Source organism: Macrosteles quadrilineatus, unplaced genomic scaffold, assembly GCF_028750875.1.
Source record: "Macrosteles quadrilineatus isolate MER2022 unplaced genomic scaffold, UCM_ALF_1.0 Scaffold_3__2_contigs__length_128488019, whole genome shotgun sequence".
Classification (NCBI taxonomy): domain Eukaryota; kingdom Metazoa; phylum Arthropoda; class Insecta; order Hemiptera; family Cicadellidae; genus Macrosteles; species Macrosteles quadrilineatus.
In genome coordinates this window covers 1,767,543-1,911,721 of record NW_026542596.1, presented here as the reverse complement: position 1 = coordinate 1,911,721, position 144,179 = coordinate 1,767,543, and the positions used below count along the sequence as shown (strand labels likewise).

Here is a 144,179-nt window from a genome sequence, read left to right as displayed (position 1 = left end):
CTCAATTTTCATATACATATGTATTATAATAATATTTTACCTGCATCTTTCTTTTGTGTTTCTGCAATATACAAAATATAAACTAATATCGAATATATAATCACAAATATATTCGAATTTTATATAAACCGAGTTAGCGACTTCCGTAAGAGGACGGAATTCACTAACCAGGCTCTAGATCGGGTTAGCGGGTTCCGGAGTTAGCCAATTCCGAAACCGAGCAAGTTAGTGAGTTCCTCTCATTAACAAAATTTTAAGATAGGGCGTCCGCGGACCCGAGCCGCGCCATGTCGTCCAACGAGCGCGCGAAGTTAAGCCGCGTTCGAGGGGATGACATGCAGTCTTACTACGTATGAGAGTGGCCACACGATACGGTTCGACCGCGCGGTAGCCGCGCTTATTATTGAGCGAAGCTCTTATACGTCGACTCTTGTGCATTTCGTAATACGCAAACTCCTCCTAGACGGCTGAATCAATCGTTTTGAAATTTTGCATGGTGATAAAGACCATATCGGTGAGTGCCAACATCTATATGGCGTTAAAATAGTCTCTCAGGAATCCGCCCCACTGGGTCTCAAAGTTTCAATGTAATCCTTATAGAAACAGTATTTGACACATCAACAAAGACATATGATCAGCTGTTGACTTTTGAATGCAGTAAATAAGGAAATAGCTGATAGCATTATTCCACAGATATTAGGACAGAAACGGTATGGATAATTCAAATAATCAAATGACGACACTAGCTTGGGTCCGTGACGTAGGAAGTGGTGCAGGAAGTAGTAAAGGTAGCAGTATGGAGTCTGGAAACTGTTTATGACGATTAGATTAAGGTATCTGCATTCCTAAAATTCTATGGAAAGGGACGAAAACAGGTCCACGACGTAGGAAGTAGTGAAGGAAGTAGTCAAGGCGAGCTGTCCGGAGTGTGGGAACTGTTTATGACGATTAGATTGAGGCATCTGCAATCCTAAAATGCTATTGGAAGGGAAGGAAACAGGTCCACGACGTAGGAAGTGGTAAAGGAAGTAGTAGAGGCGAGCTGTCCGGGGCGTGGGATCTGTTTATGACCATTAGATTAAGGTATTTGCAATCCTATGATATTATGGGAAGGGAGGGAAACAGGTCCGTGACGTAGGAAGTGGTGAAGGAAGTAGTAAAGGCAAGCAGTCCGGACTGTGGGAACTGTTTGTGACGATTAGATTAAGGTATCTGTAATCCTAAAATGCTATGGGAAGGGATGAAAACAGGTCCGTGACGTGGGAAGTGGTGAAGGAAGTAGTAAAGGCAAACAGTCCGTACTGTGGGAATTGTTTGTGACGATTAGATTGATACATCTGCAATCCTAAAATGCTTTTGGAATGGAAGGAAACAGGTCCGTGACGTGGGAAGTGGTGAAGGAAGTAGTAAAGGCGAGCTGTTCGGGACGTGGGAACTGTTTATGAACATAAGATTGAGGTATTTGCAATCCTATGATGCTATGGCAGGGGAGGGAAACAGGTACGTGACGTAGGAATTGGTGAAGTAAGTAGTCGAGGCGAGCTGTCCGGAGTGTGGGAACTGTTTATGACGATTAGATTAAGGTATCTGCAATCCAAAAATTCTATGGGAAGGGAGAAAAGCAGGTCCGCGATGTAGGAAGTGGTGAAGGAAGTAGTAAAGGCAAGCAGTCCGGACTGTGGGAACTGTTTATGAACATAAGATTACGGTATCTGCAATCCTAAAATGCTATGGGAAGGGAGGAAAACAGATCCGCGACGTAGGAAGTGGTGAAGCAAGTAGTCAAGGCGAGCTGTCCGGAGTGTGGAAACTGTTTATGAAAATTAGATTAAGGTATCTGCAATCCTAAAATGCTATGGGAAGGGAGGAAAACAGGTCTGCGACGTAGGAAGTGGTGAAGGAAGTAGTAAGGTGAGCAGTGTGGAATGTGGGAACTGGAAACCATTTGTATCTGCAAAGCTGAAATGCCATGAGAAGGGATGGAAGCATGCCCACGACTTAGGAAATGGAGAAACAAGTAGTAAAGGGTAGCAGTGCGGAGTGTGGGGAATGTTTGTGGCAATTAGATTAACGTATCTAAAATACTAAAATGATATGGCAAGTGATGAAAAAAGGTCCACGACGTAGGAAGTGGCTTAGGAAATAGTAAAGTATGAGCATAGTGTGAGAATCGTCTGTGGCAGTTAGATTAATGTATCTTCAATCCTAAAATGCGATGAGAAGGGAAGGAAACAGGACCCACGACGGAGGACGTGGTGAAGGAAGTATTAAAGGCTGGCAGTGCAGAGTGGGGGGACCGTTTGGGCAGTTAGATAAATGTGTCTGTAATCTTAAATGTAATGAGAAAGGAAGGAAACAGGTCTATGACGTAGGAAATGGTGAAGCAATTAGTAAGGCTAGCAATGCAGAGTGTGGGAACTGTCTTTGGTAATTACATTAATGTATCTGCAATCCTAAAATGCTATGGGAAGAGAGGGAACAGGTCTACGACGTGGGGGGTGGTGAAGGAAGTAGTAAAGGTGAGCAGTGTTGAGTGTGGGAATGGATGAATACTACTACTAAAATGCTATGGGAAGAGACTGTAGACTTTTTAGGTTAAAATGATTACGAAGCACGAATCGATACATATTTTAGATACATGCAATCGTTTACAATTCAAATTTACAACTGAGTTGACAACAGCTGATGTTTACTCCATAGAGGCTAAAAACTATTTTACCTACGACCGTTTTTTAAAGTAGCCATTTCAGTCCAGTTCTTAGAATTGAAAAGTTTCACTTTACAGCTGTTTACTTTCATATCCGCATAGTTTCATTTCATATCCGCATAGTTTTCTCATATCCACACAGGTAACGGACCAATGAGGTTCAAGTATTGAGAGAAAAGAATTAAAATTGTAATGCTTCGAACGTCAACTAATCAGCTGATCAGCTGATCAGTTGACCAATTTAATTGTTGATCCGACTTGTTCATGTTGATACTCGCGTATTCTTAATTAAGTTGGTGGAAGTCCAAAAAAATAAATGAAATATTTGCCGAACTGACCTGATACAATATTATTTATGGTAAGAATGCTGCTAGCAATGTAATATTTAACGAAGTTTAACAAACACGTAATTACAGGAAATCAGCTGATTATACAACAAGTCGTTGCATCACTTTCAGTGGCAATGACAATACACGAAAACATAACCTCTCTAAAAAGTTATCAGTAGTGATTGTTAGTAATTAAATCCAGATTGATAGTAATTAAAAAACGGTCGTAGGTAAAGTAGTGTACGCAACTCGCGTTAATAGTCTTTACGACACTCGTAGAAGTTTTTAAGGCACTCGCCAAGGCTCGTGCCTTAAATTTTCTACTCGTGTCGTAAAGACTCACTTAACGCAATCGTTGCGTAAACTACTATTTACTCCCTAGAGAGTAAAAATGCTACTTTAGACCTCCAACGCATAGACGACTGTTTTTACTGCAGTATGACAAAAACAATATAACATGAACCCTCGATGACTCCGCTCAATTTTGTGGATGCCTCTGCGAACGCCACCTAGTATTTATTCTTCGGACACTTGCAGTGGTTTTTGAGTTTGTTTTGTGTGTTTGTTACCGGTTGTGTGGTCTTCAAACAATGTTTGATACAGAGAAGCTTATAGAACTGGTCAAAGACAAGCCATGTTTGTGGGACATGACTACTCTGAATGACTACTCAGACAGAAGGTGCCGGAAAAGACGTGGGTTGAAATTAAGGGATGGGCCCAATGATTTCTGTTAACATTTGGTTCCAGATCACCACACGCTTATAATGCACAAACAAACTAACATAAGTGTTCCGTCCATGACTAAAAAGAGTAAACTGAACTATGTTTTAATAGAGTACTGATAATGGGAAAACCCGACTGGAAGCGGTTCATCCGCTTCGTCGCTTCAAATTCGCCTCGTGTGGCTAGGGCTAAACGGTTACTGTGGAGATGTGTATCTCATCTCTAAAACAGAACATGGCAATAACCATCCTCAACCGATTATGGCAAAAACGAAGGTTTTACCGTTGAAAAGAGTGAGTTCCAAAATTAGAGCTTTGTGGTGCTCATCTGTTGAGCAAAAAGTTGAAAATGTTTAGAACATTTTTAAATAATCACTTTTAACTCATAAAAATATATTGCTGGTGTGATTCTCTAACTGTCATATCTTGGAGAAAAATGTCTCCTCATCTTTTGAAATTATTTGTAGCCAATAGAATTACTGAAATTTAAGAAACTACTTCTCCGTCTGATTAGCGATATGTTTGCTCTTCTGAAAATCCCACTGACTGTGGCTTCGGGAACCTGCACTCATCCTGTAGTGAGCTTTGTCTACTACCTCCGTCATAACTGGAAGTGGTGAACTCCATGATTTACTTTCTTTATCTATTGTTAATTGTTGTTTTTCTGCTTCCTTTATGATTTAAATGGAAAAATGTCCAGACTTTATTTTTTTTATTTAATGTCATTTATTCAATTGCTACTTTATCACATAGTTTAGGGATTTTTTTCTGTTAGTGTTCTGTTTGTTTAATTAGTCACCAAAATTGGTGATGCCCTGTACTTTACCACAGACTTCTTAATTGTCCCTTATTGAAATGAAAAGGTTTCTTTTTGGTGGACGGTATGTTAAGGCCCAATCAATATTCAATGATATTTAATCAACCCCAATACAATTGTTATATACTGTATACAAACACAAAGAAGAAATCGAACATATAATGACAAGAAAAAACAACTACAAAATGACAATAATGGAAATAAAGATCTGAAATGAAGTGAGTGAACTGTTAAAGTTATTTTCAGTTAACACTTTCAAACAATTACATCCAAACAAAACTTCATTTAAATCAACTTAACAAAACCACTAACTAACTGTAGGATTACTTTAACAGTACTAGGTCTTACGAATTTCTTATTTCATTTTACTGTTATACTTATTATTCAAATACAGTGCCAAATTTAATTCATTTACGGATAACATTTACAAAAATATATCTCAAGTCAAATAACATTGAACAGTTATGTCAAAACTGTTTTTCTAACCATCGATCGATCTACAAAGTGAACGGCCAAAAACTATCAAGACTCTAATAGCTAAAAGTTTCCCTTGTATTCTCGAATGAATTAGCATCCCACCATTTTCTACCGTTTATTTTTATTTCCAGAGACGATGCAATGCACAACAATCTCTCTCCATCTCTGTCACATTAATCTCCAGCTCCGCGATTGCTCTTTCGTCACTCCTCCGGCGATTTACTGTTGTCTCCAGCCGTTAGTTTGGGTTTTAAATTGAAATCGTAAACAATTGTTATAAACTGAGGGGGAAAGTATTTTATCATTCAAACATTGACCTAATTCTCAATAAAACTTACATTACAGTATTATACTTGAATAGGTCTACCTGTGATATTTCAATAAACCTGTTAAGTATGTAATTGATAAATTTGTATTATATTTGTCACTAGCTTAGTTCTAGAGATAATCTTTATGTAGTTACTATTGAAAACAAATACAGTAATTGGAGAAAAGTAAATATACTATAATTTATATACGCTTAGACTAAACGTTCTGCTATTATTTAGTTTGCGCTATTGGTATTTTCAAATTTAAGACAGTAATTAGAATCTCACACAGTAACACACGAATGGGCAAAGTTGTGTAACAGCTGTGGTCAGAGTAGAATAAAAACTCGTTCACAGTCCTTCCTGAGTCTTGCCTTGTACCGTACTGACTTTAAACCGTATTTGGTATTGTTGTAAAAAGTGTCTTTATTCGTAATATTATAATGCAAAGGCTTTACTTTTGGTCAAAATTGATTAGTGGTGGCTTTAAAGAAATGTAGATATGGGATTTACATAAATTTAAACTATTCTATTAATTTATTTTCTGCACTCATTATTTAGAATTTAAAATTCTGGAATCAACTTTGTCCAAATATTAAAAAGCTTAAGTGTATTTGTATCCGAAAAGTCATAATTTGAATTAATTGGTTGTAGCTATCAAATCAAGCAATATCCAGGATAGGCATTTAAGTTATATTAAGAAATAAATCAAATAAAAGTCCTTAATTATTAAATATTTCTCATAGTCAAGAAATATTAAGTACCGGTATCCTTGTTATTCTTTTTTTTTTTTAATTTAAAGTTGTCTTCATAGCATTTATCAACATAAAAAACACACTTTGCTTGAGTAATTGACAATTCACCACTGGTTAGTTGAAACCTGCCGATTTGTCAGTTGGCAATTGATGCTTTCGCCACCTAAACGACGTGTCAAATACACTGCGGTATAAATTGGCAGTGTGTGGATGAAAACAAAAAAAATCTATCACTAGAAATTAATCCATATTGCGTAAACCTACGGTTAAGTAATATTGTGGAATTGAATAATATCTGTTGCTATTTATAGGTACGTTTACTATGTATTATTTGTGTAGATTAAAATAAGTATCTTTGTCAATACCGATATGGTACATTATTTTTTAATAATTGTGAAATTTGTATAACTTTACATAAACGTATAAATAGTAGCATTTAAGACAGTATTCATTACTATCATTCCGTAGTCGTAAACAGTTAAGTAACATTTGCAAATTCTAAGACATTTTCTACTCGGAGTTATATGCTTCAGATAACAGAGACAATAAATACTTAATTTGGAGTAGACAGATTGGAAAACAGGCGTGATCAAAGGGCAACGACGTATCAAAGTACAACGATGTAAGGGCAACGATGTATCAAAGTGCAATGATGTAAGGGCAACGATGTATCATAGTGCAACCATGCATCGATGTAAGGGCTTTTCAATATCACGTTGTAAACCAACGATGAATTAACTGGTTTAATTTACGTGAAAGAAAGTAACTGTATTATAAACCAATCTTGAAAATGAAAAAACCTGTATTGCTTGATCGGTTCAATGTTTTAGGTTGTTTAACATCTTTTTCTGGGAAAATACTTATATTCTTAAACATTGGGTGAAGCTGATCCTACAAAACACCATGAGTTGTGGCCTCCAATATATTTCCCCTTCATCGTTATAACTTCTCAACTGTCTTTATAGCAAACTGCGGGATATCAGGGGCTGATTGATTTGACACCAGTGGCTCCATTTATTTGATACTTCTACATAATATTCTATTGCTTACGAATAAAAATTAGTTTTAATTACAGAGCTTAAATTAAAAAATGATCGTTTTAAATAATGAGTGAAATATTTGTTAACTATAATTTTTTTATTATCGCTTTACTAGTTGAGTGTAATTAAAAAGTGTTATTTTTTGTCAAGCATAGTCATTTGCGACAACTATATCAGATTTAAAACCTGGAACTATGAGTACGCAGCCTTAATAATTACAAAATCTTTATTTAAATGCCAATCCCTATCAATAAGTATTGTTAAACATATATCCATCACAACTAAAAGCAAGCATTTGATAGAGTGGAAAATGGTTATACTTCTCACCTTAAATGGTTATTACTACTCACCTTAAACGATTATTCTGCTTAAATGAGTAGGGGTTTTTTACGATTCTGAGATGGATCAATTATAAACCAAATACTATTTGCCATTGGTCAATAAATTATCCCTTCTACCAAAAAATGGTCATTGTTCACAAAAAAGTTAGTGTTTGGGCTTACATAATATCTCATAGTGTCTCATATTTACATACATTTTTCTTGCTTTCAACGCCCTAACACTTTGTCCCGCGGAACTCTGTTACACCTTTTACTCGCGTGACTTCCAGTGATTCTTCAAACCACCTCAACAACCTCATTTGTCTTCCTTTCTTTTGTAACGAAACGCTTAGGAGCGAACAATACTCCAGGAACCAAGCAACAAAACGTTGGTTTTAGAAAATATAATATTACATCTTAAAAGATTAGAAGACTTAAGATTTATCACACATGCCTTTGCAGAGTAGGCACGCTTAAATTACTAGATGACTCACGCGCAAAAAGCCATTTCCAAATTAGTCATCTCATATTCTTGTACTTAACTTAATCCAATAATTCGTCAACAACAATACGTCTTACATATTGTGAGAGATACATTTGTATTCCAAACATAAATTCGAATTTGGGAATTGTTTATAAACAGATATAATCTAAAAGAATTATATAGTTTTTCATCGTTATTTTTTTATTTTTCATTAGTTGTAAAAATTAAATTGAATCACGATGCAGTTAATTGTGAATCAAACTAATTATTATATATGGCCTTGTTGAACATTTAAATTTAGTTATACATTTCATTAGTAATTACCAATATCTCCAATATAAGTTATTCATACGAAGATTTGAAAATTTAAACAATAAATTCTCAGTTGTTAATTACTGTTCACAAAGTAATATGACCTTTTGGAACGAATAAAAATGTATAGAAATAAATTGTTATTTGTGCAACTAGTGAGCAAAGTAAGCAATTGCCTCACTCGAGAGAAATCCTTGGTTTCTCGATTGAGGTGATTGCACTTTGCAATCGAGTTGCACATTATATTTTTCCTACAGTTACCATAAAACAAATAAATTGAAGAAGAATCGTGCCTTTCCGTTGAAAATCTGGAGTAAGACAAAGTAATTAGAGTGAGACAATGTTTTTATTGTCTCACTGATGAGCGAATTGGCCACTTTCGTGCCTTCACGTTGCAAATCTGGAGTGAGACAAAGTAATTAGAGTGAGACAATGTTAACATTGTCTCACTGATGAGCGAATTGGCCACTTTGTTTTTTGAAATCAGTGAGAGAACATGTACATTGTTAGGTAACTGTAAGAAAAATAATATTAATTAATTTAAGGACGATGTTTGGGTATTAAATTGTAGAAAACGTTCACTCACATTATTCACAAGAAGTTGATTTATATAAGTACACCATCAACCAGTTTTAAACAGTACAAGTAATGTAACAAACAAAGGCAATTACCTTACTAACTAATCACGGTTTTTGAACTACAACATTTACAATTAATATACTTTTCCTACAGTCACCCGACAAAGTTGGCTTCCTTGTACTGTTTATAGTACAGAAAGCTGCTAATTGCTGCATATTTATACTTTGCCGTACGGTTTATACTTTGCCGCACATCAGGATTCCAACGAAACAACACAAAACAGCGTGGTTCTATTATGCACGTAATCCGTGTACGCTTGGAAATAGGTTGGCAACACTTAAAGATAATAATACTATGAGCAGCTGATTGACTATTATAACTACGATTTAACCTGTCATTTCGTGTTTATAGTTTCGGTATTTCTGAACTTTCTGGACTTTTCTTTTAAACGTTTTTAAAACATTCCTACGATCTTAATAAACAAGAAAATACCTTTAAAGCATTTTTTTTAGGCGCGGAAACATCTTCAAATTACAAAAACTTAGGGAACTATATTCTCAAAACACGGAGCACATTTCTTGCCTAGGAAAAACAGCAGAGTGATACGGACCGCGGGTACTACTTTCTCTAGGGCACCATTTGTGTCGCCAGCTGAACCTCAAAAAACGTGTTGTATAGTGTTTGAAGGACTAATTATGTATATGCTTTATAGTGACTGTAGGAAAAATATAATGTGTAACACGAGTGAAAAAGGCCTTTGCTGCACACGAGATCATTCCGCACTCGCCTGCGGCTCGTGCGTAAACATTGCTCTAGTGTGCAGCAAAGTGCCACTTTCACCACTAGTTACACAAATAACTATTTCATCACGATACGATGTTTTTAGCCGTTTTACAAACGCTAATTGGTTACTGAATTTTACGTATTTCTGTCCATGCCAGTTGTAATCGTCATTTGGGTACCTACTAGGGTTTTGCGGCCCTAGGGCCGAAAGTCAGCTGTTCGCTTTACGCATTGATGTATATTTAATACACAATACCATAATATACATTACAAAGACTTGTTTTATTGTCACCACTGTTTAGCAAATATTTATTATTTTTTTACTGATTTCTCTAAATATTTCTTTACATAACCTTAAAATTGCAGTTGTGTTGACTCTTAGTGTGCATATATTTTCTCAATATTGTATAGGTTTGTAAAAATAGCGTTAGTAACGCTAGCCGAAAAGTTTTTGCAGCTCTCGATCGTTTTAAGTTCTCGACTTCGTCTCAAACTTAATAAAAAATATCCCGAGCGGGTAAAATATTATTTTTAGCCCTAGGTACGAAATATACTATTTATTAGTCTAGGTATTTTGTTTGTAATATGGATTACACACGGATAAGTACGGCTGAATGGCACACATACAAATATACTTTTCCATCTGTAAGTAGATTAACGTAAATAAAAAAATGGCAAAGCAAAGTAATAATCCTAACCTACAGTAAATATATTAAAATGGGTTAAACTATCCCAGGGTTGTCGGGAATTCTTTATCCGACGTAGCAACGTGAGAATCCGTCTCACTTGTTGCTTCCTTGACATTTGCTGTAATATTGAATCCGCGTGAAATACGAGTATGGAGAATTCAGCTTATAATCTGAATATAGGTTTCATATTCACAAATATGAATGTCATTTCCTCATGTTTTATGTATAAAAATTGTGTTCCATGTGATCAACGGTCGTGATCTGTGTAAAATTAAAAATATACCATTTTAAGAAACCTGAACTAATTTTTTGTTAACTCTAGTTTGTGGGACTGTAATGTTGTGTTATTTGGTTTTCGAAGATATAGTCTTTGGACATTTTATTATTTATAATGTTTATTAATAATTTTATAATGTTAAAACGCGAGACTGCCTCATCTAAAAAAGGGATAGACTTTAAATGAACTAAAGAAACATAGAACAAAATATCTTCTAATTTAAATCAGACATAACTATTAAAGGCCAACTATATTAGGATTATATATAGAAAACATTGTACTTAAGTGCACATAAATGAGATTATAACATGTTTTCGATTCGTTCAATTTCAATATTCATAATACAGTACATTGTTTACATAATGATGTTACGAATTAAACTAAATATTTGATAAGTTCTTAACTGGTGCGTTAACAATATAAAAGCATAGACTTAGTTAACATTTAAGACAAAAATTGTTTTCTTAAGTACGACTTTTGTGAAGTGAGATTATGGCTTGAATCAATCAGTTTTTGGTATCTTTTAGTTGGTTAAGACAATTTAAAATTTATAGTATATGAGATGTATTGGAAACTACCTCCTACCTCGTTGAACTGGGTTTGTGACACTTATTGTGAACGTAAGATATTTTCTTAAATTAACATTATTCTGTGGCTTATGCAGTATAACTACCTTTACGTATACAGGATAGATTATTCTATACGATTATTTTTGAATGTTGGTTCATTTATACAAAAAATAGGTTACATCAACATAAAACTAGTTTCATCACTCCAACTGGCCAAGTTTACACATCCGCCTCATCCCTCTGCTCTATATCATCTCTTGACATCTCATGTAATAGACTTGTCTGTCCCTTGTAACATACGAGGCAACGGACCTGCAATCAACATGCCTCACTTGGGGTTTGTTCTTAAAAAGATCAAGCGAATTTTGACATTTTAGTAATGGGAGTTTTCAAAACGCATCGCACATCCAATAATTTGTTCAATGGTATTGACAGATCGATAACATACAGATCAAATTAAGGTCGATTAGATTAATTGGTGAGCGATGTAGACTACAACTCCAGAGTAGTTATGTCGATGGTTTGAGTCCCGATGAAGCCGTTTATTTCAATCATTACATTTTTTTCTTGTACTGCATCTGCTTGCACCTAGCTTTATGTGATACGTTTAATGGGCCAACCAGATGCCTATGTGGACATTAAAATACAAGGTCAGAAGAGGCCATCAATATCTTTAAAATATATATAAATAGTGTAGGTATTTGCAATACAGATACAGCTATCATCGCCAGGACCAGCTATATTTTCAACTAAAGGTAAGACACTAAGCTCCAAATTACAGAATTACTACTTAGCCCAAAATATTGGTGATTAAAGGGTACCTTCCCACACAGATATGAGTCCCGCAATAAATTTATAAAATAAAAAATCAATACCAGAATGAGATTGATTTTTAAAATATGTTAACGATTTATTAAACGAAAAAGGTAGATATTATCAATAAAAAAAACACTTCAATTATTTTCATCCTAGGCCTAATTATTATTACTCATCTAAATTAAAACTACTAGAACCAAATTTTTTTAAAGATTTTAAAAATCTGATAAATGCGCTATTTAAAGATGTTTGATTTACTTAATGCCAACGTCCTATAAGAATGTGATCGTCTACTCTGTACAGACGGTCGTATGGCGTCATTCATACCGAATTGCATTTGCCTAATGGCTTTATCGAATTGTTTGCTAATACAATGATTATCAAGGTAGTTGGGTGGGGTGGGAAGGGAGATCCCTTGTTTGTATCTTTTTATGGACATGGAATTGTCTCCGCTTTGCAAAAAGTGAAGATTTTGCATTAATTTCTTCTTCATTCTAACAGTGAACATTATTATTTATGGCTTGGGTTTCATTTAAAAAGTATTTTTTTATAAGGAAAAGTTTTCATCGCATAGGGTACCCTTTTATTCCCTAAATATGCGAGCCTACAGAGGAGCTCCAAACTACCAGGTGCCGAAAATAATCAGATAGTTCAAAGCCATTGATGAGGATATTGAACCACGGCTTTCAGGACAACAATTCCACGCTAAAGGACTAGCCAGCCTTCAATATGAGTACTGACACATCGTTAATTTGATTTGCAACATTATTGTAAACCATTGAAACCATACTAGACATACATTTTACAATTCTTAATTATTTTGTCACTTTACGATTTATGGCAAGAATGGTTGAGATTCAGTTGATAGTTAAGCACTACATCTACGAGCGAAAATAGACGAAATATAACAATGTAAATTACTGATCAAGATTGACCAAGTTTTGATCAACCTTGATCAAACGTTTTCATAGTGGAGACGAAATATAACAATGCAAATTATTTGCCTAGTTTTTCAGGGGTTCCGTTCCAATTTTAATTCAGCTGTCGTGGAACTGCGCGGTGGTAGCGGGTTTAGTCCTCTGAGTGCAGGGTCGAGTGCCAATTGCCTAAAAAATTTGAATAGATCATTTTACAGCCTGAGGTATGGTGGTGCGAGTGCCAAAACCTGAACCATGACCTTTTGACGTAGTCGTTTTTCATGGGGGTAAATAATATCCTGGTATTGAAAACCACCACCCCCTCAAAATCAGTGCACCGTCTCCTCTATGTGCGCAGTTTTTGTGTTAATCTCCAATTTTGTGCTTGATTCGAATACGCCCTAACGCCTATTTGCTTATTAATTGGTAAACGCATGTCAACCATAAGCCTGATTTCAAGAAATTATTGTTTAGGTAAACCAGATGTAAAGTATATTCCATTAAACTATAAAATATGAGATTAATTATAATAAAATCAAGTTTTATACAATGGCTCAGATTTAAAAATTACAATACTGTAATGGAGATGCAGATTTGTTTCATGTGTCAAAAATGTCTGTTTATTACTTAGAACTACGAGGGTTGTTTTTTATTCAACCTCCGATAGGCTATGAACAAAGGACAAGTTCAACTGTTGAACCAAGTCATCTGAAACGACAGTAATGAGCTGGTTCAACAAGTTGGAAGAATGGTTAAATAAACCACAGATTCACCATTATTGATTTGTTTACTGAATTTCTAGAAATTTTAAAGTCCTTTTTTATTTTTTATTTATTTTTTTATTTTTTTGACATTTTTTTGTTTTTTTATTTTTTTGTTTGTTTTTTGAATGTACTGGCGGCCACTTTTCTTGAAGAGGGTATAAAAAAGCTGGTGCACAGGTATAGCAAATGTCTCAATCTCTTTGGTGATTATGTCAAAAAGTAACCATAAATGGACCAAACTTTTGGTAATAAATTTAATGTTTTATATAAACTTGTCTTTTGTTCATAGCCTATCTGAGGTTGAAAAAAAACAACCCTCGTACAATAGTTTTAATGACTGAGGGCATAAAGGTCTGGCACAAATCGTACAAATATTGCCAATACTTGAGCATACTAAAATTTAATATATCATGTGTTTTATTACATATAATATTGTAAATTGTATGCCTATGTTTATTTATTTAACGCCTCCAAACAAAATAAACAGCAATATCAAAGCTCGGTTTCCCAGGTACTTAACTTTTATTACTTATAATTATCAAATCTAACTTATTATTACTTATTGTTATTAACTAATTTATTACTAAATTATCATTACTTACTTGTTATAACTGTTTCAGATAACAACAACGGATCGTCAACTTAAAGAAGATTCACACACGGCGAAGCTGCTCAAGGAAGATACAAGTCTACAAAGTATCGGTAAAGAGGCACGCTTGGCAAAGATAAATGACAGTAATAAAACTGAAGAAGTGGAAATTTCAAAGGAAAAGAAGAAGAAGAAAATGAAGGAGAAGAATTATGGGGAAATATGATGGAGAGGGAAGAGACTGTCCAACACAAATTTACTGAAACACCAGAGCCCACTCGAAACTCATTCGAGAAAAATATACAAGAGGTATATATGTAACCCAAATCCAAGAAGAAAAAGAAGAAAAAAACAAGGAGAAAGGGAATGGTATAGAGATCAAACGAGAAATTCTTACGTATACTGACGTAAGAAAGAAAAATTAATGGAAAATGCCTTAGAATCAATACATGAGTCAAAGACCACTGAGAGTTTGAAGCATAAATCTATCGGGACAACATTTCATGATCGATTTGGTATAGGGATGATTATCGACGAAAAAAGGAAAGAAAATAAAAAGATTAAAGAAAAAGGAAGGATCGCTTCAACCAAGCCACGTCCAAACTACAAGTCATCTGATTCTCACGTTATGCCATGCATTCGTCCACCGCATGATGCAGAGTCACATAAACGTGCCTGTACATCTGAAACGACAAACACTAAGCGATCAGATAAGAAAGTAAGGCTCTCTTCGGAGGTATCAAAAAGCAAATCTCTCAAAAGATGTATCAGCTTTAACATACAGCCTTCAACGATTGGAAATGCCCCACCAGTCACGGCTATGAATACAAATAAAAAGAAGGCAACGAATGAAAAAGATGCTATAGAAAGTTGGACTGATATTGTTAGGTTAGGTAAGTTTAGGTTAGGTTAGGTTAGGTTAGGTTAGGTTAGGATAGCAATAGAATAGCAGCATTGGGAAAATTATCTACGACGGAAGAATCTAACCCTCACGCCGATATTGCGAACGTATTGTCATTGCCTAACGTCATAGTAGGGAATGTGTTTGTCAGTCCTGGTACGACAGAGAGTACACCTTAATCCAATGAAAAGCCTACATCGGAGAAAACGCTCAAATCTAACGACAAAACACATACTAGGGAGACAACGCCCTTATCGACAATAACAACAACGACAATCCTTTCCAATGGCACGCTTACTAATGATACAAAAAGAAAACCCACTGACAAGCCTACACCGGAGAAAATGCCAATATACAAAGAGACACATACCGAGGAGACTACAACCATGTCTAACGACAAGGCTACAACACAGCTTACCTCCACATCTAATCAAAACGTGGCACACGTGTCGACTCCTTCGGACTTCAGAAATAAACCTACTGCATCATCACACATGACACCTGATGAATCATTCTACTCTGATGATAAACATTGCTTTGTTGACACCAACAGCAGCATTGATAATAAAGAACGCGACACGTGTGGAGAAGGAATCCGTCTGAAGAGGTGGCAAAAACCTAGGACTGCTACTGGCGGAAAGCGAGGGGTCGGTCGGGGTATGGCGTCTACGCGGAGAGTGTTGAGTGAGAGAATAAAAACAGGGGCTCTAAAACCGTGTCCCTACTGCGGAAAACGGAGAATATCCCACCTGAAAAAACACCTTTTGTCCATGCACAAGCAGGAGTTTGGAAACAGTGAGCATAATGCACTTTTAATGCAAAAAAGAATAGCTAAAATTTTTACCAGTCATGGAATCTCTAGATACCCGGAATGTTACATCAAGGGCCACTTCGGAATCATTGCAAAAAAGTACTGGTGAGTTAATGTTCAGTTTATTTGACAATTAAAAAAACAATTGGGATCACGATTATGCGTGCAATTTTGAATGCATATCCATCAATTTCATACATGATACGAGCATGATATACCTTAAGCTTGTGTGCATCAATAATATAAGTTAGGAAATAAAAATTAACGTTATGGTTCAAAGAAGAATTGATTTTTAATTTAATCTAGCTTTTTACGACCATGAAAGGTGGATAGTAGTTACATGATCGGGTAACAGATAGACGTATTTATTAGATTTTAAACTGTGTTACAGTTACCTAACTGTTGTATTCACCTTTCACTACAGTAAAGTGATTAACTTCAAGTTCTAAAAATAAGGTTCCATTAAAAACAAATTAAATGTAGTTCAAACATCTTTGAACCAATAAGACAGATGAATTTTACTTAAATTACATGGGTACAAATAAATGTACTATCAATAACTGCAGTTCCATCACCTTGTTATTTAATTTCTGTTAAGGTAAATTAATTGAACTGTAGTTGCTACTATAAAGTTAGAGTTAAACAAAAATCTAAATATAAACTTGTTTTATCAAACAAGATAAGCAATTAAGCATATCTTAGTTATTTTAATGGTTTTCGATATTGGATATATATTTATTGAATATTAAGTTTAACTTTTATTTCTAAACAGCTTAATTTACTTACCAATAAATTAAACTGATAAGTTAAAATTGTATCACTTAATAATCAATAAAATCGGGAGCTAAAAAAAATTAATCTTAATATAAAATAGCCCTATTTTAAATAGTGCTTTCTGTTTTAAATTTAAAATATGTGAGTTTAAATATTTTGTTCATAGCTAAAGATGGTCAGCTAGATAAATTTAAATTTAAAATTGTCAGTTTTTGCACTGTTAAACTACAATTGCGGAAAGTAAGCGTGGATATATGTTTTAAGTGTTATAAGACGATTCTTTCATTTACTTTCCGCAAATTTAATAACACGTACAATGCTAATCAATAAGCTATTTAAACTACAATTGTTTGAGTTTTTAGGAAGAAACTGCTGAGTGGACTCGAGAGCTGCTCAATTCAGGTTATTCCTCATAGGACTCCCTTCAAGCAGATAATTGAACCAACCATGCCAGTGTATGAGGTGGCGGAGATGACTATCGAGGAAGACGACCATGATAACAACAATGATGACATAGACGATTCAAAAGTGGTAAGCTTAATAAACCTGTCACTTGTTTCTTCACCAACTATAGTTGTATTACTTGATCGTTGTCGTAAGTCGGAAAAATCGTTTAACGGACAAAGTAACTGAAATATCATCAGGGAACAAAGTCAAACGATTCAATTTTAATTAAGCTCTAGATAAAACCCTCTTTTTAGATTCTCCATTTCGTCTTATTGATAGTAAGGTTTAAAACACAGAAATGTGGCACTCAAATTGACAAATATTAGTGAAATGATTTCCGCATTAATACAGTTATAACATATCCTTATGTTTAAGTTTCAGAAGCACCAGCTGGAGAAAGGTGGAATGGAGCGCTCTAAGATGGCCAATCTTTCCCCGGTCCAGCTTCAGGACTCATTCGTCCGTTCTCTTGTCACCTCACCATGTCTACCTGAACCACAAGTCAATCAACACGATTCACAATCAACACTACCATGCTCTTCATCACCGACTGAATCTTCACCTCACACGGTTACACAGCACACTCAAACAAAAGAAACGAGCCGACAATTGTGTACGAACAACTCGCAAACTAAGTCAGAATTGTGCTCCTCAAAAGTCAATATCCGTTTATTATCGTCATCACACCACTCCACAACACTACGATCGCTTCAAAAAACAGCCATGTCATCTCCGTCCCAAATGCTCTTGACCGAGCAACCAATAGAAATAACAGATGAAGAAGAAGAAATCCCAAAAGTTAATTTTCACAAGTCAGTTAAGACTGCACGAGATGCACTAAGATCCGCAAAACTGGACGAAACCGGACCTTTCAATGAGCAACATTATTTTATTTCACAATTTAACAGTAAGTGGTCAGCGATTATAGGCGAAGGTGGGAAGTTAAAAACTTTGAAAAATCAACTGAAACAAATTCAACGAATGATGTGCTACTCGCACCAACGGAGAAGTGGACACTTGACCGACCCTCACGGCTTGAAATGGAGGTGTTATTTACAAGACGTTGAGTCTCACATTGTATATTGGAACTAATTGAAAGTAAAAGCTGGATTCAGTGCCGAAACAGTAAAGAACTACATCCGGACCCTAGAGAAAGCACTTGAGGTTGGGCTAGAAGAAAGTCTGATGAAGGGATGACCAAGAGTGACAGAAGATTCTAATCAACCATCCAGGGTTCCATGATGTCCCTAAAAAAGTATCAAAAGAGAAACAGTAGGGGAATTTCAAAAGAGATTCTTCGTCGAAAATATGATAGAAAAACCTCTTTTTCAAGGACAGCGATGACGTTAAACGATGTTTGCAATCCATTGTTGACCTCACTTTATCGTTCTGCGTTGACGAAGCAGAAAAGAACTTGCAATATTTGGAAAATTCCGTTAAGGAAACTAGGGTTCTTAACACTAAAGTTATGAAAGTTAAAAAAGGAGACGGTACAAGTTCAGTAATACCAGAAACGCTCAAGATACAGACCGCTTGGTTGAAAGTCACTCATTGCCTATCTTCTATCATAATGGTTTTAAATGGTGACCGTCCAAGTGTGATAGCCGGTATTAAACCATAAAAAAGTTTGAAAACAAAACAAAACCATAGAAGAGTTTGAAAATGGGGTCGTTGACAAGGAAAAAACATATGTCACCTTCTCGGTTAAGGACCACAAGACTGGCGGAGCATCGTTAGCAGACGTGGCTATCCCTTTGGAACAACACACACTTTACAGACGATACAGAAAACTCAGAAAAGTGATTACACATGACGAGACTAAGGGTAGGTTTTTTATTAACTCTGAGGGAAAAGAATTGAAGGGATCATCTGGCCCTCTGAAATTTATTAATAAGAAATTAAGAAAAGCCAACATCCAACCACCCCTGACTCCCACCATTTTGAGAATGTGTTATTCCACGATGGCCGGCTCCACGAAGGATAAAAAAGTAAAGCAGAACGTAGCTCGTCAGTTGTGTCACACAGAATCCACTGCCGATAGGTTTTATCGCCACGCCCACACTGCAAGAGCAGTGAAACAGGTGAACATTCTTAAATGTCTGACAGAAAATGATAAAGGCCTAGATGTAGAGGTGGAATAGGAAGTCGATCCGTGGTCACTGGTCAAAGGACAAAAACACAGACTAAAATAACCGAGATATTGTGAATATAACTAAGGTTTTTTTGCATCTGTATTGCTAACTAACTAACTAACTAACTAACTAACTAACTAATTAACTAACTAACAACTATTAACTACATTAACTACTAACATTAACTACATTAACTATTAACTACATAACAGCTATTAACAACAATTAACTAACTAACTAACTAACTAATAGTATTAGTTGTTTATTTATACACTACCTAAAACCAAATTTATACATTTCTACGCTTAACAAGGCTCTCTTTTGTATGTTAGTGTAATGTAAATAGTAATTTATGCTCTTTATCCAATGCCAACCATCAATATTTACATTTACAAAAATAATAAGGCTTTGTTTGTTAGCATAATGTGTTGTAAATCATATTAGTTGTTGTTTATCAGACATAAAACATTTATTTTATTGCTTTTTCAATAAACTAAACTTTCTTTTGTATCCTTTTGGAAGCGTAAATATTAGTGTTTGTGTTTCATCAAGTACATTCAATTCTAACTTGGATTTTCTGAATATGTATTATTGTACTTCGTATTGTGTGTCACTTTTCTAATGATTTCAATCGATTTTAATGTTTTGAAAATAACTAATCTCTCGTTTGTATAGCTATGTATACAACGTTATGTACAGGTATGATTAGCAAATCATATTGTTTGTCATTTATTTAATAGGTACCTACTATAGTTTTAAATGTATAGTTTTTCAATATAGCCTATGTTAGCACACATCAATATTTGTTTCAATATTTTGTCAATTTCTCACTCAGTTTCGAATCAAGATTCACAATACACAGGATCAAACTTGACCAATACTTGATCAACCTTAATAAAAAATTGATCAATAATTGATTAATACTTGATCAACTTTGACCAATAATTGATCAAAACCTGACCAACCTTGACCAATACTTGATCAATTTTGATCTGGAAATGTCCCATAACCAGATCAGACCTGATCAAGTTTTGATATTTTTTGATCAAAATTTGATAAGATATTTTCATAATAATTCCAATGTTTTCTTTTTTTCTCATGTCAACAGTAAAACATCACCTGGCCATTTAACTGCAATAAAAATCCCAAACGGCGAAATAACAATCATTGTTTCAAGCAACACTTATTTACTTATTTACAGACCGTGATACATTAAGAGCTTTATTACATCTGGTCACGTAATGTAAGTCATAGCACTAACATCGGGTGAGAAATAATATATAGCTCACAGCTGTGACCTTTTATTTAACCAGCCATATTCTTAATCAACATTGATGCTTGATCATCTTTTCCAAGCAAGTAAAGCGTCTAGTGTAAAGCCTTGTATCTTTATTATTCCCTCGCACAACAAAACAGTAATCTTTTTTGAGGAATATAGAAAATGTTGATTGAATACTATTTGAAAGGTAAAGTATCAAAATATATCCTTTCTCACAGAGAAGTAAGATACTCAACTAAGATGTGTTCGTATCTAAAGATAATTATTCAGCTGGCCTGTTGTTTAAAGATCTAGCTATAGAGTCTAATGGTATAGGATAAAGCCTTCCTAAGACACCAGTTGGTGCTTCCCACATCTGTATTGCTTTTGTGGAGAGAAACTGCTCTCTTGTGTTTAAAGTGGAACTAAGACTTGTTTTATTGTTGTATCAGGGTGTTAAATTTAATGCAAAGGTAAATTTTAAAATACTTACACACTAACTGCCTGCTATACTAACTAACTTATTTTATAAATATTTCTTGATTTGATATTGGAAAAAAAACAAGAACTAAATGATAGATTTAGCATTGAACCAATAACGTTAAGAATAATAATAAGTTTTACTTTAAAATCATCATATAAACAATTATATGATAACAAATTTGGTTCTAACTCCCAAATTTAACTAACATGTGAAACGTTTTGGTGGATGAATTTAAAAAAATTCTTAGTTTGGTTGTTAATTCCCTAGACCAGAGTGACAGGTTCAAACCACAAAAAATAATACACTTTTGAGATATTACGTCAATTTTAAAGTTCCTAAATATTTTACTTTTCTTCCATCTAAATACCCTTTTTAGCGGTCTATTATAAATAGTGTATGATATTTGGTGAAAAAACTACAAAACCATATCCAGTATAAAGTTATGGAAAATATAGTTCACATCTTTATGTTAGTGACACGTAAATCAAATGGTAAACCTATGTACATAACCATAGTTTAAAATTGTCATGACTTAAATACCCTCTTATTTAAGTAGCTGGCAATTATTGTCGATTGCTTGATAAAACACTAAATTTATTAAAGTTGAACAAAACGCTTCTTCTAATATTTCATTTTTATTTCCAGAGACGATGCAATGCACAACAATCTCTCTCCACCTCTGACTCATTAATCTCCAGCTCCACGATTGCTCTTTCGTCACTCCTCCGGCGATTTATTGTTGTTTTCAGCTTTTTGTTTGAAAAAAAAAAAAACAATAGTTCAGATAACATATAATAATGTTAATAAAGTTTTATATCAATTTAAAAATCTTACAGCGTGTTCACATTTAAACACTGCACTAAGTCCCACACAGTGACACCAAAATTGGCAAAGTTGTGGCACAACTGTGGTCAGTGTAATATCAGAACTCTAAAGCACTGTCTTCTCAATTCTTGACGTCTACCAACATTTACGATACAAGAAATAATTTATGTAACTGCAACCATGCAGTGTTAAAACTAAATTCGATCCGTAAGGATCTTTGAGGCAAAGGTGTGTAGTATTAAAGACCTCTTTTGTTCTATCCATTTTCCGGATACATTAGCAGCATATGTTTCACTCATTGAGGATACGAAGCACCGATTATCTAAAAGATAAAAAATTATTAGACCCAATAGATTTTGCTCAACAATACAATTAGTCTGAATATAACCTAGGTTAGAGGTTAAGTATGAATAAATTCTTTCTATTTTTCTTCGTTTAACGTGAACGTTTAACATAAATTTAAAACTGTAAAATGTTAGCTATAATTTTTAAGTATGATCTTCAATTTCTATGGTTTATTCATTAGTAGCACTTTCTTTGAGTGTTAAAATTTTCCTAGCAAAGATATATAATTTCCTATAACTAATCTTTGTAGTTATTAAAACTCTTGACTAACTCATAACTTACAAAAAGTTACTTGCTCCTATCAGTTCTTCAGAATGATGCATTTCGTCAACCAAATAACGTGTCGAATACACTGCAAGACAATTTTTCACAACGTGAATATTAAACGCTCAATTTCGTCAGTAGTATTAATTTAATGTGCTATAAAATGCATAAAAAATTTCTGTAAATAGATTTAAATCATATTCTCTTTTACAGTTCTTATATTTTGTGCCAGGTATAAATGAACAATATTGTCGTTTATTGAAATACACCACGTGTGAATAAAATTAAAAATTGAATTGCTAACCATACACGATATCTCTGCGAATGGACTTTCAAAGCTTCGCTTGAACGGAAAATATTTTAGGTTTCCCTCTTTTAATCTATATAGAATATTTTACGCTAGGTTGTATCCATAATGTTACAGCTTCAAAATCTGAATCCAACAGCAAAATCTTGAAAAGAAAATTAAAAGAAACCTCACATAATATATTTTATAACAAAGGTTTATAGGAAATTAACTTTTTATATGTAAATCATCACCTTAAACACTTATTGAGGTGCCTTGAGTAAACAAAATGTAAGTATTTTGTATTGAAGTAATTCTTATACTACGTATTTATTATGAAATGTAAAAAATAGGGTAAAAATACTAAAGTGTAAAAATTGAGTTTTTTTATCATTTCCGATAAATAAATAATTTATTTTATAGTAGGCCTATTATAAGTTTAATAAACCATAAGATAATTGCCATAGCGTACTCTATCGTATAATACATTACTATGAACAATATGCAAAGTACAGAGCAGTAATGCTAGAGCTATATTACTATAAAAGTCAGAAAATGCAAAGACTCTTGCGTTTATCTAGAAGACATACAAACAGCATGATATATATCAGAGAGAGGTTTAGTGACAGACGCGGCTAATGGTAAAGGATAATGGCTCACACTTAAGGACCAGTTGGACTTTCCCACGTCCATCCTGCAGGATATATTGGACCTAGGTGTGGATACGATTCCTTCCGCTTCTCTTAAAAATACTCGAAATCCAAAGTAACAATATAAAGACCAATAAATTTCACTTTTCTACAAGGATAAAGACTTTTGAGATTCTTTTAACTGACTTTTATAAGGCGTTATTTTTAACCCGTCGCCCAAATTAAAAGTACTGTGAGATACATTTTAATGACAAAACAATCTTATATTTTGGTATTCATGTTTTCTTTACTTCATTGTCAAACAGCTGATATGCGTTGTTGCATAGTTATCTATGAGGTTTGATGTTTAATGTTATTGGGAATTCGTTGAAAATTAAGACATAACATGGTATTTCCCAAATCTCAAAGAGTTAAAATAATACGTTGGAAGTAAATCATTGGGGTTATGCTAATAAAAGTTTGAAATTAGGTTAAATTTTTACATAATCATAATATTAAGGAAACAGAATCCGTAGTAAACAAAATAAAGCCCCAACTTCCTTACTGAGTGAGATTTTCACTTAAATCTAGATTTTTCTTAAATTCGGTTTGGGTTTCCTTAAATTTTTTTATGTCAATAATAGTTGATTTATTAGTTACTGGAACTACGCGTGGAGTTTTGATTTCAAACCTTTCTTGGTGTAAAACCAATGATTTACTTTCAACGTATTATTCCAACTCTTCGAAATTGGAGAAACGCCAAGATATGTCTTATTTGCAATTAATTAATTCTTAACCTAACCTAACCTAACCTCATAGATAGCTATGCAACAACGCATATAAGCTGATTGTCAATGAAGTAAAGAAAACAGGGATACCCCGAGGTTAATTTGTTTTCTAAATGTGTCTCGCAGTACTTTTAATTTGGGTAGCACGTTAAATCACCCTGTATTAATTAAAAGTACAAAGTATTCTTTGTGGTCGGTTACTAGTTTCAATGACTATTTTTACGTCTGGCACGTTTTTCATTTCAATTCTTTAAAAAAGTGATGGTACATAATTTAAGCTGAATATTATTTCATTAAGTTGATCTCTAGCTTTGTTCCTGAATTAAACAATTTTTTTTACTTAACAAGAACCATTAATAACATAAGAATGATTAAGGACATGTAAGCCCAGTTTCGAACCGTCAAAAAAACTTCTCACTGCTCATCATCATGGAGCCCGGAAAATTATGATAAACAGGCTCTTTAATTCTAACTATTTATAGCCTAGTGTACGACTATTGATTTGTTTATGATATTTTACTTATAATTGGCAAATATACTGTATATTACATAATTATAAATAATTGAAACTCACACAACATCATAATCTTATAACAGTGTAACATTGAAAATACATGTACAAATGCTAGGAGGGAAAAGGGAGCAACAGCAAACAATCAAACGCTTCGGAAGAGGAAGAAACCTTCGTAGTAGTCTAGAGAAATAAGAAAAGTAAACTAAATAAAATACAAACATTTGGAATTCAAGTTAGACCAGAGAGAAAACAAATATTTAATAATTAACTGTGAATAAAAGTAAGAAAATTTCTTGCAATATGGTAGTCAGTCTTTACCACTACTGTTAAGTGTATTAATAACGTAGTATTTATAGGGTTATTATATGTGTGTAAGTTTTTATAATAATTAATTTTACCTGAAGGTTCATAATGTACTAATTAATTTTAACAGCCTATATTATCATTTAATATTTAAAATAACTACAATAACACTTGTAGTTTAAAAATATCATGTTTACATAACATAGGGTTTTGTAAAAAAAATATACCTGTTCGTTTATGTAGAACTCTGTCTTTTTACCAAATACAAAAATGTGAAGAACTCTAGTTAAAGAAATCAATATTTTAAGAATTTACAATAATTTTATTTAATTGAAAAGTAAAATATTAAAAAAAAACCTAAATAAATTCAAAAATCTTAACAATAATTGTATGTTTAATATATAATATATTAATTATTGTCATGTTTAATAAAAACTGATTTCAGACCACTATTTTTCATAAAATTTTAAGTGTGATATATTTAAAACAAGTATCATGCTTCGATGATATTTTAATCAACTTAAATCCAGCCTACTCGAGAGTGTTTGGCATGTAAATGTTGACGATCAGAGTGAACACATTTTTAACTAATTAATTCCACTGGTCGTTCGTTCCCTTATTGCAAACTTTTGCTTTCTAAAATAAAGTAAAATAAAAGAGAGAGAAGTTAACACGGAGCGAGTAATCTCAAACATAAAGACATATTGAACAGTTGATTATCACGTTATGTATAAATATTTTTACGCCTTAAATAAATCATATTAAGAAGATATTGTAAATTAATATAATAATAAAATATAATACGTATTGTATTGCGTAAGAAAAGTATACTTTAAAAAGAATATATTTAAAAAATATAAAACCTTATCATGTAATTTATGATTGCCACGGTAAAATTGTCATATTTTGGTTATTGATATACAACAAAGATTCTTTGTTGGAAGTTCATTGTTGGTGATTGTGAGTGAATGTTGTTCATAGGTTTATTGTGGTTATTTTCCATCACGATGGTAAAAAAAAAAACACAAAAAAACAAAAAATACACAACGTTTTGGGATCTGGAATCTGATCCCATCCTCAGATGAAAAAACTTAACTAACACATAACAACTAACAATACACAAATGCCCAATCCAAGCTGTAATACTGAAGCAGTAAAAAGAAAAAAAAACAATACGAAGATTATTAGCTACATGAATGTCTTAAGTATAGTTATAACATTTTACAATTTCAAAAGAATATTATTTATTTTAATAACTTGTTAGGATTGTTTCTACCACAAGATTTAGTATCAATTGTTAGCTTAGGTCAGTATTAATATAATATTTCTGCCAAACTATTTTTTTAATTTTGTTTATAATTTGTAGTAAAAGTAATGAACAATTATCTCTAAGTTCATGGGTATTTATTTGCAATACTGCTAACTTTCTGATATATAACTGGTGAAAGACTCATGCATGACATTAGCAAACCAAAAAGCAAGTTAAACTTTAAGGGCTGTAACTGTTTTGGCACAATTTACGGAGCTTTTGACAATTTCAATGGAAAAAAATCAACAATCGCTAGAAAAGACAATAAACCTCAACAGGAACGACGAAAGTTTAATCCTGGATCTAGAGATTAATGTAAGAGAAATATAGGAAGATTTCTATGCACTGCTTCTTATAGAAACTCCCTCGTTTATTGGAAGAAAACTGGATTTTACATATAAATATTAGTATATTACTATTTTTCTAATTTTTACCAAAAATACAATTGGTATAGTAATTGTTTTAGAGAATATTCAACGCCGTTTTAGCTGATCATGATAAATCAGAGGTTATAATATCATACTCTTATGCATAAAATATGTTCAAAAGATAATGATAAACATAAGATGATGATAATTATATTCAAAATTCTTTATAGCTCATTTTCGTCCTGTAAACCAATAACAAAACGAAAATTTTATCTATTGATACTATTTGTTTGGGATTTTTCTTTTAATTCTAAGAAGTACTCTTTTAATAGGAAAGATATTTCTTTTTATTGAAAAACACCAAAGAGCGTACGATTAATGTTAACCACCTACCTAGATTAAACATACTTGCATAAAGTATCAAAGGCGATTTTCTAGAATCGTAACTGAATGCTGTGAGTTAACAATAAACTTTAATACAGTATAACATCCACTGTTTGATTGCAGTCCTGTATCTTTTATTACCTATGTGTTAAAAATAAAGTCTAGTAAAAAGTCTGAGAGTTCTCCAGACTAAATGTTATTATTCTTTCGATAAATTTTTAACAAACGTGTTCATATAAAAGACTTTTTATAACTGTATCTTACATTAGACAAACAGATTATTTCAAGTGGAGATAGTTTTGTTGGAGATGTGAAATCGATCTTCTTCGCTAAGAAGGCTTTATATCATATCTCAGCCAAAATCTTTGCCCCATCATCCTTTAACAATAGCGCTAAGGGTTACTTCGGATAAAACAAAGACTTTGCCACCACAGCGTTAGTCTAGTGTAGGGAAAGGGGTGTAAAGTTATAAAGCTTGACATTCAAACTATTTTATTTTGTTTTGGTAACGTTAAACAGGATTGTTCAAAATCAAATTGTATTAAATGTTTTTTTTTATTTCTCTCAAATTAGCTCTGAAAAAAAACTTCGTTTTTTCCAGAACAACATGGCAATGGAATTTTAAAGGCCACTGGGACAGAGCCCCAGGGGAATTTCCCTCGTTTCTTTTTTGATGGCTAATCTACAGACCAAGACCTTTATTTAGACACTACTACCGCGTTCCTATGCCCAGCTGTTCTCTCAAATTAGTGTACACAAAGAAAACAGTTTCAAATTAATATATAGATAAGCTAATGTGACTTATTCAATTTGTATAGTCAGTTAGATAACAGCTAATATCCCCTTTGCATGGAGAAAGCCTACATTTTGTTTTAGGTCTCTATAGGGTATTTTCACAGAACACAAGATTCTTTTCTGTGTAGAAGTAGGGAGAGTAAAAGCATTCACTATCACTGTTGTAAGAGTACGCTTAACTAGATCGTGATTTGGAAGAATATGGCATTGTGCAGTAAAACATGTCATCTCTGAAACAAAACGTACCGACAGTAAAAATGAGTTTAATTCGTCCGAACCAAGTTATTGCTATTACAACATTACTGCAGACATTAAAGGTACGTGCTCAAGTCAAATGAACTGGGTCGTAACTAGTGGTTTATCTTTTATTTCCGTTACAAATCGCCACCTTTTAAAACCATTATGAAAAGGCACGTTGTAAACATGGTTCAATAATGACAATTTATTCCGTATGTGATAGAGTCACGTCCGAAAGTAACCCTGGTAAGAGATATTTAAACTAGTTTAAAACCGGGACCACTCATCATAAAACAGTAAAAATAGTGAACATTTGTTTTAAGGTTTCTTCTAGACCATTTTGAAGAGCTTAAAAAAAACAAATAATTCAGTATATTGAAGTGTTTTTGTATGGTTTTTGGTTACGGAGAAAATTATAAATTAAAAATTCCCATGTTATTCTTATGGAGAATAAGTAAACTTTTGTAGTTTGCTTGTTTATGCATATATTTGGATCAAACTTAACCAATCTATTTATTTTATACTAAGCTATTAATATTTTACTAAAAAACACATTTTATTACCCTGTAGGCAGCATACCTAGGTACTCGTTAAACCTAATGTTATTTGAATAGATTTAATTGAAAATCAAATCCGGCAAATGGAAATTCGCTTAGTCTGTAGGTTTGCTGCGGCGGGGGTATTAAGGTTTGCCCTTGCCCGTCCGCAGAAGCCTGTGTGTCGAAAGTATCCAGTAAATGGTGAGCTGGTAAAGTAGGCAGTGACCTGGATCCGAATCCACAACATCGATGACTTGGGCCGGAAGTTGGTAGCCCTACCGACTGAGTTCACCAATGAAAATTGATTTTCATTTTTCTAATATCAGTACAAATATATTCCAAGGTAAATGACAATACTATATGATATAGTTATGGATATATCGTAGTAGTTTTACTTAATTTACAGATCTTGGTTTAATTTACAATGCAATTTACGGTAAACTAAACTTGTTTAAGATTAAACTTGTTGTAAAAGTACCCTGGGCTAAACTATGAATGTAGCACGTCCGTTCCTCAGTTTGCCCCTTGAGGGTAAGATAAAATGAACTCATTTCACTTGCATGTACGATTTCTAGTAGTTACACCAGCTATTGGTAATTTCAAACCTACATGTGTGATAGAAACAAACTTACCGCATAAGTTATGTAACTAAGTTTCTAAAGTAAAATCATCCATGCCGCTAAGCAATACATATGTAATGCAAACAACAAGTTTGTAGTCTTAGATTGAGTTGAACAACAAAATCACTTACTTCAAAATTGAATAATTTACGATAAAACTAACACAACCATAATGTGTCTGTTCCCTGACACTTCAATATTTTTAACAATAAACAGTTTGTTGCAAATAGTAAGTACAAATATATTAAGTTTCTTCTTACTGACAAAGCATCACAATTTCAGTGTAGCTGCCGCAAATAAAAGTGGAGCACCTTACATACGAGTATTGTAAAGTTTTACAGCTTAGAAAGGTTCTGAGGTTGTGGAGGAGACTCCTATAACCAAGATAGCTGTCCTGCGATCCGTGTAATGTGGAATCCAATGGCCGCATTCTTGTCCCAAAAGGTAGTAAAAGACTCGGTTGACGCTCTCCTGTATAGATTTTTATAGCTAACAGTGATAAAATTAAGAGATAAATGTTGGGTATGAGTGATGAAATAACAAATGGGGTGAGTAATACATGTAATTTCATACAAATGTTAGTTAAAACGTGTAACTTCAATGCATAGCGAATATTATTGTATTTTTAAACATACTTTTAGTTATAATGTATAAAAAAGAAACAGTGCTGTTGTAACAAATAAGAAATATGACATAAAGCTAGATTACATTCTATATCAAGTAATGAGTGGAGTCAATAATCATACCTTTAACCTACCAAAAATTTAAACCACTTACAATACCGTGCATTAAAAATACAATAAATACATATGAAATATAAGTGTTTTATTGACAAAATCTCTGAAACAAAAACAAACCTACCTGTTAAAACAACACTTGCCGTTAGTAAATATATACAAATCATGGCTAAGTTGACGAACGATTTTCCAAAAGAAAAAATAAATAGAATTATTATTGAGATAAACATACTGCTTCGCAATTAATTTATACAAAATTAATTTACTTAAAAGGATATTTTCCCCATAAGACTGACTTTACTGGGCTATCCAAATAAAGCTTGTAGTTTAAATTGAGGTATTCAAGAATCTAAGCAAATTAATTTATTGAACTCATTGTATTTTTATAACTAAAAATATATATTCGTGAGAAACTGCAATTTGAAAAACCGATTGGTTTTAATTTAAAGACTATATTTGAACTTAGTTGGCGTTAAAGATAGTATCCTATAGAGAATAGACAAAAAAGATAACAATTTTCCATAGTACAATGTGAAGTAGGTCTTGGAATCCTGAGAGATTCATTTAAAATCATAGTTCATCTACAGCTAATCTAAATCAAATGCAAAAATAGACATAAAGACGAGATATTTGGAATCAATTGCTTGACAGGAGCCAACATGTTGGATAAACGTATCGACGGCGGTTGAATGAATGATTGAAAACTTCCGCCTCATTGATATGTGATGAACGATATGTCAGAGTGTCGAGTGATGTTGTATTTTCGTATTTTGGTAAACATTCGTAAATTCCGTATTTATTATAGACATAAGGGTTTTTGATACATCGTGTAACTGTATTTTAAGTACAATATACTGTTACATAAATTATTTTTATTAGTTTTCCGAGGTTAAGTGATACAATTTTCATTCTTTGCTTGAATCAATTGTACTTGTGTTGAGTAATACAAGTTTATTCAGTGTCTAAAATTAGTAGGCCTATACAGGGTGAATAAAAAGTCAAGACCCCCCCTCTAATATTTTTCCAAGTAAATATACAAATATATCCTTTTGGTGGTCGTGCAATCTTAGCAGGAAGTTTCATTTGATGATTTTGAAATTTTTGAGTGTTGAAATTAAAGAATGGTGAAAACTAGAGGTCGCTATCTCTTCTCTATCCGAAATGGTAGCCCATCAAATGTTTGGAAAATCAATGGTAAAATTGGTTCGTGATGGTAATATTGGCTACCATTTTGGATAGAGAAGAGATAGCGAACTCTGATTTTCACCATTCTTTAAGTTTTTGTAAACACTTCAAAATGAGGTGTCACTTGATGGGGGTTTACATTGTACAATTTTTAGTTGCCCCCCAAATCCCCCCTTTTGGGGGGACACTCAAAAATTTCAAAATCATAAAATGAAACTTCCTGCTAAGATTGCACGACCACCAAAAGAATATCTCTGTATATTTACTTGGAAAATATTAGAGGGAGGGTCTTGACTTTTTATTCACCCTGTATGTAAATTATCTTATATCGAAGATTTTTCAACGGCTTAATTGTTTAAAAGTATAAAAGTCAAAGAAAATAATTTGTATTAAGCTGTAGAGACAGTCCAAAAGTTGAAATTCAAAGTAAACATCTTGCTTACATTTACGTAACAATTCTGTTAATCTCCATGACATTTCAGAATATTGACATGTAATATTTTGGATTAAGATCTATCAATTGAAAACAAACTATGTATTTATTTTTTGCCTTTAAGTTCTTTGAATAAAGTCAAATATTTACGTGTTATTTACAATCACTGTTAGTGATAATAGGATAAAAACACCAAATCACTAAGGTAAATTACTAAATAACAAATGTACATTGTGCATATAATATGTGTAGATTACATACATTTATTGAGTTACATACCACTTTTTCAATGCTTGTCATTACACGAGTTCTGCTGAATCATACCATATTAGAATATTTCACCAGTGACATCCATATAGTTCAAGTTAGGCCTTTAAATATAATTTGAATAAGTTTAAACGGGCTTTCAAGAATAATTAATTAGGGATAATAATATATTTACCATAGTAAAAATGTTATGTTGTTATGTATAAGTAATAAAACACGACGATCGTCTTTTGATAAGACTAAATTGATTTTAATCAAATGCTTTACTAATTTGTAATTTATATAATTTCACATAAACATTTTTTAGCGAAAATAAGATAAACCTTGAATCTGCTAGGTCTGTGATTGTAGCGAATGGACCTTCTTTCAGTTCCAGGCTTCCTTTCTTCCACGTTTTAACCTATATAATATAAGTACATATTGGAAATAAATTGAATGTGTTTATTGGTATCTGTGTAGCTCATCGTCACAAGTAGTACGAATTCCTAAATAAAGCGAACGCTGGGGAAATGAAGCAATGGCGTGTAGACGAGCCATATCTCTTAAGACAGTTGATGTTTCGATGGAAAAGGTCAGACACACCCATATAAATCTACTTTAATGTGCGATTCTTCATGTTTATAGCTCATGGACATCACGCTGTGGTGTGTGTAAGTAGCTTAAAATAAGTGTCAAAACAAGTTACTGGCTTACTAGACTATATGATTAAGCCAAATCCGTTATGAACATAAATCCATTAAGAACCTTAAGAACATATTAAAAGGCAAAGTGAAATTAATCACTTTTACTCTACCTGTAACAAATTATATCTTGGAAACCTCTCAAAATAAAATCTATAATATAAAATATCCATGAAATAGTTTGTTCCAATAGGTTGGTCATAAATTGGCCAAATATGTAAAAGGAGGCAAAAAAATAACTAGCTGATAAAACGTGTGAAGCCGGTTTTGAATTAAGCCTGTTTAAAGCTAGTACAGGTAAAACGTACCTCAGAAAACGAAAAAATTGGTCCGTTCATGAAACTTGCAGTAAACGTAGTAATTACCATTAGGTTTTGGAATCTGAAGAGTCCCTAGTGATTGTGGGGGTGGAAGTACCATTTAATGGGGGTTATAGTTTTTGGGGGTAGTGATTTTGAGAAAATTTTTATTTTTGGGATCCAAGAAAGTGGGGGGTCGTTTTCTATGTTTATTATGATGCAGAATAAAAATAAGCATAATAAAATCAATACAACTGGCTGTTTATGAGAAAAAGACTAATTTATTCATGCAAAACTAAATATGACAAATTAATTAAGTTAAAATAATCCAGTTAATATAAATTATTGCCAAATAATTGATCATGAGTTTATGTTTTCAACTAGTGTTTTAGTATAATTTTACCTGTACTAAGCCAGAAATGTTACTTGTTTCTTTTAAAGTAAATAAAGGTTTCATTTTGAGATGATTTTGCTAACCAGGATGTAAGTGCGATAGTTGATAGTAGACATTATTTGTTATGTCCACATAGCTCGCAGTTGTGAAAAGTAGTATACAGACAGTTGACACCAACATACTTTGGCGTTACCAGAACTAAACGCATAACTGTCATAATGATTAAATTAAATTATTTCTTACTTTAAGATGTTTAACCTGGTTATCCTATTTCAGTTTTAGATTTTGTGTTAATTTAGTTGTATAGAATTCAGTAAATTGTTATGAATTAAAACATAAAACTCCTTATTTTAATTTCATGAATTTCTAAAGGGTTTTTAAACAAATCGAGATGAACAGTTCTTCATTTTACTTCAATGTTAAGATGTCAATATTAAATTTTTAATATTTTTTGAAAATTTGTATTAAAGTTAGCAGGCATTAGAGTCAAAACTAATAAACTTATGGAAACCCACCTCTAAATCTAAGGTTCTTTTGGTCCATTTTTTGTTTCCTTGATAGACATTCATACTATTTAACATGAGGTTCCAAAGCGTTCTTGGTTCATTGATCATCGAACGATTCATTGGTTACAATACATGACATCATTGCTCCGCTGACTAGCTAAAATGTAGAACTTGTCTCCACAATTTACATGAATCGTAAACAAATTCGAGTTATCTACAAATAAAAGATATAAAGTCAGCTACAACTAAATACCCTAAAGTGTACTACCAAACCTAGCCCCTAATCCCTAAATATTTAAACGAGACGAAGTTGATTTAATACCCGGAAAGCGTCAGAGATAAGTTTAAGGGGAAGACGATTGTTAGGAAACCGAGCTCAGTTAATTTACTGCTTAATCAACGGATAATTACGCTACTCGGTGGTGGGCCGGGGGGAGGGGGGGGCAGCTGAGGGCGCCGGCGCCCCACACGCTCCTCCCCTAGAGCCGCCTCTGGCTGGAGCCCTCACACGGCGTCCACGCGCCACCCGGGCAACACGGAACTTTCGTCGCGGGGCGCCCTGAACATCGCGAGTGAGTGTGAGTGTTGGGTCTGGGGAAATTGTTTGTCTTGAGTTGTAAGTTATGGTTTACCTTATTTGTTTATATATTTATTTAGTTTTCTAAGGTGGTTTGCGATTTTAAAAAGGGCGTTTTAATGATTTTAGATGTTTTTTTGTTAGGCCGTGAAAGTATCTATTAAACTCTCTAATCAATTGCTAGGACTTTGGGTAGATTTTTAACAGTTTCCTGAATAACTTGATAAACTTTAATTTTTTATTTTTTTATGTGTTATATTTTCTCGATATAAATAAAAAAAAAAGTGGCACAAAGTATGTAGTTTACGAATAAATGTAGGCTAACGATTGTTTTAGGAGTCAGTTTTATGGTAGTTCCTTATTAATCAGAGTTTAATGAGAACTCGTAATATTTAAGAATAGTCAAGTTTAAGAATAGTCGTATGGCTTGTTGAAACAAATTACGTTGCACTTTTAGTTTTGCAGACTTAAATTTGGAAAGTTTAAATTGAATAATATAATAAAGGGTTAGTTATACAATGTTTTTTTATAAAAGTAATCAAAATTAACAAATATATATAAATATTTTAATCCAATATTCAAATCTAAAATCTAAGATATGTTTCTAAAACATGATAAAATATCATATGTTATCCTTCCTGATGATAAATATATCTTTTGAACGATGGATTGATAAAATCATACTAAACTAACTGCAGTGCTAGACAAATCATTTTTATATCTTACTACTCGGAGATCGGAATGGGCGTTATTTACCTACAAATCTATTCTAATTCAACGAAAAGTCAATATATCAGTTAGAAAATACTTACTGTACAGTATATTAACTTATTGTCCGAACTATGAATAAATGTTATAACAGAAGGTCAATGTGGTGAAAATTACAGTTTGTCATTTTGTTTTATTTGGGGCTTTTTACTTAAACTCACAATGGAATATTAGTCCATAAAGGATATTCTAACAATTTGTTATATGATATTTGTGACATTAATTTATCAAGAATAAAAAAATCTAAACTTTAACTCTAAAAAGAAAAACAAATCTTTCTTAATTCATTCTTAAACTAAAGATATCAACTTAACGACAAGCCTAAATAACATTTGCATTCGAAAAATTAACTGTTTCAAACCTGGCCAACTAGTATCTTAAAATGTATAATCAATCACGAAATATAAAATGGCAGATAGATTATATCTTACTCAACTAGACTTCAATATACGCCATATTATAAAAAGTTATTTTGAATTATTATTAGTTGAAAATGTAATTTATCATTACTAATTAACAAATGACAATTATTAAACCATTTTATATCATTTTGAAAAATTTGCTTTTTATATTTCAATAATTCTAAGAATTTCATATAAGTTAAAGGCCATTGATTATATGTAAACAATAAACAAATGGAAAATAAATAAAACATATACAGTTCCTTCTATTAATTTTTAGGGAGATATTGACCTTGCATTAAAAAAACAGTTTATTTTGTAGAAAAATATTGACATTATAAAGCTCCTAAGGAATTGCATACAAAATTGAAAGTTGGTTTTAATTTAAATTCAAATATTATTTACCCTTTTCAATCATAGGTTGATAGCCTTAAGAATTATTTAAGATAAAATAAATAATCACTTTAGTCATTTTTGTAATAAAACTTGTATGGATCAATGTTGTCATTTTATCAGGTGCCAAACAGGAATCAGAATTTCGCCTATTTCGTACAAATTTTAAATTAAGTTAAATTATAAAATATACATTTTTATTTAAAATTTAACTCACACCTGAACATTTGAATTCACATAACTTATATCTATGTGATGTATTGAGTATAGTTAAATGTATATTTATGATTTTTAACTGCGTTTTAGGAATATATATAGTGATTCAACAAAAGCCATTATATGTTGGTTCATGGTTTCATGAAATATATATTACTGTTGCATACAATTCTCTTTAAAAGAACGGGTGTTCTTTTTAAACTGCACTGGATTTTCAATATTTATATTCAATTATTTGTATAAGGTTTTAAATTTGTTTTTACAAGGACTTTTATTAAAGTAGAACTTAAATATATAATTGGAAAGCTTCTTTACTTAGCAAATTTAGATTCATTCGCCTAAATGGATTTTGGAAAAACATTTTAAGTGCTTATGAATGTCAAATTTATCCCCAATGTTTACACATTAGATTTATAATAGCAATATCTATATTTTATACATTAGGGACAAAAACGGCGATTTTTTAAATAAAATTATAATAGTTTATCATAAAAAAATAATGTTTTATTTTTTCTTCAAAATAGTCAAATAAACATGTAAACCACAAACAGTTTTTTTTTTATTTTTCTTGAGAAAAAATAAGCATAGAATTTTCTTTGTAAGAACTATGGCTTTATTAAAAACAAATATCGGGGTTTTAAGCTCTACGTGGTTGCTGTAATAAAGATCAGACACTTCATATTTTAAACAAAAAATAAATAAAATAAAAATTTTTAAAGCAAAATGAAAAAATTTATCATCCCCCTTTTTTGTTGTCAGATTTTGCTGGTTTTTAAATTCAGTGAAGTTTATACAGCCCTACACATTTAAACAAGATTTCGACAAAACAGGACCTCAATTCATTTTTCGAATAATAACGTTTACGGACACTCTGGAAACTTTTTCCAAAATAGAATTGACTGTAAAATTAGTCTCACGTACTCATATATTTATTAAAAACTTCCGCTATGCAAAACAAAGTGGGCATAGCCTGGATAATTAATTGCAAATTAAATATTATTTTATTCTTTATTGTTTTTTTTACCACTCAAAATCGGCAACGAGTTAACCAACACACCGCAGTACTTTCTGGACAACACATTTAAGCACACTGCAACAATAGTAAATAGTTTTTAACGATAATTAAAAACTGTTTTTATTCATCTTTAGTCAATCACATTGGTGAAGCTCCTTGAAAACTTTTTGTGTCATATAAAGCTAAAGTGTATTTCGAGCGTAAGAAAGTTTTGTTTCGAATCAGTGAATCAAAGTGGGACGGACCAAAATTAAGACTGGCTTTGTTTTCAGTTAGTTTAAAGTTTGCGGAGCAAAGTGAACAATAAGCAAGGTTTTGTCCCGGATCCGGAAGGAGCAAGAAACCACAATGACTTCAGGAGCAGCCATCTTGCCTGTACTTCTCTACGTCTTACTTCAACTCTCAGGTAACTCCATCCCATTGTGATCTGTTAACGGTTTATAATTTTAGGACGAGAAACTCATTGGAATCCTAGAATAATAAGTAAAATTTTTCAGTATGGTATACAAAGATGAAAAGTTTAACAATAAATATCTAAAACAGTTCTTTAGATACGAAATTAGATTTTAGAACTACTTAAATAGGAACAAAAAAATGAACAACAAAAAACTTTTCTACTGAAAGGAGGAACTACCAAAAATAACATTAAATAGGACCGGTTATTATAGTGATATGAAAGTACTCTTATCTATTGATTCTTAACTATTTTTTCAAACTTTGTCTAAGTTACGGCTGCCAATGTTTTTATATTCCCAGGAAAATCAACTTGATAAGGCAATTTTAGGAACACTATTTATTATAATCGGTTTATAAGCTTATACTGGCTGTTTAATGTTAAACGTAAAATGTTTTTATTGCAGCTACGAAAGATATCGTTTTATGATGAGATGCTTTCTGTCGTGCGTATAACTAACTTAAACTACCTCTTAGTATTTTCAACTACTAACTATTAAATATAGTAGTTACAAAGATATTTCGTTAAGTTCAAAGTTAGTGTAAAGAAATAAAATGTAAGAATCACTAATTGTTTGATTTAGTTTGTCTAACCGCCAATAAAAAATGGGCGTAAAATTATTAATTTTATAAACTAAATTAAAATGAGTGTGTTTGTATAAAATCAATTCAGAGGGTCGGGTTTTGATTTACCGTGCATCCGGTTCGACGGCTGAACTTAATCTTTTAGGCTGGTTATGTTGAATAATGTTAATATAACTGGTGATTTAATGGTTAGTGTTTTTAAAATGTTATTAATAGCAAACTTGCTTGTATTATTGGTGACGAAATCTGTGAACCAAACCATTAACATAAGAAACAAGCCAGACATGACAAAGATGTGTAGCCTTAAAAAAATGTACTTGGGTTTACTATACTGGTATCTATTAAACTAAGTTACGTCTGTTTTCCACTATATTTAATAAGATTATCTGTAAAAAGCGTACGGTTGTGGTTTTAAAATATTCATCTACGTACAACTAACTCCAATAATGCCGACCATTTCAAACATTGATTGGTTGTGGAAAGGTAAATTAATTAAAATATGAAACAAAAATACACCACAATCTTATGAAAATATTTAATTGGTTAAATAATTATCAAAATAATAATGCAAAAGTTTTTCATTGTTTTGAGTTGTAAATTGAAAACCTCCATCTAAGACCAAACAGTTCAAGTTATGCTGTAAATTTGTAAAAAGGTTATATTGATTACTATAAAAGTCAAAAAGAGTAGAATAAAGATATTCCAATTGAACTTAATTGTGATATTAATTAGGCTACGATTACTATCACACTGCGATCAAGCAATAGCACAACTCTATTTCCATTGCATTCAATTAAGGTATGGAAATTCCCGCAATAAAGTATCAGAATGATAGATTGTTATGGCTTATGCATGTGTGTATGTGGGTTATGGTTATTAGAACAGTAATGGTAACATTTTAATTAAGATCCTCAGATCAATATCTGGCCGAGAATAGAGTATACAAGGCAACCCACACGGGTATTGTGTAGAGCCAAATCATGTTTACATGTTATTTATACAACAATAAACACTCATGCCAACTAGCCATGGCCACGGTACCCGCTCAGGAGGTGATTGACGTATCTTTAGTCTAGTTTACGTTTAACTCATATAATTTAAATCATATAAGTTAAATTTATTCACCGTATTAATGTGTAATTTACATATAACACAAACAATCTACAATACCCCCGTATAATACAGGGTAGTTAAGATACAGTCACGTTGATAAATTATTAAAGCGTTATATAATAATGACATATTATGCTTTTTACTTTACATCGTATGGGTTAAAAACTGCAGGTTGAAAAAGATCAACTTGCTGGTTGGTCAAATTGTATGAAACATGTAGCCTAAAGATTTTAAAGACTGATCTAAAAAATAATTTAGAACATCTAGTATTTTACTACCTATGTATATTTTAATAATCGGTCATATTACTGAATAAATTAATGCATCAATTATTATAGCATTACACATAGTATAAATAAGTCACCCCTAAGTATGTCATTTCATTTTTAACTAAATGCTGAAGTTGTGTCAGAAACGGTAAAAGTTTACAGCTGTTACGTTAAGCAAATTATATTATACCAGAAGCTAGTTTAGAATGTAACCGTCGGCTTCTAGAAAAAAAAATCAAATTAAAATTCAATTGTTTTTATTATATAGAATTACAACAGCTTGGCCTTACCAAGGAAAAAAAAACTTGTCGGCGAGGTCCAATTAATGCATATAGCTAACGAAAAAAGATTATTTTTTTACTTATTTTCTAGAACAAAGATTCTTAAATATACTATTTCTACGGTGGTTTGTGGCAGGCACCTTAACTTGAAACAAAGTAACAGGCAGCACACTAAAAAATGTAAATGTAATGACATAAGTAATTACTTTATAATCTATGGAGTACTATTTGGATTGCTTATATATTTGGTCCTCTTTGTTTTTCATGGTTCGTAAACCATGTTTGAACTGTTTTTTTGCACTGCAAAGGCGGTGCCAAGTTCACCTTATTGAGAAAAAAATAAAAACATAAAAAGTCGTTTGAACATAACCTCTCCTCACTGTTAAATGCCCATGCATGTGCATTAACACAAAGCAGAGAAAAATACAAATAATAATAATAATGATTAGGCGTCAAAACTAGTTTTTCTTCCCTATAAAGTATTTAACTGTGTTGTGTCCTTGACATAGTGGGTTTGATGTGTGTTTTTTAACGTGTTTCATAGTGTTGTGATTGTTTTCCAACAAAGTCTCAGCCTAATTGAAATCCTGGTTATTGTCGATGCTGGTGTACGGAATCCTATTAAGTGTTTCTAAAAGTGTCTAGGTTAGTGTGATTTTGTGTCGGTGTGCAGTTAGATGCCATCCAAGCCTAGTAATTTCTGCCTGAATCAGATAATTAAAACTTAATAAAAAAACTGAAACCCTAAACTTATGGCTTCGACATTACATAGTTCTCAAAATTATCTTTATTTCAACACAAAAACTATGAAAATCCGTCAAGTGGTTGATTCAGAATAGTGAAAGTCACGTTTTAATATATATGATGATAATATTTTTAAATTTCCCTTAAGGCACTTGTTATGCCTGTAATTTGATGTCCGTTATTACGCTTGGTTTGTCAGGTATCTGATTTTAAATAAATTATTGTTGACGATGTATTATTTGTAAGATACGGTTATATTCATAATCCATATTAGAAAATACACCTTTATAAATATATAACAGGTGTTTGTAGGGTTATTTTACTTTCTTTTTTTCGAACAAAAGGTTGTGTGAAACTTTGCAGAATTAAAAAGTTTCAAACATTTCCTAGTTATGGAATCGCACAATTTTTTTAAGCCATTTATCCTGAAAAAGCAATAGGCCTATTACTAATCGTGCCTACGGTTTTATACCATAAAGATAAATATTTTCACGATAAAATATTTAAAAATCTAGAAAAATAACGCATCCAAAATAAGTTTTATGAAATGTTTTAATGACTGGGCAAATGTTTAGCTAAAAGATGGTATTTTATGCTTTTCTTAATTAATTAAGTTCTAAATTAGATCAGTTAGTGTAAACTCCGATACTGCAAAGGTAGGCAAACACTAATGTTGAAACTGCATCGTTTCGTCATCAACAATGAGTAGTAATTAACAGTTCTCGTCAATAATAGAGGACTCTGTGTTTGAGTTTGGTTTACCGGCAAAAGCACTGATTGTTTAAACCTACTCGAGTAATACAATAAATATAAATTAGTTGGGAGTAAAAGGGATTTTGATGGTTTTTATCATCCTAATGTATCAAAACAGACGGTGAAAACATACATGATTTTTTTACATTTAAAGAATATTTTTTCGAAGTAGCTTCAATACATAGTTCATTCAAACATTTATATTATTTAATATATTTACCCGGAATATTTAACCAACCTAAGTTAATGTTTTTATTCTACCATCAGATAGGCAAATTAACAAATTATTTATTTATTCAAAAATTGCCATGCTACAAATATTTTGAACTGATTTGTTATGATTTTGATAAAGAAGTGTTATTTATGTGATACATAAAATAATTCTTAAAAACAGTAGAATTTTAAAATATATGCTTTCTTATAACTACTTTTTTAACTTTATTAGTGCGTTTACCTGGACTCACTTGTCAAGTATAATGCATTTCAGATACCATTAGTGAATTATAATCGTTTAACAATTAAAAAAAAAAAATTACAGGTACTTTAATCTTTTGAAAATCATTTTGGGAAATAAATGATACCTAAAGTAATTTTACCTGAAATTAGTTAAAATATTTTAGAAAAAAACAACGTCCTATTGTCAAGTATGCACTCCTACAACTGGTAGGCAGTAAAATGGTTCTAGGTTACCTTTTTGTATCTCGTTCTCTAGGTTACTATTTTCACTATAAATGTAGATATAAAAGAATACCTTGTATTTGTTAAATGATGTTTTATACCATACAAACGTGTTGGTGAAATCGAACTCTACATATCTTGCGTACCAATCAGACTAACTGAATAGAACTCTCAACTTTCTTGTGTTAAAGTTTGAAAAACCTGTTGGGAAACTTTGCAAATCTTCAAACTCTGGGGATCGGTTCTTCGCCAAATCGCATTTAAATCAGAATGATTTTCTTCCATCAAAGTATTTTGTTGTGGACCTGACGATTTCAAAAGTTGTTTTACGTAGCAATACACTGAAAACTAGTTTTATAAGTAGTTGTATAACATGTATTTTGAAATATTTCATGCATTATATTGGTAGTGGTAAGGTACCAGAAAGTTAAACTGTTTCACCATTGAATGCTAGCAGCACTAAACGCTTAGTGTGTCACAATCAACATGATCTAAAAAAGGCATGGTTAATAGAATGATTTTGTTCAGGAAACAAACTGTCTAAGCCAGGGTCAGCCCCTACTGATACAGCTGTTCGCCAGTCTGCCATTAAGAACAATAGTATAAAGTATTATTTAGATCGTAAGAAAAACATTTAATAGTAGTTTACGCAACGATTGCGTTAAGTTGGTCTTTACGACACGAGTAGAAAATTTAAGGCACGAGCCTTGGCGAGTGCCTTAAAAACTTCTACGAGTGTCGTAAAGACTATTAACGCGAGTTGCTTACACTACTTTACCTACGACAGTTTTTTAATTACTAACAATCTGGTTTTTAGTCACTAACAATCACTACTCATAACTTCTTAGAGATGTTTTGTTTTCGTTTATTGTCAGTGCCACTGAAAGTGATGCAACGACTTATTGTATAATCAGCTGATTTCATGTAATCACGTGTTTGTAAAACTTCGTTAAATAATAAGTTACCTTTTTCAGGGAATAGGTTCTGCTATCAGCATTCTTACCATAAATACTGTATCAGGTACAATTAGGGAAATATTGCATTTAATTTTTATTTTTTTGGACAACTGAATGATTATAGTGAAAGAGTTAATTTACAGTTAGATCTCAGCATCGAATATTATAGAATATTATAAACAGTTTGTGCTCTCATTTCCATCTCGTCAACTTCAATTTCACTAAATGACATTTTAAAAACAGTTTAATCTACCTTCCTTTAACTTCAAGTATTAAACGCGAGTATCAACAGGAACAAGTAAGTAAGATCAACAATTAAAATTGTCAACTGATCAGCTGATTAGTTGACGTTTGAAACATTACAATTTTAATTCTTTTTCTCAATACTTGAACCTCATTGGTCCGTTACCTGTGTTGATATGAGAAAAACTATGCTGATATGAAATGAAACTATGCTGATATGAAAGTAAACAGCTGTCAAGTAAAACTTTTCAATTCTAAGAACTGAACTGAAATGGCTACTTAAAAAAAACGGTCGTAGGTAAAAAAATTAAAAATAAAATAAAGTTATTACATATTTTTCATTGTAACGTTTAGGATTTTTAATGTAAAATACGTTTCAAAGCTACTAAACGAATAATAAGCATTTTAGGGAGAAACGCTCGAAATGCCAGTGTGTATTTGAAACAAATGTTAATTAGGGAAAACAAAGTAAGGTAATAACAGGTTTTCAACCACCGCTTACAGTCGCTAATAGCATTGTTTACAGAGTTTCCATTTACTGAACCGAAAACCAATACATTGTAATGGATAAAAATATAACACGATCCAACGCTTTTTGGTTCAATGCGTTACCGTAACTATTATTGCACTAAAATTGTTGTAAATAAAATGTTTTCAAAAATAATCTGAATGTGTTGGTAACAAGATATTAAGAAGGCTAAAAACAATAAGCATTGTTTTTCAACGTAAAACTTGTTCCCCTTCTAAAATGCAATGTTTCTCATTCAGTCAATAGGGAGACAAGAAACGACAATCGATTGCTAACTAATAAATACTATAATGTCTATTTTTTCTAGTAGGTGTTTATTAAAACGTGAAAAAAATTATGTTATGGGTCCCTCGTAACAGTAAACCTAGGTACCAGAAAATACCAGAGCTTGCTAAGCCATTTCTACTTACGATGTGCGTGAAGATTGATTAAATATATGTTTACAGGCCTGTTTGAAAAAAAGGAAATTTACTTACTTCGCAAGCATAAAGTGCTAGGTTTATTTTTTTTTTTTTTTACTTATATTATAGATTATTTTACAATTTATTAGTTTGTTTAATGAAGCAAACAAAAGATAAAACTGGTATAAATTTGGTGGTTATGCAATGTGATTATAACTTCCTAAAATAATTTGTGTAACTTTAAACGTCGCAATATAAGATAGAGAAATCCAATTGAAATTAGCATAAGTTTAAATCCACTTTTTATACACGATATTATACAGTACCCACTTAATAAAAAATACATTCTAAGAAAAACCACGAACTCGTTCTTGAGATAATTTGTATGAATAAATTGATAGATGAAATAAAGTATACTTAGGCATCTTTAATATGATTATTTTTAAAACAGCAAAACCACTAAAAATTAGATATTACAGAGTATACGGCATACCATTAAAAAGACAATAAGTACAATCTGAAGATGAAACGCCGGTATGTTTTAATTTTAGGCGCGAAACTGCTCATTTGGAGGGAAAAGTGGTGTTAAAATCCTCGTCTTAAACACCACTCTGTTTGAAGAGTGCTAATTTCAGCTACAACAATCAACGGTAGATTAATAGCGCGATTACGGTGAGCGCGCCCTATCATGCTTCACTATTATCACGTTGCGGAACATTATATTTTCATCACGTTGTTAACAGGAGTAGGGTTTCGTCAATTTAAACTGTTTCGTAATATTCGTCCCGTCAGATGAATATAAAAATATAGTGTTTTTATGTGAATCTATCGAGAAATTGACAAAATACTAAAAGTTAATAATTTTATTATAACGGTACTTTATGCATCCAATCCCTTTCGTTGTTCATATTTTGTAAAATATGACCGACAAGTCCTCTCAAAATGGATATTTGTAGTTAGAAGTTCGTAAAATTGCGTTTTAATTATAATGCTATGTTCGTAAATTTATTACATCATTTACTATATACCCATATAATATATCTCTTTTAAGTAAATTTTATTGAGGTTATATTGGTAAAACTAGCCAACGGGTGGTTAACTAACGGGATTCTCTTAGGTTTGTGCTACCAAAATTATATCATCATAAACCAAAGTTAGTCATGTGAGTATTTATTTTTTAATAACAAGTTTTTTGTCAATAAGGTATTTCTAAAGGTTTAATAACAATAATTAAACCCTGATGACTCTATTGAAGTTGCCTGAACTCTAGCCGAAATATGACACATTTTGTGTAAGTTTAAAAGCCACGAAATAATCCACCTGTGTTTTTCTTTCTACCTTGACATTCTAGGATGCTAGAATATTTTCATGTCCCTCTTAGGCACTATGACATCCATTGATGATTAGCGTGATAACCGGGAGCTCGGAGACCGAAGCCACGCTGTCTACCTCATAAACTATCCCATAAAGATCTCCCTAGTTATATATACCTAATGTTAATTGCATATAATAATGTATACACCTGGAATGTGTCGAACTACTTACACTATGAAACTTATTATTTTACTTTTAATTTCTTTTACTATTTAAATACAGGGTCATAAATGTAGTCTAAGTAAATATATATATATATATATATATATATATATTATTTGGTAAACACAAACGAGTCCAAGTTATAACATACAGCAGCCAGTTTAGAGAGGATCGAGAAACCTCTCAGTGGGGAGGGAACAAAAGTTCCGATTCCAGTTTCTAAGTTTACAAATCACAAAACTTGGGGAGTGACACTTGAGGTCAAGAAGGTTTTTGGATTTCTTTCAAAAACTTTTGTTTGCGAAACTAATAATATTGAATTTTCTTTTAGCGATGGCATTGTTAACAAATCCGTCCTTTTGTTCTTGATCTTTACCCATTTTATACTTAAAAGTTATACCCCTACCTTGTAGCCAATTAGGTAGTATACTTTAATTTAGGATGAATCTAATTTTAAGCTGGTAGTAGAAGTGAGATAAATTAAAAGACAAAGTAGGCCAAAGATGCATTTATTTTACGGAAGTCAAATTTCTCAAAATACAGTTTCCAAATGAAATTAAATATCCAGTTGTTACTTCCAAAAATTATACTAAATAATAAAATAGTGGAAAGATCTTACTTTAAACAGAGACACTGGTTTAATGGTCAGAACAGGCACTAGCAGATACCATGCAAACTGGAAGTGGTGCAAAAAGCTACTGGACCAATCATAAGAAGGTGAACAAGAAGTGGTAGTACCAAGAAGTGGTTGATTTCTGTCTGAAAACATCACACAAACCCAATAAAAACTATTCTCTATAAATTCTAATAATTAAAGGTAGATTTAAGATCTTTACAACTTCTTGTGAAAATGTGCTTCTCCTAGAACAAAACTCAACAGGTCTGTATAAACTTTACTTGTTTTCTTTTCTTGTGAAATGCATTAAAATTGATTTGAAAACTATTCATTCCTTTTCATCTTTTTCCAAAAGTGATTTCTACAAAGCTATATACAATAAATCAGCTAAAATCTTATTACTAAACAATATTAAAACTACTTACAATTTTCTACAGCAACCACAACTTAGATGACCATATTTCCAGTGAACTTAAAACTGACAAAGTTGAACCTAGTTATCACTAACCACTACCAACCCTACAAAACTAAAACTTCTAAACTGCTGGTCACTCTTTCTTAATCTTTCTAGCCAATGATTAAATAATATTGATTTTGTTTTGTTATTTCAAATAAAAACTAACTACCATCGGTACAAAGTTATTTCTTATACTCAAGGAATATTAAATGGTTTTGTTTTAATCTGTAATCCTAGTGTAAGAGGAATACAAATAAATTCTCCGATGTAATGGATAGTAACTAAAATGTAATAATATTCGTACGACGAAAACTGTGTAAATTATAGTTGCTAGTTAGTCTAATGTAGCGTACTAAATATAACATGCATCAAGTTAATTTATTCCTGCAAAGTTGTTTAAATTATAATAAATAGTTTTTTATAATATTTTAACATATTACTCGTATATTGCTTTTATATTTAATATTTTTATTTGTTTATCGAGGTTCGTTTGATGATTGGCTAGAGTATATTATACAAGCGTGTGTTAATTGTATTGACCTGTTTCACTGTATAGCTTGGTTATAATAACAAAGCGTGCGTCTGTGTTACGACATAGCATAGCCGCGAGCTGGACACCAATAAACTAATTGAGGGATGAACCAACCAAGAGACAAAATATATTTTTCGTGATGCTTTAAAATGTTTTGAAAAGTTATTAGGATTGCACTTAAACAAATTATGACTGAGGATAAAATCAATCTAAATAATAAAACTATTAAATGGATCGTTCAACAAATAACGGCAAAACAAAAAATTAAGGTAGGAAAACCATACATTCTATGGTTAAACTATAGAGATTAGCTGGTCTAGTGGTAGAGTGAGGGACTGCGGCCTAAGTAATGTGTACAAAGGTTCCGAGCTATAACCTAGTATTTTTTTTAAAGAAGGACATAACAAAACTAACTATAGTAATGCTATTCACCAGTATGTAGTATGCTATGTATTGTATTTTAGTGTGCTAAAAATTTATATCTACAGTCGAGTCTACAATCGTTATCTCTGAAATCCATGGTGATGGTTTTCGGCGTCAACCGCGTCGTCAGTTGTATTTCACTGCCAGACGTTTCGCCCTTACTATGAAGTGGCATCCTCAGGGGCTAGGCTGAGACTAGCTGAGTAAGGGTGAAACGTCTGGCAGTGAAATACAACTGACGACGCGGTTGACGCCGAAAACCATCACCATTTCAGAGATAACGGTCCCGAAAGCCTACGCATGAGGATAATCGTTATCTCTGTTATTTTAGATTCCCCGGGCAAAATTTTAGTAGATCCAAAATATTTGACTTCTTAATCAGTTTATTAACATATATACGAGGCTTCTGTGATGCTTTACGAAATATAGTATGCAACAAAATATAAGTTTTATTTTTAAGTCTGGTTTGATTGGAGGGGTAGATATCCTCAGTTTTATTTTATATTGTCACTCCAAGTGTTATTAAAAAAAAATAGGATATTTTTCCAATTTTACAGATTTTAGTAAGCTCATGTTGCCTTGCTTTTCACTGTTTTTACATAGGTTAGCGAGATAGTTGATAGAATAATAGCTATTTGCTTAATAAGAGCGCAATGACTGTGTTCGTAATACATCCAAGATTTTTCCTACCACTATATTGACTTATCATAACACACAGATCAACGTTGTAGTTGTATATATTTTCATTTAGTAGTATTTGCATGTATGTGGTTTGCTTACCGGTCATTAAGGTACCGGATCCGTGGCTGTGGTTGGTGCAGAAACACTAACTGTAAAATCAGCTGATTAGCGAGCGGGAATGATCCATTCCCGCCCTAGAGCGTAAATGAGCTTTCCTCCCTACTGTTTGCAGGTTGTGATCATGCCCATGCAGTGGTAGGAAAATATAGTTGTATTTTTAATACCGTTCCAAATACGGTAAACCATGTTCAAAGAGTTATTTTCGATCCGTATAACGTAAGTTTTCATATGTTAAGCAGCATCGCAGATATGAACGTTCTTTACAAAAAGTTACTTCTTTGCACTTTGACGTATTTTGACTTCGAATAAATAAATAACTTACATAAAACTGAGTGGTATGGTATTAAAATGAACTCAACAATAAACATGAGTTATATTCTCTACAATGTCGGTTTGGTTTTGTATTCGGCTGCCAGACAATCAATAGCCCCACAAAGGATATTCCCCGTCATTGTACTGCATATTCATTTGTCATTTCCTCATTTATTCGATTGGAAAATGAATTATTTCGTCACTCATGTTTATTGACGTAATATTTTAGCTTTAAAACTGGTTCGGAATTTTTTAAATGGTCAAAAGACCATTTTGAATGGTTTTGAATAAAATTTAAAATTAAAGATTGTCATAATAATTTTCAAAAAAATTTTATAATTGTTTTTTTTTATATCACCCGTCTATATACTGGACTCACCATCAAGGTGAACGTATTTTACACGTCTAATTGTAAAACAAATCTGTTTGGTGAACATTGATTATGATTAAAGCTTCAAATGTTGTATGGTTTAAGGGTGATAAAAGTCATGACATAAAAGCTCTTTTGGGAGTTTCAAAAAACACTATACTATGTGAGGCCAAAATCGAAACAAAAAAGTGCAGAACATGACTGATATTTTTTATTTGTCTGTTAGCATATGTAACTTTTTGCTTCAGTATAACATTTAGCTAAGTTATAATCAACAAATTAGTACATACAGGGTGAGTTTTGATTGCTTCCTCCTCCAACTATTTTCCAATTTTTTTTTTAAATATCAATCCCAGACCACTTCCAAACATTGTTGGGTAGTAAGTACTTCATTTTGACAAGGTGTAAGTTGAACTCAATGCCGCAATCCTTTTTTTGTTTTCAAGTTTTCTATTGCATTTGTTTATTTAAAATGTCAATATATGAAAAAAAATAAAATGAAAAACTGATTGCGGCATTGAGTTGAGCCAAAAAAAAGTAATTCGAAATAATTGGTCACAACACCGCCTTCATATTTAAAATCGTTTATCACATTTAAAAATTTTGGATCAAAGATGGCGGCCGAAAAAAATACATCAGTCATAACCAAGTAAAAATAGGTCAACCATGACTGGTGGTGTATACTAATCTTTATCTAGCACCATTTTGAGATTATTGTCTTAATTTGTAAATGAACAATGTTAAAATGGGCTAAAAATTAAGTTATAAAAAGCCCTCTTAACAAAACCCAATTATTTCACAACCCCACCTTTACTTAAACAAATATTTTGCATCCAATATGGCACACCCAATACGGCGGCCAGAAATGGCCACCTTGACAAAATGAAGTTCTTACTACCTAACAATGTTTGAAAGTGGTCTGGGATTGATATTTGAAAAAGTGCAAAAAAAAGTTGGAGGGGGGGCATTTAAAACTCACCGTGTATGTTGATGAGTTAAATAAACATTTTCCAATAATGTTTATATAGCAGTTCTATGGGACAGTATAATCCTGTTTTTAAAGGCTTTTCAGAATGGTTAATTTAAGGTGTATACATATTTTTATTATTGATAAGTACGTAAAGCTAATGCCTTGTTTTTGCGCTTCCTACTTGTTGGACCATATAAAAAAGTTATTAATACTACAAACGTGCTTGGTTTTTATTGGTTTAAGCAATAACCTATCCGATATAACAGGTATATGATATAATTTGTGTTTCAGTCAATATAGCTCTTATTACATTAAACAAACAGCACTGATCGGGTTTCATTTGCAATGTGATTTCTAGATTGGAAATTCTATTTGACGTATAAGTATACACTAGTATATATAATCCAAAACTAGGCCACTTGAATCTATTAAATATACTTAATATACTAAATGAACTGTGAACACACAGCTAATATAAAATGACGCTAATATAAATGGCTGTGTTTGGTCAAATGAACTTTTTTTCAATAAACTTGATATTTAAAATACAAGGTAAAGATGGATTACACTACGCAACATATTGATAGAAATATCAAGAATTATAAAAATAATATTACGGAAATAGGTCCATTTGGAGATATATTTGGGGTAAAGGAAAACAAATTTCTAGTTTCAAATATATTCAACGCTTATTTTTTACTGGAAATAAAATATGGCTATTATGTAATTTAAACGTTTACAAATAATATTATTTGATATGCTAATGTAAGAAAAAGATATGTCTGTACAAAGTCGAGCATAAAAAGGTGATTATAACAACATAACTATAAAATGATACAGCCTATTCTGGCAGTAATATTAAACTAACATGTTTCGACCCCATGATATTGGATTTTAATTACCTCTTAGGGGTTCTCTTCGGGAATATCGTAAATGTTAATGCGCATTAAATTCCAATTAGATCAAAAGTAGTTTTACGTTATCTGGTCATTAACCTCAATATATTGTGTTGCTAATTTAACACAATTTATATTGTCTGTATGGGAATTAGAATCTATGATTATGACATATTTGAGGGTAAAATTACTATAATTAGGAACCCCACAAAGCGCAATTGCATTAGTAATGACGTAAATTGTATTTATTAACACAACCAACTATTGAAATATCGGTTGACTTTAGTGTTTAATATATTTCAAAATACAACACTAATATATTAGATAACATGTTATTATTCTGTAACAGTGTTATACAACACAATGAGGTGTGTGATATCGCTACTAGTGTCGCCACAAGGAGATCCGTGATGAACAAAGTAACCGTTTGACATAAGACAACATTCTCCTTCAGCACTAGGCAGGCCTAAATGTAAAACATAAACGTAATATGCAGTTATGTTTTTCCATTCTCAGTATCACCCTGACTGGTATAATTAGGTATGTAAGTGTTTTTGTGTGAAATAATTGAGTATTTGATCGCCCACTCTTTATGAGAGATTTATGAAGAGAATTTATTATATTTTGGATAACTAAGATATTTCAGGAAAAGATATATTATAGCCTCTGAATTTTTTTGTGTGAAACACAAATGCAACCAAAAACAATGGAACGGAGGGAGAGAACTCGTTTTCTGATTGAATAAATGAACAAATGACAAATGAATATGCAATGCAATGGCACCGACCTTTCTTTGTGGGAATATTGATTGTGTATCAGTTGTGTGCAGAGTTACACTAAGAGTACACGTTTAGATGCATTGGAGCACTTTTAAATGGATGGAACTATCTTAATTCTAAAAATATTTAGTGTCTCAAAATGAGATTATAGTATGTATATAATACTTAATTTTGCTAAGCAAATAAAAAAAAAAGTTAAAGCAATAATACAATAATATATATTTTATTGTATAGGCTGTTTAGGGGTGTTGCAGCCTATATTAGGTTGACAGTAAGAATTATGTGAAACATCATAAAACCAATAAAGTGGAAAGTATATTTTAGATTTTAGCTAACATTCTTTGATTTTATAGTCAAAAATTGTGACACGTTTGTTCCTTTATATGTTTGTAACTGTGTACCTTGTGTTTGTCTTGACATCGTAGTTATGTATATAGCAGCCTAGGTTTTGTACACTTAAAGCTTTGATTTATACTATAAATAAAATTAAAAACAATTTAATAAGAAATATTACATGGTAAACGATAACTTTTAAAAGGCTTTGTAAGTAAATTTATCATTATTATTGACCGATTACTAATCATAAGGCAACAAATTACTTTTTACATATAAAATGGAGAAAGGAATTTGTTTTCCAAACAAACCTTTACTTTCTTGTGTTTAAAAAATGGTTATCCTTAAGTCACTGTTCACAAACCACTTAAGTTTGGCAATTTCACGGTTGTCGATTGGGAAATTTATTCAGCTTCGAAGTTTGTTTTAGGGGATTATAAGGAAAGCGTGACGGACGTGGTTTGTTTGAATTCTAGGGCTTGTTTCCCCAGTGGTATAGTGAAGGGCTTTTGTTTTGAAGACATGAGTTCAAATCCTACTAATCACGTTTAGTCAAAGAGTATAAATTACCCCCGCCGCAGCAAACCTGCAGACCAAGCGAATTTCCATTTACCTGAATTGATATAGCCTACAATTAAATCTATTTAAATAACATTAGGGGAAACGAGTACCTTGGTTTGCTGATACAGGGAGGCTAAGGTGTGTTTTTTGGTAAAATATTAATAGCTTAGTATAAAATAAATAAAATTGCTAAATTTGATTAAAATATATCCATAAACAAGCAAACTATATGTATTTTATAATATTCTCCATTATAATAACATGGAAATTTTAAATTATCATTTTTTATTTTCTCTGTAACCAATAACTGCACAAAACCACTTCAATATACTAAATTATTTTACTTTAAAGCTTTTTAAAATGTTCTAGATATAAATTGGGAAAATTGGTGTTTTGGTGGTAAAAAATGAGAAAACCCAATTTTTTCTCCATAAGACCCTTTCCGTAAAACCCCGTTCCCTGCTACTGTATTTTTTTTTCAATTTAATAATAAAAAAGTGTGAAATATTTACGAGTTACCGTATCTTTACATACTTATCTTTGCAGAGCGATTATACATCGATTGATGATTTAATTTGTTAACTTAATCCTATGCATACAATTCCTCTCCCATTGCGGCTATCTCCGGGTCTAGGTGTTCACTGGGCCTCTCCACCTTCTTCTATCCCACCACAATTCCTCTTCCATTGCCGCTATCTCCGGGTCTAGGTGTTCACTGGGCCTCTCCACCTTCTTCTATCCCACCACAATTCCTCTTCCATTGCGGCTATCTCCGGGTCTAGGTGTTCACTGGGCCTCTCCACCTTCTTCTATCCCACCACAATTCCTCTTCCATTGCGGCTATCTCCGGGTCTGGGTGTTCACTGGGCCTCTCCACCTTCTTCTATCCCACCACAATTCCTCTTCCATTGCGGCTATCTCCGGGTCTAGGTGTTCACTGGGCCTCTCCACCTTCTTCTATCCCACCACAATTCCTCTCCCATTGCCGCTATCTCCGGGTCTAGGTGTTCACTGGGCCTCTCCACCTTCTTCTATCCCACCACAATTCCTCTTCCATTGCGGCTATCTCCGGGTCTAGGTGTTCACTGGGCCTCTCCACCTTCTTCTATCCAACCACAATTCCTCTCCCATTGCCGCTATCTCCGGGTCTAGGTGTTCACTGGGCCTCTCCACCTTCTTCTATCCCACCACAATTCCTCTCCCATTGCCGCTATCTCCGGGTCTAGGTGTTAACTGGGCCTCTCCACCTTCTTCTATCCCACCACAATTCCTCTCCCATTGCCGCTATCTCCGGGTCTAGGTGTTTACTGGGCCTCTCCACCTTCTTCTATCCCACCACAATTCCTCTCCCATTGCGGCTATCTCCGGGTCTAGGTGTTCACTGGGCCTCTCCACCTTCTTCTATCCCACCACAATTCCTCTTCCATTGCGGCTATCTCCGGGTCTAGGTGTTCACTGGGCCTCTCCACCTTCTTCTATCCCACCACAATTCCTCTTCCATTGCGGCTATCTCCGGGTCTAGGTGTTCACTGGGCCTCTCCACCTTCTTCTATCCCACCACAATTCCTCTTCCATTGCGGCTATCTCCGGGTCTGGGTGTTCACTGGGCCTCTCCACCTTCTTCTATCCCACCACAATTCCTCTTCCATTGCGGCTATCTCCGGGTCTAGGTGTTCACTGGGCCTCTCCACCTTCTTCTATCCCACCACAATTCCTCTTCCATTGCGGCTATCTCCGGGTCTAGGTGTTCACTGGGCCTCTCCACCTTCTTCTATCCCACCACAATTCCTCTTCCATTGCGGCTATCTCCGGGTCTAGGTGTTCACTGGGCCTCTCCACCTTCTTCTATCCCACCACAATTCCTCTTCCATTGCGGCTATCTCCGGGTCTAGGTGTTCACTGGGCCTCTCCACCTTCTTCTATCCCACCACAATTCCTCTTCCATTGCGGCTATCTCCGGGTCTAGGTGTTCACTGGGCCTCTCCACCTTCTTCTATCCCACCACGATTCCTCTTCCATTGCGGCTATCTCCGGGTCTGGGTGTTCACTGACATCTCCATCTTCTTCTATCCCTCCACAAATCCTCTTCCTCCTCATACTGCAACTGCATCCCCTTGCTTCCACATCGTCTCTCAATTCGTCGTCAATCTACCTTCTTCTATGTCTTCTTCCGTTCATGGCTCAATCTTTTTTGGGGGATTCCATCATTTTACATTCTTCTAAAGTGGAAGAACCATCTCAATCTCGATTTTCCTACTAGTTCTCTTAAACTTAATTAATCTGTTCCTCTCTTAGCTCTTATATATTTTTTTTTTTGTAAAGATAATGCCTCTTACAAACGTTATTACAAATTAATCCTATATTTGATAAATATGTTTAACAAATATCTGTATAGTTCTTGATAGTTCTTATGAAAAAATATTGTTGTTTTGATATACTAAATGTTTTAAAAGATTATTATTTCATCACCTATTGTATAATACTGTTGTATATTTATACAAGTAACAATTTATCATCGGTTGATTTAGTTTTTTTAAATGTTAAGTATTTTAGTAAAATTTAATTTCCATTATCAAAATTAACCTATTAACCTATAAGAAATTGAATAAACGTAATAGGGTAGCTTTAAACAATCCATTCATAATACTGAAAACAAAAAAAAATTAATATTTCTAAAAGCTGGAAAGGATGTAGGATTATATGTTTTACATACATACGTTGTTAATAAAAACTAAGGGAGAAAGAATCATGTATAGTATATTTCCAAACTCAAAGGTTTACTTTGAGTCTTTGAAGTAATAGACTCAGGTGTTGTTAAAGGCTACTGTTCAATATTCATGAATATATCTGTCCCTGCCAGTCAAGTCTAGGCTCGATGACTTAGACTGCGTGAGCCACTTGGAATAGTTGAGCTTCAAATCAGCTATGTTTATAGAATTTTCACCATTCCTACAAACATTGTATTTATAGTTATGGCTTATTATATCATTAATTTATTTTATTGATTTAATATATTTGTGTATAAAAGGCAAGAGGTCAGACATAAAAAATAACAACAAAAACTTAACAAATTAAACTTAACACATACAATTTTTTTCACTTCATTAGATTGAATCAACTCGCTTTTTACCATGCAGTGGAATACTTAGTTGAGACATTCAAAAGCATGTATGTATATGATGATATATTGCTCAGTAATGTTATTTTGAGTCAAATATCGTACTAAGGGCTAAAATTGTATGTTAAATAAAATATATACTAAATTTATAGTACCTATTTGTACAGTAACTTGAACCACACAAATTAAACAAACCATGAAAAGACTTTATGTATGATGCCATATAAACCCAAAATACAATAAAATATTGTTCAATGAAGAGGCTTTAGAAACGTGCCATTGATTTTGGGATCAGAAATACCTCGATTGCTGAGGTATTATAATAATGTCTATAGTAATTAATATAAACGCAACAAAAAGAAAGTTAGTTTCTTAAGAGAGGAAAACTTAGTTCCGTTTTTATGATATACTTACCATAAAAACCTACAACATTTCTTATTAATATCTAATTTATTTTCCGTTGTTCGGTTCTTTATGCATCGTACAGCTATTTTGGTTACTATTAAAATAACCAACACACTTTGACAGACTCATATTTTAAGCAGTGTTTTGTATTAGTCTATTGTTCGCAAAATGGCCTTTCGGCTCAACGTAATGAACTGCGGTATCAAATTATAAACACGCAGTGTCAATAAACTATTATAATTAACTGACCTCTCAGCAAGATGGGTTTGATACAAATGCTTCATTGTAGCTATGGAAATTAGAACCCTATTATCATTTCTAATTATACAGCAAAAGAGGTATTTTAATTTGGAAATATTGTACATTAATGTGAATAATAGTTTATATTAGACATTTTAGACTGCTGTTTAGTATAAAATTTCTTCTTTGTTAATTTTCAAAAGATAATTTAGGTTGCATTCTACACTAATCAGGTTAAGCTTATAATTGCAATACACACAAACACACACGCACACACAGAACACACGATATTCTAACAAAATACTTTTTCTTAAACTTCTAAACCTAAATCTTATGTACATACGTTATAAACGACACCTGTAATTATTCTTCTAAAGAATCAAATATTAATAAATAAAGATTGAACCGTTGTCCAGAGGTGTTCACAGACCCTATAATATCATTATTATACAGGGTGTTTCGGTAAAGCGTAGTGTTTCGTAAACGATTTAATTATGAACGTATGGTATTCCAGTTATTGTTATATTTCTGTAATCTCTACCCAATAAAGACTAATCCTATCACAAATCAACTTTTTTACAGTGATCGTGGTGATATTAATTAAGTAGACTCATTTTTCATCACTCCGTACCAAAAGTAACTATTTTCGATAACAGCTGATGTCAAAGAAAGTAGTTGTTTCCCAAGCTCTAATTTAGAACGAGGGAAAAACGATCAGCTGATCCCCTCACCCTCAATTAGTTCTCCATTTATCTACTACGTGCAATAGTGTTTTGTTAGAGTTTATTTTAATGATTAAATCATATGTTTTCATTGTTGCATAATCTAAAGTACCTGGGGACCGAGCTTTGCTCGGGGGAAATTATTAGTTTACTCTGAAAAGTATTGCAGATACATTAATCCACTCCCAATCTCCAAACTGCTAACCTTCACTACTTACTTCACCACTCCCTACGTCGTGGACCTGTTTGCCCTCCTTCCCTATACCATTTTAGAGTTGCAGATACATAAATGCCACAGACAGTTCCCAAACTCTAAACTGCTAGCATTACTACTTCCTACACCATTTCCTACGTCATGGACCTGTTTTCCTCCCTTCTCGTAGCATTTTAGGATTGTAGATACCTTAATGTAATTCCCATAAACAGTTCCCAGACTCCAGACTGCTCACCTTGACTACTTCCTTCACCACTTCCTACGTCGCGGACCTGTTTCTATCCCTTCCAACGGCATTTTAGGATTGCAAATACCCTAATCTAATCGTCATTAACAGTTCTAAAACTTCGGGCTGTTTGCCTTTACTACTTCCTTCACCTCTTCTTACGTCGCAGACCTGTTTCCCTCTATTCCCATAGCATTTTAGGATTGTAGATACCTTAATCTAATCGTCATAAACATTTCCCACACTCCAGACTGCTTGCCTTTACTACTCCCTTCACCACTTCCTACGTCGCAGACCTGATTCCCTCCATTCCCATAGCATTTTAGGATTGTAGATTCCTTAATCTAATCGTCATAAACAGTTTCCACACTCCAGACTGCTAGCCTTTACTACTTCCTTCACCACTTCTTACGTCGTGGACCTCTTCCCTTCCCTTCCCATAGCATTTTAGGATTGTAGATAACTTGATCTAATCGTTATTAACAGTTCCCACACTCCGGACAGCTAATCTTTACTACTTCCATCACCACATCCCACGTCGTGAACCTGTTTCCCTCCCTTCCCATAGCATTTTAGGATTGCAGATCCCTTAATCTAATCGTCATAAACAGTTTTTACACTCCAGACCGCTCGCCTTTACTACTTCCTTAACCACTTCCTACGTCGTGGACCTCTTCCCATCCCTTCCCATAGGATTTTAGGATTGCAGATTCCTTATTCTAATCTTCATAAACAGTTTTCACACTCCAGACTGCTCGCCATTACTACTTCCTTCACCACTTCCTACGTCGCGGACCTGTTTCCCTCCATTCCCATAGCATTTCAGGATTGTAGATTCCTTAATCTAATCGTCATAAACAGTTTTCACACTCCAGACTGCTCGACTTTACTACTTCCTTCACCACTTCCTACGTCACGGACCTCTTCCCTTCCCTTCCCATAGCATTTTAGGATTGCAGACTCCTTAATCTAACCGTCGTAAACAGTTCCAACACTCAGGACAGCTCGCCTTGACCACCACCTTTACCACTTCCTACGTTGCGGAGCTGTTTCCCTCCATTCCCATAGCATTTTAAGATTGTAGATTCCTTAATCTAATCGTCATAAACAGTTTCCACACTCCAGACTGCTCGCCTTTACTACTTCCTTCACCACTCCTACGTCGCGGACCTGATTCTTTCCCTTCCCATAGCATTTTAGGATTGTAGATAACTTGATCTAATCGTTATTAACAATTCCCACGCTCACCCTTACTACTTTCTTCACCACTCCCTATGTCGTAGGCCTATTTGCCCTCCTTCCTCATACTACTAGAATTGCAGATACATAAATGCCACAGACGGTTCCCACACTCTGCACTGCTAGCCTTACAACTTCCTTCCTCATTTCCTACGTCATGGACCTGTTATCCTCCCTTCCCATTAGATTTTAGGATTGGAGATTCCTTAATTTAATCGTCATAAACAGTTCCCACACTCCAGACTGCTCGCCTTTACTAACTTTACTTCCTTCATCACTTCCTATGTCGTGGACCTGTTTTCCTCCCTTTCCATAGCATTTAAGGATTGCAGATACCGTAATCTAATCGTCATAAACAGATCCCACGCTCCACACTGCTGCCCTTGACTATAGAATCGAGTAATCTTCAGTATAATCTTTGCTCAATAATAACAACTGATGTTTTTTCCTTTTGTACTGTATTTTGTTTTGCTAGTATACTGTGGATAGACAAATTACAAGTATTTTGTTTACTTTTTCCTTGTTATTTAATTCAGCCAACATGGTTACCTAGCAACCCATAAGACTAATGTTAAAAAAAATGTGATTTTCAGTTTCATTTTTCTACGTAATTAGATTTTTGTTGGCAGTTCCAACTGTAGTAAACTCGTTTTCAGGCCAAAAATAATCTATTTACAACATTTGAAGAAAATCGTCGGAGCCGTTTTCGAGATCTTGGTGCAAGCAAGCAAGCAAGCATACATACATTCATACAAGCAAACATTGCTCGTATTAGAGTATAGGATAAATGTATACAGAAACAGGCAGTTGGTTTTGCTGCGTTTGAGCATAGTTTGTGTTTGGAATTGCTCAAAATATGTCTAATATTCCTGATGACTTAATGAAAACAGCTTCAGAGGTAACTAATCACCTTCCACCTGAAAAATCACGGAAAAGATATGAAGAGGAATACTGAAAGTTTACAAACTGGTGCAAATTACAAAATGTTAAGTCAATTAAAGTAAGTGACGAATTAGTTTATTAATATATTAATCTATAAAAAATCTAGAATCATGAAAACCATATAATATGTTGTAAAGTAGATTTTCAAAGATAAAGAGTAGCTAAAACTATTTTAATACTACTGAGGAATATTATTCTATAACTTTCGACACTTGCTCCATTATTACTGTTCTCGGCTTCGTACGTGTAAATAATTCTAGCATGCCTCAAATTTGGTTTTCCTGTATTAGGCTTTTGCCTAACACATGTAACTTGAGCGCGCGCCAGAAAATGCCACTTTCGGCCCTAGTAATCTTAATACAGTCTTAATTTCATCCTTTTAAAGTATCTTGTTTTAATTAAACGTTTTAACATTTGCAAGATTTATAAATTTTGTTTACAAAAGTAGTTATCCCCTACTATATTGAACTAAACAGTTCAATACTTTAATTATTTAGAAGGGTCTTATGTGATTGATAAAATCTGTAGAAAATTATACATAGGAAATTAAGTAAACAATTATATCAATTCAAGTGAAGGCTATTTATTGGCCAGGTCTTGCTGAAATATTGTGACTCAATCCATAGACTGCAGCTTTATGTTTCGAATCTGCAACTGTTTCATTAACTAAAGTGATGAGCTGTTAAGCAGCCAATACACTAAAAGCAGTGGTTATGAAGTTAATTATGTTTTGCACATTTTCAAACATACAATCAATGATGTTATATTAATACTTTATAAATGTTATCTAAATGTTCTAAATGCACTCCCATAATCGTATACACATTTACTTCTGTATTTGTATATAAAAGAAACTTTTGAAGTTTGCTGTTTTATGGATGTTGATCCGATTTGGCAAATATATTTATTTAATCCCTTATTATCAATTGGTGTAATAAAAACTGTTTATCTTCCCCGTAGCAGCATACCCAAGTACTCTTAAATCGAATATTATATAAATATGGAATAAATATGACTTGGATATGGAAATATTTTAGAAAAGTACAATCAGATTCAAATTCAATTACCCCTGTCTACAGGTTTGCTGCGGCGGGGGTATTATAAAGATATAAAATGTTTTTTTAATAGCATTTACACTTTTCATTAAATTTATCAAATGATTTAAACTAGTTTGAAAAAAATTTTGAGACCTTTTTGTGATGGAACATTGATTATGGCTACGTTAAATAAGTCCCCATTGTCATAACAATTTTAAGAAACTGCTTGTTATTTCAAGTTATATGAATTATCAGTAATAATTTATCACAACATTTATGTATTTATAATCCTTTTTCTTTGCTTTATAAAATTAGTTTACTCTAGTCATTGTCTTTTTAATGTAATAATTTCTTTTCACGTTATGTCATATTATTCATATTATTTATTGTTTAATATTTATTATTTATAAATATTAATAGAGATATTTAATAATTTTGGAAAATAATAGATGTTTTAACAAAGTAGCTTTTAATACCACTTATATGATCATAAGTAACTGTAAATTATGCTTGGAACAGGCTGCTAATAATCAAAAGTAACTAATATTATAGCCTCAATAAAAGTTATACAACCCAATACCAACTATAATTAGTTGGGTGGTATAGTATATCACACAAATTATTTTACGTAACCAATACGTGTTTAAATAAGCATAATACCTGTTTGTGATTATATTTGATAACTTATACGTAATATAAACAAATTTGGTAATTTTTACCCTGCATAAAAACTTAAATTTGTAACGTTTTAAAAATTTACATTGCTGTCCTTTGTATTGGGCTTAAATTAATTAAACAAGGTAAGTGAATTATGACTCAGGCCTAAGGAAAATCCAAACGTACTCGTATTAATGAGCGTAAGGCATCCCACTCTCCCCAAACTTATCTACCATACAAAGTAAAAAAAAATACATAAACAGTTTCGTCATCACATGAACATATTTGTAATTTTTCACCTGGCTAAACTTTGCGTTCAATATCAAAATATATGAAATCGACTCGGCACGCAAGCCGTCTATCAAGGAACACTAGACCGGGATTGACTGACAATGAAACGAAGTGATTCGTGAATATTGACGTATGACCTTTCACAGCACGTACCTTCTTTTTAATTCACAACATTTCAACCAGTCGAGCGGTCACGGCGATGTACTGATATAAGGTCACCGTCTGCTTCTACGTTTATCACGAGATTGAAAACACTCCTTTTCTGGCACATAGAATCATAAAACATAAATTAATTTATAAATTATCTTTAAAATGTCGTTAAACAATTAAAAGTAGATGTAGTTTTCAGTTTTTAACGGTAAGTTCAGTAGTACGATAGAATTAATTATATTTGGTTGAATATCTAAGGCCAACATTTAACACATCATTAAAAGGGACAAAAAAAATAAAGAATGCCGACGTAAAAATTAGTCTGGATATGAATACAACTGATATCTACATTCTATAATCTATTTACTTGTTTTGTTCAAACATATTTTGTATCGTAAAAGATTGTTAGTATTTAGAGAGAAAGAGAACATTCCAGAATTTTCTTTTCATCCTGGTCAGTGATAGACTAAAATAATCATTAATAAAACAGTTTGTTACTATTTGGTTGGTATAAACTATGCAATATTTTGGGATCTGGAACCAAAAGATCCTAACATTAAAGATTGTTAGTTATTAAGATTTTTTTTAACCGAATAGTTATGATATCCACTTTACAAGTTATTTGTAGGCTTAATGAAGAATCATAGTATTTGGGAAAATTAACTTAATTGGGACTGTATAAGAAGACTAACCGTACGTTGAGATGAGAAGCAGAGAGACGATTTTAAGATAATTAATAAACTGTTCTTACTCCAGCAATCTGCTTAACATCACCCGCCTTGCAGAAAATTACCCAAGTTTGGTTGTGCAACGTAAATAAAGTAGAAACACAATATTAATTTTATAGTCTTATATTTCTTAATAACTATATGACTAAACATAAATACAAGTTTTTAGACAACTTTACAAACAGGGAATAAGCTATTATTGTAGGTATCATGGCATTGCCACAGACTATAGAATATCTTAATGTTTACTCGATAGTCTATAGAGGCCAAAAACACCATCCATTCAAATTCATATATATATATATAAATTTATTTATATAGGTCTGTTAGCACGATGGAAGTAAAAACGGCAATTTTTTTATAAAAATTTGGTAAACTCGTATAAACCTTAATTTGATCAAGTTTGCAAATCAGATTGATTGGACTACGTGAATTGGGATGGATGGAGTACGTAATGGGTTAGAATTGGGGGTTTTCACATTTAGGACCCTCAAAACGTACAATGTTTCAATTTCTTTTCAAACTATCATGTAAGTTAGATCGCAAACAAACAAATCATTCAGTATATTGAAGAGTAAGAGTATTGTCATTAGTACCGTACCGGTCTTCATGGTAAAGCCTAGGTACATGAGAGCTACGGTATAAACTCCCCTGGGGAATTTCCTTAAAATGAGATAAATATTCAGAAATGATTTTAAGGTTTAGTAAATTTAATATAAACATTTTTAACAATCCTCAAAAAGTATTATTTTAAAAGTGTGGCTCTTAAACTTTAAAACCGGAATGGAACTGGGGTGAGGTAGTCTTCTTTATGAGACAAAGGAAAGTTTGGGGAAGTTGAGTGTTTTCCCTTTGCTTTATAGTATACTATTAAAGTTTTATAATACTACTTTAAATATGTTGCGTAGGTACCATATCTATGGATATCGGAAAGTTTATATTTTCCTTGGCCACTACATTAATTACTTCAATTTTTCTTTAGCAAATACTAAATAGTGTTTGAATATAATAAAGCTCAGGGTACCTTTCATAACGTATATGTTACCTAGTTGTAAAGCAGCGCAGTCTGACTTTAAAATATAACACTATTCGTTTTACCAAGAATTAAGTTGTACCATCAACATAACTTCTATATACCTCGTCGCTTTTGTGGTTTTTATAAGTTTTAAAAGCAGTTGACGCAGGTATGAAAATAATAAATTTACTTGTTGTCTTAAATAACGACTGTACTATCGTATGGAGTAAACTTAACGAAAGTGTCAGTTCTTGAATCCTTGCAAATTGAAATTTTGTTAGAAACAAAACTTGTCTTTCAAGGACATTGGCTAGACGTTAACAGTATGACTAAGATTTGTAATCTTTCAATTGTCAATAAATCTCTAGAACATGACAAAATTAGCCCTTCGGATAATTCACAACTTGACCAATAAAAAAGAGCCAACCATGTTCACCTAAAACAACCCGGGCTTCCAAGAGTTCTAAAAAAGGAGCCCCCCACCACCTCGTACACACTCTAATGGTGTCTGAACTATTCCATTTCGCATAACCATTAAAAAAAATGCCAAAGAGTTTTTTTATTTGAATGAATGTATTTTATTTTTCATTCTCTAAGGATACTCCTAACTCCCGAAGGGAGACTCCTTTGTTCTCCTTGTATTATTCGCTTTAAAAACGTAATCTTGTGTTATATTAATTTTTATCTCGTCGTTTAAAGAACCTTTATCTTTACCTTGGTTTGCCGCTTTATTATCTTGTTTTTCTGTTATGTGTGGTTCTAAACATTTCAACTTTATGAAAATATACTGCATCTGTCGATCTATTAATGTTTTTCATTAGGATAAAAAAGCAAATACATTTGTATAGCAAACTGATTTGTGTAAAATTTCACAAAATATATCCGTCAAACTTACCCCAACAGGGGAAATGTAACCGTGTTGACTTTGTAGATTGAAAATAAATGATGCAAAACAATTTCGTTCCAGAGCGAAGAAAAGAGCAAATATTCTCTTTATATTACTTTCTACCTTAAGCGTTCTGATGAAATATTAAACGATTTCATTTCTTAAGCAAAATTAGTTTGCTTTATTTTTTATCATTGAATTAACATTTGCTTAATTACTGTTCTTTTGATGTATACAGAAGCTTTTATTCATTTTAATTTTCCTAAAAAATCTATCTTCCGGTTAATATTGTTAGAACAATGCCTGCCAAGTAAGAGTTACGACCTTAACACGTTTTGAGTTTAAGCTGAATTGAAAATAGTTTTCAGCCATTGAATTTGGCTACTGCATAATTAATCCCTTTCTACATTGACCACATTCAACGAATATTTCACTTGTAAAGAGTTTTATTCTAATTACCCACCCCTCCACATTATTTTTTGTAACTGATGAAAGAAAAAAACGCTTTTGGATACGTTCGGTTACCCTTTTAGTTTTGAATGAAAACGATTTGACTTAAACAGAAACAATACACACACAATATTGGCGATTTAATTAATGAAAAGGAATATTTTTTATACTTAGGCTGGCTGAAATTTCAGAAATTTTTTTAATACACTTTAAGTCAGAGTTATAGTTTATCCATCAGTCAGCAGTTAAATTATAGTCAACCTAAAAATGTACATATTTGGTTTATGGATAGTGAACCGATGATGCTTAAATAATAATACAGTTTTGTACATTATTTATTAAGTATACAAGTTGTTTAACTTTACATCTTTTCATAATGGTAAGTATCAGTTGTCATATGTATGAGAAGGCAACCTTTTGGAACACTGATTACTGACGATTACTTATTATAAAAACAAATTTGGCAGCAAAGTCTTTGTTTATTTTTCAAAATAGTGTTGGTGAAACATGGCCACTGGTCTGTCTGTTATAAACTGGTTATTCAATGTGGATAGCTCGCCACAGCTTTGTTTACCAATAAGCAAATGAGGTTACCAAAGCACAAAGCAAACCTTGTAAAAGAGTGACGAAGCCGTTGAGTTTAAAATAATTACTTCTACTTCAGCAACCGCTTTGATGACAGCCCGAGGAATAGTTGTTAGCTCATGTGTTATGTGTTTTATACATTTTATAGAAATATGTAGCGTAATTGTGGGAAAAAGAATTAAAAGTTTCGTAACAAAACTGTGGTTGGCAGGAGTAAGGATTGTTCTAAATGGCGCTTAAATCTTCAGGTTGGAATACTAAAATTATTTCAAAATGTTTTTAACACTAAATTTTATACTTATAAGTTCATATGGTGTTCTAGTTCTTCGTTGCTTAAAACCCCATTCATATTTTCTAATCTACGATGTATTAACGTCCGTATAAAATCCATCAAATATAAAGAAAAATTCTAACCTAAAGTAGTTTCTAAAGTAATATTTCAGGAACATTTAGCTATCCTTTCCTTTAAAGCTAGATTGTATAAAATGATGTTATATTGGCACACTGTTCACGTCGGTCGGTGCACCCAAATCTCAAGTTATTGTTTCTGGATCCTCTGTTGTATTATTTATACGAGCGACTGTCGTGGCTGCAGATATTCTGTGCTTGAAATACAAAATGTGGTCAATGTACATGGTACAGTGGCATCAGATAACTTTTACCTTATATGAGTAACATTCGTTAGAAATTTTATTAAAGGATATTTACAATATGAACTAAATTTTATTCGTGTATGGCTGATTAGTCTTTGTTTATTAACAATTATTATTCAGTCATTTTCATAAACCTATACTAAAACTATTGGGTTTAAAGAGTACATTTAAGTTATGGCTCATATTGACACAATCTTATTTCGTTGAATATATATATATAAATTACATTTTGAGTATCTTAGAGCAAGCAAGTGGATCTCAAACACTAATTGTAATTAATATAGCTAAATGTATCCAACGTTGATAAAATAGTTATTTTTCATTGGGTTTAACATTGGTAAGACAATTTTCAGCTGACAGGCCTACATGATCAAAAAGGAATCAGAAAGATGAGTACAAATATGAGTTATGAAGCAAAAAAAACTAATTTAATATCATTAGGAAATGTGTGATCATTAAAAATGTAATTGTTTGTAAATTAGGAAAAATCTTTTATAGTACTATGTCTCTAGATAGGGGAGCAGAATCAAAAACTCCATTGAATTTACAGATAATGCAAAAAATAATTTCATAATGTGTCTACACTTACATTCTACGCCTTACACAATAAATCCAAACTATTGGACCCTCCTTAAGAATCGAAGCACTAATCTAATCAAATGGTATGCACATGTTACAACAAATAGTTCTAAGATAAAAGACCATTAAATAAAACTAGACCAACCAAGAGATGGTATATAATATTAAATAAGTGTTTAAGTAGTCGTCTTAGTTACTTTGATGGTGGCAAGTTAGCTCGGAGTTAATCGCTCGGTGGCTTTGTAGTGTGGTTTTGTAATGTCTTTAGTTACAGATTCTCAAAGGAGTTGCAAAACAACACTTCAGGATTACAAGTTTGTATGTCTTCATTCTTAATATAAATGTATTAATTTTAGATCCTAATATACTTTCTTTTATGAGATTGATAATATACATAAAAGCATTTTCTTGATAATTTAACAATATTGTATTCTAATATTAAGTATTGTGACTACCTTTTAGGATTTACTGATTCTGATACTTTTGATTACTATTTCTTACTAACTTTGACACAACTCATAAGTACGGATAAAAGACAAATAATAATAACTTTATGTACAGTTAACATAACTGGTGGGCTCTCGTAGTTTTTAAGCTTGATTAAGTCACTGACGAGTTTGTTTTTTGAAATAAATTATTGCATACGAGATTTATCGCTTATGAATAAACCTTGAAAGTAAAATGTATTCATTAAATTATGGTTCAAATCTATGCTTTACATTATAGATCTAAACAATCAGACCCTCCTTAGGAATCAAAGCATCCATCTAATCAAATGGTGTGTATGTTTTTATAATGGAATTTCATTCATGACTTAGTTATTCAGTGATAGTCAGGAGAGTGATTTGCTCCGTGTAACCGTTGTTTAATTTATTTTGTTTAGACATCTTGTACGAAATACTGTACCTTAAAATTGTATGTAGTGTAGCTTTAGTTTCAACTTTAAGGTAATCCGTAAAAGCATGTTTTAAATAAAAACAAAATATTTGATCATGTTCCAGAGAGTTTCACAACCACATGTCGTTTGTTGACAATTTTCAGCCTTATCTTTGGCCTATAAGAGTTAGGAAAACACTAATCAATAATCCTCTTTTAGTATTTATGAGCTCACTACATGCTAATGTAGGCTAGATAAATATTCAACAATCCACATTTAGTTTTGGCATGTGTGTCATATTTTACCGTTTACTAACATAGAGTAAATATGCAACAGTCTACGCTAACATTCTAATGTTTAACTTGACAACGGTTAGGGAAGGTATTCAACAGATTTTACTTCAGTCTTTGGTTGAAACAAAAAGTGAGCCTTAGCCACATTTCCCCCATGGCTCATCTAAAACTTGAGTTGTCGTGGCATAATGAGGTGTTTATCTCTAGCAGTCTTCCTAAACTTAACTTGTCATTTCATTCACGTGCAACTCTCCACAGTTGAACATGTTCATGCATGTCACCAAACTTGCGATGTTTCAAGTTATCTGATAATAACTGTGTTGGAAATTACTTCAGTACTATTTTGCTTATCTTTGAACGAAACATTGGTATATGCCACATTTCAACTGCTCATTTTTAAACTTATGAAAATTGAATGATTTAGAAGTACTTTAACTATATACTTTTATCCTAACCGTTATCCATTGTTTTTCTTCAAGCAAATTATGGGACAAAAATACTTGCACGCAATGCAAGTCATGGCTTTAGGGCGTTGCGTAAAAAACATATAGGCAACAATAATAATAAACTGTAATTGATGGTTGAGTAAAGTGAAGTTAGTATTTGATCATAATTTATTCACACTTTACATGCATTGCACTACAATATCGTTAAACTTATATTACTCTCTGTATGGTACTCAAGACATATTTAAATAAAAGATTAAACATAGTTTAAATATAATATAGATACACATCCTATAATCAACGTGTTATACGTTATAATTTTTTTTAATTTTTACCATTGAATTTGTAGCAATAAAAATCATGAAAAATTCTTTTGTATTCTACATGTCATGCACACCGCAGTTTTTGCTTTTGTTGAAAGTAAGCATAACACGCGTTGCGTCAAAGCACGGCGGAGCTGGCTTCACACTAATCAACAAAGGGGTTGGTTGGATTAAGCTAATTTGTTTAATATCTCATAGGATGGGTGCTTTTGTCGAGATATGTGTTGCTGTGTAGTATTTTCTTTTTTCAGGTTTATTCTTTTTTTTTGTAAAGATATAATTGGTTTACATAGTTTCTTAGTTTTATTATAGTTCAAAGTTAGTTGAAGGGTTGTAAGAAAATGTGAAAAAACAAAGCAAATATTGCTGAAATCGTGGAACCACCTACTACTTAGGCTGAAGACTTTTACTATATCGGTCACTTTCTCATTAAAACCCGTTTTGAGATGGCAGATTTACGTATTTTCCGAATATGAGTGCAAGAAGACTATAGAATGAAGTAAGATAATTTTAACAAACTAGCATTTTGACACATTGATTACATTATGCAGTCACTTGAAGTGACCTATTGTCAATAGAGGATGATATTTTACATATGCCTCAGTGATACTTCATATAACTACGATGATACGAAGCTCATCAGGCTTGTTTGTGACTTAGTTAACAAGTGACTGTGATAATCTTGTATTTATATAATAAATAAGTTTTCTACATAGCTTCATTGGATGGTTACAATGCAGTTTATATGGCTTATATGCTACCATTTATTTACCATTTATTTAGGTGCTCATTGTAAGATGAATGACAATTGTTATAGTTTTGTACACCGATAGATATATTCAAATAGATTTAAAAACAATTACAACTCAAGAGGGTGTATTTTTTATAAAACTAGTCAAATAATATTAAATAATAAACATTAAACATAACCGTTTAAAAATTGCTTGGAGTAGGTTTAGTAGCATACTATTCCACAATACTTTTCATTTAAAAATTAAGATGATCTTTAAAAAAAAGATCAGGAAATAAAGTGCTATGATTTAAAATTATTTATAATTTATTGCTTGAATTTGCTAATTAACATTGAGCTTTTCAGAAATACATTTATTATGTAATAAATAATTTATTAAAAAATTTAGTACATTCGTTTCGAACGACGAACTAAACTATCAGTTCAAGCTAGAACACATAGAAAAATATGTCATTGGTGGACAAAGAGAGGGATAACAACAGAGACCAGGGTACGTACGCTCGCGGTCTGTTGCACTGATATATGACCGAGGTCTACTTTTTGTTGAAGTGGTCGTATTTCTCAGAACGGATGTGTGGAATGTTCATTTGAAGTGGATCATTAAGCCAGAAGTATATAATTCACATGTGAAAGTTGTTATTCATACATATTATAACCACCTGTTATTACAGCCATATTCGGTTTAACCTTTAATACACTTACAAATTAAATAACTTCTTGTTTAACATCGTACGTGTGTTTAAATTACCTGAAAGCACAACAATACGTCAAACAACACTTATAATAATATATTTACATTTATACTGTTTACTCACAAGACAGATCACCACTTGCAATCTTTTATATGTATTTACCGGCTGTGAGTAAACAGTATAAGTGTAAATATATTATTATAAGTGTTAATTGATGTATTTCTTGTGCTTTCAGGCAAAAAATTTAATATACTACAAATCTTTTTGTGAATCTGGATCTATCACCGTGATATTTATGGCAAGACGTATGTAAAGCTAGGTATTGTCATAAATATTACGGTGAGATCCAAATTCACAATAACCTCAGAAATTTTCTCAGACAACATGGATTGTTATCATTCAGAGAAAATGTATAATAAACCTACAAATAATACTCTAAAATTACCGAAATACATGTTTTACGGTGTGTTTTCTTGATTCGTTAAATTTATGCATGCCTTTACATTTTCCATTGTAGAACCTAAAGATATCTCTTATTAATAGTTAATTTAAAATTGGTTTAGTTTAAATATGGTAAATTCCTTCTGTCATTAATTAGTAAAAGAATAGAAACAACTTTCAAATATTTAGTAAAAACATTGAAAATGCTTAAATATAATGTGTAGATGTGCATTTAAATTTAAAAAATTTAGCAGTGGCGTTAAACCAAGTATTTATATTTTTCAGGTATGGATGCTTAGATTTAAACCTTTTGGTAAGTAATGTAATTACGATAACCAACAGTAAATAATCAACTGAACTTTACCTAGCGTGAATAACAATGAAATTACCATACAATGATTGGCATTATACAATATATATCGTTAATATATTTTATGATAAATAAAATTCCTTTTTGAGATTTTGCATTTTTTGATCATGTACTATAAAATAAATGACAACTCAATGCTTACATAAATGCATATCCTTGCAGGCTAAGTCATATAAGTTTCTTGAGAAAATTTCATTTCGTATAAATAACAAGTTTACAAATATATCTGCCAACTAAAATGATTAGCTTTTCAACAAATTCTAATACGTAATTTTAAAATAATATTTTTAAATATCTAATTAGTATTTAGCCATGATACCCATGACCTATATCATTAAATACGTGCAGCAAGATTTATTTAAGAATAATTAAACAAATATTTTTCGCACAAAACAAATCACAAGTAGTGCAAAACGCATTGAAGATGTTTTACATATGTATTAAATACCTATTCTGTTGCTGTTGGTTTTACTAAGCAAATCATAAAGATAAAAAATTTTGTTGCTTGCAATGTTTTCTTCAGTTTACTTATTTTTTATTAATTCTGTATTCAACATACGTCTAGCTACCAATGCATAAATAAATGTTTATATAAAGCAATAAGATGTGCATCATAGTCAAAGGATCGTACTTTTACCTATATAATAAAAGAGTTAATATTTACCAATAAATTATTGTTTATCAAGTTATCGTTACTCTTAAACAAAGGTTGGGTCAATTCTGGTAAATAAAATATGTAACGCGCGTTAATCATTGAGTTGGACAAGAGTTAACAGAATTAAAGCCGATGTTTCCCTCATGTTTTCAGCGGGTTTTGTCGAGTGTGGTCTGTCTGTTAAGCAGTGCTTTTATCAAACACTGAAATATGTTCTCGTACAAGCTAATTAGTTTATTAAAATGAACTTTAGTAATAGAACATGAAAAACTTAACGTGTTTTGAGTAAAAATAGTCTTATATTGTCTTACACTTACACAACAAATACATTGGAATGCAAATACGAATTTGTAAGATATAAGGGTAAGGAAAACACACGGAACTTTTCTCAGGAGAGTTTCTTAACCGCTTTAGGGCGGTAATTTCATGGTTGTTGAACAACAGATTTATTTTAGCACGAGAACTTTGATTCACCTTGAGAATTCATTATAATTGTAAAATGGTACAGATAATCATTTAAACTATAGTAAAATATATATTTATGTAGTATGAATACTACATCCCTTATAGTAAATTATAATATTTCATATATAATTGAGTGCTTAATGGAGATATAAAAAAACGGAGATAAATAAATATGTCTATTATAAAATAATAGACGTAAAATAATAGACTTTAAAATAATAGGTACGTAGTATAGAGGTGATTAAAAGAGTGTTTGACATAAAAAGTACATTTTGTGGTACAATATTTCACCTTTAGATAAAAGTATTCGTTTAAAGTAGAAGATACACATCTAAAAATATTTTCTCAAGATTTTAACGAATATCAAAAACTTCAGATGAACCAAGCTAGTAAAAACAAGGATGCTTGAAAGATATGAACATTGCACATTTAGAAGATCTACTCGAGCAAAACAGACAGTTCCAATCAATTCCATCTGTTTTATGGCTTTAGATTCTTCGCTGCAACTCATGTAGCTCAAGTCGAAACAGCATTTATTTACTAAACTTTAACCGTTCAACTACTAACATACACGTGCAAAAAAAATATTGATTGCGATGGTAGGTGTATTCAAAACTTTACAAGGGACAATTTACAAGGATGAAAGTGGATTATAAATAAAAAAAGTGTCATGCAGGGTGATTGATATAAGTGTGCCAGCTGTTTTATTCGAAAGTTATAAGAGATATAAAACAATTTTAAATTGTAACTGCCTTGGATTTTTTATAAAAAAAAAAAATATGGTTAGGTTGATAAAATAATTTTAGCCGCCATTTTTCCAATATGATCACCAACTTAGATTTTTTTTATGAAACACCCTATATCTTATGACTTTTTAAGAAATTAAATGCAATTTAAAAACGTTCTTATTCTTAGAATTTGTTTCTAAAACTACTAGTTTAGGAGTTACAGCGTGTTACAACTAAGAAAAGATTACTTGTGGTGTACATTCGGCATCATGTTGTTCATAAACGAGTATGTTAAGAAAGAAAATACTAAGTTTAATTAAGTCTTAAAATTGCATCTTCATCATAAGAAGACCATAAAATACATAAACAAATATTAACTCCATTGTTTCGAAAATAGCTGCCATTTTCCATAATTTCATGTTCAGCAAATATGAAAATATAAAACTGTGTATTCATGGTCTTTTTAGAATGAAGATGCAATTTCAAGACTTTTTAATCTTAGCATTTTCTCTCTAAACTTACTCGTTTATGAGCAACATGATGCAGAATGTACACCGCAAATCATTTTTACTTAGTTGTAACATGCTGTAACTCCTAAACAAGAAGCTATAGAGAAAAAAATTCCAAAAGTAACAACTTTTTAAAATTGCATTTACTTTCCTAAAAATCATAAAAATAGCGTCTTCTATGAGACAAATCTAAGTTAAAATTATTTTATCAACCTAGCCATATTTTTTTTTAATAAAAAATCCAAGGCAGTTACACTTTAAAATTTTTTTCTCTTATAACTTTCAAATAAAACAGCTGGCACACTTATATCAATCACCCTGTATAGTCGAGTCTTTTACATTTAATAAATGTTGTGTCTTATTTTCGAATAAAACTTTGTGTGATATAGCCATGAAAGTCAAGTGTTTCATTGCCTTATTTTATAACAAACAGAACTTTATAATTTACACTCTGTATTACATATACTAGTTCTCTGAGGGTTGAGGTAGTTAAAAAAACACGCACGACTTTTCCCAGAAGGGCTTCTTTACCGCTTTAGGGCGGTAATTTAACGGTTGTTAAATAACAGATTTATATTGACACCAAGAACTTGCACTTTTTATACAGTTCTAACATAGATGTAAATATTTATATAATAACCATAATCCAGACATCCATTGGCCTGCATTACTTGATATAATATTCAACAAAAACATTGTTTCGATCACTTTTCGATAACTATCAGTAACAAACGGCTAAACATGTAAATGAACAAATATAACAAAACTAAACCAACTAACTATAACTAACTATAACTATGTACGTAGAGTACATATTTGTAGCCCTGAGTACATTTAAGTACCGATAAACTGTTTATATACAACGTTAACGTGGCTAGAGAGAAAAACATCGTGTTTAACGCTTAGGGTCAATATTGGAGGGGGATTCACACGATCCGTCTGTTATTTTGTTCGACAGCCAAATAGACAACAACACACGATACTTTAAACTTACCCTTGGACGTAGATTTAATACATAAAATAAAAATAAAAATATTATGGGACTAAAATGATATTTTATGTCAAACGTAGTACTAAGCATATCTTGATATTGCAATCAGATTGTATCGTATTTAAACTGTAAAAATTGCTGTAATTCATATTGCAATATCATGACTATAAATGTATTCATAAAGCGTTGAAACCGTATTTAAATTAACTCATTTTCAGAGACCTATTGTAAAACACCAATAAAGGGACTGTTTGAAAATACATCATTCTTTTATTTAAGTAAAAATATTCTCAATCAATTAGTATACTACTTAAAAAAAATAATAATACAGTAATTTTTTTAATAGTACCTTTATGTACATACAAATATTCTTCATCACTCCATAAAGAAAGCTGCTATTTCGATAACAGCCGACGTCAAAGGAAGTAATATTGTTTCCCAAGCTCTAATTCAGAGCAAGAGATAAACGATCAGCCGATTTCCCCTTGCCCTTAATTTTCTTGCCCTTGCTCTCAATCAGTTATCCATTTGCCCACTTCTTGTGTTTACTATTTATTTCTGTAGTTGAAATCATCCTGTTTACCATAAAACAATACAAATGTAAAGAGAAGTATTAATTGGCTAGCTGGTTTTAATGTGATTTACCTTGTATTGAGTGTTTACCGCACAACCTCGAACTTTATAATTTTCACGTTGATTTGTAGGTTTTGCATTTTGCTTTAATTTTTAAACTAACATTATGTTAATCAGGAAATAATAGTGATAATTTTACTAAGCTCTGTTATTCCTTACTTGAAAATATTTGTGCTGGATTAAAGCATCTTTCACAGCTCGTGGTGACTTTCAGCCTTTGCTCTAACTATTCCCTCGGTTTTACCTCGTATGCGAAATTCGCTATTCCTGTGTTTGGATTTACCTTAACATTTAAACCTGAGGGCACACCGGAAAATTCTACTTTCAACACTAGGAATACAATATAATTACAACGTTTTGGAATTTTGATAGGTTGTACCATAGAATAACCGACACAAGTAGGCTTTCCATCCCATTGTAAATTTTTATCTCGTTTTTCATGTCTAGTTCATGTCGGGCGACACCAGTGGCTAGTGTCAACGATATTTTGTTTCTATTATATTATAGCATAGATAAAAGGAGTATGCCTACTTCTTTTAATCTATGATTATAGTTATTTCTTGATTTGTGCTTTACAGTTTGGTTTATATTTTGCTAAACGGATTTTAAATTACTGAAACAACAAGAAAAAAATTGATAAACACGGCCTCTACAGTGCACCAGACAGAACTAACGAAATAATTGGCTTCAGCTGTTCCATAAGGATGGGAAATCTACTATGGGAGTATGTTTTATCATTGGTTTTATCCATGGTTGTACCTACCATCCCACTTTTATGTCGTATTGTTTATTGTACAAACTGTAAAGACTGTTAACAAGTCTGGTTTAATAATGCACTTTTAATTAATGTTACACACCCCGTTCTAAGAAATATATCCACTTGAACAAAAAGTTAACCTCTGCCGTACATCAGTGCAACGAACCGAGACTGTTTCATGATCCTCTCGTTGTGTGAAGCGTGTTTTAGTATTAAAATATTAGGTTAAAATACGCACTTATGTGGCGTCCCCATCTCAAATTATAATTGATAATTTATAGTTGAAAGACCATAATGCTGTACGTACTGTTATGCATTGGTTGCAGCCTGTCATAATAGTAGACTTGATCACTTATACTCAGGTAAAAATACATTTATTTGTTTAAAACTTCAAATAGTAAAACATTTAACAAAAGCAATGAGTCGCAATCATTAGCAATGAGTTAGTGAGTCGGTGGCTCAGTCGGTAGCGTCGCGGACTTCGGGCCCAAGGCAGCGATGTCGTGGGTTCGGATCCTGGTCACTGCCGATAACATTTTATCAGTACAGTTCACCTTTGTACTGTACCGGCTCACTCCTTGCTTTGCTGTTAACGATCCACGCACGGGCGCTTAGTCTATGTGGACTGGCAAATGCAAGGTTAAAAGAGGCCGCCAACCTCTTTAAAAAAAAAAAAAAAAAAAAAAAAAAATGATTTGAACGATTTGTATGGCTAGCGATAACTGTGTCAGATTATTTTTTCTATGTAGGAAAGAGATATGAAATTTAAAACCAAAACTTAAGAGATCAGTAGGTGGTAGCATAGATAAAACATACTCCCTTGGTCTCGTGTTGTTCAGTCTATGCACAGAAAACATACTACTAGTATGTTTTCTGTGGTCTATGGTAGTACTATATTACGCCACCCACGTTATACTACTCTCTGGTTATTAACATTTTGTTTATAATTCATCTTTACTTTGTTATCCAAAACCCTTAATCGAGAGGTCATTACACAGCAAAAATAAACAAAATGACAATAAATGGTAAACTATAGTGTATAAAAACATAAACATGAGTCAAATGTAGTATGGCATAAAGTACTTGTATACTAAGCCAATGCAATTTTTACGTACAGTACGTTCAAGAGGTTGGTAGTAGGCTTGTCTATAAATAACATCTGAGAGTAGGACAGTAAATCAACTTGGAACTGAATAATATAATCCGTACAAGACCACTTCCTCGTGAGTTGTACCTCTATGTAGCTCTTGTTGGTTCTTAAAATGTATTTAAATAGCTTATCAGTAGACAGAGTATACACACTATCTAATCCTTGATGATACACTTGTAAAAATAATTTATATTCATGTATCCCTTGATAGAGTTAATAACAGGTTGATCTCAAGACTATACAGTATACGGGTTCAAAATCTATTTGAATTTAATTTGCGTACTGCTTAATTTCTTATTGCTAACATATTTTCCTTATTTTCTTTGATATCTTACGTTCATTGAGAGGAAGTTAGTTCTTTATTACAGTAGAGGTTCTTCCTGTATGAATGACCAACAAATTAAAGTATTCTTTTTTAAAAGACAGACCTACAGTTTAAGTTGTGTTTTAATCCACTGGAGGCTCTAGGCATTACACAGGACAAAGCCGTTCAAAGTGTTTTTTATTAGCTTGCTTATTTGTGGTGGTATTTGTATTTCCCCCCTACATAAGTACCCCTTTTCAGCATATATACGAGAAAGCACACATTAGTATTTAAACGTTAGGATTTCACATAGAGTTGAGAAAATCGTCAACTATTGTTCCTTTAGGTCCAGCATCTATAGGGGGTTGAGTGTGCACTGAAAGTGTAACTCTTTTTGACATTTGATTTTTGTTAGGGACATTTTTGAGATGAGAAAACCCGATGTTGTTGCCCTCCCAGAAGGTGCACAACTTGTGGGAAGGAGGGAAGTAGTGCTAAGGCGCATTCTAGAACATTGGTTATATCTCGTGAGCTAGACACGATAGAAACATGTTTTAAACGGCATTGTATTTTAAACTGTCAAATAGCTTTTAAATGGTGAGGAAATCGACCAAATTGGAAGGTAATATTCCGAAAGAGAATAAGGTATCCTACAATTTCTTATTTTTCTATTATGCATTTCTTAAAAATACTCAATAAAGGTAGCCAAAATTTGCCTCAAAATAAAAAAAAAATTTGAAATTTAATGTTTGCTATGCCTATTGTCTACATTGAAGAAGGTTTTGTAATTTTAAGGCAGTTTTTGGCTACTTTTTTGAGTATTTTCAAGAAATACATAATAGTAAACAGTAGGAATTTTTTTCGGAATATTACCTTCCACTTTGTATGGTAATCTCACCATTTAAAAGCTATTTACAAAAAAGGTAACCTCCGAATTTATGGTGGGGAAAAAGTTGTAGATTTCTTTTTAACCTGTACAATTAAATCTACAGTTCTACTGGATCGATTTTGTTAAAATTATATGTCGTTGTTAAACTTTGAGTTGATTTTTCATTTGATGTGTTATTTAAAGCGGTAAGTTTAACAGTACAAAAGTTATAAAACGTTAAAACCCCGATATTCATTGATAATCACCCGGTTCTAATAGTTTTATTTCACAAAGTAAAATTAATTAACCAATTAGCAACTATCCTACTTTTCTTGTCATATAACGATTTTCACCGGGTAATTTATTTCGAAAACTTATTTAATTCTAAACTAAAACGTATTCATTTACGAGGACGGAGGTGAGTAAAGCAATGGTGATAACTGGATTGGCGTGCCGAGAGCCATCTATTAATTATCACGAAACTCTCTCCCCTCTCCTTACGTTTCCCCTTGCCACTCAAACATCAGATTAGATAACCTTTTTCATGATTATGGCTTCTTTTAAGAAATTAAATTCTTTAAAAAGCTTATATATATAAACTGTAATATGATTTGTCTACGTTTATCTTAGTTATAATATAAAAAAGAGTAATATTAATTAGCAACGCAGAAAGTGGTTACTTTGTCATACTTACCTCTAAATTAATCATTATACGTATTAGCACGTACGTACACCTTAGTTGTGCAACATGTTGGTTTTATACCACATAGATGCACTATAGTATAACCAATTTCAGCTTTAATAATGCCTACATCGTCTAACAACGTTTATAATGAATTTATCGTGGTATATTTTTATCATTGTTTCTATCACAATAGAATATATGCATGTATATTTTTTATGTACAGGGTGAGACAATGAAAGTTCCACGATTTATAAAAAGTACAAATTCAATAATATTCACTCTATAGATATAAACCACATGTTATAACCACATCTGATCATTCATTGTTGCTTTACTAGTGTGACAACGAGAGAAAATCGGGGTGCTCTCACTGCTTCAAGGTTTAAACATGTAAACTTAGGGGTTTCTATTAGGACAATTCAGCAAGATATTTAAAGATATCGAAATCATTTCATAGCAATAGTTGTGTTTGCGCAGCTGGTGAGCAAAGTGGCAAATTTTTAAACGAGAGGAAAAATCGCACTGCAAGAGACTAACCAAGTAAACCTAAGTCCATAACAATTAATTGTTAAAGGCAGATATAGACCATTTCTTATTTGGGATTTTTAAATTTTTCCCTAAAAAAAATGTTTATTTACCTCAGTTATTTTGTTTAAGATATTTTATTATCTAAGAATGGGGTCAGATTCCAGATCTCGAAGCGTCTTTGAAAATTGTTTTACTGATCTCAAAGTAAATTTCTACAATAATCCCTTGAATAACATGTAATGCTTTTGTCATTGCTATTGTCGGATATGTCTTCCTATACCGATCGCAGGTCCACTGAACAAAGCACCTTGCGGGAAGGTCGGCGAAGACGTTATTCCAGGGACTCCATTGCCATCCTCCCCGGGACCTTCACCATCAGACGACGTATGACTGCCATTAAGTACGTCTCTGGAGGAGGAGGACGAGGACCAAGAGGACCAATTAGAGGACTCTACAGGAGGCATTCCTCCATACGTCGATAAAAATGTTAGTAGAGAGCAACAGAGTGAATGATACTGTTTAGATACAATATCTAACAACTGGTATGATTCCAATGATTATGAATATTACGATAACTGATTATAACAAATATGGCTCTTTGATGACATAATGGCCATTATGAGAATTTTGTATCTTATTTACATTAAGTTCAAGCCTACTAATATTAGAGGTTATTATAAATGAATAACAGTGCATACAGCATGGAGGGTTTTAAATATTTTACTACTAAAAACGCTTCACACAAAGAGAGGGTCGTGCAACAGACCACGGTACAGTCACGGTTCGTTGCACTGATGTACGACCGAGGTCTACTTTTTGTTCAAGTGGATATATTTCTCAGAAAGGGGTACGTAAAACTCATTGGAAGTGGATCATTAAACCAGACTTGTAATAGTCCCTGTTAGTGCTGAATGTTTTAAATTGGAAATGTTTCCGGGGTTATTTACAAAATAGTGTACATTAAATGTCATATTTAACGCAAAAAGAATAAAAAATATTTTCTTATTTTTTGTTGGTTTTACTTTCCATACTTAGTCTTTCAATTATAGATGTATAAAAAATGCTATAATATATGAAAACAATATCATCTAATGGCAGTTAAATTATTGCTGTTAACACTTTATTTCTAGATAACTCAAATAATTTTCGATGATATCCTTTTAGTAAAAATATCAAAAAAATTTAACTGCATAACCAGCGTAATAGGAGTAAAAACAGTAGAATTTAACATATGTATATATAAATACATATTTAAAATTGTAGTTGTAGGCTCTCAACCTATTTACGATTAAAGGAAGCAATTATGCTAAAGAATTATTGTTCTTTGTGATAGAATTTTAAAACATAAATAAATATAGATAAGGGTATTGTAGAATAAGTTCTTACTATGGTAGTATAAAACTTAATTAAGAAGTAATCAAGAAGAAAAATAAAAAAAAAATACATAGCTGCTATCTGTTTATAATACGAGTAATTATTAATCATGTACACATTGAAAAGTAATATAAAACTATTGTAATTTTAATCCTGATATTATTGCTTGTACGATCGAAATAAAATAATTAGGATGTCAAACGTTGAAAAGTGACGTAAAAATGTTTATTATATTATTGATTGTATTTATAATTTAATAATTAAATGTGTTATTGATCTTGTACTGACATTATTGTTTGTACAGCCAAAATAAAATAATTAAGACGTCAAATATTATAAAACATAAGAAAACAAATGTTTATAGTAGGGCGTATAAATATAATAAGCATATTAGAAGCAAATTAACGCCCGTCTGAAATCTAACTAAGACTTTTGATTACAAGGCTCAACATAGAAACATGTGATATTCCGCAATATACGTGGATACCCCACACATTGCTTGCTTTAAGAGAGACGTTATGAAACGAAACCAAAGTAATAACGACAATATATTGCAAAGTTCATCTCCTTTTCTGAAAAATATCTTTTTTCCAGAAAAATCAACAATAAAAATAATTTTTTACAGTAACATTGTTGAAATTTTTAGTGTTATCCTTACTATGGACGGCTGATCAAATGCCAGATGCCTTTATTTTAATGCTCGTTAAATAATGTTTTTAGGAATTTCCCAAGTTTTTAAACGGTTTACAAACATTTCCCTAATAGAGTATTCATAATTATCATTGTTATTATCATTGTTTTAGACCGGAATACAAAGATGTGTAAAAAAAAATGTTTAGGGAATGCTGCTTTTTAGGGAATATAGGAACAGGACATGAACAGAGTGAGATACCTTGTGTAATCTTGTTACTTCCTAAGATATGAACAATTACAATTAAGTGTAGCCATTTCAATTCAATTCAGGCTCAGTAATGACCATTTTACTTAATGACAATCAAGTCACAAAAATCGTGGATGGTGAACCGTTGCCTATAAAATATAAAGGCTATCTTTCATAAATTATTGATACGTTATAGAACTAAGAATACTGAAGACGCTGTAACTCTGCGCAAAACAGAGGGTGTGCAATAATAGTGTACTGTAGTTTTAAAAAGCATTCCCCTATGGGGATTTTCGAAACCGTTTAGTGACCACAATGTTATAATGAATTAGTATGCCTAATGCAACAACTGTAGCAAAAAAATTTTTGTTATGAATTTAAATTGTTTTTGGAAGCGTATACATTTGTTTTTACACATACAAAGTATAGATACACTTTTTAACAAAGAAAATGTTTAGACTAATAGTTAGACCCTATAATATTGATAAAGATAATACTGATATTTTTGTAATCGTCTGTTAATATAAAGAGAGAAACGGAATAAGGCACTGAAAGTTAAAATCATTGGAAACAGATTATTCTTTGATGTTTTGGGGTTGTTTTCATCGACTGCGGTCACACAACCCTCTGTGGATTTGTGGTCGCATCTAACAAATGGTGCTCTCTTCACATTCCGTTAAACTTTAAATACATTAAAAATTCATCTCGTAAAAATGCATTTTATCATAACCCTATAATCAACACATTTTCGTGGATTAGGAATATGTTGAGTATTTTTATTACTTTTACTAAGGATACTTGAACGATAACATGTAATCAGTTCAGTTACATATCATAATAAACCACGACTTTATAAAACCAGCGTTTAAGCATGATAGGAATTAAAGACTCAAGGAATGGCTGGTTGTCTGCTATCATCAATTCCAACTGTTATAACACATTTAACTATTTATTTTGTATCAGCAAAATTGAAAAAGATATTCAGCTTGGCCATCATCTTCTTGTTGTATTTTGTCTTGAGTATAGTTCTCTGAAGACTTAAATATTAAAGCAAAATCACATGGCTTGTACTTTTCATTCTAAAATGTTTACTAATTTATATTTATTTATAGTTACATTTTATGAGTCTTAAATAATTATTAACTGAATAGTAGGAACGCTATAAGGGAAATGGATTTATTAATTTTATATGAGGTTACTTGTATAAACTATCAATGGATTTGTATCATACAAGTGTTGTTTTAACTCAACGATTCGTCAGCAATGTTCAAAAAATATATTTACTTTTCAGGTATGAATGCAGAGATCACCAATATTTCTACTGTTTTGTAAGTGGGAAAATGTGTATGAATGCTCAGAAACGATGGTTTGGACATAATATATGTTTAACAGATTTTGAGAGACCAATATATGAACAATGTTTTTAAACTAAATATTTTATGATTTTGCAGTAGTAGATTGTGTACTTGGTATTTTAAAATTTTTAGATCAGTCTAATTGTATTTAATGTTATATGTCTTTAAACTTAAAGAATAATTGTTGCAGTTCTTATAGTATTTTTTTATCGTATAGTCGTTCTATAAGTATACTATGGGTTATCCTTAGATATTTTCGATTCTAAGACAAGAATAACTGTAACGTAACAAGCTATCCACTTGATTGTCAGTACAATGGTGTTGTATCACAACAATAGGTAGAACAATATTGTTACTGCGAACACAACGTCGTAGCAGACTTTCAAAACACGGCGTCGCTCGGCAGAATTGACAGGTTTCAATAAGTATACAAAACAGACTAAAAGAAAATATCAATGAAGTTTCCCTACAAACAATAGCTTGATTGTGTTCTTTGGAAATATTTAAATTTGCATATTTTTGCCAAATTAAGGTTAGGAAAATCTATAGTTACTTTCGTATCAATACCAATTTTAAACTTTCTCTTAGAACCAGATTTTAAAACAATATTTTTGAATTATCAATTTAGTTTTGTTTATGACAGGAGACAGGACATTATTATTAATTTAATGTTTGTGTTGTATACGAAAAAGAACATGCCAACGTATAAACTAAATAAAGATTCTTAATCAATCTCTATACTTATTAACCCAAACAACTTAATAATCTTTAGTGGATATAAATTGTCACATTTGAATGTACATCAGTAAGCTAAAATTGTAGATACACAGTGCATCAAATAAAACACTATATAATTTCCTAATGAAAAGGGATTATTACTCAAGTAAAAATATATATAACCTAGTTAAATAAAACGATTGATATTCATGCAAGTGAATTAATGTGTTATTTGTGTTTTTTATAAAAAAATATGAAACACGTGGCCATCTAGTAACTACGACGTATATCTAGGATTTGAGGCAAAAACGACAAATAAATAGTTTTAGAAGAAATAACATTTCGAATATCAAGAAATTCTTATTAAAATAGTGTAATTAATGACTATAAACTCAAATATTTTTTGTCAAACTATATGACTTGTAAACCACACTTTACACAAGCGAAGCTACGCAACAGTGCACAGAGTAAGTACACTCTGTTCCGTTGCACTGATATACGACCGTGGTCTACTTTTTGTTGAAGTGGCTATATTTCCGAGAATTTTTTTCATGTTTGTATAGAAAGGCAGTGGTGTCTTGTATAGGCTTACATAATTATGCCTTAAATTATGGTTGAATATTTAATTCAATTTTGTTTTTCATTAAAGTAGGAAATAAATTTACTTTTATTTTAGCACGCAAAAATGAATTGTGAAACGCTTAAAAATATCAACTCTAATAGTTTACATTCATTGTATAAAGATATTAAATTAATATCTTAGTTTCAGCTTGTATTGTTGTAAGTACAAAATTATACAATATAATTTTGAAATCCCAAACTACTGACATTTTTAGTTGAAACTAATCAAACTAATTGTAGTAACTGTTCCTCGATTCAATCTAAATAAGGCCTTATTGAGTCTAAAAAACATAATAAAGTCATAAGAGAATTTATTTACATATTTTTAGATGCATTAATTATGTAAAATAAAATATTAAAGATAAGAACATGACAACTGTCTTATTAAAAACACATATTCTGGATATTGAGTTTCCCAAAGAAGCACCAACCAAAGGAATGTAGGATATTAACAATCATACATCAGTTTTTAACTTAAAATAGCAGTACGACTTTGAAAATAAAAACGCTATACTAAAAGTAAGGTTTAATGAAATTTAGACGCCGGAGGGAGTAAAGATCGCTGAGGGACCCAAGAGCCCTCGTACGCTGGAGAGTGGAGAGGGCTCATGAATACCTTGTATGCTGTCCAGTGTTGCCACATCTTCGGGGGAAAATAGTCGTACAATCAGAGACACTTGTGTGTGACCACCATGCATACCAACAATTCATTGACTTGTTATTGAAAACTATTTATAAACAACGCATAGCAAGTAAAAAAAGAGTTTCAGTTAAGAACCCGTCCTTGAGATGCATATCTTACAAATATAAAGGGTTAGAGCTTCAAATAGAAGGCAGAGTTTTGATCCATAAATTCTATTGATCTGAGACTACATAATAATTATTATTTTAATGACAATGTATCTTGGATTAATATGCTAAATGATATTCAATTATTATGATTGATGCAATGAAAATTAAATTTTCTTGAAACTTATTAAAAATCCCAAGACAAGATAATCTATGGAATATTTCAAATATTTTAACGTTGATTTTAGCTCTGTGAGAATCAAAAATAGTTTTCAAATAAGAATTACAGGTTTTACCTACCCTTTTGTTTTGTATATATATATATATATGTGACATTTATAACTAACAGTGGTAGGCCTATCTATTTTTAAGTGCCTAGCCAATTTTTTATTAAAAGGCCGAACAACGGTTAATTTTTAGAAGCGAAGCCATAACCGTACTAAATTATATATATACTTTTCATTATTTTTACAAATAAACAAATCTAAAATAGTTTTTGCAAATGTTCGTGTTGCCAAATGTTGTTTCAGTAGGTAAAATGTAATATGTACTTATAGCATACTTGGTTAATGCCAAACACATTTATTTTACACTGTGTACACCACTATTTTACCCTATTGAAACATTATTACTACACCTTATAAGATTAAGAGTAACTCATAGTTAGTTGAGCCATATTTTCTTTTACATTTGTCTAATGAGTTTTAAAAACCCAATCTTAACCTAAAACCAATCCTTTTTAATTCATTTTTGTTTTGTATACACGCGTAGCTATGTTTGGCTTCCAACCTCATGGTCACGTCGTGTTAACGTAGCTAATGCTTATTGATTGGCGGGATCCAAGCCTCCAAGCTCAGACCTCCAAGCCCGGAATAATAATATACTATATCCATTAAACAAACCCTATAAAACGTACGGTATGTTTCTACAATTCACGTTTACTCATCTAGTAAATAACTCGATATTGAGGCAAATAGGCTGTGCGCACGTACATTAGACACAAACAAAGGTCCATCGACACGTACTGTAGCGATGTGGCCCCACAACAGTCACATCCAGCAGAGAAGATGTTCCCAGGTTTTGTATTATTCAACGTTTCGGTTGATTCACTTCACCGCGCTTGAGTTATTCATGTCCAACAAATATCCCAACATGGCTGTTATTCAAGTGAAGTTGACAAAGTTGTTTCTTGGAGAAATCTGTCGGTAGGCCGAACGACTTAAGAATCTCTTACATGTATTTCCACAGATTTATGTTTCAGTTATTAAGGAAGTTACTGTTTCACGTATTGATTTTCAGATGTTACAAAATGTGTGTGTACCTGTTTATTAGGTGGTTAAAATATTCTATATTGAATGTGGTTTACTTTCGTTATTGAATAGTTGCATTGGGTATTATTTTAAATTATTACTAAAATATATATTTTATTTCACTTAGGGTTGTTATATTTTGCATACTAAAGAATCATGTTCACCACTTAATTTTCTATCAAATTGGATTGGGGGAATTAATTTACTAATGTATATACTCTATATACTAGCTCGGTCCCTACATCTGGTGTGTTCAAAGATTATTTCGAGTAAGATAAGAAAACTAGTTAAAAGTTTGGTTTCATAAAACGAGTTTTCGCTCGTGTAGTCTATTGTGATGCAATATTTAGCATCCATTATACAATTGATTTGGCAACGAAAAACTTGCGTGGAAAAACTTTGCACAACTAAGTCACTAGATTTGTATTTTTAGACGGTACTTTACTTAGTTTTACCTACAATTCATTGTCGCAGATTCACTAGCTACTAAATTGGATTGTACAACTGTTTTGAAGAGTGTATATGAATTGTGCTAACAGTGATTACTATTTTTCTGATTCAAATAGAGAAACCCATGATTCACTCTATACATCATAAATGCTTTGAACAAAGCTTCTGTACGCTGAAAGATCCATTATAACGCTCTACACAACTCAAACACTCACAGAGGCAAAGACCTGTTGTGGGAAGTTTCTAAACAAACTGAAATGTACGGTTGTTTGTGTACGTCAGTGATAAACAAATGTGGGGAACATGGCGGAATTTCACGAAAATGTTTTTATTGCAATCGAACGAAATAGAATATACGTTTTTGGGTCTCAAGTTTAAGATTAGTCAAAATACAATAGTTTGAGCTTGGTAAATAATAATACAAACAAAAGATTTTTGTATAACAGTTTTAACGTCTTTATTTCATTCTTATTTTACGGGAACGAGGATTATAAATTTAAATATCCGCATTCTTATTGGATTCGAAATCGTAAAGGACCACAATTTCTAATGATTCCTTTAATATAATATTTTTGCTAGAGTCTAATTATACAATATATAAAAAGAGTATAGTAATATTTTAAAATTTTTTAATTTATTCATATTCCTGCCGAGGAGATAGATGTGTTTTTTTCTAAAACCTAAATCGTGACACTCAATATATACCAGAAACGATATTAGAGTAAGTCACATATCAATACTGTCTAAGTACTTGTTGACACTACAGAGAGTGAAAATGTCAACAGATTGTTTCAATCCCAGAGAGCATTAAGTGATTAATTAATTGCCTAGCGGCGTTTGTGTAGTTGGGTAGGTTAAGTTTTCAAGCAACAAGCTTCTTAGTTTCATCGTAACGATGGACAAAGCGTCATAATTTAATTCATTATTTATCATATGGGTGTCTACGTTTTATACTTGTAAATGATATTTTCATTTTTCAACAACATTATAGAATTTAAAAACTGTTCAATAGTTTGATATAAGCAAATTCGATCTCAAATTCTCTGACTTAAGTTTGTTTGAATTAAAACAAACCTCTACGTTATTTAAAAATATAATAAATACAAGTAAAATATAAAATATATTTGTAAAAACTAGGGTGGTTTTTGTCGGGGCTTAACATTTAGCCCTGACCAAGCCCCAAGCTGTTAATTAATTAACCAAAAACTGTGACACATCACGTTTGCAGCCGGTGCAGTTTGTCATGTAAACAGGTTGTGATTTACATGTTAATGGAAAAGGGTGCAAATTAAGTAAAAATTTTAAACCCATTCCCCTTTAAGCTGGTTCAGAAATTATACACAGCCAATATGAGACGGTTACGGAGAAACGAGTTTATGCTTGTTTTTAATTATGAAATTATTTATCACACAATGAATTTACTCGTAAATCTATAAAAGCTGTGTGCTATATATACACTGTTAATTAGTTAGATGTATGTTTACCAGAAGTGCATGTTCTTTCTGAAATCTGTTTAGCAAGGAAATAAGTAATTTGATAGGGGTATTGCTCACATAAAAATATTAACAGAAAAGGATTTAACGCAACAAAACTAATAAAAAATGTATTATAAATTTTAATGAAGAAAAATTAAAATAATACTTGATAAAAATTTTGCTATTCATATAAAACACCTTTACTAATTAAAAAAGCTCACATCAAATTCAGTCTAAGATAAACATTCATTAGACAAACTTTGGGCACTGCGTATGAAAATAATATAATGTATATTTGTATTGGATCTTTACTAAGATGTAATAAAATTGGGTTTTGTTACTATTCAATTTATTATTCTTTTAAAAGCCTTTTTTTACCATTATTTGTCCTTCATATTGTACACATAACTATAATATCCTGAAGAGCTCTTTTTGTTGCTTTTAAATACCTTAGCTAGTAATTTCAAATTCTAGAAAACCCCTTTATCAAAAATTCAATCTTAATCAGTCAATTTCTAAAATTGAACAGTTCATATTGTACATGTATATATAGGCAAATGCATTCGCTTTATACATTCAATCGTTAAAACATAATGGGGATCAAACTTATGTAATAAAAATGAACTTAGCGTCCACCCAGGTATTGAAATTGAAGGAGACAAGCCAATCTAATAAATAAATACATTATACAGGATCCAGTAGTTTATTGGACTATTAAACAGTAAATTTTAGTTCATAATCCAGTGATTAGTATTTGCCGCAGTTACCTGTTCAATACACACAAACTGTTTGGTCAGCCATTTAATTAACAATCTGTCAACTGAAGCAATCAGTAGCTATTGGTTGTCTCAGAACTACTTAATTATAATTATAAAATAGATTACAAATGTATGAATAGTTGGATTAGTATGAATTTTCTGAAATACATATACGTACTCTTCATTTTTTTATATAGAATTGCTTGTTTTTGAGACATTTAAGATGGAAAATTTTATATGACCTGGGTTTTAATTTGGAACAAATTACGAGTTTTATATTTTTTGTTAAGCATTGTCCCATCCTTCATAGTCATGCTTTTAAATCAATTTCTTAAAGGTGTTCACAAGTTATGGATACATTTCTAAAAATCACATACAGACAGACATATATATGAAAGCTCAAACCAGGTATTTGAGGCAATGCTAACATGGTGTTTTTATTAAGTTGACCTAAGTTACTAAACCTTTCCAAGAAGTTTTATACACTTTGTATGGATTGTATAAAAATGTTTTATTGCAAATATTCCAAGATTTAAAAAAATCTCTACTACTTATAAACCAGTTCTTCCATTGATCCTTTTTTAATGTGTTAAAAATTATTTAAATACTAGCAGCAAAACACATCGTTTCCCGCGTCAAAATAAAATTCTCACTAATGGTAATAAAATGAGTTTGTTTTTACTAATCAAACTAAGTAATTTATCTTGAACGTAACTTATTCAAACAGTCAACATCTCGAATGAAACTCTTTATTTCTAGGAGCATTTTAAGACCAAGACATACAAAATAGAGGTATGAACCATTATACTAAAATTATTCATCATTCATGACTAGCAGTGTGCTTCAGGTACGTCTGATCTTAGTAATCAATAGCTCAAATTAAAACTGGTATTTCACTGGATGTGGTTGAAGTAAAATATATAATTATGATGCAATTATAAATGGTGAAATACATATTTAAATAAAGTAAGAATGCGAAATAATATAATTAATGTTTTTGGCCAAGCAATCCTGTAGATGATGATGATGATTGATGGCAAAACTGTGCCTGCATAGCTTACCTTTTAATTTAAGATTAAAACTATGAAAATCGGTCGGGTAGAAGAGCCAACTAGACTCAGAAAAAAACAATATTTTTTAAAATGTATAAATGAAGTTCATAAGCGTGATTAATAATGAGATCAGTGTCAGTCAGTTATATCAAGTTAACATTTGAACAGATCATGAACAAATGGAGATAATAAACAAATTCGACTCACATAAGTTTTTCTGTTACTTAACTATAATCGCTATGGCATCCATAAAAAGCCAACAAATCTAGGGCATCCCCCACAATGTTGAAGATATAATAAAGATGTATTTTTAACAATCAATTTATATACTTGGAGGCGTACATCACAGTAATGGGATAGCTATGTTTGTCAACTCACCAATGTCAGTTCTGTCAACACAGGTAATTCATCAATTAATCTAGTAAAGCCATGCCAATGTTTACTACACTCAGAATATTAATAGACAAGTAAAATGAAATAAGGTGTAAAGAGTATTAAAATGTCGTCTTTTAGTCTTAGTTTTAGAAATACAATGTTACTCGTATTGTTTGCAAACTTAAGGTTTATTATATTGTATTTATGTGACAAGAAGAGCTTTAAAATATTATTATTATATAAGCTCTAAATTTTACTTTTGAAACTATTTATGTCAAGATGTCTTTGAAAATCCTAAGATGTGAAATGTTTGAGAGTGTAATTATCAGAACAATAATTGCAGTATGGGTGTTTTAATAATTCTAAAAAACACAAGTCATACAAATAGTTGTTTTAAACGCATGTGAAAACACCTTTTTATGTTTTTCTTGTCATGATCCATAGATAAATATTGAAATAGTAATAAAATATTTGCAGTTATAGTTTACGTTAACTGAATTTCATTAAAATTGTCTTCTTTTATTTATTGATATCCTATGGCTTGTTTTTATTTCGAATACGCCAACTACGGTTATAATGTCCTGGTATAGCAGCAGGCTGTGTTTATCATGGACACTATACAAACAGTGCAAGTTACTACCTTACAACGACGCCTTTGTACACAATGGGGAATTGATACACTTAATTGATTGCGTAGCAGGCCGTGCATCAAGTTTGACGAGCTGTTCAGTGGATATATTTTTTAATAATAAAATGTTGGGCGGAAAAAGTGTTTATTTTAGACGTATATTTAACTGCTCAATAAATTAAAATTATTTATAATTCATGCTTACTGCTTGTATTGTTTTTGCTACAACAAATCGCTTTTCTTAAGGGAAAATGCAACTGATATATAAAAATGTGCCAGTAAATGTTATTGTATTAGCATCATTTATTATATGTAATACAGCACTTTAATTTTAAAATGTTGTGAATAGTGTTTTTTTTTTATATTTAAGTTGATTGTACCGATATAAAATGTCTTAATCCTGTATAAATAAAATTTAACTTTTAATCATTGAATTGAATCGATATAATTCTTTTGAATCATCATCCTAAAGAATGATGATGGGTAAAGAACTTCAGGAACGAAAATACATACTACATACGATGTGTTTACTTGTAAGGTCCAAGCATGTAAACATCAAGATATACTGTTACAGTTTTCATCATGGTTAGGACGAATATAAATCAACATAACTATACATGAAATCAGCCGGTGAACACAATATTTAAAGTATCCATGGTATAGTAGTTTTTATTTACCAAACAAAAGTAGGTCAAAAGTTGTAAAACATTTAATACAATACACTACCAACAGTCGTGTCTTCCGACGGTTTCCTTTCTCATCCATCAGTTAAATTACCCCGTAAACCATAACAGCTGGGTGTGGTTTCTTATTGCCCTAGTCGAGCTGCAGGGGAAATGCTATCTTCATTTGTTCTGTTTAAGTATTTTTAGGTATAATTGTACAATACTTTTAGTGTGTGTTGTATCACAATAGTATAGGACTATTATTGAAAGCATCAATAAATTATTGATCACTAAAAGGTTACATTCTGTATTAAAATTAATGAAAAGTATTTACCAAGTGTAAATTGTTATTTTAAGTACGGCATTAATAATCAGCTATAAAAGTCTTTGGAAAAAATACATTTTACCAGTCTTTTTTACCAGCCTATGTTTCTTTATGTGGATCTTATAAAAGTCCCGACAGAATGTGAATATAAACAGTGGTATTGAAACATATTATCGTTCGTTCTTCGTGACGTTCCAATCCAGAGAGCTGAAACCCTACTGGACTGGACTGAGGCTGTTTTAGGACCTAGTCCTCTTCAGCCAGGGAAAGGAAAACAGCAGTAGCAGATATTACAACATAATATTAAACTATCTGTTATAATGATGATTTCCTTTTAGTTCGTTCAGTGTCTAATATTGTCCAAACACGTTGAAGGATAGCCTATAAATGTATACGTGATTACAAAAGAACATAATACTTAAACTCTGTATAATTTTCAATCCAGACATAACATTTGTTATTTTACTAGCATACAACAATAACCCACAGCTCCCCTTCTGTTTACACAATCAATTTGCATATGAGTTTGACACGAATCTCCTCCAGGTCTAGTAAAGGGCCGTTTAATGTTAATTTATGAATATACCAGATAATGGAATAATGCATGTCATTACATCAGTAGGACCATACGTCCGTTAATGTAAATATATTGGCTATAAAGTAAGAGTAGAGTAACGCTTATTGTTCTTAATTTTTGTCATTTAGCAAATAGAATAATTTGCAAACAAAAGTCCACAGATATTTACATGTAAATTCTAACAAATGTTGTATTTGAAATAGTTATTACAAGCTATTTTAAAACGACTCCTGTTTGTTGAAATATAATCCCACTCTCATGCCTTATAATTTCAATGGTCCATTATTTTCAATAATATGTGAAATTTAGTATGATGATTGTCCAAACACTTAAACATTAACTCTTTTTTATTCGACTAAAGTCAACCTTAATAGTCGTTTGCACAATTATCAACAACATTATTTATTAATTTAGTTCAAGATATTCCTACTTTATCCTTACTCTAAGGTTCTGTTTGCTTAAGCTATCACCAAGGTCAGGGGTCGACCCTTTACTATTTATTCATGGCCTCTGGCCTGTAGGCTCACAAAAGCCAGTCGTAAATAAGTTACACGGGTTTTCAACCACCTTTTTCACTTGGTTTACTGCTAGTCACTTATGTACGAGGGAGGTTTGGTATTTTCTACATACATGAAGTGAGCTTGGGATGATACAAAAATACATACAAAGGCCATATACAAAGTATTAATTTACATATATCTTACCGTATCAAGAAAAGCATAGATTGCAATGAAATCCGTAAAAGGTTAAAATACCTTTTTTGCTATTGTATATACCAATGAGGGCTACTTTAAATGTTATTAAGTAAATTAAAATACCAAAGTACCCTAAACACATTAATGTCCTCATGGCATTAATGTCTGAAACACCTGTAACTAATATAAAATAAAATGTTTTTAGGGTACTTTGGTATTTTAATCTACATAATAATATATAAATATATAATATAAAAATATATAAATATGTATATATATTGAACGGATGGTGTTTTTGGCCTCTAAGGACCTCAAAACGAAAAAGTAAATCGGTCCCGGGTCCAGGTCTTACCATGCGTACTACGATAATAGCTATTCCTCATATGGGAAATTCGCTAAAAAGAGACGATTGAAAACAGTTTTTGCTCATAAAAGTACAGTACAAGTATTATTTTTCATCAGTACCGTATTACTACTCGTAATATTTATACCAAGAGAGTAGGGTACCTAGAAACCCAATACAGTACACACATAGCCACGCCCTGACGTAAATGTACGTTAATGATCAACGTTGACTTCTCTTACATTTAGTACAACTAGACATCCCCGCTGCCCGCTTACTTTGTAAAACAAGAATGCATATTCATGCAAAAATTCAACAAATAACAATAAACAATCAACAATGTCAGCCAACCAAAACATTAAATTTAAATACTTAAAGCTTATTTCAAAAGATTGCCCTCCTCAACTTACAAATGGTAGATAATTTAACTGTGACTGAAAAAATAGGCCTAACTATGAATAAATTATAAGATGGTAACCGTATGATATTTTTTTTACTCAAAAAATGTCAACAATATATCTCTAATATTATAAATGTGAAAGGTTGTGTGTTTGTTTGTTTATTTGTTTGAAGTTCAATCACGCATTAACTACTGGAGGGATTGGGCTGAAATTTCGCATGAATATAGCTAAAATTCCCGATTAACATATAGTTATATTCTTATCTCAAAAATCCTTTCGGGCTCCGCCCCAGTTTGATGGGGTTTTTATGTTTACTGTATTGTCTTGGTATTATTTTATGTTAAACGTTTCTTTTGTACCCCATTATCAGTTGTTTGTTGAAATTTTTTTAGAAGTCTTTTCGTTTAATTTATTTTATTTAAACAATATTCCAAATTTATACAAGTTAAAAATATGTTTGAAATTAAACATTTTATAATAGAATAAACAATGACATACATATTTTTACATCCAAAGCAAAAAGGGTACTTGGGATCTTTTATTTATAGTTTTTTTTTTTCTAAAGTAAATTTGATAACGAAATTTAAAAATGATGATAAGTTAGTTTATTTTTAAGAACATAGAGTAGTCCAATTTATGGAACAGTAGTGTATACACTATTTTAAGTTGTTTAAGACACTGAAATTTACAAAAACATTTATACATATAAATGTATTTATGTAAGTGTACATACATGCAGAACTGGGCCTTTAAAATCTGAAATCTAATTATTGTAATCTTTTCCAGTCAGTTTTGTCCGTGGGTGTGGAAAGTAACCACATTGCTAGCCTAGATTAATTGATGAATTACCCCTGTTGACAGAAATGCCATTACACAGGCGTGAGCTGACAAACCTAACTACTCCATTACTGTGAGATACACTGCCAGCAACATGGTTCTATTATTGAAAATTAATTGCCTTTTATTGTTTAGTAGGATTGTTATTTCAAAATTATTAATATTCAATAAAAGTCAAAAATGAAGTACCTTAACTTGTTATTTTACTAATTATGAATCCACTTAGTAATGTAGGGATAGTTTGAATTGCTGAGTAGTAATGTTTTGTACAAAGTAGAAAGAGTGTGGAGTAATTATCTAGTAAACGAAATAATAGTCTATAACTTCATGATGTAAACCTACAAATATGTTATTATATAAAGGTAAAAAAACGGTATATTTAAAATGTCTTGGCTATTGCAAGTAGTCGCATACTACTCTCATTTATGACCCATGTTATTTTTAATTTACTTTTTAATTGTAAAATATTACGTAAAATAACAGAGTATTGACAATTTTATTATACAGTGAAATTTCTTCTCAACTGTAAACTAAACCTAAACTCCGTTAAAAAAATGAAAAAAAAGTTAAATTCGATAAATTAAAGACTTGTTAGGAGCGCATTTAAGGGCCTAAAACGTTTCAATTTAAATTAAAATATACAACATAAAAGGCATGTATAAACTTATAGCTATTGGTACATTTCAATTGTTTATTAATGGATGAATTATTTTACGGATTGTTAATTAAATGACCAGCCAAACAGTTAACATGTGTAAACAGTATAAAGGGAACTGTGTCGAATACTAATCACTCGATAGAGAACTACTGTACGACAAGCTACCCTACGTTACGCCACTATAGTACTTTGTGCGTAACTATGACTTAGTTATTACTGTAGTTTGTATCTTTGCATCCCTTAGCTTTAGATAAATATACTTTTCTAAAAAATTTAATCTTGATAATCACCCTAAATAATAAAATTCTGATACTAATTGATATAATGGCTGTACGACTGAAACTAAATTTACAAATTTTTAGTAAAAAAAAAAAAAACTAAACACCAGGGCTAGGATTAATTTTAAGAGATTCTTAATTCGTCTTTGAAATACTACAAAAAAGTTATTTTGTATATACGATGATGTATACAAATCTAATTAAATACCCATTTCAGTAAACTGCAAAATAAAATAAAATTACATTATAAACTGGAACATCCCACTCAGAGGTAATAATTTAAATAACTTATATATTCAATACGGTTAATTTATTACCTAGGAAGGCTCTTATTTTAGTCTATTTGGCTATATTCTTAGCCATAAAAGAAATGTTTTTTTCCGAAGAGGTTATTTTTTTATACATACGAATGATTTTTATAGTATTTTTTTAAGCTTACCTGCTAGGTAAACATGAAGTTAAAGAGATGTTTCACTAAAGAGCGTATGCGTAACGTGAGGAAGTATGACGTTTCTAGAACTTGGTTATAATTTTTTTTTTTTTTTTTAAGAGGTTGGCGGCCTCTTTTAACCTTGCATTTGCCCGTCCACATAGACTACAGATCTGTGCGTGGAACGTATCCAGCAAAGCAAGGGGTGAGCCGTTACAGTACAAAGGTGAACTGTACTGATAAAGGTTTGTGGCAGTGACCAGGATCCGAACCCAAGACACTACTGCCTTGGGCCCAAAGTCCGCGACGCTACCAACTGAGCCAACGACTCACATAAAAGTCATACAGTATACAGTTTGTATATTATAATTATTATGCGCTTATACTACTACGTAATGTATAACTAATTAAACGTTTGAGGAACATACATTAGTTTTTATTTTTTAATACCAGATTATACAGACATAATTGACCAAACCTCACGAACACCTCTAATCGATCAATTAATCACCTCAGTCTCATTAAAACCATCTGTTGACGTAATGCTTTTCTCTGCAACTTTGACTAAGATATAAACATAATTACTATGTTAAACTCCATATTGACATGATACATTTTCCTTATTGTACTCTCAACGTGTACAAGCTGATTTTCCTTATTGTACTATTAACGTTTACCAGCTGGATACCCTTTTGGCTTTCTACTGTCTGTACATAAATATGTTTATAACCAAAACGTAGAAAATCAAACATTGTTTTAGAACTAGAGATATATCCTCATATATATATAATCTGATTAGGCTAAAAATAATTCGAAGAATCTCTATGTTTTTTATGATTCAGAGGCAGTTGGTAGCACGGCAGACTCTAAAATAATGTATAAATGTAGTGGGTTTGCAGCCCGTTGTCACTGGTTAAAATGTATTATGGTGGTCAATTATTTTCTGGTATCAGTTCCATTCCCCTTGATACATTTCATGTGCACATCTGAGGTATATGTAGACAATAAAATTCACTGTAAAAAATTGCTTATCTTAAACAAAAATTAATAATTTGCCTAAGCAATATTATTTGGGAATATTTTATTGATCACTCATTGACAAACAACATTTGTTCAGCTCCACCAGACAGGAACGAATCGGTTTTAACTCCCAAGTACTTTGCAACACTGCTGGCAACATTCCGGTAAACTCGCCCCTGCGGTGTATAAATATTGTAAGGGTGGCAATTTACCTCTTCGACCCCAATTTCATCCCTTCCCCACCCATGCCCCACTGAACTCTACCCCTGATCTCAACGTGTTTGAATCCTGTTTACAAATACATGCTGGGGAAAATTATAATTGTTTTCCCTATAATATTTTCCAAATATCTTTATGCGTGGCAGCGTGGCGTTCTACAAACGAATTACTAATTTTCAGCTTAGTGAATAATTTACTGCTGTTTCGATGTAACGTTTAACAAATTTAAACTAAAATAAACTACTGTTTAATCTAAAATGAATCTTGATGATGCTATATCTTTAAAGGCACTCCAACGATTTTGGATGGTTAACGTTAGAGTACAATAATTATCGTAGTATTAGGTAGGTTAGACGAAATATAGGATAAAAATGTATTCTATAAGCAATACCAACTAGTGTTCGTGCTACGTTTGAAATCAACATAACTTCCCAATCAACATTGCGTAGTAAACAGATACAATTAAAATTCATTGTAGTAGCTCCGGAATTGCAATATAGAATAATTGTATTTACGATATTGTTATTTACGTTTATTCCTGGAAATAAATGTTTGAAAATGGCAGCTCGCCGAATCATGTGGTTCTTATGTTAACCTACATAGGAAATTATGACAGGTAATTGTAGTAATTAATAAATTAAAATGCTCTTCCCAAATTGGATTTGTAAATCTGTTACTTTGTAATCCCAATGATGTTGTTCATATGGGGACTCTTAAGGCGCATTTGAATCAAAAATAAACTTTAGAAGACTTTAGAAGATGAAATGCATTGTAAAGAAACATGCTACGTGATTTGAAACACGACCTTAAATCAGGTTACTTAAAGCTAAATGGAGCTTCACTTATAACATAAATTGAATGTTAATTTCTGGAAAAGTATTAATTTGTGATTTTATTTTATATCATTTAATAGATCCTTTATTCCAGATCCATAAAGACTTGTAATTATTTTTTCACCACACTATGATGTTTTTAGCTGTTTTACATATGTTAATAGATAGCTGAAAGTTACGTTTTGCTGGACATGCCAGCTGGCATCGTCATTTGGGGACTGAGCAGGTTTTTACATCTCTAGGGCCGCAAAATCAGCTGACCGCTTACTTTGTAAAAACATGAATGCATATTAAATACTAGACATTCCATCCCTATGTTAAAGTTGTAGCCAGGTTTTTAATAAAATTTGTCTTAGTTGATGTGAGCCACCTACAGATTGCGCTGATCTAAATTACTAATTTCTGCCGATTACATGATGGTTTTTACCAAGTCTTGATGGAATGACTTTTTATGATCAATAGCAACTGTTGTGACCCAGCAACTATGTCAGTAACGAAAATAAGGTACAAATTAGAGTTTTAGACACTAGCGCAAACTGTGACTGGCTCACACAACTACATCTTTTTTAGTAAAAAATTGGCGACAGCTGATTTATATAGATGGGATGTCTTGTAAATACCCAATCAGTATCCATAGCATTGCAATAGAATTGTATTATTGACACCGCTGCCTAGCAACTATTTATTTTTGCTGATAAATCAAATTATTTCATCACATAACCTTAAAGTTGTAGTTGTGTCGACTATCAGTGCGCATTATTATTGTGATGAAAAGTGGTAATAGGGTATAGTGTGGTGAAAAATAGCGTTTGTACCTTTGACCGAAATGGTTTTGCAGCTCTCGATCGTTTTAAGTTCGAGTCCAAGTCGAGAACTTAAAAACTATCTAGAGCCGGCAAAACATAATTTTCGGCCCTAGGTACGATATATACTATAACAACAATAGCTTTAGGATAAAATACTAGATATAACGTAACTTCTTGAGAGAAAAAAACTCTAAATGATACAAATAAATACATAAATATATTTAGTAAATTGTGAATCAGTAAAAAATGTGGCTAGTGCCTTTCAACCCATCACATTGCGTTTATAGAATCTCAGCACACTTGTAAGTCGATAATGTGGTGATTCGGATTCCCTCGAACGCCGCTCACTAAAAGCTGTTTCCCCAAATGGAAGCCCTGAGGTGCTTGACGATATTGCTTCGAACTCATCCACCTTTGATCTTGCTTTGAATCGTTTTTATTGTGATCATAACAGTTTACTGCAATACACATTTTAGCCTGGTGAATAAAATAAAATATATTGTTTAGTATTACAAAAATAATAAAATATCTTAGAATTCTTAAAAAATATTGTGTGGAAATTGAAATCTTTTACTTTAGAAGAATTGCATAGGGTACCCACGGTTATCACTAATTTAAATCTAGGTTCGGGTAAATGTTCCTTTTCAATTCATAATAAAAATCCATCCATGTGAATACATAGATGGATTTGTATGTTTATGGATTTGTATATAAATGTGACCTGAGAGGTTTTTAGCAAAATTTTGGGTTAATAATGATATAATTTGGATGACCGAAAGTATTTAAACAATTGATAATTCCTAACCAGTTAAGGTGCATTCTCAAAACTCATTATGTTAAAAGTATTAGAGAGATCTTCAGTCGGAAGTTTAGGTAGACCAAATGTTTATTATGAAACCCATCGGGTGGATTTTATAATAAACATTTGGTCTACCTAAACTTCCGACTGAAGATGAACCTACGGGTTTGAAATAAATATTGGACAACCATAATAAGGATTGCTAAGGTAAGATTTTACTATTTATTTGATTATATAAGCAATCCAGAGGCTGAAATGATAGATATTAGAGAGAGTTTGGTACCTTGCAATAGCCTTCGGTATCGAGTCAAACAACTACATGTTTTGTGGTGACTGCCACGTGCCACATCTCCAGGTTTGTTCTCTGCATTTCCTAAATCGATTAAATGTGACAACACCTCATGGGGCATTGACTCATAGCGTTGGAATCGCCGCTCACAATGAAGCAGAAGGCATGCAACACACTTTTCACTGGAATTGCAAAATAATTTAACATTTATGACGAATCATAAAATTTAAACTTTTTTTGGAATTCCAGTGAAAGGTGTTAGTGCCTTCTGATTCACTGTGAGTGACAAATCTCAACGTTATGAATCAATGCCCCATTAAATGTTTTCACGTTAAATCGATTTAATAAATGGTTTTAAATCTGCCATTTATTACTTATAGCATTAATTTTGATATTGATTTTGTTGTCACCAATTCAAAAAGCAAAGCAATTAAATGGTTATTCCTGCGGCTAAATATGGGGTATAATATTATGTTGTTGAAACATTTCTCGGGTTTACCCATATGCCATAGTTTACAATAATTAAATTTATATCGCTTTTGAATACATCTAGTCAAATACATCATACCTACATTCAATATCAATTCAAAACTGTCAATTTAACAGCCAAAGGATTAAAACGAAACACTATTAAGTATACATACGACGTAAAATCCACAAAAACCAGATACAGTTGTAAATCATGTAATCAATTGTGGCGGAGGCAATCATGTCAAACAAACAATCTGATACAGACTAACAATCAATGATCTCACAGAGGCCACTGTAATTGCTCTGGACACTTTCCAAATAATTGCAAAAAAGTCTAGTTACAGTGAAACCGTTACATGAACTAAGCCATCATTTTATACGCCAATGTTTAATACTCAAACCACCTTTAACAATCCGCTAAATGTGTGTATGGTGGGATGAAAAGAGAACAATGGCTCATTGTGATGATCAGAGGAAATTTAATTTTAACGAACATACACCAAATTAGTATTTATTTATTTATATATATTTACAAACTAGTTTTAGCAGTTAAGTGATATTAAGTGGTTTCTAAGAAAATCTTACAAAATGCACTAGTGTTCCTATTTAAAATCATTACTTGTAAATTTTTGGAACTAAATCAAGAGTTCTGTTGAGATTTTTTGGATGGGGTATATTAATTAAAAAAGAAATTAAACGGAAATTAAAAAAACAAATTAACTATTTTTTTTGTTTTTACAATTTACAGTACTGGCCTTAAAATAACAAAAAGTCTTTTGTAATCGATAATTTTGTATTTTCAGTGGCAAAAACCTATGAACTATTTTGTTTACTTATTACTCTAGTTGAATCATATTTACACATACACGTGTTCATGATTTAAAACCAACATGTGTTACTTTTTACCTTAAATAGGACTATATTTTTATTACACCTAATTCTTAACGTTCTCTCCTAGGCTTACTAAACTTTACAACTGAACTATCAGACAATCGGACAATAGTCAATAGTATACAAATACGATATTTGTACACGTCAGTTTAAATTCCCTGAAGCAATTATCTCGGTGAGATATACTTCCCTTGAGACTTTACGACAGTTACTAAGTGTACAACGCCATCTTTGGTGTTCCTGAGTATATGAATAATCAGTGATGAAATAATTAGCATATATCAATCATATAAGACCAAATATAAACAAAGTGCATTGCGTGATTTTATTTCATTTTAGAGGCAAATTCATTTTATGGGAAAAAAATGTTATAGTTTAAGCAAAGTCCTCCACAAATATTGGGACTCAAATGAAAGGAATTTAAAATTGATTTTTAGTATAACATCTTGGATCAAGGCTACTATTATACTATTACTAGCTTATTGGTAACACATTTATTGGAATTAGGATAGGGAAAACACAGTTGGGTATAGAATTGTTATTCAAAAAATCTTTATTCTTTAACGACCAAGATAAGTATGCAATGGTGTGCTTATTCTTAAGGTCCAAACAAGAACACATAAAATACACATCGAGCAAGATATGAGACATAAATGATGTCCTTTTATGACTTTTGCTGCGATCCACGACTTTTATTGATACTGTAAGACATATGTGCTCTGTATATATGAAAAATAATATTTATTGGCATATTTCCTACACTAGGTTAGTGGATTAGTTTTGTTTATCATTTTATGTATATACATATTCATTAAACCAATGAACAAATGTTGAATTAAAATAAAACCAATAGAGCGGGTTTAATAAAAAGTAGTGTTACTATTCTGATTGCACAAACCAATAGTTTGCAGCTCGTCCATTTATATTTTACTATAACTGTTGAATTATATAACACAAAGGCCCATCGGCAGTACAATGTAACTGAACACGTTTAAGTGGGTTGCGTTTATAAGTTACAAAAATAAAACGTATAATAAATTAAATGTTTTGTAGAAAATTGATAGATGATTTCGCGCTCCTTATTAATGACATTAACGACGTGAACGACAACAAATGCTTTTAAAACTCAATTTCTCACCTGTAACGATTTAAGAAACTGATCCTCATAATTAGGGAAGTCTACTTTACAGTATTCAAAGTAAAGAAAGACCACTTGGCCTAGTAAAAGCATCTTTTACTGATACGCGCATTTTCATCGGATCATGTTATTTCTTCTATGCAGTCATAAAACACCATACATAACTCACCCTATACATACTCTTATTTAACAAATAAATAGCAAACCGAGTGAAAATGATGGTTGACACTGTGTAACTTATTTACTGATGGCTTGTGTCAGCCTACAGGCCAGAGGCCACTCTTCAACAAAATTAACATAGATGGTTTTACTGAAGCAAGTTACTGTAATATAAGCTTACTGTATAAACGTTTTTTTTATAACCAACAAAATATATTAAGTTATAGCCTAAATATTTACAACAACGGTCGTCAGTTACAATTAGGGTGTTGCTTATTTAGAAAAAAATAGCTTTTAAGCATCTTATATATATATTGAAGATATATTTAAATGTTTTTCGAAATATGTATCAAAACATTAAATAGCAATATTGATACAATTAATATTTCTGAAACCTACTATCAACCAAAATATTATTAAATGTATATCTAATGAAACATTTTCTATTTAATTTTTATTTTTATAGATTGAAGTTTTAACATTAATAATATTTTAGGGAACGTGGTGGAGGAAAATACTGATACTATAAAATAGACAAGACGTTTCATAGCAGCCTATTAAACATATTCGATCACTATCCCAGAGTTCAAGTTTAAATAATAATAATAAGTGTAAACGCTTCTCTTAATTGCGACCAAGTATGACTTCATTCTGACAAACAAAACTCGCATTAAAACCAACAACTTTAAAACAATTAATCACATAACTCTTAAAAAATCATAAACACTCTCATGGTTATCTATATACTTATATTTTATACTTCCTAACAAGAGCATAAACAAGATTTTGAACGACAAAGTAGTCTTTGATGAGTTCAATCCCATAACCGACTGAAATTAGATAGTAGGCCTACCTCAATAGCTAAACAATCCTATGTTGGCAAATAAAACTATACTTGTAATGAAGATTATGTGTACCATAATTTACAATAATTGCAGTTACAAACACAAGTATAAAAATAAAATGTTTGGTAATGTACGACAGTGATTTAGTAATAATCGGGGGAGCATTGAGAGAGGCAAAACCCACACTCGAATTTCATTTAGGTTTTTTTGTGCATATACTAAGTTGCTGGTAGTATTAGATATTTTATTTCAAACGAACAAATGAATATATTATTTCCCATGCAGCTCGACAAGGGCAATAAGAAACCACACCCAGCTGTTATGGTTTACGGGGTAATTTAACTGATGGATGAGAAAGGAAACCGTCGGAAGACACGACTGTTGGTAGTGTATTGTATTATGTTGTACAAATATCCCATCAAAGCTACCTTTAAAATACCAATATTATAATATAATAATATACAATTATTTCTGGATTTTAAGTACATTGTATTCAGAGAGAAAACTTACTTTATGTGTAAGGTATGCAAATTAAGGTGCAATTAACTGACAGTTAGTAAATATTTAGTGGTACATATCATCTTAATGGAATTTGATAGTTATTTTATGACAAGCTTATCAAGCTGTAAGAATTACTTATCTAGCCTAACCATGAAATGATAGGGACAGGAAATAGTGTGACAATATTCATGTACATATTAATTGAAAAAGGTCGATAAAGCTTTGAAGCTGTTTTGTACCCAAGCAATAGATTTTCCGCTCATAAAGCTTTTGAGCGGATTTGATGATTACTATAAATTATTTTAGAATTTTTTCACCGTTAAATTTTTTTTTGTTTTAGAAGATAGCTTCATGAAGATAAACATATTAATATGAGTATTATGAAATTCTTTTTGAAAAGGTTTATTATACAATTAAAAAAATAAATCACTCTATTTATACTCGTTCTTTCATTAAAAATAAAAGATGTATGAATGATTGTCTCAACCATACACAACAAACAAACTCCGGCAACTGGTATGATAAAAGGTATTATAATTTTCCACACTTTTTGCCAGAATAATTAGTAAAGCTTGAATGTTATTGCTTAGGTATTGTTTCAATATATCCACTGAACAGCTCGTCAAACTTGATGCACGGCCTGCTACGCAATCAATTAAGTGTATCAATTCCCCATTGTGTACAAAGGCGTCGTTGTAAGGTAGTAACTTGCACTGTTTGTATAGTGTCCATGATAAACACAGCCTGCTGCTATACCAGGTCACTGTAACCGTAGTTGGCGTCGTCGAAATAAAAACAAGGCATAAGAATTATAGGAGAATGTAGTTTATATGAACATTATAAAACAAATGTTACTACTAAATTCATTTTGTCATGGATTAATATTATATGTAGTTAAAAATGACAATTGACTAATGCATATTTTTAAACAACTAGAAAATATGTTTTTACAGCATAAAAAAGTGTAAACAACTTCTTATTCAGCTAACGTATAACATGACTAAGCTTCTTTAGACGAAAGCCTAAGTTGTAGTATATTGGTAGTTCACTCTATATAAGAGTACTAGCTGTACCCGCGGGCTTTGCCCCGTTTCACTTCATAAGTGAGCTCGTTCGCATGGCTCAATCACGTCCTGGTTGAAGTTCGCTACGCTCACTCATCTTTAGGTTGGAGCTCGTTCGCTGCGCTCACTTGCCTTCAGGTTAGCTCGTTCGCTACGCTAACTGGCCTCCAGGTTGAAGTTCGTTCACTACGCTCACTCACCTTTTGGTTGTAAATTAGCTGTTGTCATAAATAAAAAAAAAAAATAATAGTGCTGCACCTTGTTGGTAATCCTTGTAACTTTAATGCTATTGAACATCATAGAACAGAACCAACTTGTTTAATTGAAACAGCTGTTAAGATTCATTAATTCCATTTAAATATGAGTACTCATAAGGTTAACATGGGAAACTCCAGAGCCATTGGGGCGGAGCCCGAGAGTCCGATCAGAATAAAAACAGCTTAGTTTTCCTATTTAATGCCTAAAGAATCAGTGTACCAAATTTCAGCCTCCTAGGAAAATGGGAAGTAAGAGAATTAGTGATGAGTGAGTGAGTCAGTAAGTGAGGGCTTTGCCTTTTATATATATAGATTTATCAAATATGAATTTCAACTGTTTATAGGGGTGATACCTTTAACCTTATTTAAATACAAGGTTTAACGGGCTTGCTTCTATTTATATATAAGAGCTTCGTGTGACCAACAAAACACTATAAACGTGGTGTAATTTTATTTAGGAAATATATAACAGTGTCATAAATTTTACACTACATATAATAATATGAAACTCATTAGCAAAGCAATGCTTGTGTGCAGGAACAGAGTCTCAACATTGAAAACATTTTACATACTTAGGACCTTACGAAATGCTTACTTCGCACACCGGGAATAGGCGATGATTGTATTATAAAATATAAACATTTACAAGTTAAATATTTAGTGTAATACGATGGCCAATTTATCTTTACTATTCCTTACAAAAACATTAAGGCTGGAACATAATAAATGGAAAGGAATTAAGTGTAAGGTACACAATGTTTATAACAATTAATATTTTCTTACGTATAAATATTATATTTTCCAGTAAATTAATAAATAAAAGAAGAGATTACCTGCCACCTTAAAGAAGAGCTCTGAAATAGTTTGTTCATTCAATAATATTTATGAACAGTTTTGTCCAATCAAAATTAAAGTTACAAAATCAGGTTAGGGTTATGGATTGCTTGTTTTTCTTAAACTTGAATTTGATTTTACATCAAATGAAATCTAAGGTGATGACTCCACAGCAATTACAATTGCCTCTGTGAGATCATTGATTGTTAGTCTGTATCAGATTGTTTGTTTGACATGATTGGCTCCACCGCAATTGATTTCATGATTTACAACTGTTTCTGGTTTTTATGAACACCATACAGTTTATACACCACATTCAGTGTCTCCCATTACTGGACGGTAATTATAGGTAGTGTATTTTCATTTCATTCCTGTTTTATACTACGCTTTTTAATGCATTTTTGTTAACAAACAAAGATTTGAGATTTAAAGAGGTATAAACTATATTAATTGTCATCCATTAGTACCTAAGAGTGCAGTTATACACAGTATAATAGGTTTCTAATTGGGTGTTTTATTTTTTATATAAATAAAGGTATGGATGGGGAAATATTGAAGATTAAAACTTCGACTCAATACCATCAAGCATTTTATCAGGGTTTTTAAGAAAACAGCTATATAAGACATTGTGTTTGAAGAAATCCGAATCACCACCGGAACTAGTGCCAAAATTATACACATTCATTCGTTAGAAAAGAGCCTAGTGCAAAACTTTGAACCACCCCTAATCTACTAAAGGGTTAATTTCAACCTTTAACATATTTAATTTCAGTTTACACACTTAATTTTTCCAAAGCAATAAGGAATTTCCATAAAAATTACTACAAATGCACAGCAAGTGAACTGAACAATAACAAACTTGAAATAAAACAATTGATTTGTATTTGAATTTCTTGATTAGAGTTTGATATTTTAACACACATCTTACCTTTCTAAATAATAATTGTGTGTTTTAGTAAGTAGAATGATTAAATAAATGCCAGGTACTTAGAATGGTTAAATAAATGTATTAATATTATAATTTTGTTATTGAAATCCTATTATGTACGTAGGCTCTATGATGTGTTTGTATATTTTTGATTTATTATAATGGTATCCCTTTAGTAATTTATTCTACATGTCATAAAGTCCAAAACAAAGGAACCAGTAACATTGTTTAAACATCGCAGGCTAAATTAATATCTAAACTTAATAATATAAGAATTACACATCCATATTTTTTTCTTAAAAGTTTTACACAAACTATCTGATATTTTATAGTATCAAATTAAAAATTATAATTGATAAGAATGAAAGGTAATATACATAATGTATTTTGATTTCTTTGACAGTTCAGGATGTTATGTTCTCTCAAAACTAAATAATTGGTTTTGTATAGTGCATAACCCTGCAATGTAAAAGTACGATCTTTGAATAAGGCCATAATAGAGTTGGCACACCAAGATCAGATCTTTTAAATCATTTATAAACTGGAAAAGACGAACAATTTTGTCAATATGAATTTGCAATACACGTCAGCGTAGGTCAGGAAAATGTTAGTTACATAGAACGGATAACGGGTAGAATGAGGATAGACTAGGTATATCGCCACCTCTACAATATTTATACACCGCAGGATCGAGTTTACTGGAATGCTATTAACAAGGTTGCAAAATATTTATGGACAATTCGTTCTCATGGGGGTAAGGGTAAAAATGTTTAGAGTCCATTATACCCAACAAAACTATCTTTAAAAATGGGATTTCGTTTTACTTTTATGAGATTATATCAATATTACAAATTACTATTAGTTCAACTCTGCTGTTTTTTTATATGAATACAGTAATGTAGTGAACAATACCCACACATGGTAATGTTTTGATGTTCACTTCAAACAAATCATTACGCCAGCAGAGTTACCAAGAAGATACAAATACGATCTAGTGTTCCCACATGCAATACCACTTTAGTCAGTACACACACTCTATTCTACCTATTACAATGATTTGCTTACAATCTCCATTAAGAGATTACAAGCAACACGCCAGCTCAGCTGTCGCCGATGCTTGGTTAAGAACGTTTGCTGTGTAACTGTTATATACAATCACTATGAACATCAATCAATCAGTATAAGTATCCAATAAGCATTTTGTTAACGTTATTCTCCCCAACCCCAACAGTTTTTAGTTGTCAAAGCTAAAAATACGTTACCTATGTCCGTTTTTTAAGTAGCCGTTTCAGTTAGGTTCTTAGCATTGAAATGTTTCACATAACAGCATTTTTACTTTTTTACTACTGGTTACACTATAATATTCAACGTATAAAATTGTTGTGTTTTTTTCCAAAATCCAAAACTGGTGGACAAATATTTGTATTGTTTTAACCCATGGGTTAAAGGAGGAAATATCTTTAACTTCTTAAAAATTAAAATTAAATTAAAATAACCTAGTTAATTTTGTTACACACGTGTAAAAGGGCAGCAGCTGATTTAGCAAATAAATAAATAAACAGGCGACGAATGTGTAGTATTCCATAATTTTGAAAATTAAGAGACAGACGAAAATTATTTCTTCCAAAAAAAAACAAAAAAAAAAAAAATTAAATTGATTTTATCTTACCTTGTTGGTGAACTATTATTGTATACAATTGTAATCTTTCAGTGTAACAAAATCTCTACTATAATAATTTAACATAATTTTGTGTTCCTATTTTCTAAAAACTATAAAATTGCATACTGTAACCTTTAGTTTTAGTAATATAGCGTACTTGAGTAAAACCCCATTTAATCCAATAAAAATACCCATGGAAACTGGTAGGGTGTTGAACATAATGATTTGCTGCTAAACACGAAATCCCTGCTTTGATAGTCACTAAACAATACTAAATGCAGAACAATGAACAATGCGGTCTATTGTGGAACACTGCGGCTTCAAGTGATCACTCCATATAGGCTGAGTTCCTAACCGGGTTTGAGTTAAGTATGTATATGCATGATGGGTCTTCCCACAACGGCTTAGTTATCGTTCTCATTACTTTTTACGATAATGTAAATTTTTGTGAGAAAATAAAGTGCATTACAAATTAATATTAAGGTAAACTTTGAATTAAATAAGACATACACTTTAAAAGTAGAAATTATTATTCATGTAAACAAATTTAAAGGATGAGTAGTTAACCTAAATTTTTTAGTAGAGCAAGGTCACTTTTAAATTAAATTTTATCAGACATTTTTTACCATTGGATAATATTCCCTATAGAATAAGAATAGGCTGTAATTTGAATTTTAAATCAGTCAGCATTAGCCACTAATTCGCAACGATACAGAAAACTTTAATAGTATATACTCCATAGTCGAATAAGTTTTAATATTTAAATCCATCATGGCCTGAATAATGCTTGCGGTAGTTTACTACTACAACACATACCAAAGATTGTTATCATAGTAAAATTAATTTTAGTATCGTTCTATATCAAACATTTGCCAAATTTTATACGGACTAATTTCTCAAAGATTGACTAATTTACCACAAAGATATATTGATGATACTTTGTGTACTCAACTTTAATATTGTTTGGTGGGGGAGGGAGCAAGCTGGTGTAGATGTTAAGTGCGGTTCTTCGGTCCCTGAGGTCCCGGGTTCAAATCCCGCCAGGTTACCAATGGATTGTATCTAAGTGATAATGTCGCAATCCCTAGGTATAGTCTGAAGTAATGTGAAACACAATCGCGGGCTCGTGCCTAGCGTCGTAGGAAAAAAGAATTGTTTGGTGATATCCAGGACTCGTAAATAGAATAATACACACGGTCGTTCTATAAATAAATAAAGTCCGACGTAACACGGAACCCAAAACGTACCACTTCCTCATTTTTTAGAAAACATATTTTTCCTGCAAAAGGTTCAAACGCGTAACTACAGCTGAGTAAGTTTTCTTATCAATTGTACGCAATTTTTACTTAAATGTAGAGTTAACAAAATCTTTATTATTAATTTCATATTCTAACTTTTGAAGGAATGTTTATAATTATTTAAGACGTACAACATAACAATCTTCCACTTACATGCCCCAAATAACACTCATTATCAACATAATATTAGAGATAGACGTGGTGTTTAGGCCTGATACACAAGTTTATGGTTACACAATTAAAATTATCACCTGATACAATGCGATCAAATATAAGCATTGAAACTAAAACCGTTGAACAGGAAAAATAGTTTATAAACAATACAACAGTTTTAATCAACTAAAAACACGGGTAAAATTGTTTCAATGAAATGGAAAACCCGGTATCATTTTAGAGGTGGAATGAAACCCAATCAGTTTTATCAGAATGGTATTTACAAACGAAGCGCGGTCACATGTCAGGGGTTGTGTGGGCGGTTGGGGGGGGGGGGTATGTGGAGTGGGGTAAATTGTCCCCCTTACAATATTTATACACCGCAGGGCGAGTTTACAGGCTTGGCGTGCCGCTTGCTGCAATGTTTATGCCCAAAGTCTCTCCGACAAAGGACAGATGTAGCTTGACAAATGTATTGACCGTCCAATATTCAAATCGATATGTATTCAATTTAATTCCATTTTAATCTCATAAATATCTGTCTATAAAACTATTAATCCCGATGTGTAACTCACTCACTGATCAGGTGTATAAATGTGTACATACTTCTAGTCAAAATTAAATCTTAAAAAGGAGCATAGGTTGATTTTTACATCGAATTAAAGGCCTTAACAACAGAATAAAATGCCGCAAATTTAAACTCAAACGAACTACCGAGTCAAAAATGACAGCGGTTCAAAGATTCATTGAATTTGCTATGATTATACGGGACCTCCTCAGGGGGGGCAGCCGCTAGGAATCGGAAGAAAATCTTTAAAGTAAGCATAGGTCGATATGCAACTTCAATTTAAAGGTATTTTTTGGTAGACTACAATGCCACGAATTTGAGCCCAAAAGAACATCTGAGTAAAAAATGGTAGCCGTTCAAAGATTCAAAATGGCAGAAACAAGAAATCTTTTAATGGCTGTCATTTTTTTACTAGGTTGTCCGTTTGAGTTAAAATTTGCGACATTGTTTCCTGCTATTAGATACCTTTAATTCAATGTACAAATGAACCTATGCTCCTATTTCAGACTTCCTTCTGACTATTTGCGGGACGTTCCCATGATATAACAGAAAATCGATAGTTCCTTAAAAAAAAGTAGATTTTTAAGTGTAGTGTTGATGTACCAAATCTTATTAATTTATCGGTTGTCGTTAAGAAAATATTAAGCCCGTGCGGGACTTTATATACACCTTGTATAGTCTCCTTAGGTAGTTATATAAACATATGATAAACTAGATACTACTTACTGTATTGATAACATTAAACAGTGTTAACATAGTGTTTGATTTCAGTAACTTCTGGAGTCAGTTGGGAGGAGTGGTGGACGTATGATGGGATTTCAGGTAAGAAAAAAAGAAAATAAAATCATTATATAATATATACAATTTAAATAAATACGTATTTTCCAGATTATAAACACTTCCTAAAAACTATGTATTGGCTTAGAAAAAAATTAATAAATTAAAATGATAAACAAAGCAGCAGCAGTATATCAATCAAAAATACCCTTTGCTTGGAGTGCTAACAGCTGGTTATTTATGTTTGATATTACTAAAACTTAGAATATGTAAAGAATTTTTCTATCTGTTCTAGAAATCTAGTCATTTATTAGATTTCAAATTAAGAAATAAACTTTTGCTTAGTGTTACTGACGGTGACATGCTATATAAAGTTCATAATGCATGTATATTTTGGTTTAAATTACATTGTAGTTAAATATTAATTGACAATTAATTGTTTTATTTGTATTAATACACAATTTTTGTTTACGTTACCTGCCTTGTTCATGGTCGTCTATTTTTGGTATAAAAGTATATTTTCTTTAGTGTAGCTAATATTACTACTATGAATAAATGTGTCCTGTTTAAAAAAAACTATCATTAAACTGGGAAATCAAAAAGAAATATATGCGATTACATTTGGATACGCTGGTATTACATACTGCATATACACATAACAAATATAAGACCGGAATAAAATGTTACGAAGATAATGGTAAGTATAATTGTTATTATTTAAAATACGAATTATTTTCTCTTTAAGCCATTTATAACGTACACAAACCCCAGAGGTAGTGGAGAAGGCAAGGAGTGATGGCTGGGTGGTAACTAACCAAAGAGCAATGGTTGTGGTTTAGCGGGAGTTCTGAGGATCACCAACAACTGAGGTTGTTGGAAATATACATTGTTGTACGTGGGTTTTAAATTTAACAAAATCTTTGAGTTCAAATTCAAACTCAAATTCAAATATATTTATTCAATATATTACATTCATGGCCTCGCCAAGTTTACCAAACTTGTCGGCGAGGACTAATAGAAAATAAAAATGTCAGACAAAGTTTACAGTATTTTTCTAAAGTCTTTTCTAAGTAAAAAAAATGATACTAGTTCTAAGGCGGTATGTGGTAGGCACTTATTTACAACAAGAGTATTTTGGCAGCAAGACTTAATTCAAAAAACATTAAAAGGAAGTGTGACAATAAAAAATAACAATAACATTAGACCATAAGAAGTAGGAAGGAAACTCCTATAACCAACGGCATTCTATCTAGATTGATGATAGCAATCTTTCGTTGTCTTTGGATTTGTGAGTTTATGTTGTGTGGTAGTGGTAGTGGAGTGAGTGAGAGTGTATTTTAGCCTAAAAGAAAAAAGAGTTGCTCGTGTCGTGATTGTTGGTTGAACATAACCTCGCACTAAAAATGCATATTTTTCATAAGCAGAATAAATAAAATTGTAAAAACGCTTTCTTTCTCCTATTCTACCCCAAAAAATAAGTATTTGTGAATTGTGGCCTTGTCGGATTGGTGTGTGTTTTAGAGTGTTGTAATAGTGCTAGCAAACAAAGTTGTATATAGTGTATTGTGTGGTTTTTGTCCTAAGCTAATGGAAGAAACAAAGTTATGAGTATGTAATGTGTCTATGTTTGTATATGTTGTGTTCTATGTAGTTAAATGTCACTTTGGCCTAGAATCAGTTAGTACAAAATCCCTAAATAAACATAATAAAATTTGTTTATATACTTCTGCTGCCTTGAATAAACAATCATTTTTTGGAATTAGAGTATAATTACTCTTGAGACCACCATATTTTAGTAATACCTCTCCAACAGTCTACCTCTATCTGCAAAGCGAGGAATTGAGTTTAAGAAACGATTGCAACCATTATACCCAACCCTTACTAAATCAAATTTAGACGTAAGAAAAAGAATGAAAATTTTTAGATAAACCCTCATCGCGTGATTTGATTTGCAACATTTTATTATTTGAATCTAAAAGTAGACTGTCAGAACAGTACAGCAGAGTACTCAAGTTTGTCTGAGCTCCACAAACAAGTATCAGAACGGGTCACGTACAGTACGGTACTTTGCTGGTTTACGGTCGAACAGGAAACTTTGTAAATTAGAAATAAGGTCTAAAACACATGTTTGTGTGTTGTGTAAAGAAGAACTACAAAATAACTTCGGGCATTAGTTTCAAATAAGGATGGGATGATCTGTGAAGGAGCTGAAAGAAATTCATAAGTTTCAAATCAATAGAAAGTATGGACAGAAAATTAATTTAGGTATATATATTTGTGAGTGTTTAGTGAGTAGTTTCTTTACATATGAGCGAAAATTTTACCTATTCTATAAAAAAATTATATGTTTTGATTCTTTTAATTACTGTCTTGATAATACTAAACGAATTTAGTTGAAAGCCCTGAAATTTATTTGGTTGTGAAGTAATAATAAAATAATCTATATTAAAATCAAAAGATGAAATATGATATCAAAACTCATCTAGTAAACAAAATATCAAACTAGTTTACAAATATTTTACATTTTTTATTACTAAATTGCTGTTACACAACTAAAAGAAGAAAAATTATGGGATTAAAAGAAATTTTAGCGTATTATTTTAATTAAATTTATAAGAAGTCATTATTCATATAAAAGGAAGATATTTATTAGGGTTATAGTTTTAAAATCACTTAAGTTCACACTGAGCTTTAAGATACGTTTATAACTTTATCTGTCTTCATTTATATTAGTCTTGTAAACATTTTCCAGATTTAAAACTGATGACGCGATATCACTTACATAAAAGATCTAATTCATTAAGAAGTTTCCAGTTCCTTTGGGGCGAGAGCAGTTAAATAAATAATTCCACGCTTCTACCGCTTCAATCACCTTAGAAAGCTTTAAAACCTATGGTTTCAAATTATTTTAATCAAGATGCAATTTTAAACATTGATATGTGTATTAAAGGTGCTCTTTTTTTAGACTGAACGTTTTACTAAGACTTATAAAGTAAATTGCATACTTATCTTCGTGTAATTATGAAATACATGTTAATTCTGAGAAGGATCAACTCTTGAATTAATTAGTTGTAAATGTAATTGATGAGTTTTTATAAAATATGTAGCATACTAAATCGCTAATTGACATTCAATTTGTTTCGTAACTGTATCATTACAAGAACTAAATGATCGGTTATATAATTTAAAAGTCAAATTAAGCTGAATCACATAGACTAACATTACAGTTAAATGGATCTGAATAAATTGCATTTTATGACATTCATAAGTTCTTTTCGTGAATTTATTGTGTTTCAAACGAAGCAAAACTTTTCAGAAATCTTAATTAATAGGATACTTATATTATTTTAACAGCTGTTTTACCACCATCTACTTTGTATGAAAAGTTTTAGCTAACTAAAGGAAACTAGAAAAATAACACTCCAGGGTGTCTCAATGAGTGTAAGTAAAAGGCAAAAGATATCTAAACAGAAGAAGAGGTCTCAAGACACCAACTTTTCTCTATCACGTCCAATGTTGGAGTCGCTCTGTTCTGCCTTGGACTCTTAAAGACTACGTCTTCAGTACAAAATATCTGAAAATGCGTTAACGTTTATAGTTGAATTCAATTGTACATTTTAAACGAGTGTACGTTATATTATCATAGACTATCTATGATTGTATTCTTAAGATTACCTAGCTTTTCAGAGTTTTTTCATATCATCCCAAGTAGTCTAGACCCGAGATCGACTCACTTAAGAGATTAGATGTTTAATAATTCAAGGTCTCTACTGATCCAATCGGAGTTGTGAAGTTTATCCAAACTTACCGAACTTATATATGTGGTCATAATGTTGTCAACTGCATAGCCTACCCCGTTAGTTTTCCTATAAAAATTGCCATTCAATTGACATATTTTATTTTAGCTCCAGACAGGTTTCAACTACAGGAAAGTATGACATCTATTTTTACAGTATACAGAAGAGGAAAAATTTCTGGGATGGTTACGTTTTATCTTTGTATTTACTTGTTTCCATGGTTATTCACTTCAAATATTTATAATTGAACTGTTATTAATATTATTCATTGTTTTCATAAAAATATTTATCATCGTTATTGTTTTTCATTATTGATTCAACTATGTACTTTTTATATCTCGTTACTCTTAGCCCTTTCATTGTGCAAGTATTCGCATGTACTGTATTCTTATTATAATTACTTTTGATATTCCTCTCATTATTATAATCTATATGCTATTTATTCACAACTAGTGTACATGTTGCTCGAAATCGAGCAATTGCAAAGTATTACAGCTTGAAAACAAATGACAGTCATTATTTCCGATGAATTTAAAAGAGTCAACTCAAATTACTCAATGATTATTTAGCTAATGGAAATACTCACGATGTTCATAAAAGGTTAAAGTAATCAACTTTTTTTGTAAATACTGTATCTTATCAATTTTTAAAAGCTGATCTCGTTTTTAGTGTTTTCCAAAAAAAATTTCCCCCATACAGCCGCATTAAGTTGTCCATGTTTATCTTCTAGATAATTTACACATTGACTGTTAATTAACATATGTTGTTCTTCTCACTTTTAATTTCTGACTTCAGCTGGAGTTTCATAACTATGTTTCTATGTTTGTTTCCCATGTTAACCTTATGGAGAAAAGGCTGCCAACCTCTAAAAAAAAAAAAATACGAAACATTAAAGGGCCCAGGGCCTCACTCTCAAATTATTTCCCAAAAAAGAAAGTTTCCTGCACAACTTCACGTTACGCTCTTTCCAATGACACCAAAAACATGTCAATCGGTTCTGTTTTGGAGGAGTAATTGTCACAAAAATCCCGCTTGCGTATTAAATAAGTAATTAAATAAGTATAGATATAGATGAGCAATTCACAAAAACTTGTAATCAAGCTGTTAAATTGGCGTAAATCCGTTGGCTAATAAATATATAAAAAGCTAATAAAGATATTGTTACAAAACATGGAACAAAATTACTGGTCATAAGAAAACGTTAATTAGTAACACACTACTTCCTAATGAGGGCGGCCTGCTAGTAGTCAGTAGAAAATCTTGTTAATAAAACACGATGCCCCAAATTCAAGCTAAAACCTCAGTCAATATTCATGTTGTTCAAAGATTTATTTTATTTACAATCTTGAATATTTGAACGGCTCCCATTTTTGACTTAGTTCTCCGTTTATGTTCGATTTTGGGATATTTTACTCTACAAACAAATGTTCTGTTGTAAATGCATAGAACTTGGTACACTTGAAAGTATAGGATCTATTATGTTAGGCAAAAACTTCTCAAGATAACTAAAGTAATGCAGTACTTTATATAAGAGTCTACTACAGATAGAACGACTCCAACATTGGACATGATAGAGAGTAGTTGGTATCTTGAGACCTCTCTTTCTTTATTTAGATGTCTTTTGGCTTTTACTTACACTTATTGAGTCGTCTTCAAGTTCTACTTTTACAATAACCTTAGGGCCTAAGTCATTTAGATTTACTAATATGAATGTACAGAAATCTAAATAATAGTAAACCTTTATTAAGTAAGAATTTCAAAAAACGTTTTTGGTCACGTAGGGTGGTAAGCTTTTTTGAAATTGCATGATATTGATAACAATTAGTTGCAATTTCTATTTTGCATTCAATCCATTTGTTTCTCTTAAATCCAAGGTAGTTTAAAATAAGATTAGATATTTTGTAGCAATGGTTCAGTATCAAAACATACTAAATATTTACCAGGAATCGAGTAGAAGATATTTCATTACAACGCATACATTACAATTACAAATGATCCACAAGTGTCCCCTCGCTGAATTAACATTCATATATGCAGCCAGAAACATATGACTATAAAGTGAAATGACCAGCCAGGCAAACGTGTGACCGTGTTGCTTAGTGTTGACCTTTTGAATTAACAACTCCCATCGTTTTGTGATGTTATTTATTTATTACAATGATCCGTGTTGCAACAGATTTTTTATGTTTTGAAGAAGTAATTATATTGTTACTCAAGTGGTTTAAAAGTAAACAAATTCAACCATTGTAAGAACATTTTTGGAATTATACAGAGTTAGTAAAAAGTGTGGAGACCCCCTGTTATTTTTTTAACGGCCCATACTAGAAAACCTAAACTCGGCACACCTTTATGGCATGTTATGAAGTACTTTTTGGGCATAACCGCAACTTGGTGAACATCCCCAAAATGGGGGATTTTGGGGGAAACTCAAAAATTTCAAATGGAAAGAAGAATACTAACAACACCCCTTGTTTGGTTGTATCTTGAATCACCCTAAAATTCTGGTATGTAGTAACATTTTACATTCTACTTTATGTTTTACTATAAGTATGATTGAGCTTTGTTTCTATTATCTTTGGTAAATGTTTTGTAACTGTTTCTTATAGTAGTTATGTTTACCTAATTATACTCTCCTGTTATCTCACCCCGTAGCGAAGCACGGGCAGAGCAACTAGTTTAATATAAGGCTAAACATTATTATATTAACTGTTGGTTGAATTTAGAAATCCTCTTATTACTACAGGTTACATATTCATTGCAAACATGTAAGTGACCTCACAGCAATCAGGGCATTCTGTATTCATATATGCGAGCTCTACATATGATCACGAAGCAGAACCACCAGTGGTGTCAGGTCTTTTATGTACAGGGATATTAATTATGAATTCACACCAAGAGGTTGTATTGAAAAAAGAATGGAAATAAATCTTCCTTTCAAGTGCCAGTTTGTATTTAGTTTTTTAATCTGTATTGAATTTATTTACATTGCATAAGTTACCAGATTATTCTTCTAAGGATTATTATAACTTTTTTATTTTAAAACAAACGCCATGGTCAAAAAAATAAACAGGTAAGAAATTAATTTCTGGAGGATAAAACCAGCAAATCGTCTTAATAGTAATTTTAATTTTAAAAAGTCCTCTGAAACATGCTTGCTAGAAGATAAGTTTTTTTTTCTAATCGAGAAAAAAAGAGAAGTAAAATCTAGAATTTAAACCTATTTTACGGTCTCGATGTGTGCACTAGCATAAAAACTTATACACAACAATATATACGTCGAAGCTATAATCACTTTGAATGTTTATGAAGCTGAATACTTCATCTTTGTTTACACAAAGCTTATAAATATATTACTAAATATACTATATCCATTGAATAATACCTCAAAATCAAATTAACCCATCGTTAATGAAAACTCTAAAGCAGCGTACGTCCAGTTAAATTTAATTAAATATTATATAATCGCAAGTGTGTAACACTTTATACAGTGTAAAAGGAGAAGTAGTCTTAAGCTTCACGAGTCCAATTGGATCAGTAGAGAGGCTGAATTATTAAACATCTCATCTCTTAAGTGAGTCGGGTAACCTGTGAAAACTTTGCCTGGATTAGGCTATTTAGGAGACGATAAAAGTAACTCTTAAAAAGTGTTGAAACTTTAAGTAATGTAGATTTAAGACATTTGGACTGGGCCGAATTTTTATTTGAACATTCCTTTTAACGGCTTTAAATAACCAAGGTCTTTTATTTGGAATTTATTTTCCTCGCCAGTTGAACGTTTTAAGTTTTTACATAAGGGAACGGTCCAAACCTCGGTCTTGGTACTATCCAACCTTTGTAGCGAAGTACGGGCAGATCAACTAGTTTAATATGAGGGGAAACATTATTATTTAAAACTGTTGGTTTGTACACAAACTCCATACACCACTCCAAATAAAACACCATATAGCATTGACTCTACTAAGAAGAACTAACTACTATAAGAATTAATTCGGCTACCTTTTCATTACTAGTTGAAAACTATAGCTACTCCTCTACTTAGCTATATGTCAGTACGGTTGGCACCCTAGACGTTGATCAGGTAACAAAACTCATCTAACGGGTCGGTCAAAATGCTATCAAGAACTTGTTGGTACCTCAAAATGTTGTTACTCCAGTTGTTATATCAAGAATTGGAGATAATGCTAAATAGTTACTTTGATGTTACATAGGTTGATGTTACAAGGTTTAAGGAAGACCTGGATTCAAAGGTTGGGTATGCTTATATGTATTCGATTTATATACCACAGCCTAAACTAGGTGTTAACAGCATTATTTAGCAATGAGATCACTAATATCAAACATTAGACAACAGATGAAATACACATTTCACATATGGAATATTTAATAACTTAATGCGGTACTTTCGAACTATACCGACCACAATTATAAGGGTTTTATTTTACCAATATAGGTGTGGTAGGTATAATACCCAAGACAAAACTAATACCCTAAACCCTATAGTACCCTAAATGCTCTAAGGGGATACGCATAGTAAATGCATTCGGCATGAATGCATTTTTTTAGTTTTAATTGATAAAATTGTTCTGAAACATTATACGTTATTAATAAGGATGATTTAAACATGAATTGTATTTGCAAATTATTGTCCCCTCGCTGAATTTACATTCATATATTCAGTCTGAAACGTATGACCATAAAGTCAAATGACCCGTCAGACAAAACGTGTGACCCTGTTACTTGGTGTGGACCTTTAAATAAACACCAACAACGTAGCTGTATTGTCATTTTATTTTTGTTTTATATGGTGTTCTAATTTAGCCCTTGACTTTCATATGTTGTTTTTAAGATAATAAATGTGAAATTAGATTAAGAGAAGAAATCTACAAACATATTAAATAAAACAATGGAGTAAGTTATATAAAAAAATTACGTTAAGCAATAAAAAGTATAATTTATTGATTAAAAGTTTAATTAATTTTTAAAAATATTCATCTTAATTATATGAGACAAATCGTCTAATACTTCTAATACATGGCTTCAATTAGCATCTGTTAAGTTATAGTTGAAATAAATAATGGTGTATAATGAAGATTTCCAAGTAAATACCTCGATAAGGCCTTATAGAGGGATGAATATAGGTCAGGTATGGTATCATTTTTTAACATCATGCAGCCTTTTTATTGTCCTAAAAATTTCCACCTAGATACTGTAACTTAATAATAAATAAGTTGGTCTCTATATAGCAAAGCATTACATTCCTAAGGTTCACAAACTGAACTGAATAATACATTTTTATAACATCACTAATATATTAACCAACGGCTTCTGTGCAAATATGATTACCATAGATGTTTTTAAATTAATTCTTATCTCTAAATTGTATCGTGAAAAAATCCACAGAGTGGCTTAATTGATCTCAATGGTAAATGTAACAACAACAATGACACGTATTTGTTTTGCACTACACACTACTTTTGCTAGAACTTATTTCTAATTTACAAAGTTTCCTGTTCGACCGTAAACCAGCAAGGTATCGTACAGGACGTGACGCGTTCTGTTGTTGGTTTGTGAAGCACCTAGAAACTTAAGTCCGACAATCCCTACACACTTTTCTAAAACCAATTTATAGTAGTTTACGCAATGATTGAGATAAGTTAGTCTTTCTTGGCGAGTGCCTTAAAAACTTCTACGAGTGTCGTAAAGACTATTAACGCGAGTTGCGTACACTACTTTACCTACGACAGTTTTTTAATTACTAACAATCTGGTTTTTAATTACTAAAAATCACTACTCATTACTTCTTAGAGAGGTTATGTTTTCGTTTATTGTCAGTGCCAATGAAAGTGATGCAACGATTTATTGTATAATCAGCTGATTTCCTGTAATTACGTGTTTGTAAAACTTCGTTAAAAAAATACGTCAGGGAATGTGTTTTGCTAGCAGCATTCTTACCATAAATACTGTATCAGGTACAATTAGGAGAATTTTGCATTTTGTTTTTGACAACTGAATGATTATAGTGAAACAGTTAATTTACAGTTAGATCTCAGCATCGAATATTATAGAATATTATAAACAGTTTGTTCTCTCATTTCCATCTCGTCAACTTCACTTTCACTAACTAACATTTTTAAAACAGTTTAATCTACCTTTCTTTAACTTCCACAAACTTAGGTTAAGAATACACGAGTATCAACAGGAACAAGACGGATCAACAATTAAAATTGTCAACTGATCAGCTGATCAGCTGATTAGTTGACATTCGAAGCATTACAATTTTACTTCTTTTCTCTCAATCCTTGAATCTCATTTGTCCGTTACCCGTGTTGTTATGAGAAAAACTATGCTGATATGAAATGAAATTATGCTGTTATGAAAGTAAACAACTGTTAAGTGCAACTTTTCAATTCTAAGAACTAAACTGAAATGGATACTAAAACTGTCGTAGGTAAAGAATATAAAGCCATAGTAAATAGAATTAGATTTTTACTAACTATCTTAATATTTATCTTATTTGATCCGTACATTCAGATAAAAAGGAGGTTTTACCACAGAAGATTGAAGATGTGGGCACGTGTCTCATGTTATTTAGTCAACGGTAGTAAGTATGTGAGCTTTGCCTTCTTGTTGAAAATCTAGATAATGTCCAATGTTATAAATTCTTTATAGTAATGTATTAAGAAGTTTATTTAAATGTTGCGTAGATAATTATGGTGTTTTATTGTTGTGTACATGTTGGACGAATAGTTTTGGACACTTTGGATCTATGATTATTCTCTTATTTATTGTTTGAGTGTCTCATGTTTTTACAATAGCTTTCATTGCATTTGAGATTTGGAAGTTTAAAATGATCTTATTAATCAACTATGAACTTATTTTTATTAAGTGTTGATTTGGAAAAAAAGTCGTTTCCAAAACTATTACAGACTGACAAAGCTGTATAAAAACAAAACAACACGTATAATCGTTTTGATGAAATAGTTCAATGTTTAAAAACGCAATGTTATCATATTATAATTATTCTTTGTTATAATTTATTAATACATAAAATACACAGTAAAAGAATGTACAGAACACATAAAGGTACCTTACAAACTTTAACACAACATATATCAGAAAAAATCAAAGGTCATGCAAATATATTTCCAACTCTTTTTATCGAACGCTACCCAAAAAATCTTCACAGAAAAGCTAAGACGCAGCAAGAATGAGCTCGTTGTACCGGCACAAATCAGGTGTTAGGCTGAGACACTGTGGTACAGTGAACACTGTTTGCGGCCCATTTACACCCTGCAATAACCCCAGACTTAACCATTGCGCTTTCCTCTGACTTTCAACCCTTCAACTTCGCTTCAGTTCAGTTTTTTTTAACGTGTTGTTAAGTTAAGTTTATTTCGTATGATAGACTATACTAGTAACGTATCATTTCATTGAACGCACTCTTGCGATCATGTTTGAAAATTACAAAAGTTATTCATCTCATTTTGACTGTTTTTATAATATTTTTTAAATATTAAGTGCTGTTGTTATATTAAATATTACAATATTGCATTGTTTTACCAGGCAATAATCTATAATATTAAAACGAAACAGTGTTTTTTTATTTCACGATTCTGAATCAACCACTCGACGGATTTTCGTGATTTTTGTGTTGAAAGAAAGATAATTTTGAGAACTAGGGAATGTCGAAGCCATAATTTTAGTTTAGGGCCCCAGTTTTTTAGAAATAAAGTTTTAATTTTGAAAAAGTCTAGCAGCCGACGCTAACATTCTAAACTAGCTTTTGGCATAAAATAATTTGCTTAACATAACAGCTGTAAACATTCAGCTTTTGTTTCACAAATTCAGCATTTGGATAAAAATGTAAAGACATACTTAGGGTTGACTTATTTATACTATGTGTAATGCAAATCATTGATACGTTCAATTCTTCTGTAAGAGGATGACAGATTAATTAAATGATACATAGTAAAATACCAGGATGTTCAAATTATTTTTTAAAGCAATCTTTGTAATCTTCGATTTGTTTTAGAGCAATATAATTTGTTTTAACTAACAGCTGGTTAAATATAAACTATGGAACTATGAGGTAATTTTATTTACTCTTATTTTGTCATTGATTATAGGAAATAAGTAAGATTAGTAGAGATAATTAGACCACAGTTTAAAATAGTTTAGACCAAAATTAATTAAACCACAGTACAAATCGAGGCTCTGTACACGAGTCTTAATAAAAAAAGGGTAAATGCAAATTATTTTACTATTACACTTTTCGAGGAAAGAATAAAAAAATAATAATGTTTACATGTTTTAATTCTTCATGGTAGCCTTTTGTTTACAATTAATGTTTGTCTGCTTTAACTTTGTTTGGATTAGGCCCGGAAATATTGATGTCATAAAAAGAAGATCAAGAATAATCAGGAATCACGATTTTAAATTACCACTACAACCTCAGCCGAGTTTTATAAAAAAGATTGAACACAACGTCAACATTGACCTAGGATACTGCAATTAGACAAACCATCCTTTTATGAAATCGTGTTCAGTGTGGTTACGTTTGGGGTGCCTATCAGCGCCCCCAAACGTGAAAATATCACTTTTATTTCAACTATGAATATATTGTAGTTTAAATGAACTAATATTGGAAATTACGATGTACATATTTATTCAATGATGGTGGGTAATTATCAAGGATAGAACTGATAACGGTATGGATAATAAACATTGACAATTACGTTATTAGCTTTACTAGCGTGTTTACTTTTTATATTCCTGCTACATGTGACCAGTTTTTTTTTCAAATGAATGTTATTTGAACGAAACAGCTGTTTCAAAACAAACTGTTATTTTTTTTTACTTTTGATTGTTTACACTTATATATTTAGCAATATAATGCAGTGAAATTGATATAAAGGATAGGTGTGACGATTTATGTGTACTGTGAATTTTATTGGATATTATCGTTTTATTTTAGGTAGTTTTTATTCAGACCAACTGGAAATTGTGTATAGTAGTTGTATTGTGGTGATAATAATTATGGAAGAGGCAGGTATGCTATGGAAGGTGGTATCGTTGACTAAGTCTATACACTTCTCAATTGACTATTACTCTCTCTACTGTAGGCTACTTATAATCAGTGTGCGCTGTGGGAATCGGCTGCAAATCTCACTTCAACGCTTTTTACATCGCAAAAATTTCAGTATTGCTGTTTTATTGTAAAATTATCGGATTTTAAATGCATATCATATAGGCCTAGGTTGGAATAAAAACATATTTGGTCACACAACTGCAAGAAACTTTGTCTTTATATGTGTAAACTAGCCGATCTGAATTGTACACGGTTTTAACTGACTACTGAATTCCCGTACGTAGGACGGGCTAACACCTCGTAATTTATAAAATTGTATTTGTAATTCTCTTTAACTGAAACTACTGTTAAGCAACACGTTTGTTAAGATAAAATCCTAAATCAGTTAACAGCTACAAGCCAAATATTCATTCACCAAGGGACCTCGCAGCAACTCAGTACAGTATTCATATATGCCAACTCAACATATGATCACGAGGCAGAACCACCAGTGGTGTTAGGCCCTTTCTTTGCTGTGAAACTAATTAGGACATTATGCAAAAGGATAACAAAATAGACAAATAAACAAACACATTTTTAAACAATCTGAATCTAAATATTTACAAAACTTATTATGACTATAATTGACATTAAGATTAAAAATAAAGTATTTTCTACACTAAATATGTTATGTTACTGATTTTAATTTTGGTATTTATGCTCAAAGGAAATATATTCCTAAAATATTTATTCAATATATTAATTCAATATTATACAATATAAATTTTTGCCTTGATAAAAAAAAATTCCATGATAAATAAAAAACTATTTTTTACAAATGGGCGGCTTTTATAAAACACATAAACCTTTCTGTTCCATTGATTCCAACCATTTATTTGTGATACTTTTTTGGAGTTATTTAATATTTTTAAATTTAATCAGCATTTATTTATTTTTTTTTACCAATACCCCTGTAAAAGAGTATTTGGTAAATAACAACTACCAGTTTATCAAACAGTATCTGGTAAATAACAACTACCAGTCTATCAAACAATTTTTGTCTCTAATCGTGGAAGCAAAGAGTAAAAAAATTGATATTCTACTTTAAACCTTTTAAAAATAACAGAAACATTATAAGTCAAATAAACGTGTACAAAGTATTCAAAGATATTCAAAGATCATCATTGTTATGAATCTTTTTTAAGTAATGCTCTCCTGCTTATTTGCATTTTATTTTATTTTTAATGAAAGATTGTAATTTCGTACATATTTTAACGTAAACAAGGTAGTAGGTAGGCTTCGTAAGTTCAACTTTGGATCAGTAGAAACTCCGAATTATTAAGCATCTCATCTTTAGAATTTTGTTGCGAGCTGGTCAACTTGTAAAAATATTGTCTGGATTGGGATTTAAAGAAGACAATATTAGTAACTATTAGGAATTCGTAAAGTTAGGAAATTTAAACAATCTTCATTTAAACATGAATGAAGATTTCGGCGAAAATTGTATTCTAGCACTTAATTTTCTACTTATTTTCATTAGGTTTAAACAACAGTCATTTCGAGATTTCATTGAAGTTATATTATAAGTAGATCGGCTCAACAAAACTCTTGTGCTTATTTATATTACATTATACAAGAAAATATGGAAATTATTATTTATAACTAAGGAGTTTACAATGCTAAATCACTATGTTAAATTATGTTTAGTGTAGCAATGAGGATTATGAAATCAATTATTACGATACATTTTAAACAATGGACATTCTTACTTGCAAACTTGTTGACTATATTCAGATTACAATGTTAAGAAATCCTAAAAATATAAAATCTGTTAAAAAAAGTCACCCTAGGCAGAGTAAAGAAGAACTTAGGGAAGCAGTTTTCAACCCTCCCACGCCATCAAGGTTGTTGTTTACATTCTACTGCCCACACAACAACTTACACACCACAACATTGCTCCTCGGTGGGTTGACTGGCCCACTCTTGCACACTCCGATTTCCGCTCTGCTTTGAAATCCTCTTGTATGGAAATTAATGTGAATGATTCCAGATATTTGTAATATTTAATTTCAATGTATGTAAATACATTAATACTATTAAGTTTCTTGTTGTAACGATCTTGTATGGGAAACCAGAGATTTATAATATTGTGAGCTACTCATATATATGCCTGTTTACTACTTCTGAATTTCCTTAGTTAAATTATGTTAGTTAAATTGAATGTTTAGATTGAAAATATATTTTTAAACCCAATTTTTAAGCATTTTTATTTCACTTAATAAGGTTTAAGGCTATTTTTCGAATATTGTTTGAAAACAGCCATCAATACGATTTTGTTAAAGCTATTGAAATATAAAGTCAAGATTTTAAAAATGCAACGAAGTTTTCTAAATAACTTTCCTTAGTCCTATGATATTGGCCGAAACAGAGTGAACCCTGTGGGTATAGGCAAACTTGACCTAGTTTTGATAAAATGCGAAAAGTATTCAAGATTGGAAGATTTTTGTCAGCAATCTTTGTGTCTTAAATCCGTACTCGTCTCACACTACAGGCTAGCTACTTGTGTGCGTAAACGCATTTTCCTACCTACCATTCATTTTATAAGGTTCCACAATCATAACTGTATTCATGTTATAATTTTAAGGTATTACAAAGCATTCATTTGTACCTAAAGGATACTAACTGAGTATTTTTAGCATAAAATTCAAAAAATTTCATACCTCAAAGTGTTTGATAGTTTTATAATCCAGTTTTCATCCCATGACTACGAAACTTCATTACAGTTTTTATGCTTTCATGTATGAATTATATTTACAATAGGTCATTTAAATGTAAAACTCTGCCCTATATAGTATAGGCCTATGTGTCTTTAGGGTATAAGTTTGTTTGCTACTACATTAAGATTAATATATGGTCTGCGGAAACGCGATCATATATCTGAATTTGAAAAACTGCCGGTTTTTTGCCCTCAGCAGCCGTATACAGGATGCAAACCTGCACTCTGGTTCATCGGGTACTGGTCAAAAAAGAACCAGCTTACCTGATGGAAATACTGGTCTCTCGCGATCGGGTGTCTCAGTGCAATACTCGACAGGAAAAGCTGTTTCACTTCCCGAGAGTGAGGCTGGAGATTGGCAGGAGAGGCTTTTCATACTTTGGGCCCAAGTTGTATAATGACCTCCCCTGTGATCTTAAGTTGCTGGGTGTTCCAGCTTTTAGAAACAAGCTAAAAGAAATGTATAGAAAGGACCTCAAATTTTTTAAATAGATTATGCACTTTTTGTTATTAGTTTTATTTAGTATTAGTAATTAAATTGACAAGAGTTATCCTGTAAAGCAGTATGCACTGAGGAACGCTTGCTAAATAAAGGCATTTTTATTTATTTATTTACATCTGTGTAACCTTATTCCTTTTCCCAGGTCCAGCATTCTGGGGCCTGATCAACCCAGAATGGAGCTTGTGCAACAAAGGACGTCGACAATCTCCTGTTAACCTGGAACCCAACAAACTGTTATTCGACCCCAACCTTCGTCTGCTGCACCTCGATAAACATAGGGTATGAAATTTAACATACGAGCTTAATAAAATAAATTATCAGATATAGATTGTAAAGTGTTTTGCGCATTTTAAATGTTCCCCTACTGAAATCAATCTGAAAGTTAATCGTTCCATATAGGTTCCGAAACATGGTTAAATTCAATTGATTCAGAATGTTTTAGTAATAAAGGATTTGCACAGAAATATATAAGGAAAGTAAAAAAATCATAATTAACTATTCGTTAACATAGTACTAAGGAAACCTTACATGCAGATAAAACAGTGCTTAATTCAGTTTTGTAAAATAAAATGCTAAATACTTACCATACTCTTAACAACAATTTTGAAAGTAACCATCTCCGTATACTCTAGTTAACTTTTGCCCATTACAATGAACTTTTTGTAAAAACCCACATTTCTCGTACGTGAAATGGTTGTCAACGATAATCCGTTGGAATAATCAATAAAGTGCGAGCCGAAGAACGGAATCACTCTTACATTATACATATTATTTTATGTTTTATTTTATACACATACTAAGTAATCTATAGAAAAGGCAAATACTACTCACTCACCGACCCCTATATCTCAAAAACTAAAAACCAAAAAAACTTGAATTTTAATGGTGGTCTAATACTAATTTAATGCTATCCAAAGCTATATGTGTGCTCCATCAGGGCTCTGCCCCAGTGGCCTTCTAAGTTTCAATGTTATTCACATGGATAAAAGATTTGTTTGCATTTGAACAGATGAATGCTTATAAATTTACACTATTGATAATGGGACAACTAGTATATTTAAATTGTTGTGTAGGGGCTAAACTAGAAATTTTAAATTAAAACTTCGTGATCAACTCTTAGATCCTAGAATGTTGATCCTAGAGTACTGAAAGTTAAGCCAACCAACCTTTGCGGTATTATACATACGTGCGTATTCCTCTGTCTTACGCTTTACACCTAGAATTGTTATCCTGAGGTTTGGATGTATATTTTATACAATACTTCTCAAGTGTTTGGGGTATTTTCTATAATCTAGGAAATTAGAACAATTTAATAACAACTTTGAGCTAGATTTCCAGTGGTCTTCACAGTTTTATCTAGTGAAAAGTAGCTTTTTCATGACAAGTAGACTTTCTCCTCTTTTACGTTTAAGTATAGTGCTATTAAGTAAAAATGCCAGTCAATGTATCTTAACTCCATTATTAATACTCTGTTATATTTTTTATTATATTATTCTATGTATAGGTAAACGGTGTGATCACCAACACTGGACACAGCATCGTGTTTACTGTAGAGAATACTACAAGACATCATATCAACGTGACTGGAGGTCCTCTCAGCTACAAATACCAGTTCCATCAGATCCACATACACTACGGGTTACAGGATGAGACTGGATCCGAACATTCAATCAACGGATACACCTTCCCAGCTGAGGTAAGTTGATCTTTCCATCAAAGACAAGTATTTGATATTGCTTATATTACTTGATAATCCATTTTTTTAAGTTATCCAAATTTTCATTAGAGTAGGTTTGCCAGTTCCAAGTAAAAACACATTTCACCAGATAACATTATTTTACCTCTTACCTTATAAACATAAAATATATAGTTCGATTATCACGTCTCGACAGGAATCAAGACACAACTGACTTGCACTGTTAAGGCAAAACTTCGAATTATTGAGGCACATTCATGCGAACTTCGACTTATAAAGGTAAACTTCGAGTTACTGAGGCTCGATGGTGGGAAAATTCGAGTTATAGAGGTAGAATGTTACTGTTCAAAAGTTGTTAAAATTCGACTTATTGAGGAACTTCGACTTATAAAGGTACTTTTAACATAATGATTAATGTGGATTTCAAGGGGATTTTGAAAAAATCGAGATATTGAGGAATTCGAGATATTGAGGTTCGAGTAATTGAGGTTCTACTATTCATTCAATGGTAAATAAAACAAATTATGTTTCACTGTATGATCACAAAACAATTAGGGATGCTTAAACTAAGGTTTAGATAATTCTAATTTTGTTCTTGTGAATAGAAGTCCAAAATCTAAACAAAATTAATTAGTGTTTAGTTTTTTAAATGTTAAGATATGTATTATTTGTAGATGTCATTTGATTTTTTCAACTTTGGATACATACAATTGTAGCGTTTTTGCATTGTTATATTTATTGAATCATGTAAAACATTAGGGCAGTGTTTAGCTACGTATAGCAAAAGCTATAAATCACGAACGTTTGAAATGTGACACCAGACAGTTTGCCAAAGTGCACTCAGACTATAAGTATATCCGGCGAGACAATGCGGTGTATTGGGGACGATGCGGGTTATTGTTGAGGACAAAGGTGGGGTAAGTGGCTGGCAGGCTACCAACACTTCACCATCACACCATCTCACCACTACAATACTACACTTATACACTACTACACTAATACATGATAAATACACAATTACGTGATCTAGTACCTTCAACTGCACTGCTTCGCCACCACACTACAACTTAACTGCTCTACTACAGAAGCACTGCTTCGCCACCACACTACAACCTAACTGCTCTACTACAGAAATAAGTTATACCCTTACAAACACTATAGAATACGCTTTTACAGCACTAACAGATAGTATTTACCTCATACTACGCTGTTCTATCCTACTTTGGCTACACGACTACTTGTCTGTTGCTCTACACTACAAAACCATTGTACTCTAATTTCGCTAAATTAATACGTCTGTCACACTACTACTATTACACCATTGCACACCATATTCCGCTCCATAAACAAATACGTTTACTACACTACCTCATGAGCTAGTATCTAACACCTTGATATGTAACGGCTACACTAGTATTCTCCTACACTATTACCCTACACGTCCTCTATACAAACCTACCACCATACAGCCATAATCTAGAATTATTTGTAATTTGCTAGATGGTCATTTAGTTATTTATGAAAACCCCTTACAGCTGAAAGCCGATACATCCTTAAGAATTATCGAGACGTTTACCCACCATCGAATAAGTTCATAGAAGTGGTATTTTCCTTAACTTTGTTTCAGAAACATTTACTGCGTACTACCTACAATAATGAGAAGTGATGGCATAACAAACACTAAATATTCGTAAACCCTCCCACTCTAACCTATGGTGAAGGTGTTATTATATATCATATCCCCACGTGTATTATAATTACGTGATTTGTCGGTGACTAAAGACGTTTCCTCTGCCACTCGACCCTCGCCCCTACAGATCGATAGCTTCCCTCCCTTACCGTGTGCCCTGAGTGGCAATAAACTGATACCTCATGTTTGGCGGGAAATGAATTCAGTGCCACAATATTTTAGTCTTTTTTCCATTGATTAAAATCCATTTTTGTATGTAATTTTTCGTGGATAATAATCAGATTGGACGGAGAACGTGGACCTTTATCACACCAATAAAGTGTTTTAACTTTATCGTTTAAAGTGTGTTTTTGTGTACTTTATCGAGTTAGCCTAGTTATGTTTACAGAGTTAGATACATTTTATAGCTAAGCCAAACTTAATCGTACTGTTTCCAGGAGCCTATTAAATCTATTCCATTCATCGAACTTTCTTATTATTAAAACCTTTGATTCAAAACAATAATCAATGAGAAATGGAAACATTAAGCCATAATCATTGATTTGACAACAATCTAAATGTATTATTGATTACGTACTTGGTTAAAACATACAGACTTGTAAAACATAAAGCTCACATTTACCTTACATACCCACGTAAACAATAGCAAGGAATATATATTTGATCTATAACCATCCAAAGAATACTAACATACGCATACATTCATCAACCTGTTAATATAAAGTATATAAATTTAGCATCATAATTGGTTTTATAAAAGAACAACATTTTCTTTTAAAATAGTTATTAAGTTTTATTAGTTCAACTGCTCTATGGTAGCGTATTTGGCGCGAATGAGCAGTACCTCTCTGTTAGACGAGTTAGCGGCAACTGAACACTGTGTCGTCTGCAGTGTGACGTCACAAAGATCGGCGCATGCGTCAGCTGTTAATAAATTGGAAGTTCTTGCTTGGATGTAACCAAACTGTTTTTTTTTTTCTACAATAAATGTATGGAGAAAAGGGTTCTATACTTATATTTTTAATCGTTATGTTCTTCTTACAAATATGCAATTTTATTAAAAACGTTTTATTTTCTGTTATAATTTTTGTTAGTATGGTCGTGTTAAAAAAAGTTTTAAGAAACAATTTGGAATGAGTTAGTGTCAAAAAAGGTCAACAAAGTAGTAACTGGCAGTTACAAAGTTGGTCAGTTGACCAAAAGTAACTAATAGGTTTACAATTAAAATAGCAGATAGCTGCAGTTTCCCAATGTAATAAAGAGCTGTAGTTGTATAAAGCTCATTGATGTTTATAAATTAATACATAAAGGTAATTAAGTTTATTCCAGAAAATGTTATGTTTTAATTTTTGAGGTTTTGAGAATAATCTGGATTATAACTATTTGTAAACAGCACAGTAATTTTTTTCAGTGACGTAATTGTTTTTATATTCATATTAATTTTTTGAGTTACCGACACTGGTTACCTTTAAGCTTTTAATAACGTGTCTAATGAGTAGGTTGGTATTAAAATATAAGTTTAAGTATTATAGTTTACAAATGTAAACTGTTTTTGTTGAAACGAGATATTTATCATCTACTAACAGGTATTTAAAATATTCACTTTGCCAAAGTGTAGAAAGCTTATACGTACAATCAGTGCATTAAAATTATTGGCTATACAAAACAGACCTCGAACCACCGAACCCAACATTTTTTTACTTTAAATTACTCTTGGTTATCTACATATCCACTGGAACGGTTACAGGAAATACTAAAACAATTAAACCACTTTAGTTCCAAACGAACTGTGTTTGGCACCTGAGTGGGTCTCACTATAATGGGACCCTAAGCACTCTGCGTTGAACCAATGCCCACAATCCGTGCTGAGCTCTTTATTACGATCTTGGCGCGGCCCCAAAATATTGTTGTTAAGTGAAATGCGTTTGAGCCTCAGCCAGAACAAAGGGCTGCTCCTTAGCGAACCTTTATGGAGTTATAAAGGAAAACTGATGGAAATACACGCATTCGAGGGATTGTATACATCCATAATCCTCACACGAGTAAAGTTAAGATATAATTTAAAAATTCATATTCAAGCACATCAAATGTAAAAGCTCCTATAAGGGAATATGTATAGATATTATGCATGATTGCAAGTGTTATAGGTTGATAGCAAAGTGACACCCAACACAGATTTGATCCTGCAAAACGTCAGTAGCTTTTTCGTGGTTAAGTTTGGAGCAAATAATTAATGTTCATAACATGGCCAAGCTGACCTCGATATGAACGCTTTTAATATATCGAACTGGCTACAGAAACTGCTGATTATGCTAGTAACAAATATACACAAATAATCTCACAATATTCTACAACAATCTTGAATTTTTATGCACCTAAGTACACACCAATGGTGGTATATTTTTGGTGGTGACTGTATGTATATATTATGAAATGTACAATGCACATTTTAACAATTGATGTTTCAGATACAAATATTTGGATTCAATTCCCAACTATACTCGAACTTCAGTGAGGCACTTCACAGAGCTCAAGGAATCGTAGCGATCTCACTTTTAATGCAGGTACCAAAATACATACCGGTAACTAAACTCTAATGAAACTTTTAAAAGTAAAATGCTTTTAACTGGAAAATAAATTCGTGCTTGGTTAATAGTTTGGATAGAAAACAATTTACAGAATAAATAAACAATTGGTAAGTCAATGCAAATAAAATCACACAAACAATAGCCATGAAAAGTTGGAAGAACTGTGTTGAAAAAACACTGGTCAAATATTTATAGACTCTTATCTTTATAAGTATTATGGTTGTGCTACATGGAAGCGTTGATAGCACATACAGCAAATAATAAAACTTAATTTATGTATCCTAATTTGAAAAATAAAAACGTAACAATAAAAAAGCAGTACAATGAAGATATTGAAAGATAACCCAAAACATGGTTGTCCTAATATAATTTCATTGATGTAATGAATGGTTTCAATTGTTTCAGCTCGGTGATCTTTCTAACCCTGAACTAAGGATACTAACAGATCAGCTAGACAAGATCAGATATGGAGGTAAAGCTTTTGTTTTTATAGGAGAACATTTAATAGTAAAAGTGTTTATAAAACAGTCGTACATTACATATTTAACTGTTAAACTTAAAATGTAAATGCATTATTTATTTTTAGATTTAATAAAATGTATTTTCTTAGATTTAGACTAGTTTATAAATGAAATTATTATATACTCCATATAAAAGGCATTAAATAATATGCGTGAACTTAATAAAAAAAAACCAAACAATTCCTGAAATCACACACCTTCACCCCCCCCCCCCTAAACACCTTACTCCTTAAATCTTAATTTTAGTTTTAGATTTTTTATGTACCAAACTTTTCCCCCTTACTTAAAGAATTCGTAAATAGCTGCCACAGGTATATAGATACACAAGAAAATTTATATATTTGCTTTAAACACAGCCAATTTTTTTTATTCCTAGGCACTTCTGCCATTATCATGTAAAAAGATACTTTGGTGAGAAGAACTGTCACTATATGTAAATATATCCACGAATGCTCATACATCAACCATGTTCTCTGTCACAATGTTTAATAACGTCAATAATGCTAATGTTGGACAGTCAATAACGTTGGACAAGTTGGACGTTGGCAAGTTTAGGCATACATATTACACAGGCCTATATCTTTCTGATAACTAAACATTAACTAAGACATTTCTCACCACAACCAATCAATTGAATCTAAAAACTACTGTTTTAATAACGATCCTCAATTTCAAAATACCTAAAATATTGTTTTATTATGTAATCGAAGGTAGCTGTTGTTTAACTTCATTAGTTTTATGCCTTGAATCTTCACCTTAATAAACGAATCCCAGTGTCTCGGCATCGTATAAATCAAATGAATTGAGCTAATTTATTAATACATATGATTTATCGTTCGCAGCTCTTTGGGCTACGGAGACTCATGCAGGGAGATCCAATAATGGAATACAATTATGCCCGTTATTGATTCTCATCTCTTTATTGTATCAGGAGACGAAGTGGAAGTGAAGCGGTTGTCCATCATGGGTCTGCTCCCGGATACGGAATACTACATGACCTATGATGGGTCCACTACAATGCCTGCCTGTCATGAGACTGTCACCTGGGTCATACTGAACAAGCCCATCTACATCACCAAGCAGCAGGTTTGTAACAGAAGTTTATATGAATTATTAGCCAAAGTCTATTCTTTCGATATTTAAACTGGATGTCATATTGTAACAACATTTACAAATATTAATTAGGAGTAGTTTTAATTTAAAGGATTTTCCGTAAAATAATGTCTCCATCAAGCTCCATTCAGAGCCGAGCAAGCTAGTTCAAATCCAAGACCAACATTACATTTCTTAATTCATCCACTACTATTCTGGACTGCCCCCCCCCCCCCCCAATGGGACGGTTAGTCTTATCATATGAACGAAAACGACGTGAACAATTTACGCTCTATTCATAAATAAATCTCATTCTGTGATTGGATTTTTGGGATTTCAGTCACCAACCACTTTTGAAGTCAAGTGTCAGTTTGGTTGTAAGAAGACCCACGAGTTTGGTCATAGAAAATGTGCAAAACTGGTTGAGAAAGTTCGGTGGTGTCCTTAAACATTTGTACGGTGTTTTTCATGGTATTGAAAACAGGATTTCTTCATCAGTTTTGTTTATATCGGTTTATGTAAAGGAAATTTTGTATGCGGATTGCGGTCTGACTAAATGAGATTGTCGCACTGATAGGGGATGCCTTTCTTTACAAGATTATCAAGGGCTATAGTCTACTCTGACAGTCTTAAGCAAGTTAATCAGCAAGAAACCTTTTTATCCTAACTGTCTATTTTGATGGAAACTGATAAACACCCGGCCCGTTGTGTGAATGTTTGTGGCATTTTATGAACTCCTTTAGCATTAAACGCACATTTTGAAAAACTTCTCTGCACATGCATTTGTTAACTGGAAACAGGAATCAAATAACAGTAACAGTTTTAAGAAACCACGATTCAGACTTGGTAGGAACAGCTTTCTTTCTTTCTTTACATGTGCAAATACTATTGCGAGACAAATTTTTCCATAGGAACGGAGTCTGGGTGGAATAATATGTATGAAGTAAAGAACACTATTTTTCTCAGATTTGTACTGACACACAGCTTGATTATGGATAGCCCTTGTAGTTACGAGTATATGTTTGCTTTCCATCCTCAATCATACTACATAGTCTCTAACAGTGTGATAGCTATTATTTAGATTAACTAAATCACTTTGGTATTTCGTTTTATTTTTAATCCAAACAGTAATTTTATAAATTGAATTTGGTTAGCTAAAACACAATGGGCAAATATATTTACCATCCGTCTGTGATGTTTGTCCATTGCAATAACAAAACTTAAGTGTAAACCTACTTATTACTCCATAACAGATATTCATGATAAACAAGTAATTTGTTATAAGCTTCCCTGCTACTCTAGATAAATCTACAACATTAAAGTTGTGTAATTTTATTTATTTTCACAGTGGCAAGAACTAGAAAGTTGAATTATTTGTTACCCTGTTTGAAAGTCTTTGTTCTTGCAGGATTTTATAAGTTTGCTCCAAAATAATTATATATTGGAGGAAACTTCTAAAACCCTACAAGAACAAAGGATATCAAACTAGGTAACGAATAATTTAATTAAGGTTATGTTTGTTTGTCACACCAGTAGTATTAACAAGTATATTAATGTTATACTAGTATATTTAAAACAATTTCCTTCGTAAAGTATGAAACGCGAATAAAATATACATGTGATTTATCTTTCGCAGCTCTTTGGGCTACGGAGACTCATGCAGGGAGATGGAAAGTATCCAAAAGCGCCTCTGGGTAACAACTACCGACCACCGCAGCCATTACACCACCGTCCCCTGAGGACCAACATCGACTTTAACGTGAAACAGGTGAATCAGGTTGGAGCAAATGTTATTTATTGAGATGATGAAAATTTAAATTACAAGTAAATTCAAGCTAATATAATACACTATTTACGTAAACACTAGTTCAGGAAATATGTTTTAGTTTTGATATAAATGCAGATTAATTCGATGCCACATTTCACTATTAGTAACTGGTAATAAATGTGTGTGTGGAATACAAATTTTAATGACAAAACAAATTGTAGTCCAAAGAGCTATTATCCTTCAGAACATTCTGATAAATGTTTAATAGTTTATCGACCTGTCTATCATGGAGTACCGATTGTGTATTGTTTTTATTTCTTAAATACGTACAATATTTGTTTCAGAAAATCATATTTCCTTTATAGAATTATTTCTTTAGTAACGAAATTGTATAATGATCTAAATATCATTTTAATTTGGCATCGTAGGGTAGGCAATAAGCCATACAATTTTATTTCAGATTAAACTATCTATGTAAAAAGGGTGAGGTCATTAATACAATTATTGTATTGTTGTAGACTGGAGCCAAATACTGTCCAAGCATGTACAAGGAGGTGTATTACAAAGGTGAGGACAATATTATAAATTAGTAGTATTAATAATAGGCTACTTATAACCAAACTAGAACGTATAATAGAGTATTGAATAGTTAACAAGAATTCGTTTTCAACACCAATTAAACATTCAAAAATATATATGTAGCTATTTAATTAGCCAGCTTAATCACCTGCCAAATTGGCCTTGGTAGCCTATTTTGTGGGTAAAAATTTCATAGATCTTTTAATCCTAACATTTAAAAAAATCCAAAACGTTTGATAACTTAGCGTCGGGCTATTTTTGGTTGGGTTAGTTAGTTGTGTTCTATTACGTCTGGGTATAATAGTTATGCTATATTACTCTTGGTTTCAGGAACAGCTACACATTTTCAACGTATTATAGCTTATAACAGTTAACTGTGTTTTCCAGCAAACAGTTGGAAGCCTCACTGAGGTTTAATGCAAGGTCTGGGTGACGAAGAGTTCATGAGCTTCGAGAGATGGGGCAAACCAGCAAACGTTACCTAAACCACCCTCGATGTATTACGATAATCCAAAACGCTTCTTAGCTAAGTGAATCGACGATGTTAGAGTATACGTGTTTAAAAATAGAATAAATTCCCTGAATATCTTAAACTTTCCAGGAGTTCTGAAAAAAATATGGTTTTACTGTTGGTTAAAATATTCTACATTTTAACATGGTTTGGTTCTAAAAACGCATACATTTTCACTGTAATGAAAGAATGCTTATGAATTTTAAAGTATTTCTAAATCGTTATGAGTAGTGGATACATAGGGCTGCTGGGGAGTGACGTCACAAGAGCCATGTGGTGCTTAATTGACGGTTAAGCATCTGGTGGTAATGGTGCGTGACCTAGCACGTGGTGTGGTGGGTTACGGTATGGTGACGTCATGATGACGACATGCTGAGGTGTGAAAGTTAGGTGGATCGATATTTTCAAGGTTATTGTTGTGGTTTAAAAAAAACAGCATATCGGTAAAGGGATAAGTACCGATATGCTGATTTTTAAATTCTTTATTGAAAAATCAAAATTGACATACGAGGAATATAATTGTTTTCAAACTTAAACCTAATACAGATCTAAGCTAAACTAAACATTTGGATCATAGAGTTAGGTCTACTACAGTAACAACAGTTGTCAAATTGTCATCCACACATGTCGCAAGCGAAACAGTGTTTGCATTGGTAAGAAGAGTAAATTACGATTTTTTTGTCCATGCATATTATACACTCAAAGTTTGCTTCTTTTATTGGAAACATAGTAGGAATTTTGTTAAATTTGAGAAATTAGCTATATATACGACATAAAACTGTTGGAGATAACTATTTGTACATGTTACCTTTGCAATGTTTGCGATATAATTTGTTGTTAATGAGATGTTGTCTTTAGCTAGTTCCACTACAGACTAATGAGAGACCCATCATACACATTCTTTTATGCTGTTTATGATTGCTATCTGGTATACAGCAAACATTCGCAATTGAAATATTTCCACTTTTGTCTTTGCATTTTATAAGATCGTCAAGTGAAAAGTTTGTTATTATGTACATATTACGAAAAGTGTTTGGATTTTGGTTTGCAATGTTTCTGTGAGAAAACTTATTAAAAACCACTATTTTATTATGTCACCATTATAAACATAAATTCAGAACTAAACTAAAATATCACTTTAATCCTGCAAGGTGTATCAGCTATTTAACTGGTATGGAAAAGTAATGTACACAGTGTTTCTACTTCTTCGTGAACAGTTGGCGGTACATGCGGGCAGAGCATTGTTCCACTAATTACAACCATGTGCCACATTTGCAACATAGTACCTTATATTTCTAAGACTTGTTTATTCATCCAAATCGTTATGTTTTTGAATGATTTTTAAAATAACAAACATTTGGTATATTGTACATTGCTTAATGTTAGACGTACAAACGATCAAGCTATATAAAAACAAATTTCCCACTCTTTACCCTATAATTTACTATTTATTTAAAGCAAATGTTAACTCTCATTACTCTTGGTTGTATTGTAATCCAACGTATTTCTGTTTATCGTTTGTCCTTTTGTGAAACTGTTTGAATGTTTTTTTATTGCTAGTTGTAGTACAGAAAACTATTCAATTTAACTAATTTCACTGTTAAATATGTTCAAATGTTAGGTAAGGCTTCTTTCACCGTCTTCTAGTCTTTCTAATATATCCATCACTTCATTGCTGAACATGAATCTTTTTACACTGTATGATATTATATAAGCATCGGTTTATGACCTAGCACGTGACCTAGGACATGGTGTAGTGGGTTATGTCATGGTGGCGTGTCAGAGCTAGGGTGGATCGATATTTTCAAGGTCGTTGTTTGGGTTTAAAAAAAATCAGCATATCGGTAGTGGGATGAATACCGATATGCTGATTTTTGTTAATTCTTTATTGAAAATTTAAAATACACACAATTGTAATTTGTAAACCCTTCACACCAATCGATACAATGGAAGTATCTCGTAATTTATTTATTGGTTCTTTCGTTTTGCTGTTGAGATTATTAAATGCGAATGGAGGTTCAAATAGAAATGGAAAGACAATTCCTGTATTTAAATCTAGGAATACTAGTTCCTTTATGATATATTCATTTTTGTTTCCTCGAAAAGCTTGAAATTCTACTACACAAGGTTTTTCTTGAATCTCTTCAACTCTGTCAGCGAAGGAAATCTTCCTCTCCATATCGTTTTAAGATAACAACTGGTTTCCACACCACGGTAGATCCCTTTTTTATAGATCAGGCCGTACAGTTGTCAGCGCGTTGGTGTATATTTAACGTGGGCACCTTCCCCCAGTAGGCCTACCCCACGTGATGTTCACATATTTGCTGTCCTGTTTACATCAGCCATCAGCTACAACTTATCTGTTGTTTCTTTTTTATTCCTTCTATTTTTCTCCGTCTTGTAAATTCATTACACCTTGAACATCACTCGTCTGTTCTGCTTCTGTTGAAATTGTTTCGTGGTTTTCCTTTGTCACTTGTTCCTCCGTTACACTGACAGAACTAGAACCATCTATCTTTTCTTCGTCAATGTTTTCCTTCTGTTCCAATGCGTTAACTTGTCTCCACATTTCCACCTCCTCAGGTATCCGGTTGAAAATCGATGTATCTACAGGTCCATGCAATATCTGAACGTCTGGTTGTTTTTCCATCGTTTCTACTAAGTAATCTTTTACGACAGGGGAAGAAAAAACTAGCTGCCTCATGTATCTAGTTATCGATGATGTAGCACAACTCAATAAATAAAATTCAGAATTGGTAAGTAAAATTTTTTCATCATGTTTGGTTAGCTCTCTAAATCTAACTTGCTGCTCGCCTCGTTGTTTAACAACATCTATCTCTATGTCGCAGTCTGAGAGCCTGATTGCAGTTTTTCTTCCAAACAGATTATTCTCCAAATAACATTCTATCAAATGCAAATGTCTAATAAACGATTCCCAAGCATTTTCTGAAAACAACAAAGTTTTATTTCCATGATTTAATAGGACAGTAGGAGAATAATCCAACGGTTTGTACATACCGATGGATATAATTTTTGTCATACATCTTGAAACTGGATATGATATACGAAGAAATACTTCTATCAACTTGTGTAGTGGCATTTCCTCTTCTTGTTTCCTCTTCCTTTTTCCGATTACCTTAGTTACGATGTTGGTGTTTTCATCATTTTCTGTACGTGATTCTTCTTCGTTAAAAGATAAAAATTCAGATACTGCTTCTTTACATTGGTTTTTGTTTTCTTTATCTTTTAATAACATTGCTGTTGTTGTTTCCGTTGCACACTGCGATGATCCCATCTGGGAAAGCGATGTTTCCTAGACTGAGAGTATGGATAAACTGAAGTTGTCCGTTTACTCTGAGTTCTATTTATACCCTCCCACAACGAGTGTTTACATCTACAACACTACTTTTACAATTCCTGTCAGAGGGGTGTATGTTACAATCTTATCATGCAGAATCAAACAATAAGCGGATGTTCCTTCGGGTATATTTTCATCAAATTCCAATTCCAACTTTATATCCACGCTTGAAGATTTTACAGATTCATTTTGTTTAGAACAATCTATAACCACAATTGGAGCTTTCGAGGCGAATTGTTCCGGTGATATTAGAGGAGTGTTTATTTTTCCATAATATGATGTTTGAAATCGAGCATACATATCATAAAGTACGCTGTATCTTTTCATACCAAACGAAATATTCAAATTATCGTAAGGGAAAAACTGGGAGTTTAAAAATAATTTGCAATTTGTTAGTTTACAATGATCAAATGTGGCGGCGTTTCCAGTTATCACGTTTCTTTTTTTAGTCTGCAACCCGAATATTACGTACCTTGGTTTTTCTAAATGAGTTGAAGTCTTTACAGTCCAGGTGTGTCGATTTGTAACAGGAAACTCTGGATATTCATGTAGTTCCCAGCTTCTAAATGGTATGATTATGTCTCGATCAGATTTCAATTGTTTTAACAATGTTATTCTATGTTGATCGGCCAACCTTAAATGCGGTACTCTCCAAACAATCTTGTTTAAAGTCAACCGCCAATCTAAATTTGCTTCAGTCGTTCCGGCAGCAGCTTTAATGACATCTTTGTCAGTTGAAGATCGTAACAACACCAATTCTTGTTTTACATTGATTATGATTCTTCTATAATCTTCGGCGAATCCTAAAAACATTTTTAAAGGTATGTAAAAGTCAAAATTTCCCTTTGAGTCAGGCGTTATCGTATCACTTTCGGGTGCGACCCATCCAGCAGTTAGTAGAATATTCTTCTCGTTTGGAGTAAAAGACACTAACCCCTTCATTGTAGTAGCGATTCCCAGTTTTTTTGTAGAGTCCACTGTAACACCTGAAATTTCATATCTTATTTCCTCAAAGAGAAATGCTATTGCATTATTGATAAAAGGTACTGTCGTTCCTTCGGATCCATCCTTTTTTGTAACCTTTCCTTCTATATACAAATAGCTTTCGTTCGGCAGCGTGTAAACATCTTGCTGTTGTATAGGAATCCGAATTTCATCATTATTATTTAATTTCGATGAAGCGTAAGGGTTGTGAGTGTGATATTCCTTTTCCCATAAGGTCTCGTCGAATGTCGGACCGTGAGTTATATCCAGTATGTCCATGGTTGACAACTTTAAATCCAAGCTTCTGCAGAAAGCGTAGGTTATCACTTGTTAACTCTTCTACTGCTCTTGAACTACTGATGTGTTCCTGGCGATGCGGATTCTTTTTAAAAGACAACCCCATTTTTAAGATGTAGATCTTATGTGTAACCTTACAGTTATAGGTTCCCCTCTAAAGTCTACGATATTTCCGTCTTGATCCAATATGTTCAGAACGATGTCTGATATATAACTGGTGTTTAACGGTAGGTACACCAGATTATTAGGCCTTTCAATTAACTTGAACTCTGGAGGAACAGACGGGTAGAACGTATGTAATATATGACTATTTTCTCCGTTTCTGTATGATCCCTGTATAATATTACAAGTAATATCTATTGTGGTCACTTTTAAGATATTTACAGTTGAATCTCCAGTATGTGGCTTGTTAGCTTCTAATATACCTCTTGATTTAGTAAACCCTAATAATTCACCTATTGTCTGCTCCTTACTGAAATCTAAAAAATATTTTGAAGTAATGTCCGTTTTCATTGTGTTGTTGTTTCCTAATATCGCAATATTATCTTTCCCCAAATTCTTCTGTATTAAGTCGTTTATATCATCGATTTCGTAGGATCCTGTAGGGAGGGAATACTCTTCAAGGTCGTAATATTCATTTTTACTGTCCTTCGTTTTGTAGTAATGCAATTTGTTGTTTATCCCCTCAACAATGTTAGGAATAGAGTTATACGTAGTAAGATCTAACAAAGCCGCTTCCCATATTTTATCCTTCTGCAATCGTAACGCAGGAAAAAGTATACTACGCATTATAGATGAGTTACTCGTTATCGAGACGGTATAGGACGACATCTTAAGTGTTACTAACACTTTTTGCTAAAAACTCCAAACATAAATGCCCACAAATCGATGTATCATCAGGTTGTTCTCTTTCATAATTGTAAAATACATTCGTTGCTGTTCGAAAATATCGCTGCAATTCATTTGGTGGAGGTAAATTTCCAAAACTATCGAAATAATAGACGGATTTATTGAGTTTCTTGTAACAAACCCAATGTGTACCGGGTCCATCGCTATTATCCAAATTTACTATTCCGGTTTCATTTTTCCACATTTTATTAGGTAGCCCGTCCTTCATA

The 144,179-nt window shown here is 32.1% G+C and overlaps 1 protein-coding gene across 1 annotated transcript; it reads left to right on the top strand.

Moving 5' to 3' along the window:
• The first annotated feature begins 34,285 nt into the window (after window positions 1–34,285).
• Window positions 34,286–138,449, top strand: LOC128988740 (carbonic anhydrase-related protein 10-like). The gene is made up of 11 exons (XM_054410338.1): window positions 34,286–34,384; window positions 37,411–37,544; window positions 111,830–111,880; window positions 128,120–128,256; window positions 129,482–129,673; window positions 133,832–133,927; window positions 134,357–134,423; window positions 135,404–135,558; window positions 137,201–137,332; window positions 137,851–137,899; window positions 138,299–138,449. The coding sequence occupies exons 2-11, from the start codon at window positions 37,487–37,489 to the stop codon at window positions 138,319–138,321; spliced, it is 960 nt and encodes a 319-aa protein (XP_054266313.1). The 5' UTR covers window positions 34,286–34,384; window positions 37,411–37,486; the 3' UTR covers window positions 138,322–138,449.
• Window positions 138,450–144,179: the final 5,730 nt, after the last annotated feature.

Coding starts and splice junctions, on each gene's coding strand:
- LOC128988740 (XM_054410338.1), top strand. CDS start 37,487: ATGACTTCAGGAGCAGCCATCTTGCCTGTACTTCTCTACGTCTTACTT. Junction 134,424..135,403: donor AGACAAGATCAGATATGGAG/GTAAAGCTTTTG, acceptor TTATTGTATCAG/GAGACGAAGTGGAAGTGAAG. Junction 137,900..138,298: donor CAAGGAGGTGTATTACAAAG/GTGAGGACAATA, acceptor TGTGTTTTCCAG/CAAACAGTTGGAAGCCTCAC.